At 37.7% G+C, this 144,179-nt stretch overlaps 1 protein-coding gene across 2 annotated transcripts; it reads right to left on the reverse strand.

Annotated features, from left to right (window-relative positions):
* Positions 1–9,553: 9,553 nt before the first annotated feature.
* Positions 9,554–67,986, reverse strand: GABRP (gamma-aminobutyric acid type A receptor subunit pi). Of its 2 annotated transcripts, XM_053718561.1 has the most exons (9): positions 67,850–67,986; positions 66,685–66,779; positions 62,219–62,286; positions 46,540–46,763; positions 45,608–45,690; positions 41,720–41,857; positions 26,550–26,702; positions 14,351–14,547; positions 9,554–10,031 (listed from the first exon to the last, which is right to left on the reverse strand). In XM_053718561.1, exons 1-9 carry the CDS (start codon positions 67,900–67,902, stop codon positions 9,729–9,731), a joined length of 1,314 nt encoding a protein of 437 aa, XP_053574536.1. In that variant the 5' UTR covers positions 67,903–67,986; the 3' UTR covers positions 9,554–9,728. The 2 variants fall into 2 exon arrangements, with proteins under 2 accessions (XP_053574536.1, XP_053574537.1); XM_053718562.1 differs by lacking the exons at positions 62,219–62,286; positions 67,850–67,986 and having other exon boundaries at positions 66,685–66,771.
* Between the last annotated feature and the right edge of the window lie 76,193 nt (positions 67,987–144,179).

A 144,179-nucleotide genomic window follows, 5' to 3' on the forward strand; every position in this document is an offset into this window, starting at 1 on the left:
TATCATGTGATGTGGGTAGGCAGACGCCATCTTGTAGGAGCTTTGCGACTTAGTTCCTCCAGTAAGGCAGCCACACATGTGTAGAACTCCTCCATCATGTTGTCTCTAGTGCTGTCACCCAGCAAGATATCAGGCCGGGGGGGGGGGGGGTGATGGTATAACGAGCTGGGCCATTGAAATCAGTTCCGTTCGGTGTATGTCTTCTAGAGTTAGGTTTACAGCTTTATTTGTAGCATCTTACGTATAATATATTCCCCAACTGATGCTTGAAGATCTTTTTGCACGATGGGATAGTATAGTAAGGATATTCAGTGGGTTATGAAGATCACTGTAAGAGCCTCTGCAATTAGCGTCCGACCACGGCTGCGGCTTAGACATGCCCCGTAATTTAACTCTTAAAGTTCTGAGTCTTTTATTCATAAAAATTAGGAGCGCACACCGCAAATGTTTTTATTTAAATCTTTTATTAAGTTTTTACGCATATGGAAACATATAGAAAACGTCTTTATGTACAGATGACAAGTGTTTAGATAATACAGTACAATATAATAATACAGGTAAAGAATAAATTATTTGATGAGTAGTACATTTCTGAAACCTTCATTTTATAATTTTAGTGACTATCATAACAGACTAACTAGCTGGCCACTTGTGGACCTTCTGATATAGGCAAGACTTGTAGTACATGTTAGTCATATCAAAGACCTTGTTAGGTCCTATGTCTTATAGCGGGTATAACAGCCAGTAAACACCGCTTGAAATGATACAGAATAAATCCAATAACCTAGAATATCTGGAGAACCTCTTTCAAGGTACCACTATACAGCAGAGTCACCTCAACCATACGTCTTTGTATAGTAGGATATTATAAGGCTAGAAGAAGAGCATACTATGGTGGGCAGTCCCTCAGACATGGTAGAGGGGCATACTATAGTTAACAGTTCTTCAGTCATGGAAGAGGGGAATACAAGTCAGGGCCTGAGGCAAATGTTGGTGGTAGGAGATTCTATTATTATGAAGGTTTACAGGGTAATTTGTCATCCAGACCCTTTAAATAGAACAGTTTGCTGTCTTCCAGGGGCACGTGTTAGGCATATTGTGGAGCGTATTGATAGATTGTTAGAGGGATGTGGGTCAGATCCTGCAGTCATGGTACATATTGGTACTAATGAAGGAATCAGCGGGAGATGGAGAGTCCTAAAAAATGACTTCAGGGAGTTAGGTAGCAAGCTTAAAGTAAGGACCTCCAAAGTAATATTTTCTGAGATATTACCAGTGCAGTGTGCTAATTCAGTAAGGCAGAAGGAGCTAAGGTCTGTTAATTCATGGTTAAAAACATGGTGTAAAAATGAGGGGTTTCACTTTTTAGAGTACTGGGCTGACTTTTCACTTGGGTACAATTTGTACAGTAAGGATGGATTGCATCTGAATGACGAGAATCTTATACCACTAAAACCTTCCCCAATACTAGAAAAATGTCTGATATATCATATCTTGAGAATCTATTGGGTAAAAAATAAATGAGAAGAGGAGCATGCAGGCATCTAGTATATAAATGTGGAATTAGTCAAATACTACCTGCCTGGACTACTTCTTCTAAGCTCAGACAAAAGGTGTATAACATTAAATGTGTAGGAGTAGAGGAATTTTGAGCTAATTATCCCTCCTCAGAACCATAACACATATCTTCCCATCCCCTCGCCGGCTGAGGGAGGAGGGGCAAGCCCGATTGACTTTATGGACTGCAGCATGTGTATGCCACGTAGGTTACCAATATTACATAAAATAAACAATATGAAACAACATATAGGTAAAGCAGATAGCATTCAGGGAAAGAAAACTGTGACATTATAACCACACTAGCCTAAATATAGCAGTAATCTCCACAAACTATTAAATATATGATAGGTACATACCATATTAAGCCATCATAGTAACATTATTGTGCCTATAAAAGCAAAGTGTGTAGTTAAACAATATCTACCTCAACAAATCTAAATGTGACAACTTAACTACTCCAGGCCAATTACAATGATACAGAGCAATTAGCTTGAACGCAAATCTATAGGATCACAAAGTGTGTATGAAATGTCTTGCAACATAAGGAAAGGCTGACTATTTAGTAAATGCATAAGTACGTATAGTAAAGATAGCTACCCTAAATCTACATCTACATATCTATAAATGTTGCAGCCAGTCCAGGTATGGGTCAAGGAGTTACATCGCTAACTCAGGTCAGTTTGTGAGGGGGGACGCAATCAAAGAGAATACTTCTTAGTTCTCTAGATAATGCTGCGTATAAGAGGTGGAGGCAGCATTTGAATTATGTCCTCAAAGGAAGTCTCTGTAGTACAGTGTTAATTTCGTCGACTAAAACTAGACTAAAATGACTATAAAACTAAAGAAATTCTAATGACTAAAATACGACTAAAACTAAAAGACTATGACTAAAACTAAATCAAAATTACATTTTAGTCAAAAGACTATGACTAAAACTAAATCAAAATTTGCTGACAAAAACATTTTATGCAAGTTGTTATAATCAATCCATATCCAATTTCTGCTCTTTTGTAAAATTTTACGAAACTTAATTTTATTAAATTTTAAGAAAAATAAAGACATGTTATATACCACAACAGTTAAATCTGTTAAATCTGTATTGCATGTTCAAACCTTAATACCATAAATAAAAACAGGTTAATAAACCTTTACTCCAGGAGTATATAATGAGTTTGGAAGTTCTAGAGCAGTGCTAATATCGTTGCCGAAAATTTTTCGAATAAGTGAACAATCAATTGATTCTTCCTATAGAAATAAGCATAACCTATGAATATGGGTTTAAGTTATGCTGTGCCTGTGCTAGCTGCAGAAACTTTTTGTTGTGTTGAGTTACTTGATACTTGTTTTAATTATTAACAGAGAACTGTTAAAGTTTTAATATTGTTTAAATAATGCATTACACTTTAACTACACCCCTTAGATTTTAGTCAACTAAAATCTATTGGAGATTTAGTCGACTAAAATCTACTGGAGACTCAGTTGACTAAAACTAGACTAAAACTAAAACAATTCAGATGACTAAAATACGACTAAAACTAAAATGGCATTTTAGTCAAAAGACTAAAACTAAGACTAAATTGAAACTTGCCGTCAAAATTAACACTGCCGTAGTATCAGTCCCAAACCACCTAAACACAATCATTGTCGCTGAATCTATCATTAAGTGTGGCTAGGGAAATTCTTATCAGCCCACCCCACATTTATCAAGGCTGCATTGTAACGTGGATACCTGTCTCATGCCCAGTGTACGCATTATGTCACTTTCAAGATGCTGATAATTGTTCCTTATGGGGGGCCATCTAAATTGGAGTAGAAGGGCCTCTAGCAAAGTTTCGTGCAGATAACTCCATTTCGCCATACTGCGCAACAGGCAGTCCAGTACGCAGATGCTCGGGAGCTGCAGACACAGAACATGGGCCCATGTCAATCACTACTCGATCGCGGACAACACTCACTGTCTGCTCCAGTGGACCGGCTGTCTCCTCCAGTGCAGGGATCATCAGAGAACCAGTGAAGTGTTCCTCGATGCGCCGAGCTGTAACAATAGCGTTCTCAGTAGAAGCTGGAGTATCGGCTGTTTGATTGCTCCGTAATTGCCTCCCTGTGGTCCCCTCACAGGTGACCGTGGTCTGGATGCAGCCTTCATCTGTGGCTGGCGAACGTATACTATCCACCAGTTGGTTGTATCCAGCAATCATCTCCCGCTCAAATCTTTTTAGAAGGGCTATCACCATGGCTGGTATCTAGCTAGTTATCTGGTATCATAGCTAGTATCCACTCTAGCGGTCATTTATCACTGTATACTTGAGCGAGTTAGTTCCTTCTGTTTTACCCGTGAAGCCGGGGGGGTGATGTTAAAAACTGCGTGTTAGGCTTTCGCCTGAGATCTAACAAACTCAGATCAGTTCAAAAGAAAGGTATATCCTGGTTGGTATTAGTTTCAGAGAACTATATATACTATTATGCTGAGAAGATCATGGAATGTTCCCCTGATATTTGTCAGATTAAGTTGGCATTTCTCAGAGCTTCATTTTTTCCGTCTGCTATGGCTGTCGTCCAGACACGCCCCCTCCCACACTGCAAATTTTATAAGTCTAATCATGCTACAGTACATATCTGTCCATTATTGTCCTCAGCAGAGTGGTAAGATAAAACTCTGCAAAACAATGTACATTTTGTCAGTGACTAGCATTGTCAACTTCAATGATTGTCTCCAAATTAAGTAAGTGATGGTCGTTAAAATTTACGCCCCTTTAAATGATTTGATAAGGGTATAGAAATTTGTATTTAATATCTCTTTTACATAAGTCATTTGATTTGAATGATTTATATTTTGTATATATAAACAAGTATGAACAATTTATATTTACTTTAATGATGGCTGCACAATTGTGCATCCATTGCCTGAGTTTGTTCTAGCATGATTTTTATAGGCTTATCATTTTCAAATGTATCTTCTTCTGCGCTTTATATTATATACAGTTTTATGTCTCTCTGCACTGTATGCTGTGGTAAACATATGGCCCTTATTCAAAATCAAGTGAATCTGCTAATTCGAGTCAACTCTTGCCTCAAAATCGAGAGGCAGCATTCAAAATGATCTGGCAGCTCTTCATCAGATTTGTAAAATGTTGCAGGAAATTATACATGGCCAGTGGTGGTTCTATGGGGTGCTGAAGGGTGCTATACATGTAGCCCCCCCGTTGAGCTGAAAAGGGCTCTATATATTATGTTCAGCACCTTTGTTAGCTCTCCAATTAACCCCATCGCATACTAAATTCTATGGGACCGATTTATCAAACTCCATATGGAAATTGATGCCCCTTGTTTTCGGCTCGCCAGAAACAGAAGTTATGAAGCAGTGGTCTAAAGACCGCTGCTCCATAACTTGTCCGCCTGCTCTGATGCGGCAGACAGAAATCAACCCGATCAAATATGATGGGTTGATTGATGCCCCCTGCTAGCGGCCAATTGGCCGTGAATCTGCAGGGGGCGGTATTGCACAAGCAGTTCTGGTGAACTGCTGGTGCAATGATAAATGCCGACAGCGTATGATGTCTACATTTATCGATGTGCAGCGGACATGATACGCTACATCATATCATGTCCGCTCGCACTTTGATAAATCTACCCCTAGAGCTGCCACTGTACTTGGCTGTAATATGTCATGCTTCAGTTATCCATATTGGATTGGAATGCTATACAAAAACTTTTGTATTCTTCCTGCAAATCTTTTCGATGACGAGCCTGCTCGCTTCCAGCTGCTTTCCGGTTATTGCAGTGATGCCTCGATATGGAGGCATCCTGCAATAACCTTTGGTAGCCATCCGGTGCAGAGAGAGCCACTCTGTGGCCCTCTCTGCACCGGAGATCGGTGGCTCCCTGCGTTGGTGGGTGGGAGCCGGACCGGGAGGCGGGTGGCGGCCATCGATGGCCCTGGTTATGTGCAGGGGGGGCGGGATCGTGGGCGGGGATGAGCGGGGGCGCGCACGGACGCGCGCGCGTGCACGGGAGGGCGGGGGCGGGCGCGTGCACGGGGAGGGAGCGGGTGGGAACCGCTACACTACAGAAAATGTATTAATAAAAAATGTATAAATGTCTAAATATTAAAAAAAAAAAAAAAAAAAAGATCAGCAAGGTGGTGGGGGTTTGTCTGTGTGGGGGGGAAGCTACACTACAGAAAAAAGCCAAACAAAAATAAAAAAAGCACTTTTTTTTGCAAACTGGGTACTGGCAGACAGCTGCCAGTACCCAAGATGGCCCCCAATGAGGCAGAGGGGAGGGTTAGAGAGTGGTTTTGGGGGGGATCAGGGAGGTTGGGGGCTAAGGGGAGGATCCTACACCCTAGCATATGTAAATATGCTAAAAAATTTTTTTATTTTTTTTAAAAAACCCTTTTATTTTAGTACTGGCAGACTTTCTGCCAGTACTTAAGATGGCGGGGAGGACAATTGTGGGGTGGGGGAGGGAAGGGAGCTGTTTGGGAGGGATCAGGGGGTGGGATGTGTCAGGTGGGAGGCTGATCTCTACACTAAAGCTAAAATTAACCCTGCAAGCTCCCTACAAACTCCCTAATTAACCCCTTCACTGCTAGCCATAATACACGTGTGAGGCGCAGCAGGATTTAGCGGCCTTCTAATTACCAGAAAGCAACGCCAAAGTCATATATGTCTGCTATTTCTGAACAAAGGGGATACCAGACAAGTATTTACAACCATTTGTGCCATAATTGCACAAGCTGTTTGTAAATTATTTCAGTGAGAAACCTAAAATTGTGAAAAATTTAACTTTTTTTTCAATTTGATCGCATTTGGCGGTGAAATGGTGGCATGAAATATACCAAAATGTGCCTAGATCAATACTTGGGGTTGTCTACTATACTACACTAAAGCTAAAATTAACCCTACAAGCTCCCTAAAAGCTCCCTAATTAACCCCTTAACTGCTGGGCATAATACACTTGTGGTGCGCAGTGGCATTTAGCGGCCTTCTAATTACCAAAAAGCAACGCCAAAGCCATATATGTCTGCTATTTCTGAACAAAGGGGACCCCAGAGAAGAATTTACAACCATTTATGCCATAATTGCACAAGTTGTTTGTAAATATTTTCAGTGAGAAACCAAAAGTTTGTGAAAAAATTTGTGAAAAAGTGAACGATTTTTTGTATTTGATCGCATTTGGCGGTGAAATGGTGGTATGAAATATACCAAAATTGTCCTAGATCAATACTTTGGGATGTCTACTAAAAAAAAATATATACATGTCAAGGGATATTCAGGGATTCCTGAAAGATATTAGTGTTCTAATGTAACTAGCGCTAATTTTGGAAAAAAAGTGGTTTGGAAATAGCAAAGTGCTACTTGTATTTATGGCCCTATAACTTGCAAAAAAAGCAAAGAACATGTAAACATTGGGTATTTCTAAACTCAGGACAAAATTTTGAAACTATTTAGCATGGGTGTTTTTTGGTGGTTGTAGATATGTAACAGATTTTGGGGGTCAAAGTTAGAAAAAGTGTGTTTTTTTCAATTTTTCCTCATATTTTTTTTTTTTTTTTATAGTAAATTATAAGATATGATGAAGATAATGGTATCTTTAGAAAGTCCATTTAGTGGCGAGAAAAACGGTATATAATATGTGTGGGTACAGTAAATGAGTAAGAAGAAAATTACAGCTAAACACAAACACCGCAAAAATGTAAAAATAGCCTTGGTCCCAAACGGACAGAAAATGGAAAAGTGCTGTGGTCATTAAGGGGTTAAAGATTATTTTTTTATGTCTCTAGACAAACAAAGGATGCCTTAAAGGGGAAGGCTAGTCAAAATTAATTTTTCATGATTCAGATAGAGCATGCAATTATAAACACCTTTCCAATTTACTTTTATCATCAAATTTGCTATGTTCTCTTGGTATTCTTTGTTGAAAGCTAAACCTAGGTAGGCTCATATGCTAATTTCTAAGCCCTTGAATCTTATCTCAATGTATTTTGACCGTTTTTCCACAGCTAGACAGCGTTAGTTCATGTGTGCCGTATAGAGAACTTTGTGCTCACTCCCGTGGAGCTATTTATGAGTCAGCACTGATTGGATAAAATTCAAGTCTGTCAAAAGAACTGAGACAATGGGCAGTCTACAGAGGCTTAGATATAGGGAAATCACAGAGGTAAAAAGTATATTAATATAACCATGTTGGTTTTGAAAAGCGGGAATGGCTAATAAAGGGATTATCTATCCTTTAAAACAATACAAATTCTGGAGTAGACTTTCCCTTTAAAGGGACAGTCTACCATAGAATTGTTATTGTTTTAAAAGATAGATAATCCCTTTATTACCCATTCCCCAGTTTTGCATAACCAACACTGTTATATTAATATACTTTTTACCTCTGTGATTACCTTGCATCTAGAAACCTTTTTCCAGCCCCCTGATCACATGACTATGACTGTTTATTATCTATTGTCTTAAATTTAGCATTGTTTTTTGCTAAATCTTAAATAACCCCCTGTGCCTGAACACAGTGTTATCTATATGGCCCACGTGTACTTTCTGTCTCTGTGTTGAAAAGAGATTTAAAAAGCATGTGATAAGAGGCAGCCCTCAAAGGCTTAGAAATTAGCATATGAGCCTACCTATGTTTAGTTTAAACTAAGAATACCAAGAGAACAAAGCAAATTTGATGATAAAAGTAAATTGGAAAGTTGATTAAAATTAAAAGTCCTATCTGAATAATGAAAGTTTAATTTATACTAGACTGTCCCTTTAAGTTAAGTTACAGAAAAAAAATCACTGAAAATTAGAAAAAAAAAATCCTCAAATAAAAAAACCTTTGAAACAAAACCCCCAGAAAAAAAAACACCACAATTTTTTTTGCTTGTTTTTGTTCCGGAAAGGGAGTCTGAAACATGGCTACCATATCCAAGGAAGGCAGCAGATACACAAAATTACCCACTCCCGACTCGAGGAGGTAGTGATGAAAAATAGCAATACAGGACTCTTTCAAGGTCCTGTAATTGTAATGAGCACACTTTAAATCCTTTAGCAAGGATTTATTGGAGGGCAAATTTTGGCAGCATATTTTCCCTGCATTTAGTTTTGATGAAATATGATTCAGAATAAAGCGAACCAGCATTTGAGGTGTTTCGTTTTGAATAGAAGCCATAAATTTCAGGCCTCAGCAATTCATAAGGATCTGGGATAATGATGGACTGTTAATTGAAGAATGAGGAAGTTTACAGTTATTTTATTTTTAACTTTTTCTTTAATCTTAACATAATCTCAGTTGTCAAAAAAAAATCCAATCCATCAATATAGTGAATATAGACAAGTTTTCTTTATACTATTAACTCTGCATTTGTTAATGAATAGTTGCTCGTTTAGTCTGCTAAATGTATTTATATGCACATTTTCCTCTTTAATTTAATAAACACAATATTAGTTTAAAGGAGCAGTAAAGTCAAAATTAAACCTGTATAGCTTTGATAGAGCACAAGATTTTAAACAACGTTCCATTTTACTTATATTATCAATTGTGCTTAGTTCTTTAGGTATCATTTGTTAAAGAATAATTGTAGGTGAGCTCAGGAGCATGCACGTGTCTTTATCCATCTGGCAGCAGTGTTTACAAAAATGTTAATCATACAAAAACTGCTGCCATAGAATGCAACAGACACTCTATGGCAGCAGAGTTTGCAACTATGTAAAACATTGCTATAAACATTGTTGCAAACACTGCTGCCAGATGGCTAAAGACACGTGCACGCTCCTAAACTCACCTAGAATTACTCTTTAATGAAAGATAAAGCAAAATTGATCATAGAAGTAAATTGGAAAGTTCTGTAAAATTGCATGTTTTACCTGAATCATGAATATTAGGTTTTGCCTTTACTATCCCTTTAAATTGAAAAATGAATCTAAACATAATAAAAAATATTTATGACCATACTTACTCTGTATAATATAAATAATTCAGTCAACAAAGAATAATAAACTCAGTATTAAAAAAATAATAATTTTATAATTTGAAAATATCTACTACATTTATTGAATACTAGAACGTATGTAAAAATATTTCCATTGTATTACAAGTTCTGATGTTTTTTTCACAATGTTATTTTGAATAAAAAAGCTAAATTCACAGTTCCTTTATTTTCATCCTTTGCAGATATTACTTTATGTGAAATAAAGGTAATAGGACCAATAGAAAATATTGATCACCATAAATACTAAGGGAAAAATCACTCTTGAATATCGATCAACATTCTCAGGATTTCTCACGGTAAATAGCTCAATGAAGTCATTCATCTTTTCCTTCATTTTTTTCCAAAATTTAAACTTGACACTGTTTTCTTTCTGTGGGCTTGAATCAATTTCAATTTGAACGGGAACACTTTCAGTTTTACTTTCGCTTATTTCTGTATCTTCGGTGTTGGTAAGCAGTGTGTTGTTGACTTCATCAGGTTTTTCTTTAGGATCCTAAAATAAATGATAAAAAATGTGTTAAATGGACAGTCTAGTCAAAATTAAACATTCATGATTCAGAAAGGGCATGCAATTTTAGAACAACTTTCCAATTTACTTTTATCTGTTTACTCTTGTAAAATATTACCTTAGCCTCTTTTAGCCAAGCTAGGGTCATATTGTTTGTTTATAAGTTCTTCACTGATCAGAAAAGTTTTTGGTCTGTTATTCTACAATATACTATACCACTAAATTATTTGATGTGCATTATTATTTACTTTTTCTAGATGGTGCAAAGTTTTAAACATAAAAGGTACTTTCCATTAATTGGCAGAAATGATGTAGGTCAAGTTAATGCACATTGTTCTTTACTAGGCCAGTAACCGCTTAACGCCCTTAGGACATTCCATGCCTGCCTAACAGCACAAGGCTTTAACACCCATAGGATGGATCCTCCAATGTTATTTGCCGTCTTGCAGCCTCCTGCTATAAGTAAAAGGATAATTGGACCGGGGAGCATGATCTGATCCCATCCTTAAAGTCACTTGATCACGATGACGATTGTATGATTTATTTTTTCAAGGCAGTTTTTACATCAGAACTTAATTCTGATGTTATACACTTGTCCCAGGCATAAAGGGGTTAAGGTATACTGTGCAGTGTGTTTTTATGTAACCATTTTTTAAGGAAAAAAAAGAAATACAAAATGCTGCTTACTTAATTCATAAAAGTACAGTAACTACTGAATATTTTTTTCATGAAGCATGAAGGTTATTTGCACATACAATTTTGTTAAGTCACCCAGTTTTTTTAATATCTGTATTCTATTACAACTTTATATATTTGTGAACATATATTTTTTTGATCTTTTGAGGAGCTGTCTTTTTCTTTTTGTTATAATAGTTTATTTATACTTCACCTTTAAAAGAATTATAACATAATTTCTGCTTCTATGTGCTTTTTGTATGCAAAATATTTTGTGTACTTTGTGTAGAAATCTGTACTATAGGGACACTTTATACATTTGAATAAAGGTTAAGGCCTCCATTTATGTGCTGATTGACAAGTTCCCAATTAGAATGCCCGCCTGGAATTGTGGGTAGCTGCAATGCCACCCTCTTCTCTCATGCGGTTGTCAATCATCATGGTCGGACTTGTCTGGGGTGATTTTAAACTGACAGCTCTGAGAGGTTAAGAAACAGCTGCTTCATAACTGTCATGCAAACCTGCACCAAAGGAGCTCAAAAGCTGCATCTGCAGCTTAATAAATGTAGTCAACAATATGAACTTTATTCATGTAAAATGTATGTTAGTTGAAAAGCTTTATCATGTAGCCACTCTACATTTCTGTATTTTGTTTGTAATAACAAACAGCTTTAAGTGACTGAAATAGAGAGCGAGAAGTGTATGAAAAAATGAGAGCAAAAGAGAGAATTGATTGAAAGGGGTCCATTTACCAAGGGCCGGATATACAGGGATGGACATCTCTGCCCCTGTCCATCTGGATCCCATCTTATGGGCAGCAATTTGCTACCTACATTTACCATTGCATAGTTTGCCTCGTGTTCAATACAGCCTACTGCTCGCGCATGACCTATTGTGCGCATTCAGGTGCTGCCAATCTTCCCAGTTGGAGAAGTCCATGGGGATTGAGAAATGCCACTTTACAGTTGGCGTAGTGGGTCAACTCCATTTAAGAAGCTATGATAGCAACTTAAGAGCACCTCCAACCTGCATCCGAAGGCGTGGAGCTTCTTTTGAATGAAAGTGAAGGAGACAGAAAGGTATTTTAAGAGTGATTAAAAGGCCAAACGAAGTGACTGAATCAGAGAGAGAAAAACAGAAAAGAAATTGAAAAAAGTGAGGGAAGTGATTGAAAGAGGAGTGAGAGTAAGATAGAAAAAAGTAATTGAAAGAGAGAATTGGTTGAAAGAGAGAGCAGAGAAGTATTTGCAAGAGAAAGAGAAGTGACTGAAATACAGAAAAAAGAGAGAAAAGTAACCAAAGGGAGAGAGAAGTGACTAAAAGAGAGAGAAAGTTAGTGAAAAGTAAATAAAAGAGAGAGGAGTGACTAAAAGATAGAGTGAAAAGTAAATAAAAGAGAGAGAAGTGACTAAAAGAAAGAGAAAAAGAGTGAAAAGTAAACAAGAGAGAGAGAGAAGTGACTAAAAGAAAGAGAAAAAGAGTGAAAAGTAAACAATAGAGAGAGAGAGAAGTGATTAAGGGCCTGATGTTGTAAGCTTCATTACAATAGCGCTATGTTATAAAGGTATCCATATTGAGATTGAGATTACAAGTGAAATGAGATGAAATCACTGTTAGAAGACAGTCTTGCCAAGAGTTATTTTACTATATGAATGTTAAAATCAGTATCGCCACCTGCACCGGAGGTGTAATGTAAATGGCACTATTAGACATTATTGAATGACAATACCATTTACATGTGTGAACCGAAACTGAAATTATTTTGTTATGATACAAAACTAGTACATGAATAATAAACCTGTATGAGCTGGGGGATTGTGGTTATATTGTACAAGTATATATACTGTGTTATATACTACATATATTTGCAAGGGAATTAAATTACTTTACATTTCAGATTAAGGAATATGAAAACTTGAAAGAATATGGTGAAATCCCACAAGATCACAATAAAACAATGGGTGAACTCACTATGCAGATGCCAGTAAATAGAGTAGCTGGTGGATAACTGTTTACAGAGCACTTACTCTGGTGAGCTGAAGACATTTTGAGGTAAAATATCTTTCTTTTTTACCTAGAGCTATTTGAGTTATTGTTTAGTCTGCTTTTTATAGATAAACTATATCACTTTGAAGTTATTCAGCATTTGTGCAACACATCGCATTAAAATAGGATGAAAACTTTCAAAATAGTATAAATGTTAAAGGGACACTGAACCCAAATGATTTCTTTTGTGATTCAGACAGAGAATGCAATTGTAAGCAACTTTCTAATTTACTCCTATTATCAAATTTTCTTCATTCTCTTGGTATCTTTATTTGAAAAACAAGAATGTAAGTTTAGATGCCGGCCCATTTTTGGTGGGTTGTTCTTGCTGATTGGTGGATACATTCACCCACCAATAAACAGGTGCTGTCTATGGTGCTGAACAAAAAAAATAGCTTAGATGCCTTTTTTCAAATAAAGATAGCAAGAGAACAAAGAAAATCGATAATAGGAGTAAATTAGAAAGTTGCTTAAAATTGCATGCTCTATCTGAATCACAAAAGAAAAAAATTGAGTTCATTGTCCCTTTAAGGCTACTTACTGACAATTTGAAATCTGTCAGTGCAGCAAATCACAGACTGTAGTTGTACAGGTTGTGACTGCACTTTCACATGCTCTTCTAGCTTTCACAGAAGAGGTTTCTAGGATTCTCTAGTGCTGTCATTAAAGGGACATGAAACAGAAAAATTTTCTTTCATGATTCAGAAAGAGAGTACAACTTTAAACAACTTTCCAATTTACTTTTATTATTTAATTTGCTTTCTTCTTTTGTTATCCTTTGCTGAAAGGTTTATCTAGGTAAGCTCAGGAGCAGCAAAGAACCTAGGTTCTAGCTGCTGATTGGTGGCTGCAGATATATAATAATTGTCATCGGCTCACCCATGTGTTCAGTTAAAAACTAGTAGTGCATTGCTGCTCCTTCAACAAATAATACCAAGAGAATGAAACAAATTAGATAATAGAAGTCAATTAGAAAGTTGTTTAAAATTGTATTCTCTATCTGAATCATGAAAGATGTTTGGGGGGTTTCATGTCCCTTTATTAAACAAAATTAGCATCAAATAGTTTCCAAGAAAAAACAAAATAAATAAATAGCTTGGTGAGTCATCTGATTTATCTTAAAGGGACACTAAACCCAAAAATTTTCTTTCATGATTCAGATAGAGAAAACAATTTTAAACAACATTCCAATTTACTTCTATTATCTAATTTGCTTCATTCTTTAGATATCCTTTGTTGAAGAAATAGCATTGCACATGGGTGAGCCAATCAGACGAGGCATTTATGTACAGCAACCAATCAGCAGCTACTGAGCCTATCTAGATATGCTTTTCAGCAAAGTATATCAAGAGAATGAAGCAAATTAGACAATAGAAGTAAATAAGAAAAATGTTTAAAATGGCATGCTCTTTCTAAATCATGAAAGAAAAAATTGGGGTTTAATGTCCCTTTAAGAATAAACACATCAAATGGCAATCATTGTATAACAGGAATCTAGTCTTTAATATACTGCTTCAGAAATAAAGTGCATACTGTATATATTAAGGATCATAGATAACCTATTATTTTTAGGCATATCGTACCTTGTTTTCCTTTTTGTTTGCTGCAGAGGATTGTTCAGAGCAGTAATGAGCAATTGCATATTCAATGAGGGCCCCAAAAACAAAACTGAAGCAGATTCCCAGGTAAAGATCAATGGCTTTAATGAAGCAGTTGGCAGTTGGAAAAGATGACCGAGAACCCATCAAAATGGTAGTCATGGCTAACACAGTTGTAACGCCTAAAAAAAGAAAAACAATTCAAATTAAAAAAAAAGTTCCAAAGCTACTAACATGTTACTCAATAAAGTACCTTCTTATATCACTATATATATATCTATCAAATAATTAACGTCATGATCATGGTTTAGGGGAAGAGTAAGAGCTATGTTGTAGGGTTAAATTAACAGGTTGTGTAACATCTCTGAGGAAGCGCATGTACGCATGCGGGGAACCAGTCAATGAATGAGCTGTGTCAACCTGATGTCTCCTACCTGAATCATTTCTTGGTTTGCACTGGCTCTCTGGCTTCGGTTTCCTTTTCTTCTTCAAGTGTGTGTAAGATGTTAACCCCTTAGATGCCAGGAATAACTCAAGCAATTCATTGCCGTCTTCTCTGACATCCAAGAGATTAACATGACTTGGACCTAAAAAAGCAATATTGCTACTGAGTTGCATATAACATTTTGTATCCCAGAGAACTTCATTGCTTTCTATGGAAGACATCTCTCATCCTTCTGGGATTTCCAGGTTCCTCTCCTTTTCTTGGAAAATTCAGTGAGTTCTGACCCTGTGAAGTCAGCACTATAATCTCTCTCCAAACTAGAGAATGTTTGATTATCTGGACCATAGAAAGTAATGACTCTCTCTGGGAAACTGAAGCTGACAGTTTTTCAGTTTTAATTTAAAAAGACATGCAAAGTGCAATCTAATTAGTAAAACAGGCTTTTGGGACACAGGATTTATCTACCCATTGAGAAAGGTGCCTGTCGGTACCGAAACGTTTGGGATGATTCTGCTTTGTTGTGAATAGATGTAAAGAAAAATTAAATCTTTGAACCTATTTTAAAAAGACCGGAGAGTGCAGCGTCTTTTTTCCTTGATTAGGATCAACTGCTATTGCTATATATATATATACACACACACAAAGTATGAGCCGAATTTGTTAAAGTTACACAGAAACTGTGAAGGCATAATCAGAATTTGTAAAATCACAATCCTAAATACACTGCTATATACAAAACAAAATAGAAAATATAAAGTTCAAAGTTTAAATGTAATAACATGTAATCTGAAGTGTAAATTTATATAAAATAGAAAGCACAAAGTGTAAATGCAGCAGAACTGTCATGTCATGCAGTGCTATATTGCACTGGGCTTGTCGCTACTTCACATACAGAAATGCAGGGAACGCCCCTTGGAGAAGTAAAGCTAAATCTGCCTTTTGAACATTTCACAAGGGATCTCTCAGTGCTGGAGGATCATTTTAGAATATCTCACCTGAGCAGAGAGGTTTTGAATATCAGGACCCCAGTCTCTCTGTCTGCATGCAGATTGATGTGACTATTTAAAATCGTATCTTTTGACATAACATGGTCTGTCCACAAAAGTATGAAAATACCCACTATTGTATTTAAAATCAAGTAAAATAGCCAACTTGGAGAAAAATGCTACGATCCAAAGGCATCCTTTGCAACTAATTTATATGTATAGCTCAACTCATTCCATGAAGGTTTTGTCAGAAAATGAGCCAACTTGATAATATAAATCTACTATCCACAAAGCACTGCCAAATCCAGTTGACTTTACAGCTAAAGATGGTGATGTCAAGTCACATGCTCTTTGCCTTCCTACTTCCTGTATTTAGTATTCCAGATTCATGTCGGAATATATTTAACAAATACAGTTGTCAACAGTTGTAAGGCCAGTTTGAACAGGGAGAGCCAAATGAAAGATTACGAGTTTTGCGCTAAACAGGGTGCGAAACTAACGCCAAAAAAGTTGTGTTATTTCACTCTCCATAACGCTGACATTACGAGCTATTGAAAAGCCTCCTTGTGCATGCGATATGGTGACGTTAAGCTCCATACCGCACAAAAGCCAAGGTCTGCTTTGACGTGCTCGTGCACGCTTTCCCCTATAGACCTCAATGGGGAGAGAGTGTTAGAAAAAAACCTAATACCTGAAGTGCAGAATGAAAAATCTCCGTAACGCAGCCCCATTGATGTCTATGGGGGGAAAAAAAAGTTAAGTTTAAATCTAACACCCTAACATAAACCCCAAGTCTAAACACCCCTAATCTGCCGCTCCTGACATCGCAGACACCTAAATAAAGTTATTAACCCCTATTCCGCCACTCCCCGACATCGCCGACACTAATAAAAGTTATTCCCTTTTATTACATTATTGTTGCTGTTATTTTTCCCATTAAAAAGTTAAGTTGTTGTTTAGGATTTTAAACACAGTTGGTGAGGGTATGACAATAATACATCTTAGTCATTTGTTAGGTTATTATGTATATTTTTTGCAGTATATCTAAGCAAACTCTGTGCCCATAAAAGGTACTCTATGTTTTTAACCTTTTTAAGTTCGTATTATACAGCAGTGAGGAGGTTAATATCCTCTTCACTGCCTATAAATAGACTAGGTTGTAACATAGACAGTAGTCTATGAATAAGCGCCACTAGGGGGCGCGATACGCATCAGACTGTCCTTACCTGTCCTGCCATGTCTGTCTGCACATTTTTATACTTGTATCAATAAAGGATTTTTTTCAATTTTTAAAATTTTGGACTGTCATAGTTTGCCTGCATCCTGTATTTTGTGTAAAAGTTATTAACCCCTATTCCGCCGCTCCCCGACATTGCCACCACTATAATAGAGCTATTAACCCCTAATCTGCCGCTCCCCAACATCGCCGCCACTATAATAAAGCTATTAAGCCCTAATTCTCCGGCTTCCCACATCGCCGCCACTATAATAAAGTTATTAACCCCTAAACCTCAGGCCCCCACATCGCCGCCACTAAATAAACCGAAGAACCCCTAAACCTTCGCCTCCCACACCGCCGCCACTAAATAAACCTATTAACCCCTAAACCTCCGGCCTCCTACGTCTCTGCAACTAAATAAACCTATTAACCCCTAAACCGCCGGCCCCCCACATCGCAAAACACTAAATTAAACTGCTAGCCCCTAAACCGAATACACCCCCTAACTTTAAATTAAAATTACAATATAACTATATTTAAATAAATACTTACCTGTGAAATAAAAATAAACCTATCATTTAACTATAAATTAACCTAACCTTACTATTCTAATAAAATAAAAAATACTACCAATTAAAAAATCTAAATTACAAATTTAAAAAACCCTAACACTACGAAAAAAATAAAAAAATCTAAAATTACAAAAAATAATAAACACTAAATTACGAAAAATAAAAAACATTAAGCTTACAAAAAATAATAAATGAAAAGATCAAAAATAAAAACAATTACACCTAATGTAATAGCCCTATAAAAATAAAAAAGCCCCCCAAAATAAAAACACCCCCTAGCCTACAATAAACTACCAATAGCCCTTAAAAGCTCTTTTACCTGTAAAAAAATACAAAGTCCCCCCAACAGTAAAACCCACCACCCAACCAACCCCCCAAAATAAAAAAACCTAACTCTTAAAAAAACCTTAGCTACCCATTGCCCCTAAAGGGGCATTTGTATGGGCATTGCCCTTAAAAGGGCATTCAGCTCTTTTTCATTACCCTTCATTACCCTTCACTGAAGCTTCAATGCAAGGTAGCTGTTTCAAAATGGTGTACCTTGAATTCCTATTGGCTGATTTGATTCTTCAAATTCAAATCAGCCAATAGTATGAGAGTTACTGAAATCCTATTGGCTGTTCAAAACAGCCAATAGGATGAGAGCTACTGAAATCCTATTGGCTGTTCAAATCAGCTTGATGCCCCTGTTTCCGCACGAGCCTTCAGGCTCACCGGAAATGGAAGTTATGAAGCAGTGGTATAAAGACCGCTGCTCCATAACTTGTCTGCCTGCTCTGAGGCCGCGGACAGAAATCAACTTGATCGAATACGATCGGACTGATTGACACCCCCAGCTAGCGGAAGATTGGCTGAGAATCTGCAGGGGGCGGCATTGCACCAGCAGTTCACAAGAACTGCTGGTGCAATGATAAATGCTGACAGTGTATGCTGTCGGCATTTATCGATGTGCAGCTGACATGATACGCTACATCGTATCATGTCCGCTCGCACTATGATAAAGTTACCCCTTAATAGATAGATGTGTTTTTCTAACATAGGGTAGATTACAAGTGGAGAGCTAATTACTTGCTTGCCCGCGGGTGCATGATACATAACCAGCCTTTACAAGTGACTGGTTATTGCTACAGCGAGCTCAAAAACACATTAGAGCTCAAAAAATTAATCATAGGTCAGACCTCTGGTTAATTTTTTAAAAGTGCCCCAATGGGCCCCAAATTAAAGTATTGTTTAGTTTATTATTTAAAAAAAAGTATATTTTTTTAATAAAAAAACATAATTTATGTAAGAACTTACCTGATAAATTCATTTCTTTCATATTAACAAGAGTCCATGAGCTAGTGACGTATGGGATATACATTCCTACCAGGAGGGGCAAAGTTTCCCAAACCTTAAAATGCCTATAAATACACCCCTCACCACACCCACAAATCAGTTTAACGAATAGCCAAGAAGTGGGGTGATAAGAAAAAAAGTGCGAAGCATATAAAATAAGGAATTGGAATAATTGTGCTTTATACAAAAAAATCATAACCACCACAAAAAAGGGTGGGCCTCATGGACTCTTGTTAATATGAAAGAAATGAATTTATCAGGTAAGTTCTTACATAAATTATGTTTTCTTTCATGTAATTAACAAGAGTCCATGAGCTAGTGACGTATGGGATAATGACTACCCAAGATGTGGATCTTTCCACACAAGAGTCACTAGAGAGGGAGGGATAAAATAAAGACAGCCAATTCCTGCTGAAAATAATCCACACCCAAAATAAAGTTTAACAAAAAACATAAGCAGAAGATTCAAACTGAAACCGCTGCCTGAAGAACTTTTCTACCAAAAACTGCTTCAGAAGAAGAAAATACATCAAAATGGTAGAATTTAGTAAAAGTATGCAAAGAGGACCAAGTTGCTGCTTTGCAGATCTGGTCAACCGAAGCTTCATTCCTAAACGCCCAGGAAGTAGAAACTGACCTAGTAGAATGAGCTGTAATTCTTTGAGGCGGAATTTTACCCGACTCAACATAGGCAAGATGAATTAAAGATTTCAACCAAGATGCCAAAGAAATGGCAGAAGCTTTCTGGCCTTTCCTAGAACCGGAAAAGATAACAAATAGACTAGAAGTCTTACGGAAAGATTTCGTAGCTTCAACATAATATTTCAAAGCTCTAACAACATCCAAAGAATGCAATGATTTCTCCTTAGAATTCTTAGGATTAGGACATAATGAAGGAACCACAATTTCTCTACTAATGTTGTTGGAATTCACAACTTTAGGTAAAAATTCAAAAGAAGTTCGCAACACCGCCTTATCCTGATGAAAAATCAGAAAAGGAGACTCACACGAAAGAGCAGATAATTCAGAAACTCTTCTAGCAGAAGAGATGGCCAAAAGGAACAAAACTTTCCAAGAAAGTAATTTAATGTCCAATGAATGCATAGGTTCAAACGGAGGAGCTTGAAGAGCTCCCAAAACCAAATTCAAACTCCATGGAGGAGAAATTGACTTAATGACAGGTTTTATACGAACCAAAGCTTGTACAAAACAATGAATATCAGGAAGAATAGCAATCTTTCTGTGAAAAAAAACAGAAAGAGCGGGGATTTGTCCTTTCAAAGAACTCGCGGACAAACCCTTATCTAAACCATCCTGAAGAAACTGTAAAATTCTCGGTATTCTAAAAGAATGCCAAGAAAAATGATGAGAAAGACACCAAGAAATATAAGTCTTCCAGACTCTATAATATATCTCTCGAGATACAGATTTACGAGCCTGTAACAAAGTATTAATCACGGAGTCAGAGAAACCTCTATGACCAAGAATCAAGCGTTCAATCTCCATACCTTTAAATTTAAGGATTTCAGATCCGGATGGAAAAAAGGACCTTGAGACAGAAGGTCTGGTCTTAACGGAAGAGTCCATGGTTGGCAAGATGCCATCCGGACAAGATCCGCATACCAAAACCTGTGAGGCCATGCCGGAGCTATTAGCAGAACAAACGAGCATTCCCTCAGAATCTTGGAGATTACTCTTGGAAGAAGAACTAGAGGCGGAAAGATATAGGCAGGATGATACTTCCAAGGAAGTGATAATGCATCCACTGCCTCCGCCTGAGGATCCCGGGATCTGGACAGATACCTGGGAAGTTTCTTGTTTAGATGAGAGGCCATCAGATCTATCTCTGGGAGCCCCCACATTTGAACAATCTGAAGAAATACCTCTGGGTGAAGAGACCATTCGCCCGGATGCAACGTTTGGCGACTGAGATAATCCGCTTCCCAATTGTCTACACCTGGGATATGAACCGCAGAGATTAGACAGGAGCTGGATTCCGCCCAAACCAAAATTCGAGATACTTCTTTCATAGCCAGAGGACTGTGAGTCCCTCCTTGATGATTGATGTATGCCACAGTTGTGACATTGTCTGTCTGAAAACAAATGAACGATTCTCTCTTCAGAAGAGGCCAAAACTGAAGAGCTCTGAAAACTGCACGGAGTTCCAAGATATTGATCGGTAATCTCACCTCCTGAGATTCCCAAACTCCTTGTGCCGTCAGAGATCCCCACACAGCTCCCCAACCTGTGAGACTTGCATCTGTTGAAATTACAGTCCAGGTCGGAAGAACAAAAGAAGCCCCCTGAATTAAACGATGGTGATCTGTCCACCACGTTAGAGAGTGCCGAACAAACGGTTTTAAAGATATTAATTGATATATCTTCGTGTAATCCCTGCACCATTGGTTCAGCATACAGAGCTGAAGAGGTCGCATGTGAAAACGAGCAAAGGGGATCGCGTCCGATGCAGCAGTCATAAGACCTAGAATTTCCATGCATAAGGCTACCGAAGGGAATGATTGAGACTGAAGGTTTCGACAGGCTGTAATCAATTTTAGACGTCTCTTGTCTGTTAAAGACAAAGTCATGGACACTGAATCTATCTGGAAACCCAGAAAGGTTACCCTTGTTTGAGGAATCAAAGAACTTTTTGGTAAATTGATCCTCCAACCATGATCTTGAAGAAACAACACAAGTCGATTCGTATGAGACTCTGCTAAATGTAAAGACGGAGCAAGTACCAAGATATCGTCCAAATAAGGAAATACCACAATACCCTGTTCTCTGATTACAGACAGAAGGGCACCGAGAATCTTTGTGAAAATTCTTGGAGCTGTAGCAAGGCCAAACGGTAGAGCCACAAATTGGTAATGCTTGTCTAGAAAAGAGAATCTCAGGAACTGATAATGATCTGGATGAATCGGAATATGCAGATATGCATCCTGTAAATCTATTGTGGACATATAATTCCCTTGCTGAACAAAAGGCAATATAGTCCTTACAGTTACCATCTTGAACGTTGGTATCCTTACATAACGATTCAATAATTTTAGATCCAGAACTGGTCTGAAGGAATTCTCCTTCTTTGGTACAATGAAGAGATTTGAATAAAACCCCATCCCCTGTTCCGGAACTGGAACTGGCATAATTACTCCAGCCAACTCTAGATCTGAAACACAATTCAGAAATGCTTGAGCTTTCACTGGATTTACTGGGACATGGGAAAGAAAAAATCTCTTTGCAGGAGGTCTCATCTTGAAACCAATTCTGTACCCTTCTGAAACAATGTTCTGAATCCAAAGATTGTGAACAGAACTGATCCAAATTTCTTTGAAAAAACGTAACCTGCCCCCTACCAGCTGAACTGGAATGAGGGCCGTACCTTCATGTGAACTTAGAAGCAGGCTTTGCCTTTCTAGCAGGCTTGGATTTATTCCAGACTGGAGATGGTTTCCAAACTGAAACTGCTCCTGAGGACGAAGGATCAGGCTTTTGTTCTTTGTTGAAACGAAAGGAACGAAAACGATTGTTAGCCCTGTTTTTACCTTTAGACTTTTTATCCTGTGGTAAAAAAGTTCCTTTCCCACCAGTAACAGTTGAAATAATAGAATCCAACTGAGAACCAAATAATTTGTTTCCCTGGAAAGAAATGGAAAGTAGAGTTGATTTAGAAGCCATATCAGCATTCCAAGTCTTAAGCCATAAAGCTCTTCTGGCTAAGATAGCCAGAGACATAAATCTAACATCAACTCTAATAATATCAAAAATGGCATCACAGATGAAATTATTAGCATGCTGGAGAAGAATAATAATATCATGAGAATCACGATTTGTTACTTGTTGCGCTAGAGTTTCCAACCAAAAAGTTGAAGCTGCAGCAACATCAGCCAATGATATAGCAGGTCTAAGAAGATTACCTGAACATAGATAAGCTTTTCTTAGAAAAGATTCAATTTTTCTATCTAAAGGATCCTTAAACGAGGTACCATCTGATGTAGGAATGGTAGTACGTTTAGCAAGGGTAGAAATAGCCCCATCAACTTTAGGGATTTTGTCCCAAAATTCTAATCTGTCAGGCGGAACAGGATATAATTGCTTAAAACGTTTAGAAGGAGTAAATGAATTACCCAATCTATCCCATTCCTTAGCAATTACTGCAGAAATAGCATTAGGAACAGGAAAGACTTCTGGAATAACCGCAGGAGCTTTAAAAACCTTATCCAAACGTATAGAATTAGTATCAAGAGGACTAGAATCCTCTATTTCTAAAGCAATTAGTACTTCTTTAAGTAAAGAGCGAATAAATTCCATCTTAAATAAATATGAAGATTTATCAGCATCAATCTCTGAGACAGAATCCTCTGAACCAGAAGAGTCCAAAGAATCAGAATGATGGTGTTCATTTAAAAATTCATCTGTAGAGAGAGAAGATTTAAAAGACTTTTTACGTTTACTAGAAGGAGGAATAACAGACAAAGCCTTCTTTATGGATTCAGAAACAAAATCTCTTATGTTATCAGGAACATTCTGCACCTTAGATGTTGAGGGAACTGCAACAGGCAATGGTACATCACTAAAGGAAATATTATCTGCATTAACAAGTTTGTCATGACATTTAATACAAACAACAGCTGGAGGAATAGCTACCAAAAGTTTACAGCAGATACACTTAGCTTTGGTAGATCCAGCAGGCAGAGGTTTTCCTGTAGTATCTTCTGGCTCAGATGCAACGTGAGACATCTTGCAATATGTAAGAGAAAAAACAACATATAAAGCAAAATAGATCAAATTCCTTATAAGACAGTTTCAGGAATGGGAAAAAAATGCCAAACATCAAGCTTCTAGTAACCAGAAGCAAATGAAAAATGAGACTGAAATAATGTGGAGACAAAAGCGACGCCCATATTTTTTGGCGCCAAATAAGACGCCCACATTATTTGGCGCCTAAATGCTTTTGGCGCCAAAAATGACGCCACATCCGGAACGCCGACATTTTTGGCGCAAAATAACGTCAAAAAAATGACGCAACTTCCGGCGACACGTATGACGCCGGAAACGGAAATGAATTTTTGCGCCAAAAAAGTCCGCGCCAAGAATGACGCAATAAAATGAAGCATTTTCAGCCCCCGCGAGCCTAACAGCCCACAGGGAAAAAAGTCAAATTTTTGAGGTAAGAAAAATATGATAATTAAAGCATAATCCCAAATATGAAACTGACTGTCTGGAAATAAGGAAAGTTGAACATTCTGAGTCAAGGCAAATAAATGTTTGAATACATATATTTAGAACTTTATAAATAAAGTGCCCAACCATAGCTTAGAGTGTCACAGAAAATAAGACTTACTTACCCCAGGACACTCATCTACATGTTTGTAGAAAGCCAAACCAGTACTGAAACGAGAATCAGTAGAGGAAATGGTAAATATAAGAGTATATCGTCGATCTGAAAAGGGAGGTAAGAGATGAATCTCTACGACCGATAACAGAGAACCTTATGAAATAGACCCCGTAGAAGGAGATCACTGCATTCAATAGGCAATACTCTCCTCACATCCCTCTGACATTCACTGCACGCTGAGAGGAAAACCGGGCTCCAACTTGCTGCGGAGCGCATATCAACGTAGAATCTAGCACAAACTTACTTCACCACCTCCCTTGGAGGCAAAGTTTGTAAAACTGATTTGTGGGTGTGGTGAGGGGTGTATTTATAGGCATTTTAAGGTTTGGGAAACTTTGCCCCTCCTGGTAGGAATGTATATCCCATACGTCACTAGCTCATGGACTCTTGTTAATTACATGAAAGAAAAAGAAAAACGGCACAGAGCAGTTTTTAAGGGCTAAAGTTGGCGGGTGTTGGGTGTTAGAAAAAAATAAACGGCACTGAAAAGTGCCTTTACATTGCTTTCTATGGGAACTGTGTGTTCCCTGTAAATATATATGTATATGCTTATATACATATATATTTATGTTAATATGTGTATACACATAGTAACACATAAATATATATGTATATGTTCATAGACATATATGTTTATATTTGCTGCCCATCGCAGCGGGACTTACCCCCTTTGCTGCGCTAGTTCTCATGCAGTGTCTCACAGCATGAAAATGAGGCACTCATAGGAGCCTATGGAAGCACGCTCTTGTGAGCGCAATGCTTCTGTGCAATGCAAACACAAGGTCACATTCGCCTTCCACCTCACTTTTAATTTTCTGCTCAACTTGTAATCTGGCCTATAGTATTAATTTAATATTAATGTTACTAAAAATGAAGTCTACCATATACTACAGACTGTTTAGTTCATTTTGTAAATGTTGCACAGCGGAATTGTATTTGATTAAGGGCCAGATTACAAGTGGAGTGGTATTTAACGCTCCTGCTCACGCAGCAAAAAGCAGAAGTTAGAATATTATGCGCATGCTCACGTATTCACACATAGAAGTAAATGGAGCAAAAAAAGTGGGGGAAAAAACACCCTACTCATGCGCAAATCAGATTGCATATTCTCAAGTGCGCTAACCCGACATGAGAATATTAAATATTTTACATTCCAATGTTCTTCACATAGCAGAATATGTTCTATTTATACATAAATACATATTTATATATATATATATATATATATATATATATATATATATATATATATATATATATATATATACTGTATATACATGATTATACATACATATATATATATATATATATACAGATCTATGTATTTTTAAATAGATATTCCTATATATATCTGTATATATATATATATATGTATGTATAATCATGTATATACAATATATATATATATATATTTATGTATAAATAGAACATATTCTGCTATGTGCAGAACATTGTAATGTAAAATATTTACAGTAAAAATACAGTATAACATAAACTAAAAATGAAAATTGCATAAAAATTATTTTAATTGTTTTAATCTACTTAAATGCAAAGGGATTAAATTAATTTATATACAGTGTATATATATATATATATATATATATATATATATATATATATATATATATATCTTTATATGTATACATATGTATTTATGTGTTTATATGTGTATATACTGTATGTCTGTAAATATTATATATATATATATACTTACATACACACACATACACATACATACATACATACACACACATACATACATACATACATACACACACACACATACACATACATAATTAGACATGTATATGTATGTATATCTTTGTTAAAGTTGTTTGCAGCCTTTTTTTTCTAACACAGAGGGACCTCATATCTTTGAGCCCTTATAACTTATTTTTTTTATTAGTTTAGTGTTATTATGAGTGTAACTTTAGTTTTACATGTACTTTTGATGTGTTTTGTGACACTTTTTTTGTTACGTGAAACAGTTAACCAGACCTCTTAGGTGGCGATATCCCAACGCGCATTAAACTTAATTGTGCTCAAGCAATTGTGTTTATTTTCAACTTGAAATACGAGCGCTACATCTGACGTGCACTAGCAGCCGCGATAAACCCCTTATCGCTCACGGGTAACTGTTTGCGCGCCACTCGTAATCTGGCCCTAAGTGTTTACTGTTTATGTATGTAAAACATGTAGAATTTTTCAGTAATAATATTGCAGCCTTACCAAAGCATGTTCTTGCAGGAACAGAAGAACTCGAAATCCAAAATGATACCCAAGATACGACAACGAGCAGGCTGGACGGTATGTATGTCTCCAGAATGAAGTAGATAACGTTTCTTTTAAGCACAAAATAGAGTGCAAGTCTTGGATAATTACCTATTTAGAGAAAATAGACTTAATATCAACAATATCATGAAGCTTTTAGCAAAGAAACTAACAATCAGATCACTGCATGTGCTTTTAATTTATAGATCATATAAATCATATCACTGCTATTAACAAAACTGAAAATCCTTATGTTAAGACAGCCTAATAAATAAATAAACAATCTGTAGAATTATTAAACTAATATACACCTAGATTACAAGTTGTGCACTAAACCCGGTGCGCAAATAATTCTAAAATTTAGCGGTACCGCACTTTCCATAGCGCTGCCATTACAAGTTTCAAAAAATCCTTCTTGTGTTGTGCGGTATTGGCAATAAGTTCTATTCTGTACAAAAGCCAAGTCCTGACTTGACGTGATTGTGTACATTTTCCCGCATAGACATCAATGGAGAAAAAGTGTTCGAAAAAAACGAACACCTGCGATTGCGGAATAGCAATTGTTATAACGCGTTCCCCATTGATGTCTATGGAGACAAAGAAAGTTTATTATAAATCTAACACCCTAACATAAACCCCTAGTCTAAATACCCCTAATTCGCCACCCCCCGACATCGCCAACACTAGAATAAATCTATTAACCTCATATCCGCAACCCCCTGACATCGCCAACACTAGAATAAACCTATTAGCCCCTAATCCGCTGCCCACCTGCATCGCCAACACTACAATGAACCTATTAACCTCTAATCCGCCACCCACCCACATCGCTGACACCTAAATAAAGCTATTAACCCCTAATCCACCGCATTGCAAATACTAAGCTAAACCTATTAACCCCTAAACCACCAAACACCCACATTGCAAATACTCAACTAAACCTATTAACCCCTAAACTGCCAAACATCCACATCGCAACTACCTAAATTAAACAATTATCCCCTAAACCTAACACCAACTAACTTAAAATTTGCATTTTAACAGTTTTTCACCACTAGAGGGTGTTAGTTCATGTGTTTCATATAGATAACACTGTGCTCATGCACGTGAAGTTATCTGGGAGCAGGCACTGACTGGCTAAACTGCAAGTCTGTCAAAAGAACTGCAATAAAGGGGCAGTTTGCAGAGGCTTAGATACAAGATAATCACAGAGGTTAAAAGTATATTAATATAACTCTGTTGGTTATGCAAAACTGGGGAATGGGTACTAAAGGGATTATCTATCTTTTAAAACAATAAAAATTCTGGTGGAGACTGTCCCTTTAAAATAAATAAAAACATACCAAAAACATACCGAAACATACCAAAAATAAAAAACCTACATTACTAAATTAAAAAATCCTAACACTACGAAAAAAACAAAAAACCTAACAAAAAAAAACTAACAAAAATCCTAAAAAAAAATAGTCTAAAATTACGAAAAATAAAAAAAATCCCTATAAAAGCAAAAAAGCCACCCCAAAATAAAAAAACCCCTAATCTAACAATAAACTACAAGTATCCCTTAAAGGGGCCTTTTGTAGGGCATTGCCCTGAAGCAATCAGCTATTTTTTTTTTAAATAATTTTATTTATTTCCAACAGTGAGTACAGTTACACAATATAGGTTTTGTTCCACCTCACAGGGTGGTAAAGTGCATTTAGAAAGCAGGAAGATACATCAGTAAGGATATTTGGAACATTTGATAATACCAATACGTTTATACCTCTCAGAGCAATGTTATAATCGAAAATAACAAATATTGAACACAACTTGTGTACTCACTATTGGGGTTTTATAGTTATAACTATTACTAAACTATCCAAAACAAACAACACTAAGCACCTACATAACCTAAAATACACTAAGATAAATAAAGATAAAGATAAATAAATGTGTGGGCAGGGCCGGTGCTAGGATTTTTGGCCACACAGGCGAGGATACATTTTGCCGCCCCCCCCATTACATACCATCCCATTGCTAGTTAAAGGGATATAAAACCTAATATTTTTTTTTGAGCATGAAATTTTAAGCAACTTTTTAACTAAAGGGACAGTCAACACCAGACTTTTTGTTGTTTTAAAAGATAGATAATCCCTTAATTACCCATTCCCCAATTTTGCATAATAATACACGTTTTGCCTCTGTAATTACCTTGTATCTAAGCCTCTGCAGACTGCCCCCTTATCTCAGTGCTTTTGACAGACATGCAGTTTAGCCAACCAGTGCAGACTCCTAAATAACTCCACCGGAATCGCAACCCAGGTTCTGAACCAAAAATAGGCTAGCTCCTAAGCTTACATTCCTTTTTCAAATAAAAATACCAAGCGAACAAAGAAAAATTGATAATATGAGTAAATTAGAAAGTTGCTTAAAATTGCATGCTGTATCTGAATCATGAAAGTTTAATTTTGACTTTAGTGTCCCTTTTAATTAGTCATGAAACCCCTGGTTGCTAGCATTTTGCGTTATACTGTTTATATAGAGTACAAGAATATCTGTCTCCTAATTTTCATATACATTTGTCAAGCCTTGTAAACATCAGATGTATATGGATATGCATTAAAAAGGTACAGCAAACTAATGACACCTAGATATAACGTTACCCCCTCAGTCAAAGGAGATTCTTAAAAAAACACAATGTTTCACATACACACACACACACAGATACACATACACACACAGACATACATATACACACACAGACATACATACATACATACACATAGACATACACACACACACACACACACACACATTAACACACAAACAAATAGACATATACATATCTACACACATAGACATACACACACATACATAGTTAAACACACACACACATATCTATGATGGGTGTCAAAAGGTTCTTTAGCCAATTATTCCCTGTGGATCTATTTTTTAGGAAATGTACTGTGGTTTAGCAGTGAGGGGAGAGGACAGAATAGTATGTTACTCTCTAAGGTCAAATTAAAAAAAAAAAATTATGAGGGGGGATAGGGGGCTGTGTGCAGAGATCTGGATTGTGCAAGTCCCTCAAGGTATTTTATAAGATTTAGGGAAAGGGCACAAACTTCACATGAATATGAAAATAGCAAGTACATTAATTAATAATTTTGCATCTTATTCTACAAACTTTGTGTGCAACATCAAGACCTCTGAAGAGAATGGGTTAACTAATGACTGCACTAGCAACAACCGTTTAAATCATTTTAACGGTGCAGTCAGCTATCTGCATTCCAATCTATCCTAACATCATTTACAGCCCATAAACATTAGGAACTCCCCACAGCAAGTAAGAGGGAAATGTTTAACTAAACACTCTGCTGGTGTTACCCTCCTGATTCAAGCAAGGACTGTAACTGTCAGAGGTCTTTCCCGGGCTCACAGTTCTGATAGAGAGTGAGGCAGATCAGGCAGTTACATATCAATGAGCATGCTGGCTCAAACATGCTACTTAAGTTAGATTTAATTGCCGAAGTGCTGGAATGGAATCAGGAGGGTTAACTCACTGACAGAGGTCGTTCCCAGGCTCACAGTTCTGTAGGAGAGTGAGGCAGCTCAGGCAGGCAGGCACACAGATCCATGCACACGCTGCTCAAACATGCTACTTTATCTTTATTTACAATTTATTTGCCGATATCCCACCTGAGGAATGCTTTACTCAGCAAGCATCACTAGACGGTCGTTGTCACAGGAGCACAAGTTTATCACCTACCTGCATGGTGATCAGCCCCAGCTCCGCTCAGTGACAAGTTTCTTCATACGAGCAGCAGCTGCTGCTGCCGGGACCTCAGTGCACCTTATCCCGGATAGAGATCAATTCAGGCACAGACAGCCGTAAAGGCGGGACTCATTGCTTAAAATTATTGTCCCCCAACTCACGCTGGCTCCCAGAGTTCCTTAATCCCATGCTATCCTGGCAGGAGTTTACGCGCGCCTGTGTCACTGCTGGGTCTGGGTGAGTGTGCCGGGAGGTATTGGTTGGACTGTGGGGGCGTGCCTTGCGCTCCGTGCACTATTACCCAATTTGCATTAGAAGTTAATGCAAATTGGCTGAGTCTTATGCAAAAAAATAAGGGACATAAAAAAAAAAATCCAGGCTGCTCTAAATTGCGCCCCCCTGCTGAGGCGCCCTAAGGCGATTGCCTTAGTTGCCTTATACCAAACGCCGGCCCTGTGTGTGGGGCAGGATAAACATTACACTGTTTTTTTTTTTGTTTTGTTTTGTTTTTTTTCCTTTGCTGTTATTTTTTGCATGTTCAAACATGCACTGTGATATTGGAAAGAGTATGTTGGGTCTATTACATTTGCTGGATCTGTCAATGTTTAAAGTGACGGACATACTGTACTAGGTAGGTTTAAGAGCGCAATAGAAGGGAAGAGTGTGGCCAAACACACAGGAGTGGGCACAGGATATAAAAAGGTTGTGTCAACCAGGAGTTTGATATTAATGTTTTTTATTTACTATCAATATGAAAGTGAAATGAACGAAAGGGGGGTGACTAGCCCTGATGATATGTAATTAACATGGATGTTATAAATGAGTTCTGACCTATTACTGTTAACCAGGGAGCCTTTAAAACAAAATTATCCTACCTCCCGTGATAACAAAGTTGTGCTCTAGTATGGCACCAGATTAAGTAGTAACAATAGATTATGCAGCGGTATAATAAAAGACTGGGTACTATATGGCTGGAGTTTGCGCAGTGCCCTAAACGCTATTGGAGAAGGTGAACCGCAGATTGACTTTCTGCGTGATGCATTTACCCCCTCAAGAGGATGGCAGTAAAATCCCCACATTGTTTACAAGTTGCAGGAATTATAATACTTAACATTTGCTTAAAATAAAACACAAATAAAAAACTAACTATACTATAAAAATAACACAAAACAGAGTAAAGCAGCACCTGGCTGAATGTCCAGTTAGATATTCTGGCTCCAATCACTATAAATATAATCAATATTATGCAGAATAGCATGCAGCTCCCCTTAGGGTCAAGTACATGTCTACATACTGTTGGTAAATATAATGATATAAAACTTTAAAAGGTTAATACGTGGACCACACCAGTCAGAGACATTAGACTTTGCACTTAATATATCTAATACTTCAGTGAGACAAGAAACCTTTGCTAAGCTGCTTAATTGGCTGATTATTATAATAGTGTTGACTCAGATTGAACTGTATATGTGCTATAATGTTAGATAATCAGATTTTGCTGATGTCACAAAACTTATAACAGTGCAATAGTTCAAAACATAATGTGTACAGAAGTGTTGTGGAGCATATGAAAGCTGGTCAATAAGATATGCCCATTCAAACACATCTACTACTTTCTGGGGCTTTGGAGAATACTAATGTCAATTAGCATAACATAAGGAGGTGAATGTTATAATGCAGAGCCGTCTATATATCAATAGCTTAAGTTAAATGAGCTTGTAAAAGGTGACCGGCTCAAATATAAATCACAGTGTGAAACTGACTAGCCGACTCCTCTCCGGGAATAAAAGTTACGCAGAAGATCAAAACAGCTTGTGCTCCCACACTCATGCAGTTTATTACACGCTGACAGTGAACAGAACACCCATAATTGAAGCTGTCTTCTCAGAGTCTGCATGCTGGAATGTTGTGTCTCTGGTGGAGCGGGACCAGCAAAAGGGGGAGGGTCATAGATGCTATAATCCCTGAAAAGATTTGTCAGATACAGGTAAAGTTGAACTGGCAGGCAATATTCCATAGAGAAAATAGCAGTATCATGTTGTTTACTGAAAATGTCATGCATTTCAATAGGTGCTGTAGGCATACTTTCCCATTCTGTGTCACAAGCAACTCTAAAGATCTTCAGATTACATGCAGACTGTACAGATTCAATTTCTACACAATGGCTTGTAGGCTTGCTAGAGGGGATGTCGGCAGAAGTGTAGGAAACATTTATGACTTTGCTCTGTGTCCTCTCCGTGTCAGACAGGTCTGAAACTTGAAACTGCGCCATCAACTGCTGCATTGCCGCTTCCAATCTGTCAAAGGCAGGCAATAGCTGCGCAGCAAGAGCAGGGACCAGAGAGTGGTTCCAAGCTTAGGGTTAAAGGGTTCTGTGGTGAGGTCCGCTTTACTATTACAATTCAAAGAGCAGTTTTCTATTACAGGGGGAATCCCTGTTTAACCAGTAAATGTGCCTTCCGGGGTAGAAGTGGTAACTTGTCTTCTGTCTGCTGTGATTCCCGGACAACACGAGTGTCAAGGGAGATGCAGATGGCTTAGGATGTTAGCTGCAAAAATAGTTATTCAAGGAGGTTTTCCACGGAGCCATGAAAACTTGCAGCTATCTTAGGGAGCCGCCCACCGGAAGTCCTCAGCAATCAGCTATTTTACATAAAAAACAACAATATAGCCCCTAAAAGTAAACCCCCCCCCACTCACCTCCCCAAAATAAAAAAGACCTAACTCTAAAAAAACCTAAGATACCCATTGCCCCTAATTTGTATAGGCATTGCCCTTAAAAGGGCAATCAGCACTTTTGCTGCCCATTAAAAAATAAAAAAGCCCTAATCTAAACCCCCCCCCCCAAAAAAAAAACCTAATACTAACCCCAATAAATGTACTCACCATTCCTGAAGTCCGGACATCCATCTTCTTCCAAGTGGAACAAAGTCTTCATCCAGGCAGGCGAAGATCTTCTTCCAGGGCGGCACCATCTTTCATCTTCATCCCGGGGGCGTGAAAGGGAAGGTGGTGCGGAGCTGGAACGGCCGCCGCACAGACATCCAGCATGGAGGATCTTCTTCATGTGATCATCCGCCCCACAGACCAGGAGCAGAGGAGGAGGAGCTTGGAGCCGGGTATATCTATTCTTGATGTAAGACTTGAGTAGTGAGATGTGGAAGACTGGGTGTATGTGCAGGGTTTTGGGCAAGGAAGCTTTGTAAGCAACAGGAGACAGTCTTTTCAGGACTTTGTAAGGACCGATAAACCTAGGCCCCAATTTGTGACAGGGTTGACGTAGACAAATATGTCGAGTAGAGACCCAAACACGTTCACCTACCGAGATGGCAAATACAGAAGCTCTATGACGATCAGCAAACTTTTTGTATCTAGAGACAGCTGAACGTAGCTGAGAGCGAATATGTTGCCAATGAGTGGTGAGTTCAGTAACGTGTCGGTCTGCAGCAGGAACCCCAGTGGAACAAGATTCGCAGGAATGCCATGAAGTGGTACCACATGCAAGAGAAAAAGAGACGATAATTCTTGGGCAGAAGGCAGTTTTGTTAGGGGTACAAAATGAGCCAGTCTGTAAAAGCGATCCACCACAACCCAGATAACTGTATGGTGGTCAGAAGGAGGAAGGTCCACAATGAAATACATTTCTATGTGTGTCCATGGTTGTTTGGTAATGAACAATGGTTGGAGCAAGCCGGGAGGCAAGGATTGGGAAGTTTTGTTGGTAGCACAAGTTGTGCAGGCTTTCACATAATCCTGAGCATCCAAAAATTCAAAGACTCCAGCCTCCACATTCAATAAAAGATCTTTATTCTTTCACATATAGGGTCCCAGCAACATATACAATGTTTCAAGCCTGCAATAGGCTCTTAGTCATGTACCAGCAACATATACAACGTTTCAAGCCTGCAATAGGCTCTTAGTCTATTGCAGGCTTGAAACGTTGTATATGTTGCTGGGACCCTATATGTGAAAGAATAAAGGTCTTTTATTGAATGTGGAGGCTGGAGTCTTTGAATTTTTGGATACTGAGGCGACTTGGCAAGTCTGTCACTCCGTGCCCCACTGGAAAAAGATAAAGGTGTGCTGTTTCCACTAACCCTTGGATATCACATAATCCTGAGCGTCAGACTTCATAGTAGGCCTCCATATGTGTTGGGAAAGACACTTAAAATTCCTTGTCAAATCAGGATGTCCTGAGAGTTTACTATCATGAGCCCAGGACAGCACAGGAGTGCGTAGGTTCAGCCACGGGGGCTTCAGGAGGTTTACTAGACTGGGCATGTTGCAGTCTTTGAAGAAGGGTGGTATTCAGTTGAGCAACCACACAGTAGGGAGGTATGATGTGTTCAATAGGAGCTTCAGAGGAATCACTTAAGTGAGGAAACTGACGGGAAAGGGCATCAGCCTTCTTGTTTTTGGTCCTAGGAAGATAAGAGACCACAAAGTTAAAACGGGAAAAGAACAAGGCCCACCTGGCCTGTCGAGGATTGAGTCTCTAGGTAAGTCAGATTCTTGTGGTCGGTGAGAATCTGAATGGCATTGGCGGTGCCTTCTAACCAATGATGCCATTCAGTCAAGGCCATCTTAATGGCTAAGAGTTCACGATTACCCACATCGTAATTCCTCTCTGCAGGAGTAAAGTGTTTGGAAAAAAAGGCTACAGGGTGCGACTTGGAGGTTAAAGGATCCCTTTGGGTTAAAACTGCTCCAGCCCCTATCTCAGAGGCATCAACCTCTAAAGTGAAATGTAGGTCAGGATCAGGATGGTGGAGCACAGGAGCAGAACAGAAAGCCTTTTTAGACGAGTGAAGGCATATATGGCCTCAGGGGGCCAATGTTTACAGTCTTTGTTCCGTTTTGTCAATTCCGTGAGTGGAGCGACTGTTTGAGAAAAGTTCTTTATAAACTTGCAGTAATAATTGGAGAACCCCAAGAATCTCTGTAATTCCTTTAATGAAGTAGGTTGAGGCCATTCTAAAACTGCGGTGAGTTTAGCAGGATTCATGGCAAAACCTTCTTTCGACATGACAAAACCAAGGAACTGGATCTGAACTTGGTCAAACTCACATTTTTCTAGTTTGGCTACCAAAGAATTGTCTCTAAGACATTGAAGTACCTGTCTCATGTGCTTATGATGCTCCTCCAGAGTTGAAGAGAAAATAAGGATGTCATCCAGGTAGACAATGACGCAAATGAGGAGGTCACGGAAGACATCATTGACAAATGCCTGGAAGACTGCAGGGGCGTTACACAGCCCAAAGGGCATTACGAGGTATTCATAATGCCCTGATCTTGTGTTGAAGGCGGTCTTCCATTCGTGGCCTGGGAAGATACGAATCAGATTGTATGCCCCATGTAAGTCCAGCTTGGTGAAGAAGCAAGCATTCTGGAGTGAGTCATACAGTTCGGTGATCAAAGGAATGGGATAGCGATTCTTGATAGTTATGTTGTTCAAGGCCCTGTAGTCGATGCAGGGTCTGAGCCCACCATCCTTCTTACTGACAAAAAAGAAGCCTGCCCCATCAGGAGAAGAGGAAGGGTGAATGAAACCTTTAGCTAGGTTCTCTTGGATGTACTCCTCCATGGATTTAGTTTCAGCTTTGGAGAGTGGATACGTCCTCCCTTTAGGAAGTGGGGCTCTGGGAAAAAGGTCAATTTTGCAGTCATAAGGACGGTGGGGTGGCAGCACGTCAGCTGCTTTTTTTTCTCAAACACATCTGCGAAGTCCGCATATACTGAGGGAAGGTTTGGAGGAGTCTGTATACTAGCTATGGGGATGTGGAGCAGAGCAGTGACTTTAGCAAGGCAGGAGTGGAAACAGGAGGTGCCCCAGGAGGCAGCCCTTCCGCCCAGTCAAATTGTGGATTGTGTATAGGAAGCCAAGGAAGACCAAGGATGACAGGTTGTGCTTGGGAATGAATGACTTTGACCTACAGCTGTTTGGTATGAAGGACTCCCACAGTCAGGGTCAGGGGTGCTGACTCAAAATGGATCAACCCTGAACCAAGGGGGTTGCCATCCAGAGTAGTTATTTTGAGACAATGTCTTTTCTGCAGAAGAGGCAAGCCAGCTTGAATCATAAAACGGTGATTCCGAAAGTTTCCAGCTGCCCCTGAATCAATGAAGGCTTGCGTGTGGACAGTATTCTGAAGGAAGGTAAGGGTAACAGGTACAAGAATCCAAGAGGATTGAGGGGATTTAGTAGTGATCATGCTTAGAGGTACCCCAGTGTTATCCCCTAAGCATCAATTTTTTCCGGCCAAATTTCACAATTCTTTAGTTGGTGGGTGTTAGATCCACAATAAAAGCATAGTCTCAATCTCCTTCTTCTCTGTCTTTCAGACTCTGAGGGTTTGAAGGAGGAGAGATCCATGGGTTCCTCCACTGAGGTAAATGGAGCTGTTGAAGGGGTAGAGAATACTGCAGAAACCGGACGAATAGAAGGAAGCGAGAGTCCAGACTGATACAAAGTGTTATAAAGTCATCCAAAGAAGAAGGAATATCACGATAAGTGAGTTCATCTTTGATGCATTCATGCAGACCCCTCCTAAAGGCTGCCTTGAGAGCACTGGCATCCCAAGTGGTTTCAAGGTGAGAAACTCGATGGCGAATTGTGCCACATTTCTATTGCCCTGGCGGAGATCCAGGAGAGAAAATTCTGCAGCAGAAGTACGACCAGAAGTCCCAAACACAAAAGAAAATGCAGAAATGAAGACATCAGCATCATGCAGGAGTGGAGCGTTCTGTTCCAAAAGGGGAGAGACCCAGACTAGGGCCTTGTCTTCAGTAAGGAAATGATAAAGGTGACCCTTGATTGGTGAGACTGAAAGGTGTGAGGATCGTTACGGAAGTGCAGCCTGCACTGGTTTAGAAAACTCCTACAATCAATAGTACCTTCATATTTGTCAGGCAATGGTATCCGGGGAATACTTCCAGAAGCAGGGGAAGAAGCCGCAGTACTAGGAGCAGAGACTATTTGATAAATACTCTAAATGATGAGATATTAATAAAGGGAAAGGGTGCTGCACACAGTTAATATTGAACTAGGAATTAGTAATGTAAGGGTAACATTAAAAAAAGCGTGTACATGATAGCACTCAACTACTCATAGTTTACAAAATTAAATAATAATTGTATATATCACTTGAAGAAGGAACAAGAAGGATGTTGGTTAAAAATGAACTTTTATTTATTACATATATTAAAAAAATTAATGAAGAAGAACCCATATAAAAACACAAATTAAACATATGCTGTTGCAAATTGGGAATATTAGAGTGTCAATTCATGTAAATGTTGACATTCTATATGTAATGGTAGTAAGTCACTGGTTGGCCTAATATAATATAATATGCGGTGCATTATCGAGATTGTGAATAAAACAGGTCTCCAATTAAAGAATGAGTTCTATATGATTACGATGATCGGTAACTAATTACCCACTCTTGCCCTAAGTTATCAAATGATAAATGGGAAATAGTTCCCGAAACGGCAACATATACGAATGAATAGGGTAGTAGTGTGAACTAATAAGATTGCATTATAATCAAAAATACTGCCCACTGTAGAACTAGGGTACTCGCTTGCTAAGTATTAAGCAACTGCCAATATACAGTGTGGAAGCTTACAATATAAAATGCTGTAACGTTAAGCGGTTTCGCTAGTGTCAAGGACACTGCCCGCTGTCGACCTGAAGAGTATGTACTATTGATATACAGGTATAATAGTATACTAAGAGGCAATACTATATTACTTAAACTTAAAGGCTAGTATGCTGGTGTCAGAAATGTTGCCCTCTAGATATTAACTAAATAATGTGTAAACATATACCAAGTAACAATATTAAGTACTTAGAGTTAGACAGTAATTTGGTAGTGTCAATGACACTGCCCGTTGTTAGAGACCCTAATAGCAATAGTGTACCAGTGACTATTTATTGTTAAATGTGTTTGTTTTCTGTTTGTTTTCTGTTTTATGTCTAACGTTTATATCAAGATTGCATTTAATTATTTATTAATATAGTGTGGCTATACCACCAACATAGTCTATGCTAGGCGCTATACAGGTTATAAATTGCTAAAGGAATATGGAGATTTGCTGAAAAACAAGAGAATCCCCAGATTCTCACTCCCCTAACATGTTTCGCTAAGACAGATCACTGGTACACTATTGCTATTAGGGTCTCCAACTAACAACGGGCAGTATCATTGACACTACCGCATTACCGTCTAACTCTAAGTACTTAATATTGTTACCTGGTATATAGCCATTAGGTATATTACATTATTGATATTTATGAGATATAGGTTAAAGGCGGGTAGTGTCTGTACACTAGCGTAACCGCTCAAGATTAACCAGTAGTACTCGATACCATATTACTAGATACGAAGGTAATATAAGCATACAACTATTCTCTTGTAACGGGCAGTGGGGCACTCAACTGCTAAACCGCTTAGGGCATACAGATGGTAACATTACTATATATATATATATATACACACAAGTATACTGTATATATATATATATATATATATATATATACAGTATATATATATATATATATATATATATATATATATATATATACAGTATATATATATATATATATATATATATATATATATATATATATATATATATATACATACCTGACACTTTTAGATCAGCAGTGGGCAGTGTCCTTGACTAGCGAAACCGCTTAACGTTTCAGCATTTTATATCGTATGTTTCCACACTGTATATTGATAGTTGCTAAAAACTTACCCAGCGAGTAGCTTGGCTCTATAGGGAAGCCAATATATTTATTCAACTACATTCTCAGTGGGGTACACAACTGCTAAAACCATTCAGGGCAAAAATTATGGTAACATTATATATATATATATATATCCATCCATAGATATAGATATCCATCCATAGATGCTGATGAAGGAGGCAAGACCTCCGAAAATGTTACAGGAATAAAGTAACTTTGCTGTGAAAGACCTGAGAGTGCACTTCTTTTTGGTTACTATATATATATATATATATATATATATATATATATATATATATATATATATATATAGAGCAGTATAGAAAGATGAAGGGCACTCTCAGGGATTGTGAAATTTGCATATCAGCAAACAAGTTATTTATTCATTGTTGTTAGTCACAACTTTGTTAAGTTGACGTTTCGGCTTACGCAGAAGCCTTCACCAGTACAAGTAAAAACTCGCAAACGGCTAAAAGCCGTGCCCACCAGAACCGGTCAATAGATCATATATCATATCATATATATATATATATATATATATACCTGACATCCTACGTATATGGATGTTTACACATCATTTACTTAATATCTAGAGGGCAGTATTTCTGACACCAGCGTACTAGCGTTTAAGTTTAAGTAATATAGTATTGCCTCTTAGTATACTATTATACCTGTATATCAATAGTATATACTCTTCGGGTCAACAGTGGGCAGTGTCTTTGACACTAGCGAAACCGCTTAACGTTACAGCATTTTATATTGTATGTTTCCACACTGTATATTGGCAGTTGCTTAATACTTAGCAAGGGAGTACCCCAGTTCTACAGTGGGCAGTTATTTTCATTATAACACAATCTTATTAGTTCACACTACTACTCTATTCATTCGTATATATTGCCATTTCGGCAACTATTTCCCATTTATCATTTGATAATTTAGGGCAAGATTGTGTATTTAGTTACCGATCATCGTATTAGATTGCATCACTGCCCCATCATTATATTATACTGCTGAATAGGCAGTTTACACATGCCCTGCATAGAACTCCTTCTTTAATTGCTCTAATTGGAAACCTGTGTTATTCACAATCTCGATAATGCACCACATATTATATTCTATTACGCCAACCAGTGACGTACTACCATTAGATATAGAATGTCAACATTTACATGAACTGACACTCTAATATTCCCAATTTGCATACGTTTAATTTGTGTTTTTATATGGGTTCTTCATAAAATTTTTTTTAAATATATATAATAAATAAAAGTTCATTTTTAACCAACGTCGTTATTGTTCCTTCTTCAAGTGATATATGCAATAATTTAATTTTGTAAACTATGAATAGTTGAGTGCTATCATATAAACGCTTTTTGTAATGTTACTCTTACATTACTAATTCCTAGTTCAACAGGAGTGGTATTCCCTGCTGCAACTAGTGCAGAGAGTTGAGCGGTTATAGCCTATAGTTTGGAATCCACACTCTGCAACTGTGTGGTATGGGTTCCCAACATCTGTCCTTGAAGATAAACTGCTCTTGCTACCTCATTTGGCTCCATGGCCCAAGTATAATGTAATGCTCATGGGATATTCCACTATCAGACCGAACTCGGCCAGTAGTCATCGAGCCAGAATGATAGGGAATATCCCAGAGCAGAGAAAGTTCACAAGATGAGGTAAGCGGCACTCACCACAGGCAGGATAGTCTTTGGCGGCAACAGGCAGGGAATCAGAGAAAGGCAGTTAAGGGGTAAACCACTAGAAAGGTCAAGCAGGCAGGATTTGGAAACCGTAAGGCAGTCCAAAGGTAAACCACTAGAATGGTCAGACAGTAAAGGTTTGGCAATGGTAAAGCAGTCCAGAGGTAAACCACTAGGATGGTCAGGCAGGCAGGGTTTGGCAACAGAGAGGCAACCCAGAGCAATAGGGGTTAATCAAGCAGAGTAGTCAGATAGGCAGGGTTCAGCAATAGTATATTAATCCAGCAGTTTAGGGGTAAACAGGCAGAGTGGTCAGACAAGCAGAGTTCAGCAGCAGTATATCAATCCAGCAGTTTAGGGGTAAACAGGCAGAGTGGTCAGACAAGCAGAGTTCAGCAGCAGTATATCAATCCAGCAGTTTAGGGGTAAACAGGCAGAGTGGTCAGACAAGCAGAGTTTAGCAGCAGTATATCAATCCAGCAGTTTAGGGGTAAACAGGCAGAGTGGTCAGACAAGCAGAGTTTAGCAGCAGTATATCAATCCAGCAGTTTAGGGGTTAACAGGCAGAGTGGTCAGACAAGCAGAGGTCAGCAACAATATAACAGTCCAGCATACAGCAACAATAACACCCAGGAGAACACTAAGCCGACACCCCCTTAGACAACGAGCAGAACAGCAGCCGCCGCATCCCTAGCAACAGCTAGAGCAGCGCGACAGTTACATCTCAGTCTGTTTATACATCCCCCATTTTAAAGTCAATGACCAACCTGAAGCCCCTAACTCTAACCAACCATATATATATATATATATATATATATATTTTTTTAACCATTTTATTTTCAAGTATTTATAATTGGAACTTAAACTGTTTCTCTATATTGTTGTGGGTATCTATTCCAGTGTTACATATTCTTACCTGTCTCATAAGTTCCAATACCAATTTTAGTGTAGAATTGTTCCACCGTGTACTGCGCAAGCTGTAAATTGTCCATCCCACGCACTGACTCGTTGCCTCTCATCCAGGTAAATATAAGGTCTTTTACATTATAACCCACTGTAAAGAAAGGGGAATTGCTGATTTTACTAGATTATATGTATTTTCAGCATTTTACTTACATGTTTAAAGAGACATGTAAGTCCGAAGTATGCTGTAGACTATTAGAAGGTTATTTGCAATACAAAGTGTGCTTTATAAAAATAAAACAAAAGTTTGATTCTTTTTTTTAACCTTTTATATGTGTTGTGTGCCTAGTGCATACAGACAAATTTCTCTAAAAGCAAAATATGGAATGACAAAAAATATTCCCAAAAAAAGATTTTAGTAAAAAAAACAAAAAACTGCATTTGAAAAACAATTTCACATTTGCTCTGTACTTTGCTAAATCCCAGTTATGAAAATGCAGGTTATATATTTTAAACAATTTAAATATAAGCAAAAATAAAAACTAAGGCAACACTAGTACAAACATAATAAAGAATTTTAAGTATTTTGTTAAGAACTTCCATTAATTAAAATGTGGTAAAATGGCAAACATATATTACATATTAGTGGACTTATAAACTACGTGTCATATACTTGAAATGTGTTAGGGTTATTTGTCAAATGTGTTTGTTTTCTGTTTTATGTCTAACGTTTATATCAAGATTGCATTTAATTATATATATATATATATATACAGGGAGTGCAGAATTATTAGGCAAATGAGTATTTTGACCACATCATCCTCTTTATGCATGCTGTCGTACTCCAAGCTGTATAGGCTCGAAAGCCTACTACCAATTAAGCATATTAGGTGATGTGCATCTCTGTAATGAGAAGGGGTGTGGTCTAATGACATCAACACCCTATATCAGGTGTGCATAATTATTAGGCAACTTCCTTTCCTTTGGCAAAATGGGTCAAAAGAAGGACTTGACAGGCTCAGAAAAGTCAAAAATAGTGAGATATCTTGCAGAGGGATGCAGCACTCTTAAAATTGCAAAGCTTCTGAAGCGTGATCATCGAACAATCAAGCGTTTCATTCAAAATAGTCAACAGGGTCGCAAGAAGCGTGTGGAAAAACCAAGGCGCAAAATAACTGCCCATGAACTGAGAAAAGTCAAGCGTGCAGCTGCCAAGATGCCACTTGCCACCAGTTTGGCCATATTTCAGAGCTGCAACATCACTGGAGTGCCCAAAAGCACAAGGTGTGCAATACTCAGAGACATGGCCAAGGTAAGAAAGGCTGAAAGACGACCACCACTGAACAAGACACACAAGCTGAAACGTCAAGACTGGGCCAAGAAATATCTCAAGACTGATTTTTCTAAGGTTTTATGGACTGATGAAATGAGAGTGAGTCTTGATGGGCCAGATGGATGGGCCCGTGGCTGGATTGGTAAAGGGCAGAGAGCTCCAGTCCGACTCAGACGCCAGCAAGGTGGAGGTGGAGTACTGGTTTGGGCTGGTATCATCAAAGATGAGCTTGTGGGGCCTTTTCGGGTTGAGGATGGAGTCAAGCTCAACTCCCAGTCCTACTGCCAGTTTCTGGAAGACACCTTCTTCAAGCAGTGGTACAGGAAGAAGTCTGCATCCTTCAAGAAAAACATGATTTTCATGCAGGACAATGCTCCATCACACGCGTCCAAGTACTCCACAGCGTGGCTGGCAAGAAAGGGTATAAAAGAAGAAAATCTAATGACATGGCCTCCTTGTTCACCTGATCTGAACCCCATTGAGAACCTGTGGTCCATCATCAAATGTGAGGTTTACAAGGAGGGAAAACAGTACACCTCTCTGAACAGTGTCTGGGAGGCTGTGGTTGCTGCTGCACGCAATGTTGATGGTAAACAGATCAAAACACTGACAGAATCCATGGATGGCAGGCTTTTGAGTGTCCTTGCAAAGAAAGGTGGCTATATTGGTCACTGATTTGTTTTTGTTTTGTTTTTGAATGTCAGAAAATGTATATTTGTGAATGTTGAGATGTTATATTGGTTTCACTGGTAAAAATAAATAATTGAAATGGGTATATATTTGTTTTTTGTTAAGTTGCCTAATAATTATGCACAGTAATAGTCACCTGCACACACAGATATCCCCCTAAAATAGCTATAACTAAAAACAAACTAAAAACTACTTCCAAAACTATTCAGCTTTGATATTAATGAGTTTTTTGGGTTAATTGAGAACATGGTTGTTGTTCAATAATAAAATTAATCCTCAAAAATACAACTTGCCTAATAATTCTGCACTCCCTGTATATATATATATATATATATATATATATATATATATATATATATACTTATAATATATACTTTTATCAGCTCTTCAAGTTACACTATCAAATATTGTGACACATTATTTGGGGTTGTTTCTCAGGGGGACATTATGGATGAGCATTCTCACCTATGAATCCAGATTTTTTTAAATTAAATGTTTTAATTTTTATAATGTAAAAACAAACACAATGTAAAAGCATACACATTGTTCACCTAGTGGGTTGCAAACTAATACAAATTTATAGCAATCAACTGTTATTTAGTTAAACACTGATTTATATATATATATATATATATATATATATATATATATATATATATATATATATATATATATATATATATATATATAAATAAAATAATATAGGTTGTAAAATCTTAATATAACTGTAATTATATCACAGTCATTGTAAGTTATGTATAGACATGCAAATTCTGTTAGTTCACACATTTTAATATAAACAGGTTTAACTCTTTTATGCAGAAAAATATTTTAACACATTGGGCCAGATTACAAGTGGAGCACTAAATATTGCTTTTGTAAGTGATATTTGCGCTCCACTGAGTAATACCAGTGCAAGCTAATGTGTGCTGGTATTACAAGTTGACATCAATGCGAATGCGAGCTTGCGTTAGAGTTGCTGGAAGCATTGCGCTCACGAGAGAGCTCTTCCATAGGCTGCACAGCATGAGAACTAGCGCAGCGTAGGGGGTAAGTCGCGCAGTGATGGCAGCAAATTGTAAATATATATGTATATGATTATATACACATATTAACACATAAATATATATATATATATATATATATATATATATATATATATATATAAAAAAGCATATACATATATATATTTACTGGGAAAACACAGTTCCCATAGACCGCAATGTAAAGGCACTTTTCAGTGCCGTTTTTTTTTCCTAACACCCTACACCCGCCAACTTTAGCCCTCAAAAACTGCCTGGTGGAGTTATTTTATTATAAAATTAAAAATGCTACATTATTTACTTTTTAATAAAATATATACCACTGTATTTTGGGGCATTTGGGGGACATTTATAAAAATAACCAGAGATCTGTTTTCTGGTTTATTTTACATGCACTAATTGCTACTGCAAGCTCTCGGTGTCATTAACCAGCCACCTGTAATGGCTGATCATTTACTGTGCGCGAGCGCAAACGGGCAAATTTGCCTATTTGCATGTGTGCGATAAATTAGCGTTCCACTTGTAATCTAGTTCAGAATTTTTTTAATATCGCTTTAAACTTACTAAAGCATTGATCATTTGAACTATCCATATCTATCTATCTATCTATCTATCTATCTATCTATCTATCTATCTATCTATATATATAAAGCATTTTTTTTGCTATTTTTATTGTCCCTCAAAGAACAAAAATAGTTTCATTGCGACCCCTTAGGTGTTAAATGTCTATTTTATAGGCTGTATTTTAAAATATAATGCTCAATGTTGAATGAGACACACTGTATTTCATGACATCGTTATAAAACTAGGTGCTATACCATTTTAACATACTTACAACTCTCTATTTGTAGTTTGCATGTTTGCTTATCCATGGGGTATTTTGACAGGTCCATATAACATGCAACAGTTGATGTAATTCTAGAAAAGAAATAATGAAACCGGTAAATGTTTAACGTAATTTTATAAGTTCACTGAAGGAAAATTTATATTTCTTAAGCAAACATAGTCAGCATACTAAATAAACTTATTCATTTTAGAAAGCAAAATACGTTACGGTGACTATAGATTTGATGAGGTTACTTTTAATCTGTGTCAATAAAATGTATTAGATGTTTATTATATCAATGAAACAGCAGGTAAAACAAAAATAGAAGCAGAAGTTTGATCACTTCTGTGCTAAAGTATTAAGATATTCTTATATTAAAGAAATACTGCAGTTCACAAAGGGCATTCTCTAATTCATTAGAACATGCCATTATTAGATCATGTATGTTTAGCACTACTGACCCTGCAAGTATCTGTGTTCAACTTCAGCAAAGGTCTGCTTGACACCAGCAGTTCTCTGAGGCTCCCAAGAAGTAAGTTTGTGAAGGCTAAACACAGGGCCTAATAATCAAAAACTGGAGATGAATCACACAATTTTTTTTAGGGCTTTTTAGAGCATTATATTATAATGTATGTTCCTTCCTTCACATCCAGAACCCTGCATATCTAGATAAACAGCTCACAAGGTAAAATTTGCCTTTCTAAGATTCTGTGAAGGACTGTAGTGACAAAACGTGTTACATCATCTTGCCAGAGCCGAGCGCTTTAGATCATAAGGCCCATAGACTTGCAGGGTCAGTAGCTCTGAAATGATCTGTTCTAATGAACTAGACCTGGCAATTTTAGCACTAAGCGATCCCTTTAAAATAGGAATCTTGTATTTGTTTTGTAAAAGGGCAATAACTGCCTTTAAATGAATTATTAATTAGATATGTTTATTACCTGACAGCGTATAATACAGTACCATTGGAGAATAGCCTAACAAGACGGTTTTCTACTGTCACATCATGCAAGAAAGACTTTTTAGAATCCACAATATAGGTGTCTGGGAACCAAAGCAGTTGTACAAGTCTGGCATCCAATGCTATGCTTTTGTTTTTGCTGCCTTCGAAAACTAGACGTTCATCTGTCCAACGCTGCCGCAAAATGATTGTGGCTGTGTAGTCCTGTTCAATGAGAGAGGTTAGAAACTTTACTCAATATGCTGTTTGTTACTATTTAGTGCATCATTACAAGTGGGTTTTGTCTATTAAAATATATGTTAAAACAAGTCACAAAAACACTAACTTTAAAAGCAGTCAAACCCCTTGTAATAAGAATGTCATCTGCTTTCATGTGCTTTATTATGGATGTAATTATTTCCCCTATTAACCATTACCTCAAAAATCTAGCAAACCTACCCACCTTATAAAACAGAATAACCATAAATTACATGTATAACTGCTTCAACATTCACTGAACAGGTATTTTAGCACACAATCGTCACAAACTGTTAATGACAATCAATGTCATTGCATTTATGGATAAAAGTTATTGCAGTAATTAAATTGACAGAAAGGTCTACATTTTTGTATGCATATGAAAAGAGCACTATTCAAAGATGGTAAACATATTTTTGTATTTTTGTAGGGAAAGTTAAAGCGACAGTCTACACCAGAATTGTTATTGTTTTAAAAACATAATTTATGTAAGAACTTACCTGATAAATTCATTTCTTTCATATTAGCAAGAGTCCATGAGCTAGTGACGTATGGGATATACATTCCTACCAGGAGGGGCAAAGTTTCCCAAACCTCAAAATGCCTATAAATACACCCCTCACCACACCCACAATTCAGTTTAACGAATAGCCAAGAAGTGGGGTGATAAAAAAGTGCGAAAGCATATAAAATAAGGAATTGGAATAATTGTGCTTTATACAAAATCATAACCACCACAAAAAAAGGGCGGGCCTCATGGACTCTTGCTAATATGAAAGAAATGAATTTATCAGGTAAGTTCTTACATAAATTATGTTTTCTTTCATGTAATTAGCAAGAGTTCATGAGCTAGTGACGTATGGGATAATGACTACCCAAGATGTGGATCTTTCCACACAAGAGTCACTAGAGAGGGAGGGATAAAATAAAGACAGCCAATTCCTGCTGAAAATAATCCACACCCAAAATAAAGTTTAACGAAAAACATAAGCAGAAGATTCAAACTGAAACCGCTGCCTGAAGTACTTTTCTACCAAAAACTACTTCAGAAGAAGAAAATACATCAAAATGGTAGAATTTAGAAAAAGTATGCAAAGAGGACCAAGTTGCTGCTTTGCAGATCTGGTCAACCGAAGCTTCATTCCTAAATGCCCAGGAAGTAGAAACTGACCTAGTAGAATGAGCTGTAATTCTCTGAGGCAGAGTTTTACCCGACTCAACATAGGCAAAATGAATTAAAGATTTCAACCAAGATGCCAAAGAAATGGCAGAAGCTTTCTGGCCTTTTCTAGAACCGGAAAAGATAACAAATAGACTAGAAGTCTTACGTAAAGATTTCGTAGCTTCAACATAATATTTCAAAGCTCTAACAACATCCAAAGAATGCAACGATTTCTCCTTAGAATTCTTAGGATTAGGACATAATGAAGGAACCACAATTTCTCTACTAATGTTGTTGGAATTCACAACTTTAGGTAAAAATTCAAAAGAAGTTCGCAACACCGCCTTATCCTGATGAAAAATCAGAAAAGGAGACTAACAAGAAAGAGCAGATAATTCAGAAACTCTTCTGGCAGAAGAGATGGCCAAAAGGAACAAAACTTTCCAAGAAAGTAATTTAATGTCCAATGAATGCATAGGTTCAAACGGAGGAGCTTGAAGAGCTCCCAGAACCAAATTCAAACTCCAAGGAGGAGAAATTGACTTAATGACAGGTTTTATACGAACCAAAGCTTGTACAAAACAATGAATATCAGGAAGAATAGCAATCTTTCTGTGAAAAAGAACAGAAAGAGCAGAGATTTGTCCTTTCAAAGAACTTGCGGACAAACCCTTATCTAAACCATCCTGAAGGAACTGTAAAATTCTCGGTATTCTAAAAGAATGCCAGGAAAAATGATGAGAAAGACACCAAGAAATATAAGTCTTCCAGACTCTATAATATATCTCTCGAGATACAGATTTACGAGCCTGTAACATAGTATTAATCACAGAGTCAGAGAAACCTCTTTGACCAAGAATCAAGCGTTCAATCTCCATACCTTTAAATTTAAGGATTTCAGATCCTGATGGATAAAAGGACCTTGTGACAGAAGGTCTGGTCTTAACGGAAGAGTCCACGGTTGGCAAGAGGCCATCCGGACAAGATCCGCATACCAAAACCTGTGAGGCCATGCCGGAGCTACCAGCAGAACAAACGAGCATTCCTTCAGAATCTTGGAGATTACTCTTGGAAGAAGAACTAGAGGCGGAAAGATATAGGCAGGATGATACTTCCAAGGAAGTGATAATGCATCCACTGCCTCCGCCTGAGGATCCCGGGATCTGGACAGATACCTGGGAAGTTTCTTGTTTAGATGGGACGCCATCAGATCTATTTCTGGAAGTTCCCACATTTGAACAATCTGAAGAAATACCTCTGGGTGAAGAGACCATTCGCCCGGATGCAACGTTTGGCGACTGAGATAATCCGCTTCCCAATTGTCTACACCTGGGATATGAACCGCAGAGATTAGACAGGAGCTGGATTCCGCCCAAACCAAAATTCGAGATACTTCTTTCATAGCCAGAGGACTGTGAGTCCCTCCTTGATGATTGATGTATGCCACAGTTGTGACATTGTCTGTCTGAAAACAAATGAACGATTCTCTCTTCAGAAGAGGCCAAAACTGAAGAGCTCTGAAAATTGCATGGAGTTCCAAAATATTGATCGGTAATCTCACCTCCTGAGATTCCCAAACTCCTTGTGCCGTCAGAGATCCCCACACAGCTCCCCAACCTGTGAGACTTGCATCTGTTGAAATTACAGTCCAGGTCGGAAGCACAAAAGAAGCCCCCTGAATTAAACGATGGTGATCTGTCCATCATGTTAGAGAGTGTCGAACAATCGGTTTTAAAGATATTAATTGAGATATCTTCGTGTAATACTTGCACCATTGCTTCAGCATACAGAACTGAAGAGGTCGCATGTGAAAACGAGCAAAGGGGATCGCGTCCGATGCAGCAGTCATAAGACCTAGAATTTCCATGCATAAGGCTACCGAAGGGAATGATTGTGACTGAAGGTTTCGACAAGCTGTAATCAACTTTAGACGTCTCTTGTCTGTTAAAGACAGAGTCATGGACACTGAATCCATCTGGAAACCCAGAAAGGTTACCCTTGTCTGAGGAATCAAAGAACTTTTTGGTAAATTGATTCTCCAACCATGATCTTGAAGAAACAACACAAGTCGATTCGTATGAGATTCTGCTAAATGTAAAGACTGAGCAAGTACCAAGATATCGTCCAAATAAGGAAATACCACAATACCCTGTTCTCTGATTACAGACAGCAGGGCACCGAGAACCTTTGTAAAAATTCTTGGAGCTGTAGCTAGGCCAAACGGCAGAGCCACAAACTGGTAATGCTTGTCCAGAAACGAGAATCTCAGGAACTGATAATGATCTGGATGAATCGGAATATGCAGATATGCATCCTGTAAATCTATTGTGGACATATAATTCCCTTGCTGAACAAAAGGTAAGATAGTCCTTACAGTTACCATCTTGAACGTTGGTATCCTTACATAACGATTCAATATTTTTAGATCCAGAACTGGTCTGAAAGAATTCTCCTTCTTTGGTACAATGAAGAGATTTGAATAAAACCCCATCCCCTGTTCCGGAACTGGAACTGGCATAATTACTGCAGTCAACTCTAGATCTGAAACACATTTCAGAAATGCTTGAGCTCTTACTGGATTTACTGGGACACGGGAAAGAAAAAATCTCTTTGCAGGAGGTCTCAACTTGAAACCAATTCTGTACCCTTCTGAAACAATGCTCTGAATCCAAAGATTGTGAACAGAATTGATCCAAATTTCCTTGAAAAAACGTAACCTGCCCCCTACCAGCTGAGCTGGAATGAGGGCCGCACCTTCATGTGGACTTAAAAGCAGGCTTTGCCTTTCTAGCTGGCTTGGATTTATTCCAGACTGGAGATGGTCTCCAAACTGAAACTGCTCCTGAGGATGAAGGATCAGGCTTTTGTTCTTTGTTGAAACGAAAGGAACGAAAACGATTATTAGCCCTGTTTTTACCTTTAGATTTTTTATCCTGTGGTAAAAAAGTTCCTTTCCCACCAGTAACAGTTGAAATAATGGAATCCAACTGAGAACCAAATAATTTGTTACCCTGGAAAGAAATGGAAAGTAAAGTTGATTTAGAAGCCATATCAGCATTCCAAGTTTTAAGCCATAAAGCTCTTCTAGCTAAAATAGCTAGAGACATAAACCTGACATCAACTCTGATAATATCAAAAATGGCATCACAGATAAAATTATTAGCATGCTGAAGAAGAATAATAATATCATGAGAATCACGATGTGTTACTTGTTGCGCTAAAGTTTCCAACCAAAAAGTTGAAGCTGCAGCAACATCAGCCAAAGATATAGCAGGTCTAAGAAGATTACCTGAACACAGATAAGCTTTTCTTAGAAAGGACTCAATTTTCCTATCTAGAGGATCCTTAAACGAAGTACCATCTGACGTAGGAATAGTAGTACGTTTAGCAAGGGTAGAAATAGCCCCATCAACTTTAGGGATCTTGTCCCAAAATTCTAATCTGTCAGACGGCACAGGATATAATTGCTTAAAACGTTTAGAAGGAGTAAATGAATTACCCAAATTATCCCATTCTTTGGAAATTACTGCAGAAATAGCATTAGGAACAGGAAAAACTTCTGGAATAACCACAGGAGCTTTAAATACCTTATCTAAACGTTTAGAATTAGTATCAAGAGGACCAGAATCCTCTATTTCTAAAGCAATTAGTACTTCTTTAAGTAAAGAACGAATAAATTCCATTTTAAATAAATATGAAGATTTATCAGCATCAACCTCTGAGACAGAATCCTCTGAACCAGAGGAATCATCAGAATCAGAATGATGATGTTCATTTAAAAATTCATCTGTAGGGAGAGAAGTTTTAAAAGATTTTTTACGTTTACTAGAAGGAGAAATAACAGACATAGCCTTCTTTATGGATTCAGAAACAAAATCTCTTATATTATCAGGAACATTCTGCACCTTAGATGTTGAAGGAACTGCAACAGGCAATGGTACTTTACTAAAGGAAATATTATCTGCTTTAACAAGTTTGTCATGACAATCAATACAAACAACAGCTGGAGGAATAGCTACCAAAAGTTTACAGCAGATACACTTAGCTTTGGTAGATTCAGCACTTGACAGCGATTTTCCTGTAGTATCTTCTGACTCAGATGCAACGTGAGACATCTTGCAATATGTAAGAGAAAAAACAACATATATATAAAGCAAAATTGATCAAATTCCTTAAATGACAGTTTCAGGAATGGGAAAAAATGCCAAAGAACAAGCTTCTAGCAACCAGAAGCAATAAAAAATGAGACTTAAATAATGTGGAGACAAAAGTAACGCCCATATTTTTTTCGCGCCAAATAAGACGCCCACATTATTTGGCGCCTAAATGCTTTTTGCCGCCAAAAAATGACGCCACATCCGGAACGCCGACATTTTTGGCGCAAAACAACGTCAAAAAATGACGCAACTTCCGGCGACACGTATGACGCCGGAAACGGAAATAGAATTTTTGCGCCAAAAAAGTCTGCGGCAAGAATGACGCAATAAAATGAAGCATTTTCAGCCCCCGCGAGCCTAACAGCCCACAGGGAAAAAGTCAAATTTTAAGGTAAGAAAAATGTTAAATTAAAATGCATTATCCCAAATATGAAACTGACTGTCTGAAAATAAGGAAAGTTGAACATTCTGAGTCAAGGCAAATAAATGTTTGAATACATATATTTAGAACTTTATAAACAAAGTGCCCAACCATAGCTAGGAGTGTCACAGAAAATAAGACTTACTTACTCCAGGACACTCATCTACATATAGCAGATAGCCAAACCAGTACTGAAACGAGAATCAGCAGAGGTAATGGTATATATAAGAGTATATCGTCGATCTGAAAAGGGAGGTAAGAGATGAATCTCTACGACCGATAACAGAGAACCTATGAAATAGACCCCTTAGAAGGAGATCACTGCATTCAAATAGGCAATACTCTCCTCACATCCCTCTGACATTCACTGCACGCTGAGAGGAAAACCGGGCTCCAACTTGCTGCGGAGCGCATATCAACGTAGAATCTAGCACAAACTTACTTCACCACCTCCATCGGAGGCAAAGTTTGTAAAACTGAATTGTGGGTGTGGTGAGGGGTGTATTTATAGGCATTTTGAGGTTTGGGAAACTTTGCCCCTCCTGGTAAAAATGTATATCCCATACGTCACTAGCTCATGGACTCTTGCTAATTACATGAAAGAAAGATAGATAATCCCTTTATACCCATTACCTAAATTTGTATAACCAACACATTCATATTAATAAACTTTTTACCTCTGTGATTACCTTGTATCTAAGCCTCTGCAAACTGCCCCCTTATTTCAGTTCTTTTGACAGACTTGCAGTTTAGCCAATCAGTGCTGACTCCTAGGTAACTCCACGTGCGTGAGCACAATGTTATCTATATGATACACATTAACTAACACCCTCTAGTGGTGAAAAACTGTCAAAATGCATTCATATAAGAGGCGGCCTTCAAGGTCTAAGAAATTAGCATATGAACCTCCAAGGTTTAGCTTTCAACTAAGAATACCAAGAGAACAAAGCAAAATTGGTGATAAAAGTAAATTGGAAAGTTGTTTAAAATTAAATGCCCTATCTGAATCATGAACGTTTATTTTGGACTAGACTTTCCCTTTAATAATAAAGTACATTTATACTTTTTTGGTTAAAAGATTTAACCATATTATTATTTATGCATAAAGTATAAGAATATAGAATACCTACAGGGTTAGATGTAGGAAGGTACTGTAGTAAGTGTGTAAAAATTGCTTTCTATATTGATACTGACAACACACCAATTGTCAATGTATATTACTAAATATATCAATTTGGAAACTATTAGAAACATTTCTTATTAAAGGGCATCTATTTTACAGCTGGTTAAGTCGATAAAGCTAGTAGCGTTGCAACTGATCCAACTTGGAGCAGAAAAAGAAAGGTATAGTACTTGATTACTGGTGACAAAGTTAAGCTACATGCTCTGAATCTCTTAACAGCAATAAAATAGAATTCCTGGAAAATGGAAAACAATAGCTTTTTAATATAGCTGCACTTATATTTCACATTGATTCCAAGTTAAAGCAAATTGATTTCATGGGTGCTTTCTCTTTAAAGATAATTGCCTTCAAATAGAAGCCAGTGAACAACAATGATATTTGAGAAGCTTGGCTTGTATCTTTCCCAGCCAAATATGAGTCCCAATAATGCAATCGATGTCACCACATACAGCTGAGTTAAGTGAATCATTCATGCCACCAAGGTAGGAAATTGTCACATCCCTGTTCTGGTGCTATGTTATGCATCCATTTTCCTTTTTCCAGTTAATAATAGTGGGTTTATTGGTCATTTGACCAATTACAAAGTACAGGGATATTGCATTTAAAATACAAAACCGTAAAAATAATTTTAAATTTAAAAAAAATATATATCTCTGACTTAAACATAAAAAAATGTCAAATGAGCAATACATTACCAGAATACTGTATATCACTATAGAAATGCTAGTATACCTCAGGGAAAGCAATTTAGTTATATGCATTTCTATATATCTCTATCTATCTATCTATCTATCTATCTATCTATCTATCTATATCTATCTATCTATCTATCTTTACATACATTTATATATATATATATATATATATATATATATATATAACACATCACACTTGACATTGTTGATTACATCATCAACATAATAGTGACATCACCTATTATATATAGTACAATCTGGACCATCTAAAATCACTCTACCTTACATAAGACCCTGGTCATCATTTTATTCCCTATCCACCTTCTCATCCTCCCACCTCACACACAAACTCCCCCTCACACTCTCACCTCCATTTCCCCTCTACACAACAGGTTTCTTTACATTTCACTCTCTCTAACTCTTCTTCTCAGAAACCTTTCCCTCACACCATGCTCACCCTCTCAGTCCAAGTAACTCTCATACACCAGCTTCTGTTTATACTGTTTAGCCCTCCCTCTTCCAACACAGCCACCTCCTCAACCCTCTTCCCACCCCCCTGATATCCAATATCCCCCCCATCCTCTCACACAGCTTCCTCTTCACTTTGACTCTTCACAGTCTGATTCACACCTTGTTATTCCTATCTCCCTCACACAGTGGCCTCCTCACCCTCTATCTGTTAGATACAACCTCCTCTTTATCCTATCACCCCATCTGTGCTCGCTGGACCTTAAATGGACATTCCAGTGCTTTTTTATTACATATTTTTTGTAAATATTTCTTAAAAACCTTCAACTTTCTAATATATTGTATTAAAAATATTATTTCCTTGTTTAGATATATCATTTTTAAATTAACTTTTTTTTCACTTCCTTTTTTTTATTTTTAGCAAAGCCAATGCGCTGGATCGTATTGATATACGACCATGAACGTGCCTCGAGAACGAGTGTAAGTAGCGTGCATGCTATCAACGTCATGCTATCACGCTCAATTCCTTTTCATCCATTTAATACTCTATGCCCAGCTGTACACATTAAAAAGAGGAGCGAACATTGGGAGAGAACGGTTCAAAACATGTTGAAGCTTCATGGCTCACTGCCATTATGAAGACATGCAAAAAGCAGCAGAAAGGAAAATCATTATGCTGCACCTCCTCCTCTGCAATCAATTGCACCTCAAAAAAGCACAATAACAGGGACTCCAGAGCCCTGTTGCCCCCCTCTTCCCCATGACAAAAACCTACAAGAAACTGGAAATTCCACTGCTGCATCCATGGCTGGTAATAGATTTGAAGATCTGACTCTGATCAACAAACACTCTCCAGCACTCGAGTGGTAATCGGAGAAATATATATATATATATATATATATATATATATATATATATATATATATATATATATATATATATATATATAAACACACACACACACATACATACATATACATATACGCACACACACACAATTACTGCTCGAATGCTATAGAGCGCTGGAGAGGATTTGTTGATCAGAGTCAGATCTTCTAATCTGTTATCAGCCATGAATGCAATTTGAGGGATTTGTAAAAAATTTAAATACATAAATAATAATTTCAATACTATGAGAAAAACAACAACATACTTTTACAGAAAAAAAAAATCTGGATGAATTTGCAGCTGCAAAAAAATATCACAGCCTTTTGTAGAAGGTCACGTCTCCCTACCACTGGTATATAGCTAGTGAAATGAAGAAAAACAATTGCTAATACGCATGAAGATGCGCACACTCGGGCTAATAGTGTCTAATTTACATACTAAAAATGATTGGACAACATCAACAGCCTACAAAAGACTGAAAACAAGGTTTTTCATGAGGGGCGTATTGAAAATTGTAGTTGGAAAGGCATTTTGTGTAAGTTGAAATTTTTATGTTTCACTAATTTGTTTAATATAAATCTCATTAAAATAAATGTGTGACTTCTATTGAAATAAATAAATACAATTTTTAAGATGGAATGTCCCTTTAAGCTGGGTAAACTTGGCATAGATAATCTGTGCATTCTATTTTGGGTTGAAAATGGGACTTTTGACATCACCCTGCACATTTAAACTAAACTAACACTAAGATAAACCATCTACAGAAATAAATAAAACTTAACCAGCTGTAATAATTCCCTAAATTGTGTTGCTTAGTTACCATCTTTATTTATTTATTTTGATTCGGGACAGAACTTATGAAAATTATGCAAAGACCCTGTTTTTTTCTTGTTTTGCATTAGTTGAGCCCAAAGGGTAGATTTATCACAGGTCGAGCGGACAGATTAGCTGTAGCGAATCATGTGCGCTCGACCTCGCTAAATGCAGACAGCATACACTGTCGGCATTTAACATTGCACAAGTATTTCTTGTGAAATGCTTGTGCAATGCCGCCCCTTGCACACTCACGGCTAATCGGCTGCTAGCAGGGGGTGTAAATCATCCAGATCGTATCGGATCTGGATGATATCAGTCCGCCACCTAAAACCGCTGCTTCTTAACTTCCGTTTCAGGCTCGGGTGTAGAATGCAGCATCCGCTGCATAATAAATCTACCCCCATGAGTTGAATACAATCACATAAATATCAGCGTTCTATGAACTAAGACGTATACATAGACAACATTATGTGTGTGATACACACAATATGGTTGAGTTTTTGCTTAAAGGAACTACAATCAATTTGGTATTTTTTTTTCAACCTTGGGCGCGATCCGATATAGATTGCAGTTTGCGGCGCAAGCGAGGGAACCCGCGTCACCCGCAGTTTCAGCTCACAACTCGAGCTATCCCATATATGTCGCCGTCAGATGCTAACGTGCCGTAAGTCTGACAAACCAGCGATGTCCAGAAATCTGCGCAAGTACAAATTTCTGGCGTCGACAGTGACTTGCGGCACGTTAGAAACTGCGGGCGCCTACAAAACCTGACTAAAGTCTAAATCACCCGCACTGTCTAACACGCCTCCCTAACATAGCCCGACACGTCTAACACGCCTCCCTAACATAGCCCGACACGTCTAACCCTCTATCCGCTATCCCCCCTCACTAGCCTAACAATAAAATATGTATTAACCCCTTAACCGCCGCTACCTCATAAAGTTATTAACCCCTAAACCGCCGCCAGCTATATTAAATCTATAACCCCCTAAAGTGAGCCCCTAACACCGCCGCCATCTACCTTACCTACCCCCTAAAGTGAGCCCCTACCCCGCCGCTATTTTAAAATTATTAACCCCTAATCTAATCCCCCTACACCGCCGCCATCTATATTAAATTATTTAACCCCTAAAATACTAAACTATCCCTACCACTAAACCTAAGTCTAACCCTACAAATAGCCCTGAAAAGGGCTTTTTGCGTGGCATTGCCCCAAAGTAACAGCTCTTTTGCCAGCCCTTAAAAGGGCTTTTTGCGGGGCATGCCCCAAAGTAACAGCTCTTTTGCCAGCCCTTAAAAGGGCTTTTGGCGGGGCTTTGTCACAAAGTAAACTGCTCTTTTGCCTACAATCTACATCCCCCTACACCGCGGCCACCTATAATAAATGTATTAACCCCTAATCTAATCCCCTACACCGCCGCCAGCTATATTAACTATATTAACCCTAATTATATTAGGGTTAATATAGTTATTATATTATATATATTAACTATATTAACCCTAATTATATTAGGGTTAATATAGTTAATATCGTTATTATATTATATATATATATTAAGTATAATAACCCTATCTAACTCTAACATCCTAACTAAACTCTTATTAAAATAAATCTAATATTAATATTATTAATTAAAATATTCCTATTTAAATCTAAATACTTACCTATAAAATAAACCCTAAGATAGCTACAATGTAATTAATAATTACATTATAGCTATGTTAGGGTTTATATTTATTTTACAGGTAAATTGTTAATTATTTTAACTAGGTATAATAGCTATTAAATAGTTATTAACTATTTAATATCTACCTAGTTAAAATAATTACCTAATTACCTGTAAAATAAATCCTAACCTAAGTTACAAATACACCTACACTATCAATAAATTAACTAAATTACAAATATCTATCTAAAAATACAATTAAATTAACTAAACTAAATTACAAAAAAAAACAAACACTAAATTACAAAAAATAAAAAAAAGATTACAAGATTTTTAAGCTAATTACACCTATTCTAAGCCCCCTAATAAAATAATAAAGCCCCCCAAAATAAAAAAAATTCCCTGCCCTATTCTAAATTAAATAAAGTTCAAAGCTCTTTACCTTACCAGCCCTTAAAAGGGCCTTTTGTGGGGCATGCCCCAAAGAATTCAGCTCTTTTGCATTTAAAAACATATACAATACCCCCCCCCATTACAACCCACCACCCACATACCCCTATTCTAAACCCACCCAAACCCCCCTTAAAAAAGCCTAACACTACCCCCCTGAAGATCTCCCTACCTTGTCTTCACCACACCGGGCCGAACTCCTCATCCGATCCGGGCGATGTCTTCCTCCAAGCGGCAAAGAAGAATTCTTCCTCCGGCGACGTCTTCCTCCAAGCGGCAAAGAAGAATTCTTCCTCTGGCGACGTCTTCCTCCAAGCGGCAGCAAAGTCTTCATCCTTCCGGCGGCATCTTCAATCTTCTTTCTTGGCTCCGCCGCCGCGGAGCATCCATCCCGGCCGACGACTGAACGACGAATGAGGTACCTTTAAATGACGTCATCCAAGATGGCGTCCGCCGAATTCCGATTGGCTGATAGGATTCTATCAGCCAATCGGAATTAAGGTAGAAAAATCTGATTGGCTGATTGAATCAGCCAATCAGATTCAAGTTCAATCCGATCTTGGATGACGTCATTTAAAGGTACCTCATTCGTCGTTCAGTCGTCGGCCGGGATGGATGCTCCGCGGCGGCGGAGCCAAGAAAGAAGATTGAAGATGCCGCCGGAAGGATGAAGACTTTGCTGCCGCTTGGAGGAAGACGTCGCCGGAGGAAGAATTCTTCTTTGCCGCTTGGAGGAAGACGTCGCCGGAGGAAGAATTCTTCTTTGCCGCTTGGAGGAAGACGTCGCCGGAGGAAGAATTCTTCTTTGCCACTTGGAGCAAGACATCGCCCGGATCGGATGAGGAGTTCGGCCCGGTGTGGTGAAGACAAGGTAGGGAGATCTTCAGGGGGTAGTGTTAGGCTTTTTTAAGGGGGGTTTGGGTGGGTTTAGAATAGGGGTATGTGGGTGGTGGGTTGTAATGGGGGGGGGGGTATTGTATATGTTTTTAAATGCAAAAGAGCTGAATTCTTTGGGGCATGCCCCACAAAAGGCCCTTTTAAGGGCTGGTAAGGTAAAGAGCTTTGAACTTTATTTAATTTAGAATAGGGCAGGGAATTTTTTTTTATTTTGGGGGGCTTTATTATTTTATTAGGGGGCTTAGAATAGGTGTAATTAGCTTAAAAATCTTGTAATCTTTTTTTTATTTTTTGTAATTTAGTGTTTTTTTTTTTGTAATTTAGTTTAGTTAATTTAATTGTATTTTTAGATAGATATTTGTAATTTAGTTAATTTATTGATAGTGTAGGTGTATTTGTAACTTAGGTTAGGATTTATTTTACAGGTAATTAGGTAATTATTTTAACTAGGTAGATATTAAATAGTTAATAACTATTTAATAGCTATTATACCTAGTTAAAATAATTAACAATTTACCTGTAAAATAAATATAAACCCTACCATAGCTATAATGTAATTATTAATTACATTGTAGCTATCTTAGGGTTTATTTTATAGGTAAGTATTTAGATTTAAATAGGAATATTTTAGTTTATAATATGAATTAGATTTATTTAATAAGAATTTAGTTAGGGGTGTTAGGGTTAGATAGAGTTAATATAGTTTAGATAAATACTATAGTAACTATATTAACTATATTAACCCTAATATAATTAGGGTTAATATAGTTAATATATATAATGTAATAATTATATTAACTATAATAGACTTAGGGTTAATATAGATAACATAGCTGGCGGCGGGGTAGGTAGATTAAATTAGGGGTTAATAATTTTAATATAGATGGCGGCGGTGTAAGGGGCTTACATTAGGGGATAGATCAGTTAGATGGCGGCGGTGTAAGGGGTTCACATTAGGGGATAGATCAGTTAGATGGTGGCGGTTTTAGGGGTTCACATTAGGGGATAGATCAGTTAGATGGCGGCGGTGTAAAGGGTTCACATTAGGGGATAGATCAGTTAGATGGCGGCGGTGTAAGGGGTTCACATTAGGGGATAGATCAGTTAGATGGTGGCGGTTTTAGGGGTTCACATTAGGGGATAGATCAGTTAGATGGTGGCGGTTTTAGGGGCTCACAGTAGGGGGTTAGTTTATGTAGATGGCGGCGGTTTAGGGGTTAAATACTTTATTAGGGATTGCGGCGGGGGATCGCGGTTGACAGGGAGATAGACATTGCGCATGCGTTAGGTGTTAGGTTTATTTTAGCAGATCGCGGTTGACAGGGAGATAGACATTGCACATGCGTTAGGTGTTAGGTTTATTTTAGCAGCCAATTTAGGGAGTTACGGGGCTCCAATAGTCAGCGTAAGGCTTCTTACGGCTGCTTTTTGTGGCGAGGTGAAAATGGAGTAAGATTTCTCCATTTTCGCCACGTAAGTCCTTACGCTGTATATTGGATACCAAATTGCGCGGGTTTGGTATACCTGCCTATGGCCCAAAAAACTACGGGCGACGGCAGAAATATACGCGCGTTAACTTCTAGGTTACGCCGTATATAGGATACCAAAACCGCGCAAATATTGGCGTCGCCGGCTTTTGCGGGCGACGATTTTTATCGGATCGACCCCCTTATGCCTAATTCTCTGTGACTTACACAGATAAGGACAATAACACTACACAGTGTCCTGACATCTTTCCTACCTGTATTCATTAATAGCAAACAATATTAAAATAAAAATCATCATAATGTTGTTTTGCGTTATGTAAGATGTTATATTTAGACTCTATGCTAATTAGATACGTGTAGATAATTCTAGTAAATGCTGATAGTGTAACTAGAACTACAGGATTATGCATTTTATTTATTCATACCATAGTTTTATTCATCTGGTGTATCATATTAGCTGATCATGTTTACTACAGCATACTTCAAATCCTCTGTTTATGACACATATCCTGTGTAGTATCTCTTTAAATCGCCATGGAAGTAAAACTAAAATGTTCATGATTCAGATAGAGTGAGCAATTTTAAAGGGGTAGGAAAGACAAAATTAAACTTGCATGATTGAGAGAGCATGATTGAGAGACCGTTTTCAATAGCAAATTTGATAATAGAAGTAAAATAGAAAGTTGTTTAATATTGTGTGTTCTATTCAAATCACGAAAGAAGATGTTGCGGTTTCCTGTCACTTTAAGATACTTTTGAATTTAAGTCTATCATTAAATGTACTTTATTCTCTTGGTATCCTTTGTTGAAAAGCATACCTAGGTTTGCTCAGGGATGGCAATGCACTACTGGAAGCTAACTGCTGGTTTGTGGCTTTACAGATACGTCTTGTGTCATTGGTTCAACAGATGTGTTCAGACTGCCCCAGTAGTTTATTGCCACTGCGTAGCTGACTTTAACTATGTGTTTAACCCCTTTCCAGGATTTTTTATTTTGCATGTTGATAGTACCATTATTTTTATTGCTACAATTATTGTACACTGTGCTTTTGTTCAACTTTATATATTTAATGTGGACACAGTATTAGTGATCACAATATTTTTTATTTTGTGTTCAAAATTATTTTCTTACCATATTTTCCTCTGAAACAGCATCAATGCTTGCAACTTCCATTGTCACTGCTACTAAAACAGGCTTTTCTAAAAATGACATAATAAAGATAGATAAAGACTGGATATTCACAAATATAATTAACTCACAATTTTAATAAACAGATCATTTTTGTTTATTCATTTAAATTAAAGGGACACAAGTCCAAATTAAACTTTGATGATTTATATAGAGTATACAACTAAAAAAACAACTTTCCACTTTATTTCTATTAAATAAATGTGCACAATCTTTTTATATACACACTTCCTGAAGCACCTACTGAGCATGGGCAAAAGGTTCCTGACGGGACGAACAAAGTTTCTATGTAAACAAATTGAAATCACGCGACCGTGCATGCGATTGCGAGATTTCATTGATGAGTTTGGGTCAGGGGATAGTGCCTATGATGCTAGGCGCACCCTCCAGACCCCGATCCCATTCAGGAATCACGTTCAGTACAGCCAAACAGCTAGGATGTTCCATGCCGTTCTAATGGTGCTAAAGCCCAGAGCAGTTAGGGCGGCATGGAGTGGCCTAACGGCGGAAAGGGGTTAAGCGATTTTATTGTATTTAATGGTCCTGTAATTTAAATACTTGTATGGATGTTTTTGAAGTTTTAAAAATGAAACATATTTCAAAAGTTTTATTTTTGTGTTGGTAAATATTTCAGAACATTCTTATAGTCTGATCTCAACTCAGAATTCTAGTGATCCATCTTTTTTTTTGTAGTAACATTTACAGATAATGGACTAGGGCTAGATTAGAAGTGGAGCGCTATTTAGTGCTTTCGCTCTCGCGCTAACTGATCTTTTTTTTTTAAATCTAAATATTGCATAAATATGTTTTTTTCATGTTTTCATCTACTTGACTGTAAAGGGCTCCAATGCATATATATATATATATATATATATATATATATATATATATATATATATATATTTATGTGATTATATGTATATATGTCTGTAAATACATATATACACACACACATATACAGTGTATAGATCGTTAACTTCAATTGCACTCAAGTCATCTTTCAACTTGTAATATGCGCGCTACTCCCAACACGCGCAAACAGTTGCAATAAACCTGATATCACTCACGCGCAACCATTAGCACGCAACTCATAATCTGGCATTTAATGTTTTTTTTCATTTTTAATGAGTAATTGCTCAAGGTTTACTTACAATACTACAATGTTACTCATAAAGCTACTACATTAATTCAATGCATGCACTATATTCATTTAGCCACAATTCCAGGGGCATATTCTAACCTAGATTAAAAATAGGTTGGTGCCTAGGGTGACAGGATTTTGGGGCTGGAAGTAGGGATGGACTGAGACCTACAAGGACCCTGGGCATTAATTAGGAAAGCGCCCTATAGCAGGACATAGAGGTTTAAATTTTAAACAGTTTCAATCTTTATTGCATGACAGAACTGGAACATAATCACTGTTTATCCAAAGTGCAGTACCTTTAAAACCTCCAGGCAAGCCTTTTACTTGAATAGTCTTGAAGCTGCAAGTGCAGAAAGTAAAATAAAGTCCTTTTTTTTCCAGGGCAGCTTTTCATAAATCCCCAGAAAGGAAACAAAATTTCAGCTTGGAAACAAATATATCTTTTTCTCTCCCCTCCCTGTTAACCTGTCTAGTTTTTTAATCCCCAACATAGGTGTGTCTTCTAGCTTTCCAGAGAGTTAACTCCTCCACTGCTGACTACTTCAAACATAAGTGTTTACAGAGTAATTATGAGTGACAGGATTCCCCCTGTCACATTCCTCCGCGTTAGAGGGAAGTCCATACTTCCCAAGGTGGAAGCTTGACCCTCCACTCCTTCTGTTGCATTGACACTGTCCTTCCCTGGGCAATGCTGAAAGGTAAAAGAGAAGAGTTGGAGGACCATGTACCACCTAGTCAATCTAGCATTGGTATCTTTTATTAAATATAACCATTTTAAAGGGGCATGGTCTGTCACTAGAGTGAACTGAACTGCAGCCAAGTAGTACCTCAAAGATTCAATAGCCCATTTGGTTGCCAGACACTCTTTTTTTTTAAAGTAGAATACTTAGTCTCTCATGGAAAAAGTTTCCTTTTAAGAAATAGGGTGTTCAACTCCCATAATGTCCTGGGATGGTTTGGCCTCCAGTCTAACACCAAAGGCATCTTCAGCAAAATTATGTGTTTGTCAAGGTCAGGGCTTTGTAGAGTGGGGCTTTGGGATAGACATTGTTTAATGACATCAAACGCTATTTGACAGTCTTCTGTCCAAATTTACAATGTTTCCTCTAGTTCTGCTGTTCAAGTAGAAGTTATAAGTAGAATGTAGCTAAGAGTACTATCAATACCTTAAACAGGAATTAAGTACTGATAACTTTATACTTAGATCGCATTTATCAGATAGTGGATAATGTATAATCCTAGATGAAAAGGAAAATACAAGAATTAACTGAGGAACACACTTGTAGTAGATTGATAAGTTGAGATCAGTAGTAGAATTATGTTTTTAGAGTTCACATTAGATACTAAGCTTAGAATAAAGTGTAGCTGTTTAATCTCAGCAAGAGATGTGACAGGAGCAGATGTAAATAACTGATTACAGCTTGGGTGCGATGATAATGAGGTCCCAAAGTTCATATAAATAAATTTGAAATACCTTAAAGCAGCTAAGTCTTTGCAATTCAGATGGAACAGGAGCTATTATTACTAGCCGGAATAGTCGCTGTAAACGTTACCCAATTCAGAGGCTCACACGGAGAAGCTGGCTTTCAGTTCAACAACCTTTCAGAGCTCAGATGCAGAGAAATGCCGGAGTACTTCGGGTTCAGTGCCTGAAGCGGTCAGGAATGTGGAAATTTATGAATAAGGAATGCAGGCGGCTTGGATTTGTATAAATAAAAAGAGAGAAGCGCTCAACCTTGGAAAGAACAATAGCATAATAGCTTGTTCTATGGCAAGTTACCACACAAGAAGCAGCCTCTTTTTGCTCAACATGTGCCTTTCTCAGAGAAGAACTTTCCTGAAGCATATCAGTCTGATCCTTACTTCACAGCACAGTCCAGCCCCGAAATACCAGGCAATCCCTTTCTGAATGAGAGAAACAGCAAAACCCCAGACACACGTTTCGGCCTATTGTGGGCCTCGTCAGTGAGGTGCAGCCATGTCCCTCTAGGCACACTGAGCAACGGGTCCACGTCTGGATTCCCACCTCACACTTAGGGAGACTTCCCTAAGTGTCATAATTTTCATAAATAAAAAGAGAGAAGCCCTCAACCTGGGAACGAACAATAGCATAATAGCTTGCAATTCTTTTTTTAGGGATATGTGTATTCCTTGATTGTGAGGCTTGCCAACATTTGAAAAAGGTGTTGGAATAACACCGAAACGTTATGACCGTTTAGTGATGTCTTTCTAAGATGAATTAAAATTTTGTATATTGTGCTAAAAAGACCAGTGAGTGCCTTTTTCTTCAACGAGGACTGTTTTCATCATTAAGAAGTGCACCCTGGTGGCTGTGGTATATTGATAAGACTGTGCTTATCTCTTTGTGAAGTTTTATATATATATATATATATATATATATATATATATATATACACACACACACATTTATACAAATCCACAAATCTGGAATTCCAAAATTCAAACTTATTCTGAAATGCAAAATTGTAATTAAAATAAAATGATCAAAAATGACTCTGTAAGTTACAATTGCCTGTGTCTTTGGATTGATTTCTTGTGTTCTAAATGCATACATTAGTCTATATTTATCTTATTATAACAAAAAATACTACTTTTCTGATTATAGTACTGTACTATCTTTCTGAGGGTACTATGTATAGAAAAATATTAAACATGATATAAAACCACCTTTAGGTTGTATGTTTAAGCTATATAATGACATGCAAATATGGCTTATGACATGAAATTATTGTTTACACTTGGTTCCATTCCCTCTTCAAACTATACAATTTTACAAATTTTGCAAATATTTAAAAATCCAAACTATTCGGAGATCCAAACCTTTTCCAGTCCAAAGCAGTTTAGATAAAGGATTTTCTACCTTTATATATGTAGTAAATATCTCTTCATATAAGGCTGTAACCGGTCTTAAAATACTGTAACAGTTCTATTATTGCAGTAACTATTTTGTTAGATTTTCTAATGAACCTTTTTGTATCACATGCATTCGAAACATACTTTATGCATCAAAATTAAAAATAAAACATTAAACTGTTTACATTATGATTATTTCCAAAACATTGCACAAGAGGGAGCTACCCCACCAGTGATTTTGGTATATATATATATTCTATTTGCAAGCTAGAACAGCTAACACCGACATTTATTCACAGCAAGAATACATTGCAATTCAGTACAATAAAATAGATCTGTTAATCATTAAAGTGTACAAATACTTCAAATAAGGAAAATTTTAGATTCTTACCATTAAAACCTGGTCTTAGGTATTTGTTATATTCTTTTGTAAGGTTTTGGAATCCAGGAAGCACCTCTATCTCTTCTTGCATATTGCAAAGAGGGCTAGGATGATAAATAACATGTTTGTAAATATTTAGAGATATTATATATAACCTTTATAAAAACAGCCCTCATAGTATTAGTAATGAATTTGTAAAATTAACTTTGAAATTGTCTGCATCTAATTTAAAGGGATATGAAAAAATTTCTTTCATGATTCAGATAAAGCATGCGATTTTAAACAACTTTCTAATTTACTTCTATTATCATGTTTTTCTTGAAAGCAGGGACATATGCTTAGGAGCTGGCCAATTTCTGGAGCACTATAAGTCATCAGTTTTGCAAGAACACTATTTCCTGCCATGTAATGATCCAGATGCCTACCTAGGTATCTCTTCAACACAGAATATCATGGGAAAGAAGCAAATTTGATAATTGAAATAAATTGGAAACTTTTAAAAAATGGTACGCTGATAGAATACAAAATCTCTAATATGGGTATCTAAAGTTGGTCTAAGATTATGTGAAATTATTCTTAAAAATAAATCTGCTTTTAGTGAGCAATCTTTCAAATTGCTGTGTTTATGATATAGACACAATTTATGTTTCTAGTTTCAGATATATGTATTTATTCAGATTCCTCACATGATTAAATCATTCAGCATGAGGTCTAACTGCGTATATATTTTTATATTTATATACACATATACATAGTATATATATCATCAGTTAAGAAGCACTGCACAGGGTCTGCATACAAAATGTTTTAAAAAACATTTAAATTGTTATTTTGTTAGAAAATGTTGCATTGTTTTGCAGTTCAGGGATATAGCATTTTAATTAAACACCTTTTAGTCTTATCTCCTATTTGAAGCCCAATTAGGAACAGATATTAATTAATTTCTACACTGATCCACCACTGTGTAATATAGCAGTGTTAGACAACAAGATGTAAGAGACACAAAAATATCACAAATCTATCTATCTATCTATCTATCTATCTATCTATCTATCTATCTATCTATCTATCTACATACACACACATTTATCTAAACACAAAATAATACATTTTCATCAGACATATAATACAGATGTTTATATGGCATGACACCTTACCAAATATCTGAACTTACCATTGCAAAAGAAGAATCCAAATGAAGAAAATGCAGTTCAATCTGTAGAACATTTTAAAAAGATTTCCTAGAGTTAATGAAAGAGCTTTGATGTTTACAAAAAATGTACAGAATGTTCCATGTGACAGTGTATGAAATGCATATCAAGCTGATAAAAAAACGCTTGCCTTCTGTGGGTGGGCCATATAAAGCTTTTATAAGATTGCCATGCCCAGTTAGGTTCAACCTTTTGCTTGTATTTGATTTATTGCCATGTCACTTTGTCAGCATACTCATAAGCACTTAATTAGCTGCATGGCACAATGTATGTATATATTTTTATAATGACTGTATACTTTCTAAATCCTACAGAAATAGGAGGTACAAGACAAACACCTAGATTACAAGTTTTGTGCTATAAAGGATGTGAAACGAACGCAACAAAAGTTGCATTATTTCACCCCCCCCATAGTGCTGCCATTACACGTTTTTGAAAAGCCGCCTTGTGCTTGCGATATGGTGGCGATGAGCTCCATACCGCACAAAATCCAAGGGCTGAGAATACGTGCTTGTGCATGCTTTCCCTATAGACATCAATGGGGAGAGCGTGTTAAAAAAAAACTAACACCTGAAGCGTGGAATGGCAATCGCCGTAACACAACTACATTGATGTCTATGGGGGAAAAAAAGTTACGTTTAAACCTAATACCCTAACATAAACCCCAAGTCTAAACAGCCCTAATCTGCCACTCCTGACATCGCTGCTACTAATAAAAGTTATTAACCCCAATGCCGCCATTCCCTGACATCGCCACCACCATAATAAAGTTATTAACCCCTATTCCCCCGCACCTCAACACCGCCGACACTATAATAAAGATATTAACCCCTATTCCGCTGCTCCCCGACATCGCCACCACTAAATAAAGTTATTAACCCCATAAACCTCTGGCCTCCCACATCACCGCCACTAAATAAACCTATTAATCCCTAACCGCCAGCCCCCCACATTGCAAAAAAATAAATTAAACTATTAACCCTTAAACCTAACAACCCCCATATCTTTAAATTAAAATTACAATATCCCTATCTTAAAATAAATAAAAACTTAGCTGTTATATAAAGAAAAAGAAGAAATCCCAAACCATAATCTAAATAGGATGAGAGCTACTGAAAATCAGTCAATAGAATTTCAGTAGCTCTCATCCTATTGGCTGATTTGAACAGCCAATAGGATTTCAGTAGCTCTCATCCTAATGGCTGATTTGAATTTCAAAAATCAAATCAGCCAATAGGAATGCAAGGGACGCCATTTTGAATAGGCTCCCTTGCATTGAAGATTCAGTATAAGGTGGCGACCGTATGAAGAGGATGCACCGCTGGCATGAAGATAGAAAACGCCGCCGGGATGAAGATAGAAGATGCCGCCTAGATGAAGATAGAAGACACCACCTGGATGGATGAAGACCTCGCCGCCTGGATGTCCGGACTTCAAAAACTGTAAGTGGATCGTCGGGGGTTAGTGTTAGGTTTTTTTTTACTTTTTTCGGGTGTTTTTTTTTTTAGATTAGGGTTTGGGCTTTCTTAAATGAGCTAAATGCCCTTTTAAGAGCAATGCAAAATAGCTAAATGTCCTTTTAACGGCAATGCCCATACAAATGCCCTTTTCAGGGCAATGGGTAGCTTAGGTTTTTGTTAGAGTTAGGTTTTTTATTTTGGGGGGTTGGTTGGGTGGTGAGTTTTACTGCTGGGGGGGTCTTTGTATTTTATACAGGGAAAAGAGCTGATTTATTTAGGGCAATGCCCTACAAAAGGCCCTTTTAAGGGCTATTGGTAGTTTATTATAGGCTAGGTTTTTTTTTATTTTGGGGGGCTTTTTTATTTTTATAGGGCTATTAGATTAGGTTTTTTTTTTTTATTTTGGATAATTTCGATTGTTATTTTCCGTAATTTAGTGTATGTTATTTTTGTAATTTAGTATTTTTTATTTTTTGTAATGTTAGATGTATATTTTTTTAGTAGTGTTAGGTTTTTTTAATGTGTAATTTAGTTTATTTAGTTGGTAGTTATTTTAATTTTAGTGCAATAGTTATGTTAGGTTAATTGTTAGTTTTTTAATTTCACAGGTAAGTTTTTATTTATTTTAAGATACGGATATTGTAATTTTAATTTAAAGTTAGGGGGTTGTTAGGTTTAGGGGTTAATAGTTTAATTTAGATTTTTGCGATGTGGGGGGCTGGCGGTTTAGGGGTTAATAGGTATATTTAGTGGGAGGCCAGAGGCTAATAACTTAATTTAGTGGCGGCAATGTCAGAGAGCGGCGGAATAGGGGTTAATACCTTAATTATAACATGAGGGCGATGTTGGTGTGCGGGGGAATAGGGATTAATAACTTTATTATAGTAGTGACGATGTCAGGGAGCGGCGGAATAGGGGTTAATAACTTTTATTAGTGGCGGTGAAGTCGGGAGCGGCAGATTAGGGGCTAATAAGTTTAATTTAGTGTTTGCGATGCAGGAGGGCGGCGGAATAGGGGTTAATAGGTAGTTTATGGGTGTTAGTGTACTTTGTAATATTTTAGTTATGAGTTTTGTGTAACAGTTTTGTTGCGCAAAACTTATAACTACTTGTCTCAGATAGCGGAACGGATCGTGTTGGTATAGGCTGTAACGCAAGCATTTTTGCCTCACCACACAACCTGTAATACTGGCACTATGGAAATCCCACGCAAAAACGTCATTTTTTTTGAGTGCGGGAATGATGTTGTGTTACAGGCTAAAATGCTTGCGGTACTGTTTTTACGCTGAAATGGCAATTTTTTCAGCGTTAAAACCATAACTCAAAACTTGTAATCTAAGTTAAAGAAAGTTATGTACAACAGGAAATTCAAACTTATAACTGACTTCATTATCTTTATTTTTAGATTATTTTTGGATGTAGTTATAAAAGATTGTGTTAATTACTTTGGCCTTGAATAATTAAATCTAATTTCAGCAACAGGATTCTGCTAAGTAATTAAACTGCGCTTCAAAATCCTTTGTGGGATGCAAAAAGCCAATTTTAAAGTGAAACTTCTATAGTTTGTTCAGCAATAGAAACAAAGAAATTTATGATGAGCACTGGTAACTAATATTATTATTATTATCAGGTATTTGTAGAGCGCCAACAGATTCTGCAGCGCTATAAACATAGGCGGTATACAAGGTAACATTTATAGGGGGTCAAATGGGTAGAGGTCCCTGCCGAGAGTTGCACTGTTGTAATCAGCTCTTCTTTGGGTGATCTACAAACAGCTGGGCTCATAGGCTTATATGCTAAGGGGTCCAAGAAGATAGCAGTGGAGTTAGGAAAGGTTAGTGTAGGTTGTATGCATCCCTGAATAGTAGAGTCTTTAGGGAATGCTTGAAGCTTTCAAAACTAGGTGAGAGTCTTGTGGAGCGAGGCAGAAAGTTCCACAAGATGGAAGCCAGTCTGGAGAAGTCTTGTAAACTGGAATGTGAGGAGGTAACAAGAGAGGAGGGGAGTAGGAGATCATGGGCAGAGCGAAGGGGTAGGGAGGGAGAGTATCTGGAGACAAGGTCTGAGATTTAGGGGGAGCAGTGCAGTTGAGGGTTTTGTATGTCAGAGTGAGAATTTTGTGTTTAAGCCTGGAGGCAAGAGAAAGACAGTGAAGGGATTGGCAGAGAGGTGCAGCAGATGAAGAGCGACGTGTAAGGAAGATAAGCCTGGCCGAGGCATTCATTATGGATTGTAAAGGAGCTAGGCGGCAGCTTGGGAGACCAGAGAGGATGGAGTTGCAGTAATCAAGGCGGGAAAGGATGAGAGAGTGGATTAGAATCTTAGTTGTGTCTTGTGAAAGGAAATGTCTAATTTTAGAGATGTTTTTAAGGTGGAAGCGGCAGGCTTTAGCCAAGGACTGAATATGAGAAGAGAAAAAAATATCTGAGTCAAGTGTGACCCCAAGACATCGAGCATTTGGAGTAGGGGTAATGATGGAGTTATCGACAGCTATAGAGAAGTTGGGGGTGGAGATTTTTGAAGAAGGGGGGAAAATAAGGAGCACAGTTTTGGAGAGATTTAGCTTAAGGTAGTGAGAGGACATCCAAGATGAGATATGAGAAAGACAGTTAGTGACACGGGTTTGCAAGGAAATAGATAGGTCTGGTGCAGAGAGGTAGATTTGGGTGTCATTGGCATACAAATGGTATTGAAACCCATGGGACTTTATTAAGGAACCTAAAGATGATGTGTAGATTGAGAAGAGAAGGGAGCCAAGGACAGAGCCTTGCAGTACCCCAACAGAAAGTGGAAACTGCGCAGAGGATGCCCCAGAGAAGGCTACACTAAAGGTAAGGTTAGACAGATAGGAAGAGAACTGTGTCGCAAATGCTGAAGGATTGAAGGGGTTGGAACAAAAGAGGGTGGTCAACAGTATCAAAGGCTGCAGACAGATCAAGGAGGATAAGCAGAGAGGAGTGGCCTTTGGATATTGCTGTAAGTAGGTCTTTAGTAACCTTAACAATTGCTGTCTCAGTGGAGTGGTGGGGGCAAAATCCAGATTGCAGTGGGTCAAGGAGGTAGTTTAGTATAAGGAAATGGGATATATGTACATATTTTAGCTTTTTCGAGAAGCTTTGAGGCAAGAGGGAGTAGGGAAATAGGGTGGTAGTTGGATGGGGAGGTTGGGTCGAGAGTTTTTTTGAGGATAGGTGTGACCAGTGCGTGTTTAAGAGATGAGGGAAATATACCAGTGCAGAGGGAGAGGTGAAGATGTGTGTGAGTATAGGGGTAAGGGTAGAAGAGAGGGCAGGGGAGTAGCTGTGAGGGGATGGGGTCAAGGGGACAGGTAGTGAGGTGAAAGTATAGTATAAGGGCAGAAACTTCATCCTCTGTAACAGGGGCAAAAGAGATAAATTTATAGCTAGGGTTTTGGATGATAATGAGGTTTTGAGGTTGTTTGAGATCGGCAGCACGTTGAGAGCTGATTTAATTTCTGATTTTTGTTATTGAAGTAGCTGGGAGAGAAGTTGTAGTAGAAGGTGGAGGTGGGCAGAGAGTATTGAACGTAGAGAACAAGGCGTTTTTGGTTTGAAGAAAGAGTAGAGATAAGAGTGGCGAAGTAATATTGCTTATATAGATTAAGGGCAGAATAGTAAGAGCTCAAGATGAACTTTTAGTGAAGAAAGTCAGCTGAACTCCGAGATTTTCTCCAGTGTCACTCAGCAGTACAGGAACATTTGCGTAGGTACCGTGACAGAGAAGTATGCTAGGGCTGAAGATGAGTGTATGATTTCCGAACTGTGGTAAGTGTGGCCAGATTGTCAAGGACCGATGTAAAGGTGGAGTTATAGTGGCACATAGATGATGATCAGGGCAGGAAAAGGAGGGGATGGAAGAGAGGAGAGGTTCGAGTGAGCTAGCAAGCTGTTTCTGATCTAATGACTTGATGATTCTGTCTATCTATCTATCTATTGGGTTCTTGTAAAGCACGGCTATTCACCCGTAAGGGTCTCAAGGAGCTGAGGGTTGCAGTTCAGTCAAAGAGCCAGGTCTTGAGGTCCTTTCTGAACTTAGTTTGAGGTGCAGCGGGAGGGTGTTCAAAGTCTTGGCTGCCAGGTGAGAGAAGGATCTGCCTCCCGCTGTGGTTTTCCTGATGCGGGGGATGACTGCGAGGGCTTGGTCGGCTGATCGAAGTTGTCTGGCAGGGGTGTAGAAGGTAACGCGGTGGTTCAAGTATTCAGGACCGATGTTGTGGAGGGCCTTGAATGCGTGGGTGAGAAGCTTGAAGGTTATTATTTTGTTGATGGGGAGCCAGTGCAGGTCCCGCAGGTGTTCTGTGAAGTTTAGTGTAAAGGGTAGAAGGAGGGAGAGTTGTAGGGAGGGATGTGATGTTACCAATGAGGAGATGATGGTCCGAAAGAGGAAAAGGGGAGTTTGTGAATTTTGAGATAGTGCATCGATAGCTCAAAATCAGATCAAGGGAGTGACCATCTTTGTGAGTTGGAGAGTCAGTCCATTGAGACAGGCCGAAAAAGGAAGTGAGTTGCAGAAGTTGTTTTGCAGAGGAGGTATTAGGGTTGTCAACAGGGAGGTTGAAGTCACCAAGAATGAGGGGTGTCTGAGAAAAAGGAAATAAGGTAGCCAGGCAGCAAAGTGATCTAGCAATAAAGTTGATGAGGCAGGGGGGCAGTATATGACTGCAATACATAGAGAGGGAAGAGAATAAGCGAATTGTGTGTGTTTTCAATGAAGAAAAATGTGAGGGAAGAGAAGGGCTGTATTTGTTAAAAGGTGCAATGAGAGGAAAGTAAAACACCACCACCAGCTTCAGACCTAGGAGTGTGGCAGCAGTGAAGACCCCCATGTGACAGTGCAGTGGCGGAAGCTGTGCCTGAAGGAGAGAGACAGATTTCTGTGAGAGCCAGAAGATTGAGAGAGTGGGAGATAAAGAGGTCATGGATAGAATTGAGCTTGTTGCAAACAGAGCGAGAGTTCTAGAGTGCACAAGTGAAGGGGGTGGAGGCTTTAGATGCAAGATGAATGATATTAAGGTCACCAGAGTTTTGTTTTCAAAGTCTATTGAAAGGCACACATGGGTGTGCAAAGCTAGGAAGTTGTGGGGGACCAGGATTAGGAAAGATGTCACCAGTAGCAACTATTTGAAAGGTTTATCAGTAAAGGTTTTAAAGACCACTAAAGATTATGTACTGATGCCACACTGAAGTGTATAGGTTATTAAAGGGACATTAAACCATCTGAGATCATTATGTTTCAGCTCAATTACAATTGTCGCATTGGAGAACCTAATGAACAGAGGGCCCTGGGGCAAGAATCTTTATTGGGCCACCCATTCAAACTGAATAAAGATGTCTCTGAAAATAAAACAAAAACAATAACACTTAGTTATAACTTTAGCTTTTTGAGATATACAGTATGATTGCACAAGCAGTATGTAAATAATTTCTGTGAGAAATCCAAAGTTTGTGAAAAAGTTAACTATTTTTTTATATGATCGCATTTGGAGGTGAAATGGTGGCATGAAATATACCAAAATGGGCCTAGATCAATACCTTGGGTTAAATACTTAAAACAAAAATATTGTTTGGACCGGTAAATAAAAAAAAAAACAAGGCTTTTTCTGTTTAAATGGAGTGATAGCAAAAATGCTAAAAAATATCTGGTATTTTTAGCATGTTCTTCTTTGAAAGTCCCAGTAGCTAAGTGGTTAATGTCCTTTTAAGATGATATGTAATGGAGAGGGAACAATCTGTACATAGTGGAGAGGTATTTAAAGTATTTGGTTATTTAATATGGTAGATAATAAAGGTATGTGCCAAGATATGCATAGTGTGGAGTCTAGCTGTACCCTTTTGTTTTAAAAGGGTACAGTATACAGTATGGGGGGTAGTTATCAAGCCGTCAACCTCAAATACGCTGGAATTCCGCAGCGTATTTGTGGCGAGGCTGATTCGCCTTAGTTATCAAAGGCTAGAGACCGGCAAAAGTAGAATTTAGTAACGTAAGCTTTGATCCGCCGGAATGAGTCCGACACAGATCGATTCTTACATCACTCCAGATGTTCCGCACACAAGTGCGGCACAATCTGACTACTTTTGCTAGTTATCAAAAAACTAGCAGGTACGCTTGGCACTTTTCCGGCCCAGCGTACCTGGTTTTCAATCCACCGCCCTGGAGGCGGCATATCACATAGGAATCAATGGGAGTCTGACCATAGCGAAAGTTCATGTTCGCTGCTGCCAGACATCCCATTGATTCCTATGGGAGCTGTCTACACCTAACACCCTAACATGTACCCCGAGTCTAAACACCCCTAATCTGCCCACTGCAAGCTATAATAAATATGTTAACCCCTAAACCGCCGCACCCTGACCCCTCTGCAACTATAATATATGTATTAACCCCTAAACCGCTGCTCCCTGACCCCGCCGCAACTATAATATATGTATTAACCCCTAAACCTAAGTCTAACCCTAACCCTAACACCCCCCAACTTAAATATTAATTAAATAAATCTAAATAATATTTCTATTATTAACTAAATTAATCCTATTTAAAACTAAATACTTACCTTTAAAATAAACCCTAATATAGCTACAATATAAATAATAATTATATTGTAGCGATCTTAGGATTTATTTTTATTTTACAGTCAAATTTCAATTTATTTTAACTAGGTACAATAGCTATTAAATAGTTATTAACTATTTAATAGCTACTTAGTTAAAATAAAGAGAAATTTACCTGTAAAATAAAAACTAACCTAAGTTACAATTACACCTAACACTACACTATACTTTAATAAATTATTTCTATTTAAAACTAAATACTTACCTGTAAAATAAACCCTAAGATAGCTACAATGTAATTAATAATTACATTGTAGCTATTTTAGGATTTATATTTATTTTACAGGTAACTTTGTATTTATTTTAGCTAGTTAGAATAGTTATTAAATAGTTATTAACTATTTAATAACTACCTAGCTAAAAGAAATACAAAATTACCTGTAAAATAAATCATAACCTAAGTTACAATTAAACCTAACACTACACTATCATTACATTAATTAAATAAATTAAATACAAATAACTACAATTAAATACAATTACATAAACTAACTAAAGTACAAAAAATAAAAAAAGCTAAGTTACAAAAAATAAAAAAAATAAGTTACAAACATTTAAAAAATATTACAACAATTTTAAGCTAATTACACCTAATCTAAGCCCCCTAATAAAATAACAAAGCCCCCCAAAATAAAAAATTCCCTACCCTATTCTAAATTAAAAAAGTTCAAAGCTCTTTTACCTTACCAGCCCTTAAAAGGGCCTTTTGCGGGGCATGCCCCAAAGAATTCAGCTCTTTTGCCTGTAAAAGAAAAATACAACCCCCCAACATTAAAACCCACCACCCACATACCCCTAATCTAACCCAAGCCCCCTTAAAAAAACCTAACACTACCCCACTGAAGATCATCCTACCTTGAGTTGTCTTCAGCCAGCCGACCCACCAATGGAACCGAAGAGGAGATCCGAGCGGCAGAAGTGATCCTCCAAGGGGCGCTGAAGAAGTCTTCCATCCGATGAAGTCATCACCCAGGCGGCGCTGAAGAATTCTTCCATTCGGGCGATGTCATCTTCCAAGCGGCGCTGAAGAAGTCATCCATCCAGGCGATGTCATCTTCCAAGCGGGGTCTTCAATCTTCTTTCTTCAGGATCCATCTTCATCCCGCCGACGCGGAACATCCTTCTTCCCCGATGGACTAACGACGAATGAAGGCTCCTTTAAGGGACGTCATCCAAGATGGCGTCCCTTCAATTCCGATTAGCTGATAGGATTCTATCAGCCAATCGGAATTAAGGTAGGAAAAATCTGATTGGCTGATTAAATTAGCCAATCAGATTGAAGTTCAATCCGATTGGCTGATCCAATCAGCCAATCAGATTGAGCTTGCATTCTATTGGCTGTTCCGATCAGCCAATAGAATGCAAGCTCAATCTGATTGGCTGATTGAATCAGCCAATCAGATTTTTCCTACCATAATTCCGATTGGCTGATAGAATCCTATCAGCCAATCGGAATTGAAGGGACGCCATCTTGGATGACGTCCCTTAAAGGAGCCTTCATTCGTCGTTAGTCCGTTGGGGAAGAAGGATGTTCCGCGTCGGCGGGATGAAGATGGATCCTGAAGAAAGAAGATTGAAGACCCCGCTTGGAAGATGGTTCCATCGGTGGGTCGGCTGGCTGAAGACAACTCAAGGTAGGATGATCTTAAGGGGGGTAGTGTTAAGTTTTTTTAAGGGGGGTTTGGGTTAGATAAGGGGTATGTGGGTGGTGGGTTTTAATGTTGGGGGGGGTTGTATTTTTCTTTTACAGGCAAAAGAGCAGTTTTCTTCGGGGCATGCCCCGCAAAAGGCCCTTTTAAGGGCTGGTAAGGTAAAAGAGCTTTGAACTTTTTTTAATGTAGAATAGGGTAGGGAATTTTTTTTATTTTGGGGGGCTTTGTTATTTTATTAGGGGGCTTAGATTAGGTGTAATTAGCTTAAAATTGTTGTAATATTTTTTAAATGTTTGTAACTTATTTTTTTTATTTTTTGTAACTTAGCTTTTTTTATTTTTTGTACTTTAGTTAGTTTATGTAATTGTATTTAATTGTAGTTATTTGTATTTAATTTATTTAATTAATGTAATGATAGTGTAGCGTTAGGTTTAATTGTAACTTAGGTTAGGATTTATTTTACAGGTAATTTTGTATTTCTTTTAGCTAGGTAGTTATTAAATAGTTAATAACTATTTAATAACTATTCTAACTAGCTAAAATAAATACAAAGTTACCTGTAAAATAAATATAAATCCTAAAATAGCTACAATGTAATTATTAATTACATTGTAGCTATCTTAGGGTTTATTTTACAGGTAAGTATTTAGTTTTAAATAGAAATAATTTATTAAAGTATAGTGTAGTGTTAGGTGTAATTGTAACTTAGGTTAGGATTTATTTTACAGGTAAATTTCTCTTTATTTTAGCTAGGTAAGCTATTAAATAGTTAATAACTATTTAATAGCTATTGTACCTAGTTAAAATAAATTGAAAGTTACCTGTAAAATAAAAATAAATCCTAAGCTAGCTACAATATAATTATTATTTATATTGTAGCTATATTAGGGTTTATTTTATAGGTAAGTATTTAGTTTTAAATAGGATTAATTTAGTTAATAATATAAATATTATTTAGATTATTTAATTAATATTTAAGTTGGGGGGTGTTAGGGTTAGGGTTAGACTTAGGTTTAGGGGTTAATAATTTTATTACAGTGGCGGCGGTGTGGGGGGGCAGGATAGGGGTTAATAAATGTATTATAGGTGGCGACGGTGTAAGGGGGGCAGATTAGGGGTTAATAAGTTTAATATAGGTTACGGCAGGGTCCAGGAGCTGCGGTTTAGGGGTTAAACTATTTATTTAGTTGCGGCGAGGTCCGGGATCAGCAGGATAGGTGTTAATAACTTTATTATAGGTGGCGATGGTATAGGGGGGCAGGATAGGGGTTACTAGGTATAATATAGGTGGCGGCGGTGTCCGGGAGCGGCGGTTTAGGGGTTAATACATTTATAAGAGTTTCGGCGGGGTCTAGGAGCGGCGGATAAGGGGTTAATAACTTTATTGAGTTGCGGGGGGCTCCGGGGGGCCCCAGTATAGGGGGTAGAACAGTGTACTTTAGTGTGGGTGCTTAGTGACAGGCTAGCAATAAAGCTGTCAAAAAGCCGAAGAGCAGCGAGATTGGATGAGTGATAACTCTCACAGTCCGCTGCTCATTGCCCCGTACTTGTTGCGCAGCTTTTTGACAGATTTATTGATAACTTAAGCGAAATTTTGCAGGTCCGCGGCGGCGATTGTAGGCGAGCTTAGGCGGGCATATTGGGCTGGCGAAGGCAGGTAAGTTGACACGTTGATAACTAGGCCTCTAAGTCTTTCTTTTTAAAAACATTTTCAATTGAATACAGTGATCATTTTGATTTTGGAACATGTAATGGGTTTTTTCTTTTTTTAATAATAATAATAATAATAATAATAATAATAATAATAATGATAATGATTATTTATGGTGCGCCCGCAAATGGCCAAATTTGCCGTTTGCGAGCGATCAATAAATTAGTGCTCCACTTAGAGCTTACATTCTATAATGGTAGCCCACCTGCACCTTAACCACCTGTAGGAAGTGGCTAAGTTGTTTGCTGTTTTTAAAATACAAACTGTTTCATTTTATGTTTACTTTGATTTAACATTTTTTTTTTCTAAAGGAACACTGTTTCATGTTCCTTTAAGGTGTTTGTCAGTTTTCCATTAAATCACAAGGAAAAGCATTGTTTGCAATAGCAGTTATCACACTAGGCAGTTAAGATGTGAATATTATATTTATGTTTAGCTATTGGAGATTAGAAATGCATATGTGTGTAGTTATTAAAATATCTGCTGAATAAATTATTGTTAATTAGCTAAGCTGAATCAATGTTAAACCACCTTAAGAGAAGAGGGAAATACTTTTTTTTAGCTGCACATGTGCACGTACAATTCATGCTCAGAGCCTAAATCAATGTATATTACCATGCAGCTTACAATTTGGGCTTATTGCACAATATTTCTCTAGCTTTTACTTAAAGGGACATAATACCCATATGCTAAATCACAAGAAAATATCACTTGAATATCTCTATATAATGTCTTCAGCTCACACAAGCAAGTGCTCTGTGAATAGTTATTTTTCAGCTACTGTCAGATGCATGTAAAAAAAACAGCCAATCAAGTTTTGCTTTACTGTGATCTCATGAGATTTCACTGAAATCCTGCAAAATTTCATAGTAAACTTTGTCTAACTGAGGAGGGAAATAACATGACTGTGCCTGCACATGCCAGGGGGTCGATCCGATATAAATCGTCGCCCGCAAAAGCCGGCGACGCCAATATTTGCGCGGGTTTGGTATCACATATACGGCGTAACCTAGAAGTTACGCGCGTATATTTCTGCCGTCGCCCGCAGTTTTTTGGGCCATAGGCAGGTATACCAAACCCGCGCAGTTTGGTATCCAATATGCAGCGTAAGGACTTACGTGGCGAAAATGGAGAAAACTTACTCCATTTTCACCTCGCCACAAAAAGCAGCCGTAAGAAGCCTTACGCTGACTATTGGAGCCCCGTAACTCCCTAAACTAACTAGAAAATAAACCTAACACCTAACGCATGCGCAATGTCTATCTCCCTGTCAACCGCGATCTGCTAAAATAAACCTAACACCTAACGCATGCGCAATGTCTATCTCCCTGTCAACCGCAATCCCCCCCCCCCCCCAAAATCCCTAATAAAGTTATTACCCCCTAAACCGCCGCTCCCGGACCCCGCCGCCATCTACATAAACTAACCCCCTACTGTGAGCCTCTAAAACCGCCGCCATCTACCTTATCTATCCCCTAATCTGACCCCTTACACCGCCGCCACCTATATAAAAATTATTAACCCCTAATGTAAGCCCCTTACACCGCCGCCATCTCTATTAAAATGATTAACCCCTAATTTAATCTACCTACCCCGCCGCCAGCTATATTATCTATATTAACCCTAAGTATATTATAGTTAATATAGGTATTACATTATATATATTAACTATATTAGCCCTAATTATATTAGGGTTAATATAGTTACTATAGTATTTATATTAACTATATTAACTCTATCTAACCCTAACACCCCTAACTAAATTTATATTAAATTAATCTAATTCATTTATAAACTAAAATATTCCTATTTAAATCTAAATACTTACCTATAAAATAAACCCTAAGATAGCTACAATATAATTAATAATTACATTGTAGCTATGTTAGGGTTAATATTTATTTTACAGGTAAATTGTTAATTATTTTAACTAGGTATGATAGATATTAAATAGTTATTAACTATTTAATATCTACCTAGTTAAAATAATTACCCAATTACCTGTAAAATAAATCCTAACCTAAGTTACAAATACACCTACACTATCAATAAATTTAATAAACTACAAACATCTATCTAAAAATACAATTAAATTAACTAAACTAAATTACAAAAACAAACAAACACTAAATTACAAAAAATAAAAAAAAGATTACAAGATATTTAAGCTAATTACACCTATTCTAAGCCCCCTAATAAAATAATAAACCCCCAAAATAAAAAAAATTCCCTGCCCTATTCTAAATTCAACAAATTTCAAAGCTCTTTACCTTACCAGCCCTTAAAAGGGCCTTTTGTGGGGCATGCCCCAAAGAATTCAGCTCTTTTGCATACATCAAATACAATACCCCCCCCCATTACAACCCACCACCCACATACCCCTATTCTAAACCCACCCAAACCCCCCTTAAAAAAGCCTAACACTACCCCCCTGAAGATCTCCCTACCTTGTCTTCACCACACCGGGCCGAACTCCTGATCCGATCCGGGCGATATCTTCCTCCAAGCGGCAAAGAAGAATTCTTCCTCCGGCGATGTCATCCTCCAAGCGGCAAAGAAGAATTCTTCCTCCGGCGACGTCTTCCTCCAAGCGGCAGCAAAGTCTTCATTCTTCCGGCGGCATCTTCAATCTTCTTTCTTCGCTCCGCCGCCGAGCATCCATCCCGGCCGACTGCTGAACTTGGAATGAGGTACCTTTAAATGACGTCATCCAAGATGGCGTCCGCCGAATTCCGATTGGCTGATAGGATTCTATCAGCCAATCGGAATTAAGTTAAAAAAATCTGATTGGCTGATTGAATCAGCCAATCAGATTCAAGTTCAATCCGATTGGCTGATCCAATCAGCCAATCAGATTGAGCTCGCATTCTATTGGCTGTTCCGATCAGCCAATAGAATGCGAGCTCAATCTGATTGGCTGATTGGATCAGCCAATCGGATTGAACTTGAATCTGATTGGCTGATTCAATCAGCCAATCAGATTTTTTTAACTTAATTCCGATTGGCTGATAGAATCCTATCAGCCAATCGGAATTCGGCGGACGCCATCTTGGATGACGTCATTTAAAGGTACCTCATTCCAAGTTCAGCAGTCGGCCGGGATGGATGCTCCGCGGCGGCGGAGCGAAGAAAGAAGATTGAAGATGCCGCCGGAAGAATGAAGACTTTGCTGCCGCTTGGAGGAAGACGTCGCCGGAGGAAGAATTCTTCTTTGCCGCTTGGAGGATGACATCGCCGGAGGAAGAATTCTTCTTTGCCGCTTGGAGGAAGACGTCGCCGGAGGAAGAATTCGTCTTTGCCGCTTGGAGGATGACATCGCCGGAGGAAGAATTCTTCTTTGCCGCTTGGAGGAAGACGTCGCCGGAGGAAGAATTCTTCTTTGCCGCTTGGAGGATGACATCGCCGGAGGAAGAATTCTTCTTTGCCGCTTGGAGGAAGACATCGCCCGGATCGGATCAGGAGTTCGGCCCGGTGTGGTGAAGACAAGGTAGGGAGATCTTCAGGGGGGTAGTGTTAGGCTTTTTTAAGGGGGGTTTGGGTGGGTTTAGAATAGGGGTATGTGGGTGGTGGGTTGTAATGGGGGGAGGGTATTGTATTTGTTGTATGCAAAAGAGCTGAATTCTTTGGGGCATGCCCCACAAAAGGCCTTTTTAAGGGCTGGTAAGGTAAAGAGCTTTGAAATTTGTTGAATTTAGAATAGGGCAGGGAATTTTTTTTATTTTGGGGGTTTATTATTTTATTAGGGGGCTTAGAATAGGTGTAATTAGCTTAAATATCTTGTAATCTTTTTTTTATTTTTTGTAATTTAGTGTTTGTTTTTTTTTTGTAATTTAGTTTAGTTAATTTAATTGTATTTTTAGATAGATGTTTGTAGTTTATTAAATTTATTGATAGTGTAGGTGTATTTGTAATTTAGGTTAGGATTTATTTTACAGGTAATTGGGTAATTATTTTAACTAGGTAGATATTAAATAGTTAATAACTATTTAATATCTATTATACCTAGTTAAAATAATTAACAATTTACCTGTAAAATAAATATTAACCCTAACATAGCTACAATGTAATTATTAATTATATTGTAGCTATCTTAGGGTTTATTTTATAGGTAAGTATTTAGATTTAAATAGGAATATTTTAGTTTATAAATGAATTAGATTAATTTAATATAAATTTAGTTAGGGTTAGATAGAGTTAATATAGTTAATATAAATACTATATTAACTATATTAACTATAATAACCCTAATATAATTAGGGTTAATATAGTTAATATATATAATGTAATACCTATATTAACTATAATATACTTAGGGTTAATATAGATAATATAGCTGGCGGCGGGGTAGGTAGATTAAATTAGGGGTTAATCATTTTAATAGAGATGGCGGCGGTGTAAGGGGCTTACATTAGGGGTTAATAATATTAATATAGCTGGCGGCGGTATAGGGGGATTAGATTAGGGGTTAATAATTTTAATATAGATGGCGGCGGTGTTAGGGGCTCACTTTAGGGGGTTATAGATATAATATAGCTGGCGGCGGGGTACGGGAGCGGCGGTTTAGGGGTTAATAACTTTATTAGGTTGCGGCGGGGTAAAGGAGCGGCGGTTTAGGGGTTAATAGCTTTTTTATTGTTAGGCTAGTGAGGGGGGATAGCGGATAGAGGGTTAGACAGTGCGGGCTATGTTAGGGAGGCGTGTTAGACAGTGCGGGCTATGTTAGGGAGGCGTGTTAGACAGTGCGGGCTATGTTAGGGAGGCGTGTTAGACAGTGCGGGCTATGTTAGGGAGGCGTGTTAGACAGTGCGGGCTATGTTAGGGAGGCGTGTTAGACAGTGCGGGTGTTTTAAACTTTAGTCAGGTTTTATAGGCGCCGGCAGTTTCTAACGTGGCGCAAGTCACTGGCGACGCCAGAAATTTGTACTTACGCAGATTTCTGGACATCGCTGGTTTGTGAGACTTACGGCACGTTAGCATCTGACGGCGACCTATATGGGATGGCTCGAGTTGCGAGCTGAAACTGCGGGTGACGCCGGTTCCCTCGCTTGCGCCGCAAACTGCGATCGATATCGGATCGCGCCCCAGATGCTCACTGTTTCTTTACAGAGAGATGTTCAGGTGATATTGTCTAGTCAGCTTTTTACAGCTATTTTGCATCACTTTCAAGTGCTTAAACATTTGGCTATCCCCTTTAAAGGGACATAGGACTCAAACTGTTCTATTATGTGTAAGAGCAGTGGTTAAATATATAAATACATATATTATAAATATTTTTTGCACAAAAAAACTGAAAGGACCACGAAACACAGTAGAATAGCATTATCAGTAAATGCATAATAAAGATACAATGCAAAATCACTTAGTTTGAGTTTCATATGTGTAGTAAATGTATTCCTAACCCATTTCAAAGTTAGTTCTATTTTCCTCCATCTGCATCATGTGACAGCTATCAGTCAATCACAACATGTGTATATGTATATTCTGGGAATCTTGCACATGCTCACATTTATATAATGCATGTAAATTGGAAAGTTGGTTAAAATGATGTGCTCTATCTGAATCCTTAAAGTTTAATTTTGGCTTGAGTGTCCCTTTAAGTAAAATATTTGTTATATTTTAAAGTGAAAGTAACAGATTATGCATGTTTGTATAATTGATAGCTAGGTATCTATTGCTCTCTAGCAAATAGGGACAGCTTCCATAGAAAAAAATGTAGTTTGTCAATACAGAACATAAATTTAAAAGAAAGTATTATAATATTTTCTTTCAGATATTTTCAGATATTCCCTGCAATTGTGGCTTCAGTCACAAGACACCCATGGGCCACTTCTCACACAAGTACCCTCACCTCCCAGTCCCAGAACCCTAGAAAAAAACATTGTGAGGTATATGTTTGTTTCCTTTCACATTTTGTGATTTTGTATAATTCTGTTTAGCAGATAACAATGCTACAATGCTTATACTTTCTGAGTTTGAACTAATTCACCCTGCAGCTGCAATACAATAGTGTGTTTTAGTTACTGCAATTACATTCAGTAGAATTGTTTGTAAATAGATATGTGCTTTTGATGAAGAAATAGTATTCCTGCAGTGTAACTGTGCACGCAAACCAGATGGTGACCTTCTTGTAAACAAACATATGCCTACTTAAAGGGACATTAAAGAGATATAAAAAGCGCAAAAAGAAAATGCTCTTATATGTTACAACATTTTATTATTACACCATTGCTTGCGTATAACTATGTGTTAAGCCCCTGCAAAGAAATTAAACACATAGTTAAAGTCTGCTCCATAACAGCAATTCATTATTGGGACCCAGATGAACATATCTGTTGAGCTAACAAAAAAAGAGACACATGTGTGAAGACTCCAATCACCAGCTAGCAATGCTGCTGCTGAAGATATGTGCATATTCTTTTAAAAAAATGATACCAAGGGAACAAAGTAAATTTAATAATAGAAGTGGATATAAAAGTGTCTTAAAATGACATGCTTTGTGTGATTAATTTTGACTTTCCTATCCTTTTTAAGTTATTATTTTTTTGCATCCCCCATTAGAAATGAATGACTCAATTGCAAATTATCTGCATATAAATATTTTTTTAAAATCATTTAAAATTGTCTCTTTTTTTGTGTGAAAAATTTGCATTGTTTTGCAGCCAATGGTCATGCCCCTTGTAAAGCCGCTTCATTGTTGTTTACCTTATGTTGTTTGCTGTGAGAAATTAGCATTCCTCTCAACCATTACACATCCTACGGCATTGTCCCGTTGACAGCCCCTCTGTGTCCTGGTTAGGGATGGGCGAATGTGTTGATATTCGAATTCGAATGTTATTGTAGAAATTCAATTTACATAATAGAATTTTAAATAGAACGAATATTCTTAAAAGTTCTATTATCGAATGTTATTTACAGTTTTCGAATGTCACATTCGAATGTCACATTCAAATTCGAATATTACATTTATTAAACACAGTTGTAAACTAGAAATACTATTTTGAATTCGAATGTGACATTCAAATTCGAATATTACATTTAAAAAACACAGTATTAGACTAGAAATACTATTTTGAATTCAAATGTGACATTCGAATTCGAATGTAACATTCAAATTGGAATATTACATTTATTAAACACAGTTGTAGACTAGAAATACTATTTCGAATTTGAATCTTACATTTCGAAATTGAATAAATACATAGCTAAACGTTCTATTATTCAAACAAATATTTTCGAATTTCATTAAAAAATTAAAAAAAAATTTGAAAATAGAATGTTAGCATGCTATATAAACATGAACAAATGTATCAAAATTCGTTTTAAATTTCGATTTTTAGAAACATTCGCTCATCCCTAGTCCTGGTTTTAAGGGACTGACTGTACCCTGCACAAGCCCGGCCAAACACACCCACACAATGCCCGGACACACTTGTAGATCTACTGGGCATGCCCAAAGACTGCCTGTAACTCCACCCCTTCATATGTAACCTGCCCCTACCATGTGTGGCCCCACTGACAAGTTGCGTAGGCCATTGCCCACAAGCTTTTAACCTTCTGCATCCTTCAAATCATCTGGCAGATGTTGGGAGGTATGAATGAAGGATAAATATAAAATAACTGTTGCACATATCAAGCAATCACTGGTGGTAAGACCTCAATGTCTGTTAAAAGCTGATTAGAAAATATCACCTGAGAATCTCTATGTGCATTCTGATTCAGGGCATTCTATTGCAAAAATAGCATCCTTTCATTTGTTAAATATTTTTTTTTTTATATATATTTTTTATTTATATTTTATCTTTATTGTTTTTTTACAAAATTATATCCATGATAATATCATATATAAAATTAATGCAAACTTACACAACTCTGTTATCAGAAGATAAATATGCTATGGTAGACCAGACATCTAGAAAATGGCATAATGCAGCTGCCTCATTTTATATTTCTAGCATAAGTGGTAATATGAAACCATTAAGTAAGAGAGTGCCGCATGAATATATATATATATATTAAGGGTTAATGTTAAAGGGGAAAAAAAAATAATTACCTTTTCTCTCTGGGTCCCTTCCCCATTGAGTTACTAATTATATTAAATTTGCACAATCTTTGTTTATTAATTTGTCCCAGTAGAGACGTATCATTTGGAAAATATGTTCTTTTTTTATTTTAAATAAGAATATTCTTCTAGTATTAGTAATTCATTTACTTTAGATATTAACATTTCAGCATCCGGTGATCAAGTTTTCTTCCAGTTTCTGGCTATGATGGATTTAGTGCCATTTACTACATATGTTATAAGTTTAGCCCTGATTTTACAGATGCCCTTGATAGGTTTGTTTAAGAGAGCGGTATAAATATCTAGTTTGAAATCGTTTTTATTCAGGATGTGTTGGATACATAGAGAAGTGTCCAACCACAATTTTTGGATTGTTGAACAATCCCACCTAATGTGTTTCATTGTTCCTATCATACCGCAACGTCTCCAGCATTGGTTGGATGTGTTTGGGTAGATGTTATGTAACCTGGCTGGGGTAAGATACCATCTTGTTAATATTTTGTAATTAAGTTCTTGAATATTTGAGGAGACAGAGGCTCCAGTCGTTTTGGAAAAAATTGCAATCCACTCTGAATTCTCCGGATAAAGATCAATCTCTTTTTCCCATTTGTCTATGTATGTGTGATTTTTGGGGTTTACCGGGGTAGTTAGAAGTTTATAACTAAAGGTGATTGTACCTTTTATGGGGATTTCTGTATGACAAGTTTTCGCAAACATGGTTAGTTGTCTAGTCAAATTGGCCCTTTGTGGGTGGTTGGTTAGGAAATGACAGAATTGTACATATTTAACCATTTTGAATAAGTCCCTCCTGTGAGGTCTGTAAGAGTTTTTTGCGGTCTGAGCCTGCCTTTTTCTAAAAAGTTCACTAGGGGGATTGTGTCTTGTGTCTGTTTAGGACTATAATATCCAGGAAATATACCCCCCTAAAATTCTGCATTAATATTTATCAGGAGTAGCGGGAAGGAAAAGAGGAAATGTTGCAATATGAGGAAACTATCTTATCCCATTGTATGATAAATCAGAGGAAACTGTTTAATGTTTGAGGGTTTACTTTTTACCGGAATCCAACAAAGCTTATTAATTGATTGATATGAAATTAAATTGGTCTCTAGAGATACCCAGGCTTTATTATTGTTATTTATATGCCAATCAATTATTCTTTTTAAAGCTACTGCCCTATAATAGTTCTTAATATTTGGGACCCCTAGTCCTCCATTTTTTTGGAGTATATAGAGTGAATATATTAATGCTAGGTTTGTTTTTATTCCAGATATAAAAGTTAATCATTTTCTGAAGATTAATACAAAAAGCTTTAGGAAGAACAATTGGTACTGTCTGGAGGATGTATAAAATACACGGAAGGATATTCATTTTTATTGTATGTATACGGCCAAGCCATGAAAGTGTTTTTTGTTTCCAGGAATTAAGGTCTTGCTGAAGGGTATCTGCTTTTTAACATAGTTTTCTGAAAAGAGGCTGGGGTCATCTGTAATAAGGTGGACCTCAAGGTATTTAAGCAAGGCGTCTTTCCAAGTATATGGGCTGTGTTGTTTACAAGCCTGAAGAACCTGAGGAGGCACTGATATACATAAAGCCTCATATTTATCATAATTTATTAGAAAATGTAAATATTTTCCAAACTCTTGGAAAACACTTTCTAATGCATTAATAGAACTAATTGGATTAGTGAGGGTTAACAATACGTCATCTTGGTAAAGTGAGATTTTATATTTCCCTATGTTCAAACCTTTTATTTTGATATAAGAGCGGATTCTGGCTGCAAGGATCTTCATAGATATAACAAAGAGTAAAGGGGACAGGGGGCATCCCTGTCTAGTACCATTATATATCTTAAATTAATCTGAAATCATACTGTTAACTTTTACCTTAGCCGATGGACAAGTATAAAGATAAAATATTTTCTGGATAATTCAATCCCCAAATCCAAACCTTTTTAAGTGTTCAATGAAGAAATGACCAGTCAAGCCGGTAAAACGCTTTCTCTGCGTCCATTAAAAGTGTGATTAAAGGGATCTTATTTAGTTTAGCATACTTAATTAAATCTAAAACTTTAATAGTATTGTCCCGGGCTTCTCTGCCTGGGACAAATCCCACTTGATCAGTATTGATGATATGATGGAGAATTGTATTTATTCTGTTGGAGGTGAGTTTAGCATAAAGTTTGATGTCATTATTCAGAAGCGAGATTGGCATAAAATGGGTTGTGATGTTAGGTTCTTTACCAGGTTTAGGAATAATTCTAGCCTCTAGCATTTATTTTAAAAAATCAGAATCATTACTAAGTGAATTAAATAAATTGAGAAGTTTAGGAGCTAAAAAGTCTAGAAAGGTCTTATAATAGTTTGTACTAAATCCATCCGGACCTAGGCTTTTGCCTTAAGGCAGATTTTTAATTGTCTGTATGACCTCTTGTAAAGTAAAAGGTTCATCTAAAGACGTTTTTTGAGAGTCTGAAAGAGTGGGTACTACTGTATGGTGTATATATGTCATTTTGTTTTTCATATAATTTTGAGAAAGATTTTTAGTGTCAAGATTATATAGTTGCTGATAATAATTTTGAAACTCTTTAGCGATGTCTTGGCTTCCTATGATATGGTTCCCCTGTGCATCTATTAACTTTGGGACATAGGTCTGTAGTGTTTTTTTCTTTAGTACTCTTGCTAGGAGTTTGACAGATTTATGACCTCCATTAAAAAACATTTTTTTTTTTTTTAAGAACCAATGCCCTGCGTTGGGCCCCTTTATTGAAAAATATATTAAGGTTGTTTAGAGCTTCCTTGAGTAAGGAAGTTAATGTTTTATTATAGGGATCCTTTTTATGAGCATTTTCTGCATATTGGAGAGATTTCATAAGCTCTAGCATTAGTTCTAGCTTTATGTTTGATAAAATCCTGTGTATGACCTGCTTATGCGCTTCCCACCAGATTACAGGTGATGTGTCCTCACATAGGTTACACGTAAAATAAGAGAACAAAGATCCAAGAGCGCCAACAACAAAGAGTCAAATAGACCCACTATTTAGAAATGCAGGATAGAAAATAATAATGAATAAACACTATAGATTCCTAGGGTCTAATACTTAATCATAAATATTTCACATATACATATATAATTAATCCTGGAAAGAAGAAAGAATATATACTCTTACCAAGTTAATGTGCAACAAAGATAGATATAAACTGATTATTTTGTAATGATAGTTCAGAAAAAAGTCCGCAATTTTCCTCCACACTGTCCTGCTGCTCCTTATATTCCACTGGTGTACAGTCCGTGGTAGCAAAAATGAAAAGGATCCCTGTCAAAAGACACAAGAAAACAGGAGCGCAACTCCGTGCACCAAACAGTACACGGATGATCTAAGTGTAGATTTAAAACAATTTAATGGTGATAATATATATAAAAACATCCAAACAAATGATTCCAAACTCACATAGTAACCCTCAAACATATGAGGTATGTCAGCACACAAATGAGGGGAATGTATGTCCCACTGCTGGGCTTTTCCTCTCTCTCTCCCAGATTATTCGATAGCCAGCGGGTAAACCCTCTCATGGAAAACGGACCCTCTCTGTTCACAATGCGATAGACGCTGTACTGCAAATAGCCGGCTCCAGTCCAGGTCCTAACACAAGCGTCAGAGTACGTCCTACGTAGCGTAAAGTGGGCGTGGCCACGCCCACTTTACGCTACGTAGGACGTACTCTGACGCTGGGAGAGAGAGAGGAAAAGCCCAGCAGTGGGACATACATTCCCCTCATTTGTGTGCTGACATACCTCATATGTTTGAGGGTTACTATGTGAGTTTGGAATCATTTGTTTGGATGTTTTTATATATATTATCACCATTAAATTGTTTTAAATCTACACTTAGATCATCCGTGTACTGTTTGGTGCACGGAGTTGCGCTCCTGTTTTCTTGTGTCTTTTGACAGGGATCCTTTTCATTTTTACACGTAAAATAAGTATCTAAAGATTCTATGATAGATTGTTTGAGTTATGGGTCAATCAAAAAACGGTCCTCTAATCTCCACTGATATGGTGTTATTGGTGAATTGGGCCATTTAATAGTTAACAAAATTAATGCGTGATCTGACCATGATATATTATAAATTTTTGCCTCCTGTACTAAGGCATAACTATTTTGGTCAGTTAAAAGATAATCAATGCGTGAGTATGATTGCTGTGGTGCAGAGTAGAAAGAGTAATATTTTGTGGTGGGATATAGAGTCCTCCAGCTATCTATTAGGGATAGGGATAAGAGATTAGATTTCACCAATCTAATTACATGTTTAGGAATATTATTTTTTGATTTAGAGCAGTCTAACATTGGTCCTAATGTAAGGTTAACATCACCACCTAGTATTAATGTGCCTTTTATTACTTCTAATATGCGATCAGTGACTCTTTTGAAGAATAACTTCTGTCCTGCATTATGGGCATATACATTGTTTATAGTGACTGGTCTATTAAATAATAGACCAACCAGGCATAAAAATCTACCTTCTACATCCTTTACCATTTGGAGGAGTTGAAAGGGTATGTCTCTCTGTATTAGTATACATATGCCATTATGTTTACGTAAATTGGAGCTCTGATAAATGGTAGGGTAAAATCTACTTGTAAATCTCGGTGCATTATTGCATGAAAAGTGAGATTCTTGAACAAAAACTATATCTCCTTTTTCTTTATAGAAACTATGTAGTACTATATTACGTTTTTGTGGGGCATTTAAGTCCTTCACATTTTGAGATAAAAACCGTATCTGTCTTACTTCCATATTATATAAAAAAAAAAAGAAAAGAAAAATATGAGCTATAAGATATGTGTTTTATGTTAGGATGGGCCAGCCAAGAGGTGGGAGTAAGAGAAAGAGAGAAAAAAAGGGGGGGGGGAAGAAAAGGGGAAACATAGACCTTGACAAAAAATAAAGACATCAATCCTCCTTAACAGCTCTGTTGCAGATATCAGAAAGATAGAACACTCTATGCCTTACACGGGTTTATTTTATAGCCTTTAGTAAATAACTCTTTAAGCTAAAATGGGATTTATATCTGTGTTCAGTGCTAAAAGTGACTAAGTAATTATCTAAATTAAAATTATAAAAACTGTGTGAGTGTTTGTGAGAGAAGTGTGTAAATAAGTGATACATGTGAAGCTAATACCGTTATGACAAAACAGTTTGACATTATCTGTCCGTTTTAAAAATAGTGCACTTTCTACAAATAACATTATACAAAACTAGTGGGAAAGCCTGCCCAGAGTCTATTGTGGTGCTTACGCTGCATGCAGGTGGATTCTTTCACCACCCTGCCATCCAGGGGGATTACGAAAAAAGCAGGGTGGTGAAAGAATCCATTCAGGTGGATTTTTTCACCACCCCTTTTGTTCTCTCTCCCCCTCTCTTTTGCTCTCTCTCCCACCTCTCTTTTGCTCTCTCTCCCCCCTCTTTTGCTCTCTCTACCCCCTCTCTTTTGCTCTCGCCCCCCTCTCTTTTGCTCTCTCTCCCCCCTCTCTTATTGTAAGGTTACCTTCTGATGTGAGAAGAACACAATTGCAGAGTTAAAATTAGATTTGTATCACTACTTGTATAGAATTTCACTACTGTGAAGTAAAATCCAATCAAAGTAATGAATAGATATAATCTGAAAATATTACCCCAGAAGAGGTTTATTCCTTTTATGTCCTTAATTAGAAACACAGGACATTGTAAACAGAATATTTAAATCCAAACTGATATGTAGATTCAATCAGGGGTTAACTTATTTAAGATAGAATCAAGTTCCTGTTATATTATTTAGTGTAGATTTGATGTCAGTGAAAGTAATCAGCTGTTTTCCCCAAACGTATCTATTACAACTTATAGTCTCTCAGGACCTCTTAGTATAGCCTTTTGTAGGATCGCAATCTGATTGCCTCGTGATGAGAAAATTTACAGGCCTTAGATGTTCAGATATATAACAACAAACAAATGCGGTAAAGAAATAGATACTTGCGGCTTGGCAGCAATCTGGCCAGCAGTTAGGTGTAGCACCGCAAGTTCTTACTCTGCCGTAGCAACTGAAAAGAAGTTGAGAGTGGAAGCGGTCAGCACAGTGTATCCCCGGTTGAGTATGAGGTGCCTCCTAAGTCACATAACCACCGGAGAGGTGGCGAGACTCCAGCTAGCAGCAGAGGCTACAAACGTTGTACTTGACGACAGATAGGTGATGAGAAAAGTGTGGTTGTGTTAGCCTGGGAAGAAATTACTCAGATGTGTTTTTAGATTACACAGCAGATATAGAAGGGAGACGCTGATTAAACCCAGAGTGCTGTAGTTTGGCAGCTTGGCAACAGTCCAAGGAAGTGACTTGACAAAACAAGTATTTATAATCCAATAAATTTGGTTTGTAGGCATAAGTGAATAAGCTCAGGTAAATGGTAGTCTTACTACTAGAATACTAAGCAAGGAGCCACAGGAAATGGTGGAACTTATAAATGCGGCAGCCAATAAAATTTCCCTATGCAAATCACCCTTAAAGGGACAGTAACCCTGACATGACCCCCCCTCAAGGCAACTGTGCCACAGGTGCAGGTCTCGGACGGTCTGGGTGCCTTCCGTGGAAGAGAGAAACCAACCTAGGTGCATTAAGATTTGAGGCAGGCTCCCAGGAGTCCTCATCGAACGAATAATTCTTCCAGTGCACTAAGTACTGCAATTCTCCTTTGTAGTACCTGGAATCGAGAAGAGATTGGACCTCATAAACATCTTGATCTAATGAGGGGGGAAGAGGTTGTAAGACGATCTTGTTTTGTCTAGTCGGGGTATAGGGTTTCAAAAGTGAAACATGGAACGTAGGATGGACTTTCATATTCTTGAGTAACTGGAGGGTAACTGCATTCTCATTAACGATACGGATAATAGGAAATGGACCCACGTATAATCCAGCTAATTTCTTGCAAGGAATTTGTAATTTCATATTCTTGGTTGATAGCCATACAAGGTCTCCTATGGTATAAGGTGGAGGTGGTCTTCTTCGAAGGTCATAGTAATGTTTCTGGACCTGTTGAGCATTTTGTATGTTCTGTTGTATGACTCGGAAATTCTGCTGCAAGGATTCATGAAGATCTTCAATCCTTGGAGGATTCAAACCTTCAGGTGAAGCAAAAACAAAATCTGGATGAAATGCGTAGTTTGCAAAGAAAGGGGTAAATTTCGTAGAGGAATTTACTGCATTGTTATAGGCAAATTCGGCCATTGATAAGAATTTTACCCAGTCTTGTTGTTGATAAGAACAATAGCAACGCAAGTACTGCTCAAGCCATTGGTTCAATCTTTCGGATTGTCCATTTGTTTGCGGGTGGAAAGATGTGGTAAAGCGGTGTTGTATTTGAGTCAGTTCACAAAGTTTGGTCCAAAACGTGAGGTAAACTGAGTACCTCTGTCTGTGGTTATAATGGAAGGAAAACCATGGAGTTTGACTACGTTATCCAAAAAGAGCTGTGCTGTCTCAGATGAGGTAGGTAATTTGTGAAATGGTAGAAAATGTCCCATCTTGGTAAACAAGTCAACTACTACCAGGATGGTGGTTTGATTGTTAGATGTTGGTTATTCTACAATATAGTCCATAGAGATGTGTTGCCATGGTCTACTGGGTGCAGGTATAGGAATCATTAATCCATAAGGTGGTCTTCTTTCTGACTTTGAAACCATGCAAACCTGACATGTACGGATATAATTTTGAACAGTTTCCTTTTGTTTGGGCCACCAGAAAGTTCTGGATATTAATTCCATAGTACGTCATACTCCGGGGTGTCCGGATAGTGGAGTATCATGATGATTCTGGATGATTACATTTCTCATTGTCTCCGGAACATATATTTTATGTGCATGATACAACAAGGAATCTCTCAACACCAAGTTATACGTAGAAGGTGGGTTCTCTTTTGAGGTATGGCTTTTTAGCTCTGATACCATATCAGTAGTAAGACTGATGAAGCGTTCTGAAGGTATAATAGCAATCTGGGATTCAATGGTAGTAACTTTTTCAGGTAACCTGGATAGAGCATCAGCCTTACCATTTCGTGATGCAGGTCTGTAAACTATATTAAAATTAAATCGCAAGAAAAATAAACTCCATCGAACCTGTCTCGCTGATAAAATTTTACTGGTCTGGAGGTATGCTAGATTCCTATGATCTGTTAGAATGAGGATGGGATAAATAGTACCTTTGAGAAGATGTCTCCAGTTTTTCAATGCTCTTTTGATTGCAAGGAGTTCTTCGTCTCCTATTGAGTAATTCCTTTCTGAGGACGACATCATTGAGGAGAAGTAGGAAACAGGATGAATAAGATCCTTCAAAGACTTTTGTTGAGACAAAACTGCTCCAAGAGTGAAATCTGACGAATCTACCTCAAGGATATATTGTAGAGATGGATTAGGGAAATTCAAAATAGGAGCGGTAGTAAACATAGTCTTAAGATTGGTAAGTGCAAAGTTGGCGTGCTCGTTCCAATTGAATGGGACTTTAGAACTGGTCAATGTAGTAAGTGGTTTAGCTATTTTGGAGAAGTCTTTTATAAATTTTCTATAGTAATTTGCAAACCCTAAGAATCTCTGAAGATCCTTTTTGGATTTAGGAACTGTCCAATTTTTTACTGCATCAACCTTCTGTGTTTGCATAGTAATTCCAGTAGGGGATATCTCGTATCCAAGGAAAGAGACATGGTCGGTATGAAACAAACACTTCTCGAGTTTGGCATAGAGTTTAAGTTCTCTAAGCCTTGAGAGTACCCTTCGGACATGTATGATGTGTTCCGTGAAGGTCTTAGAATAAATCAATATGTCGTCCAAGTAGATGACTAGGCAGACGTCAAGTAGATACCTGAACACATCATTTATAAAGTGCTGAAAGGTAGCAGGTGCGTTGCACAGTCCGAAGGGCATAACAAGGTACTCATAAAGACCGTATCTGGTCCTGAAGGCAGTTAACCATTCTTGACCCTCTTTTATCCTTATCAGATTGTAAGCTCCCCTCAAGTCAAGTTTTGTATAGATCTTAGCTTTGGATAGACGTTCAATCAACTCTGGAATCAGAGGTAGAGGGTAACGGTTCTTGATTGTACGCTTGTTGAGCTTACGGTAATCTATTATGGGTCTAAGCGATGAGTCCTTGTTTCGAACGAAGAACATACCTGCTCCTGCAGGTGAGGTGGAAGTCCTGATGAAACCTTTTCTGAGGTTTTCCTCTAAATATTGTTTTAAATGAATCAACTCAGGTTGACTCATAGGATATAGATAGTGTAAGGAGGATAGGTGAGAATTGGCGCTTATATCAACCCTAATGCCAAGTATAGAAGGGTCTCTCTCTAAGAACCCTGAGGAGGATAGTAGAATAATTTAAGCGGAAATACTGGCGCTGAAAGCAGGGTAGTACACAAATACAATATACGGGTAACCTAAAAGGGTCTACCTTAGCAGAAATATAATCGTTATAAAAGTTAATAAATGGTAATAGCCTAATATATATCTTAGAAAATATATTTAATAGTGTAAAATTACAATGCAATCAAGATTATAAAATCAGTGTTAATAAAATCAGTACATATATACTAAAAAGTAATTAATGGGGCCCTTTAAATTAGTTTGAAAAACTTACAGAAAGGGGAAAGATTAACCACAAATCTATATATATACCAGGGGTTAAAACAGTAATAATCTGGGGTTAAAACAGTATTAACCTGAAAGTGCACTATAGTGAACAAAAACACTCGTGACTAGATGATCATACTAATAGCATTGGATCAAGCTAATGGGCGAGTGAGGTACCTTGCGCTAATCTGTGGAGCACAGATTGAATATTGTTTATCCTGTAGGTGGGTGATCCTCTGGAGGTGGATGTGTACTCCTAGCGTAGTCCACTTACATCACCCTTTCTGAAAATGTCCAGCTGATTTCGGGAGGAACAGAATGTAAACGATATCTGGGGTAATAGCAATCCTTTAGATGATGGTAGATAGTAACTTCAAGGCACTCTTATTACTGCACTAAGCACCACAGAATAAGAGTGCCTTGAAGTTACTATCTACCATCATCTAAAGGATTGCTATTACCCCAGATATCGTTTACATTCTGTTCCTCCCGAAATCAGCTGGACATTTTCAGAAAGGGTGATGTAAGTGGACTACGCTAGGAGTACACATCCACCTCCAGAGGATCACCCACCTACAGGATGAACAATATTCAATCTGTGCTCCACAGATTAGCGCAAGGTACCTCACTCGCCCATTAGCTTGATCCAATGCTATTAGTATGATCATCTAGTCACGAGTGTTTTTGTTCACTATAGTGCACTTTCAGGTTAATACTGTTTTAACCCCAGATTATTACTGTTTTAACCCCTGGTTTTTACACTGGACGTCCAGTTATTAAGTCTGTTTGTATTGCTATTTGTTTTTATTTATACTGTTTGAATATCCTTATACTTATATTTATTTATTTGAGTATAGTTTTCTTCTATCCTCAATCACAGTATATATATATATATATATATATATATATATATATATATATATATATATATATATATATATATAAAACACAGGAATGGACCGCACTCACAGACTGGACTGGGTACACATCCTAAGCCACTGTTAACTCCACAGCCCTGAACACTGACAGACAGCTGCAAAGTTCCCAGCAACCCAGGCAGTTAACCCCCGAGCAACCTGGGTGTCAGGTCCGCAGGGGAGCATTACAATCATTAACACAAAACACAAAAAACCCAGCACTCACTAGCAGATTCACAGCAATGTTTAAAAGCAAAACTGGGGGAAGTCAGTTACATTTGGCGCCAAAGGATCAAGCCCAGGACCACAACAAGGTCTCCCCCTTCCTGGGACCCTAACCAGCACCCACACAATGCATACTTCCAAACAAACCAACTGGGAACCTCCCAGGGTGACACAGGCTTTTGTAACCTCCCCTATGTAAATACAAAACACAGGAATGGACCGCACTCACAGACTGGACTGGGTACACATCCTAAGCCACTGTTAACTCCACAGCCCTGAACACTGACAGACAGCTGCAAAGTTCCCAGCAACCCAGGCAGTTAACCCTCGAGCAACCTGGGTGTCAGGTCCGCAGGGGAGTATTACAATCATTAACACAAAACACAAAAAACCCAGCACTCACTAGCAGATTCACAGCAATGTTTAAAAGCAAAACTGGGGGAAGTCCGTTACATTTGGCGCCAAAGGATCAAGCCCAGGACCACGACAAGGTCTCCCCCTTCCTGGGACCCTAACCAGCACCCACACAATGCATACTTCCAAACAAACCAACTGGGAACCTCCCAGGGTGACACAGGCTTTTGTAACCTCCCCTATGTAAATACAAAACACAGGAATGGACCGCACTCACAGACTGGACTGGGTACACATCCTAAGCCACTGTTAACTCCACAGCCCTGAACACTGACAGACAGCTGCAAAGTTCCCAGCAACCCAGGCAGTTAACCCCCGAGCAACCTGGGTGTCAGGTCCGCAGGGGAGCTTTACAATCATTAACACAAAACACAAAAAACCCAGCACTCACTAGCATATATATATATAGATTTGTGGTTAATCTTTCCCCTTTCTGTATGTTTTTCAAACTAATTTAAAGGGCCCCATTAATTACTTTTTAGTATATATGTACTGATTTTATTAACACTGATTTTATCATCTTGATTGTATTGTAATTTTACACTATTAAATATATTTTCTAAGATATATATTAGGCTATTACCATTTATTAACTTTTATAACGATTATATTTCTGCTAAGGTAGACCCTTTTAGGTTACCCGTATATAGTATTTGTGTACTACCCTGCTTTCAGCGCCAGTATTTCCGCTTAAATCATAGGATATAGATGACTGTAAGGGATAGTTGAACCTGGTTGTAATTCGATCGGACAATCATATGGCCGGTGAGGGGGTAAATTCTCAGCCTCAGTTTTACTGAATACGTCAGCAAAATCCGAATAGTGTGTAGGAATCTGAGGAATCTGAGTAGTTGTTTCAGTCTCAATTACAGTCTCAGTCTCAGTCTCAGTCTGCAGTACAGTGTGAATAGGCATGCAAGTTTGTGAGCAATACTCTGAATTGAATTGAATTGAAAATGGGGACCATGTAATCTGTGGGTTATGTTTCTGCAACCACTTAATACCCAAAACCACAGGAAAATGGGGAGAACTTAAAACCTCAAAAGAAATTAATTCACTGTGACCATGAAAGGAAACGGTGATTGGTACTGTTTGGTGGGTGATAGGACCCGTTTTAGGTGTGGAACCATCAATCATACGAATAGAGACAGGTGTATGCTTTTGAATAGTAGTTATTTTATTAATTTGAACTATATGTTGGTCGATAAAACAACCGTAAGCTCCGGAGTCGATTATTCCTTCAGTCGTCACTTGATGCAACTCCCACTGTAATGAAAGGGATAACATAGCGTAAGTAAACTTTCTGCAATCTTGGACAGAGGAATTAATTTGTAAGAACTTACTTCTTTTTAGTTTTTGCAGTACGGGACAGTCTTGTACGGTGTGAGTTGGATTAGCACAATACATACACAGATTTTTTGTTTTCCTGCGATATCGTTCTTCCGAACTCAGGGGTCCTCTCACTGCACCTATCTCCATGGGTGTAGGTGTGTTTCTAGGTTGATGAGATGTTTGCGTGGCAGGGGTGTTGAAAGCCTTTGGGCGCACATCTGTGGCAAATCTTTCTGCCTTTCTCTCACAAAGTCTCCTGTCCAATTGTTGGGAAGTCTTCATGAGGCCATCTAGAGATTTAGGCAGCTCTATTCTGGCAAGCTCATCTTTCAGAGCTTCTGATAAACCTAGTCTAAACTGGTTGCGTAAAGCGATTTGGCTCCATTGAGAATCTACGGCATATAACTTGAAATCCGTTATTTAGTCCTCAACTGGTCTTTTGCCTTGTTTGAGGCTTCTCATGGACACTTCAGCCGACATTTGAATATCTGTGTCGTGGAATAACTCATCCATGGCGGTAAAGAAATCTGCTAGACTTGCTAATGCAGGATCGTTATGCTCACATAGATTATCTGCCCATGTGCAGGGCTCTCCTCTTAGGAAAGAGATGGTACTGAGTACCTTAATCCTCTCTGAAGGGTAACTTCGGGGTCTTAGGTTATATAGAAGGTGACAGGAGTTCTTAAACTGCCTATAGTTTTTTCTGTTACCAGAAAAAGGTTCTGGTAATGAGACTGATGGTTCAGTAGTTTGTAATACCTGTGGAGGTTGCTGTGTAATAGAAACTCTGATAATACCTCTTAGAGACTGGTTTTCCACTTGCAAGTCATGTACTGCCTGGGCTAATTGATCCACTTTCTGGGATAAATTATATACTATTTGTGGGAGCTCTGCTGGTTCCATTGCGGGCTTAGTATTATGAAAGGTTACCTTCTGATGTGAGAATGAAGAACACAATTGCAGAGTTAAAATTAGATTTGTATCACTACTTGTATAGAATTTCACTACTGTGAAGTAAAATCCAATCAAAGTAATGAATAGATATAATCTGAAAATATTAGCCCAGAAGAGGTTTATTCCTTTTATGTCCTTAATTAGAAACACAGGAAATTGTAAACAGAATATTTAAATCCAAACTGATATGTAGATTCAATCAGGAGTTAACTTATTTAAGATAGAATCAAGTTCCTGTTATATTATTTAGTGTAGATTTGATGTCAGTGAAAGTAATCAGCTGTTTTCCCCAAACGTATCTATTACAACTTATAGTCTCTCAGGACCTCTTAGTATAGCCTTTTGTAGGATCGCAATCTGATTGCCTTGTGAGGAGAAAATTTACAGGCCTTAGATGTTCAGATATATAACAACAAACAAATGCGGTAAAGAAATAGATACTTGTGGCTTGGCAGCAATCTTAGTAGTCCGGTCAGCAGTTAGGTGTAGCACCGCAAGTTCTTACTCTGCTGTAGCAACTGAAAACAAGTTGAGAGTGGAAGCGGTCAGCACAGTATATCCCCGGTTGAGTGGGAGGTGACTCCTAAGTGACGTAACCACTGGAGAGGTGGCGAGACTCCAGCTAGCAGCAGAGGCTGCAAACGTTGTACTTGACGACAGGTAGGTGATGAGAAAAGTGCGGTTGTGTTAACCTGGGAAGAAATTACTCAGAGGTGTTTTTAGATTACACAGCAGATATAGATTTGTAGGGAGACGCTGATTAAACCCAGAGTGCTGTAGTTTGGCAGCTTGGCAACAGTCCAAGGAAGTGACTTGACAAAACAAGTATTTATAATCCAATAAATTTGGTTTGTAGGTATAAGTGAATAAGCTCAGGTAAATGGTAGTCTTACTACTAGAATACTAAGCAAGGAGCCACAGGAAATGGTGGAACTTATAAATGCGGCAGCCAATAGAATTTCCCTATGCAAATCACCGTTAAAGGGACAGTAACCCTGACACTTATGCTCTCTCTCTCCCCACTCTCTTTTGCTCTCCCTTTCCCCCCTGTCTTTTGCTCTCTATCGCTCCCCTCTCTTTTGCTCTCTCTCCCCTCTCTTTTGCTCTCTCTCCCTCTATTTTGCTCTCTTTCCCCCTCTCTTTTGCTCCCTCCCCCCTCTCTTTTGCTCCCTCCCCCCTCTCTTTTGCTCTTTCTCTCCCCTCTCTTTTGCTATCTCGCTCCCCTCTTTTGCTCTCTCTCCCCTCTTTTGCTCTCTTTTCCCCTCTCTTTTATTCTCTCCCCCATTTCTTTTGCTCTCTCTCTCCTTTCTCTTTTGCTCTCTCTCCCCCGTCTCTTTTGCTCTCCCTCTCCCCTCTCTTTTGCTCTCTCTCCCCCTCTCATTTGCTCTCTCTCCTCCCTCTCTTTTGGTCTCCCTCTCCCCCCTCTCTTTTGCTCTCCCTTCCCCCCTCTCTTTTGCTCTCCCTCTACCCTCTCTTTTGCTCTCTCTCCACTGTCTTTTTGCTCTCTCTCCCCCCTCTCATTTGCTATCCCTCCCCCTCTCTTTTGCTCTCCCTCTCCCCCCTCTCTTTTGCTCTCCCTTCCCCCCTCTCTTTTGCTCTCCCTCTCCCCTCTCTTTTGCTCTCCATTTCCCTTCTCTTTTGCTCTCCCTCTCCCCTCTCTTTTGCTCTCTCTTCTCCTCTCATTTGCTCTATCTCTGTCCCCTCTCATTTGCTCTATCTCCCCCCTCTCATTTGCTCTCTCTCCCCCCTCTCTTTTGCTTTCCCACTCCCCTCTCTTTTGCTCTCCTCCCTCTCTTTTGCGCTCTCTCCTCCCTCTCTTTTGCTGTCTCTCCCCCCTTTCTTTTGCTCTCTCTCCCCCTCTCTTTTTTACTCTCTCTCTCCCTCTCTTAGGCTCTCTCTCTCCCCCTCACTTTTGCTCTCCCTCTCCCCCTCTCTTTTGCTCTCCCTCTCCCCCTCTCTTTTGCTCTCCCTCTCCCCCTTTCTTTTGCTCTCTCTCCCCCTTCTCTTTTGCTCTCTCTATCCCCTCTCTTTTGCTCTCTCTCCCCTCTCTTTTGCTCTCTCTCCCCTCTCTTTTGCTCTCTCTCCCCTCTCTTTTGCTCTCTCTCCCCCTCTCTTTTTCTCTCTCTCCCCCTCTCTTTTGCTCTCTTCCCTCTTCTGTTTTGCTCTCTCCCCCCTCTATTTTGCTCTCTCTCCCCCTCTCTTTTGCTCTCTCCCCCCCTCTTGTTTGCTCTCTCTCCCCCACCCTCTTTTGTGCTCTCTCTCCCCCTTTTTGTTGCTCTCTCTTCCCCCTCTCTTTTGCTCTTCCTCTCACCCCTCTCTTTTGCTCTCTCTCCCCCTTTCTTTTGCTCTCCCTCTCCCCTCTCATTTGCTCTCTCTCCCCTCTCATTTGCTCTCTCTTCCCCTTCTCTTTTGCTCTCCCTCCCCCCCTCTTTTTTGCTCACTCTCCCCCTTCTCTTTTGCTTTCTCTCTCCCCTCTCTTTTGCTCTCTCGCTCCCCTCTCTTTTGCTCTCTCACTCCCATCTCTTTTGCTCTCTATCTCCCCTCTCTTTTGCTCTCTCTCCCCTCTCTTTTGCTCCCTCCCTCCCCTATCTTTTGTTCTCTCTCTCCCTTCTCTTTTGCTCTCTCTCCCATCTCTTTTGCTCTCTCTCTCCCCTCTCTTTTTCTGTCTTGCTCCTCTCTTTTGCTCTCTCTCCCCTTTCTTTTGCTCTCTCTCTCCCCCTCTTTTTCTATCACCCCCTCTCTTTTGCTCTCTCTCCCCCCTCTCTTTTTCTCTCCCTTCCCTCTCTGTTGCTCTCCCTCTCCTCCCTCTATTTTGCTCTCTCCCCTCTATTTTGCTCTCTATCTATTCCCTCTCTTTCACTCTCTCTCCCCTGTCCTTTTTTTTTTTTAAATTAGGGCACTCCCACTGCCTCCCCTTCCCTGCTGAGCCGTCCACCCGCAACCCGCCCACACCTCCCACCGGCACCAGCAGAATATCATTACAGACAGTGACACACACAGTGTCACCGTCTGTAACGATCAGGCATCTGGCCTCATATGGAGGAGCACCGATCGCGCTCCGGCTCCAAATGCGGCAGATGCCTGAAGCTTAGGGAGCTCCAGCTCTCAGCTATTATGTTACAGCTGAGAGTTGGTGCTCCTGAAGCTGTCTCGTCGCCACGAGGTGGCTGTGCACGCATCCAACATTCTTATGAGGATGCGTGCACAACTGCCGACAGCGACAGATGCTTACAAACACAATTATTATATAGATTACATCTCTGCTTTTTAATAAAATGTCATTAAAGGTGTATCTTTTAATAGTGTTGTGTTGTGTTAATAAGTGCTTTTACAGGTACCTTGTATATTAAAATAAAATAAAATATGGGATTTATGTGATTGTGACTTATAAATACATTGCGTCTAGCAGACTAATTAAAATTAATTAGTTATATATAACAACAATATAAAGGCTAATATGTGCTTATTTAAGTGATACTATAATCTAATCTATAATTATTCATTTAGGAACCTAGTCCAGGGTTGGTATGGTTATATTTTCACTGGTTGTAGTGGCATTTTCTTGTTGTTTCTGCTTTTTATATGAAACTTTAGACCACTCTGATCTTTGCAGGCGTATAGGGGCTGTTGCTTGTTGAGCTGTATCTGTGGCAGAGATCCCTAGGTACTTTAAAGAAGGAAGTTATGGAGGGTAAATATTGAAAGTAGTGCAGAAGGTGTCAATGTCCTCTATGGATCGTAGAATCACAGATTTACCATTTATTGTTGCTCTAAGATCAAAAGGAATGCCCCATCTATAGGAAATGTTCAGTTGTCAAAGATGTAAGGTCAAGAATCTGAGTTATCTTCTTTTCTGCAATGTCCTTGAAAAAAGATTGGCAAAAAACTGTATGGTCTGAGCTTCATAAATTATGTTTTCTTGCTTCCTTGCTGCTTGTAATATAGAGTCTTTGTCTTTAAAATGGGCAAATTTAATAATTACATCCCTAGAGGGTTCTCCAGATTTGGGTTTAGGCCTTAGTGCTCTATGAATGCGTTAGAGAGTGTTTGTGGAATACACCCTGTTCCAAATTATTATGCAAATTCTATTTCAGTGTCACAAAGATTTAACTTTTTTTTTCAGTTTAACTCATGGATGGCATTGTGTCTCAGGGTTGAAAACAATCTCGGACACCTGTGATAATTAGATTGCCAGGTGAGCCCAATTAAAGGAAAAACTACTAAAGGAGGGTGTTCCACATTATTAAGCAGAGCACCATTTTCAAGCAATATGGGGAAGAAAAAGGATCTCTCTGCTGCCGAAAAGAGTGAAATTGTTCAATGTCTTGGATGAGGTATGAAAACATTAGATATTTCACGAAAACTTAAGCATGATCATCATACTATTAAGAGATTTGTGGCTGATTCAGAGCACAGACGGGTTTGCAGATAAAGGCACATTGAGGAAGATTTCTGCCAGATTCATGCATCAGATCAAGAGAGCAGCTGCTAAAATACCATTACATAGCAGCAAACAGATATTTGAAGCAGCAGGTGCCTCTGGAGTCCCACAGACATCAAGGTGTAAAGTCCTCCAGAGTCTTGCAACTGTGCATAAACCTTCCATTCGGCCACAACTAACCAATGCTCACAGGCAGAAACGGCTGCATTGGGCAGAAAAATACATGAAGACATTTTTTCAAACAGTCCTGTTCACTGATGAGTGCCGTGCAACCCTGGATGGTCCAGATGGATGGAGTAGTGGATGGTTCATGGGCAGCCACCCTGTTCCAACAAGGCTGCAACGTCAGCAAGGCGGTGGTGGAGTCATGTTTTTGGCCGGAATCATGGGAAGAGAGCTGATCGGCCCCTTTAGGGTCCCCAAAGGTGTAAAGATGACCTCTGCAAAGTATGTGGATTTCCTGACTGACCACTTCCTTCCCTGGTACAGAAAGAAGAACTATGCTTTCCGTAATAAAATCATCTTCATGCATGACAATGCACCATCTCATGCTGCAAAGAATACCTCTGCATCAATGGCTGCTATGGGGATAAAAGGAGAGAAAGTCACGGTGTGGCCTCCATCCTCCCCTGACCTCAATCCTATTTAGAACCTTTGGAGCATCCTCAAGCAAAAGGTCTATGAGGGTGGGAGGCAGTTTACATCCAAACAGCAGCTCTGGGAGGCTATTCTGAAATCTTGTAAACAAATTCAAGCAGAAACTGTCCAAAAACTCACAAGTTCAATGGATGCAAGACTTGTGAATCTGCTATCAAATAAGGGGTCCTAAGTTAAAATGTAACGTGACCTGTTAAAATGTTTAAAAAGTTATAATGTTGTTCAAAGTTTGATTGAAATAGCTTTTGATTTCAGTAAATATGCTGCAAACACAACAAATGACAATTTTCAGTTCTTTACAACCTATAAAGTGTTTTGAAACTTACTGTGCGTAATAATTTGGAACAGTGCATTGCAAGTTTTTTATTTTGAAAAAAAATTACTGGTTATCATTAGGAGGTTTGTTCAATAAAATTTAAATTGAACTCTTAATAGTTGATAACATGAGACCTATGCTGACGGTTTACATCAATTATTTAGGTAAATGAGAAAGATATCATTGGCATAATAATTTGTAACAAGGTGTAGTTATCAGTGCCCGTTAGGGTATTAAAAAACTGAAGGAGATATTCTTCTAAATCTAATTTTAATATGTTTTCTGTGATTCCCCTTATTCTGAGGTTAAGGGGCATATTTATCAAGCTCCGAATGGAGCTTGATGCCCCGTGTTTCTGGTGAGCCTGCAGGCTCGCCAGAAACAGCAGTTATGAAGCAACGGTCACAAAGACCGCTGCTCCATAACCTGTCCGCCTGCCCAGAGCAGGTGGACAGACATTGCCGGAAATCAACCCGATCGAGTACGATCGGGTTGATTGACACCCCCCTGCTGGTGGCCCATTTTCCGCGAGTCTGCAGGGGGCGGCGTTGCACCAGCAGCTCTTGTGAGCTGCTGGTGCAATGCTGAATACGGCGAGCGTATTGCTCTCCGTATTCAGCGAGGTCTGGCAGACCTGATCCGCAGTGTCAGATTAGGTCTGCCAGACCTTTGATAACTAGATATTATAAAGTTCAGTCTCTGGTATTTATGTGCAACGGCACTGTTGAGAATGATATAATGTGCAAATCAAAGTGGGCAGTATTGTGTTCAGTATGCCCCTTTAATACACAAAGATGTCTGCTTAAATGTAACCGTGTTACAAAACAAAGTGTGCCAGAGATATTGACATTGACCATTGTGGCCCTTTTTCTTTTGTGAGTTTATAAGAGTCATTCACTTGAATATAGTTTTCAGTGTCGCTGCTTATAATAGGTAAAATGTGCAAATCAAAGTAGGCTGAATAATAACCAGTATGTTTTAAAAGGTGATAATCTCCTTTAATGCACAAAAAAAGAAAGCATCTTGTAGGCTCTTAACAGTGTCTCAGAAGCAAAAATGTATAAGAGTTACCTTTGCTGTCTAATACAGCCTGTTACCGCTATTGCTGTCGCCTCCGGTGTGTTACCAGATTTCTGTCCGTCTGAGAATCAGGCCCTCTTTTCCTTTCCTGTTAAGCATGATACCATTAATGTATCCTCCTGTGTCTGTCACCGTCTGTACACTGGCACCATGGCAAAGCAGGTCTTCTCCTCAACTGCAACTCCGCTCTTCTGCTAGGGAATGGGCGCGGGTGCATGGTGGGCCTTACTTGCACGGTCACTGTAGGTGCTTTACATGAGTCAAATCCGTTTAGTGTTGTGGCCTACCGAAGGCCTCGGCTTTGATTGCTGTGTACCTTCTGTGGATAGACTTGTAGTTTGTAGACCCTTCCAAGTAATTAAAGTTATTGGGATAGGTTCCTATTCATTTAGGCAATTGTAGGCATAGGTGAATAGCTTAGCTGCTTGCCGGAGGTTGGTCTGACTGGAGCTTCAGACACTTGCAGCTATGCTCGTTCTCAGCCGGCTCCGCCCCCGATGTTCACGTAGTTCAAAAAACCATCATGAGTTGTATTTTCTAACTAAATCGTGCACCTTGTTAAATCTTTTTACATCAATAAGTCCCCCACAAAGGGTTTAAATATATTGGTAATTCACTGTGTCCTGGAAGCAAGAATTAAACACATAGTTAAAGACATGGTAATTTGGCTTACTTTTGCAAAAAGTAGACATGTAACTTGTGTAGCACAAATATAGACGAGGCTGTAAAGCGGGGCTTGACAAATGTGATACAATGAAAAGAATATTAAAAAAAGCTTTCTTTAGCCTTTTTAGTACACCATGTGCATGTGGTAGAGACACTTTTAGAAAAAAAAGATTGACCATAATCAAAAAAATACAGCAAAATAAAATACTACTTTAATTAAATTCAAGAAAATAACACCATAAATAATATTAATAAATGAACCCCTTAAAGGATTACATTTAGTTGATTCAGGTTTACAATTGTGAATATGATTTTCCAGAAGCAATTTAGGCAAATTAATAATCTAAATGTAATATTATGTCAAACGTTTGTGCATCCTGTAATATGCTTTAAGACTATACAGAAAGTACATAGCTAACCTCACAAAGCAGACCGCTGCGCCCAGGTATCTGCCAGGAGTCTGAGCAAACCTCTCCTTACAGGACAGATGGTATGGTCAGCAAGGTGTTCCAACACCTCCCTCTCTTTTACCCATACCCCTATACGCACACATTTTCAACCTTCCTTCAGCATCGGTATATCTCCCTCAACTCTAAAACATACACTGCTCACATTTATCCTCAAAAAACCTTCTGTCTATCCAACCTCCCCATCCAACTACCAGCCTATTTTCCCACTCCCACTTGCCTCAAAACTTCTAGAAAAGCTGGAATATACATGTCTATCCAATTTCCTTACATTAAACTCCCTCCTTAAACCATTGCAATATGGATTTCGTCCCAACACTCCCCAGAGACAGCAATCGTTAAGGTTACTAACAATCTACTTACAGCAAAATTGAAAGGCCACTTCTCTCTGCCAATCCTTTTTGATCTGTTTGCAGCCTTCGATACTGTTGACCACCCTCTTTTGCTCCAATCCCTCCAATAATTCAGCATTTGTGACACAGCCCTCTTGTGGTTCTCTTCCTACCTTTCTAACCATATCTTTGGTGTAGCCTTCTCTGGTGCATCTTCTGCCCCTTTACCACTTTCTGTTGGGGCACTGCAAGGCTCTGTCCTTAGTCCCCTGCTCTTCTCAATATATAGCTCATCATTAGATTCCTTAATAAAGTCCCACGGGCTTCAATATCATTTGTATGCTGATGAAACTCAAATCTACCACTCTGCACCAAAGCGATCCCCTACCTTGCTAACTCGTGTCACTAACTGTCTCTCATATCTTATCTTGGAATGTCCTCTCACTACCTTAACCTAAATCTCTCCCAAACTGAACTCCTTATTTTACCCCTTTTTCCAAATCTCCACCCCACATTTTTCTACAACTGTCAATAATTCCATCATTACCCCAACCCTGCATGCCGGATGTCTTGGGGTCACACTACTCAAATCTTTCTTTCACTCCTCACAATCAGTCTTTGGCCAATTCCTGCCGCTTCCACCTTAAAAATATTTGACATTTCCTTTAACAAGACACAATTATGATTTTAATCCACTCTCTCATATTTTTCTGCATTGACTACTGCAACTTGATTCTCTCTGGTCTCACTATCGGCCATCTAGCTCCTTTATAATCCATAATGAATGTCTCTGCCAGGCTCATCTTCCTTACATTTCGCTCTTCATCTACTCTACCTCTCTGCCAATTGCTTCCTATAGCTTCGAGAATTAAACACAAGATTCTGACATACAAGGCCCTTAATAGCACTGCTCCATCCTATATCTCAGACCTTGTCTCCAAATATTCTCCATCCCATCCCCTTCACTTTGCTTATAACCTCCTCCTCTCTTGTTACCTCCTCACATTCCAATCTACAGGACTTCTCCAGACTTTCCCCTATTTTGTCTACCTCCCTCCACAAGACTCTCCACTAGTTTTAAAAAAGTGCTCCTTAAAGACTTTGTTGTTCAGGTATGCATACAACATACACTAACCTTTTCTAACCTCCTCCTTTGTTATCCACTTGAACCCTATAAGAATGTAAGCCTATGAGATCAACTGTTTGTAGATCACCTTCATGAGAGCTGACTACAACAGTGCATCTCTTGGCAGGGCCCTCTACCTCCTTATAACATGCGCTACAGAATCTGTTGCCACTCTACAAATAACTGATGAATAATAACATAAAGAGCAAAAGAGCACATCACACACCAAAAACCAGGAGAGTGCCACAGCTCCACTGTACCTCAGCAGTCACAAATATTTGGTCTTGTTAGGAATTTGTTTTTATATTGTCATTATTTCTCAAAGGCTTTTTTTTTTTTTTTTTGTATATTCATATATACTTCCTGTACATCTTTGCATTCTTAACGGACATACAGTCCTCTATCTCAAGGCTTAGTTGGGAATTTTATTGCCTGTTACTTACCTCATTCCTGATTGAGGTCGGATTGTGTGAGTGTATATTTGCTACATTTGAATAAATTACTATTTTGTTATACAGTATCAGACTATGTGATCTTGTGTTTTTTTTTTATTAAATATACGTCACTTTGGGATCATCCGCCTGCACAAAGGAACTCCATCCGGACAGTAACAACTGGCTGATGAAAGGTGGTGTCTTTTTCCTCTCCTAAAGCATTTGTCTTACCTCATGAGATTGAGGTATAATCTGGTAATCTTACAGCTATATCTTTTTATTTGGATATATCTGCACTTGGAATTAAAGTGAAGATGGATCTTATCCCTATTCGCATCACTGGAACTACCATACAAGTTACTCTAATAGAGATTATACCTTCTGTGCACTTTTTTTCATTCTAGATTTCTCTTTATTGTACTATAATTTACAGTGTAAAGGGTACACTGCATCTTTTGACAAGCAACATGAGTTTCTTTTTTATGAGTATATGTATGTATTTATCTTTGTATTATCTTTGTAACAATTTTATATAAGCTTGTGTATAAGTTTTGGACAAGTGTTGTATATTTTGCATTTAGATATAAACGTCACACAATATATCTTTTGGGCTAAAAAGACCCGCAATACTACATTGGTGCCTTGCTTGCAGTCTATTAGCGCTGGTGTTTTCTTTCTTTAATTTATGTTTATATGTGTACAAATGTTTATAAGTATTTATGTGTTTTACTGTATATTCACTGTACATATTTAACATTCCAATGTTCTTCACTTACAGGATAATGTCCTTTCTATTGTAAATACATATTGCTATACAGGGAGTGCAGAATTATTAGGCAAATGAGTATTTTGACCACATCATCCTCTTTATGCATGTTGTCTTACTCCAAGCTGTATAGGCTCGAAAGCCTACTACCAATTAAGCATATTAGGTGATGTGCATCTCTGTAATGAGAAGGGGTGTGGTCTAATGACATCAACACCCTATATCAGGTGTGCATAATTATTAGGCAACTTCCTTTCCTTTGGCAAAATGGGTCAAAAGAAGGACTTGACAGACTCAGAAAAGTCAAAAATAGTGAGATATCTTGCAGAGGGATGCAGCACTCTTAAAATTGCAAAGCTTCTGAAGCGTGATCATCGAACAATCAAGCATTTCATTCAAAATAGTCAACAGGGTCGCAAGAAGCGTGTGGAAAAACCAAGGCGCAAAATAACTGCCCATGAACTAAGAAAAGTCAAGCGTGCAGCTGCCAAGATGCCACTTGCCACCAGTTTGGCCATATTTCAGAGCTGCAACATCACTGGAGTGCCCAAAAGCACAAGGTGTGCAATACTCAGAGACATGGCCAAGGTAAGAAAGGCTGAAAGACGACCACCACTGAACAAGACACACAAGCTGAAACGTCATGACTGGGCCAAGAAATATCTCAAGACTGATTTTTCTAAGGTTTTATGGACTGATGAAATGAGAGTGAGTCTTGATGGGCCAGATGGATGGGCCCGTGGCTGGATTTGTAAAGGGCAGAGAGCTCCAGTCCGACTCAGACTCCAGCAAGGTGGAGGTGGAGTACTGGTTTGGGCTGGTATCATCAAAGATGAGCTTGTGGGGCCTTTTCGGGTTGAGGATGGAGTCAAGCTCAACTCCCAGTCCTACTGCCAGTTTCTGGAAGACACCTTCTTCAAGCAGTGGTACAGGAAGAAGTCTGCATCCTTCAAGAAAAACATGATTTTCATGCAGGACAATGCTCCATCACACGCGTCCAAGTACTCCACAGCGTGGCTGGCAAGAAGGGGTATAAAAGAAGAAAATCTAATGACATGGCCTCCTTGTACACCTGATCTGAACCCCATTGAGAACCTGTGGTCCATTAACAAATGTGAGATTTACAAGGAGGGAAAACAGTACACCTCTCTGAACAGTGTCTGGGAGGCTGTGGTTGCTGCTGCACACAATGTTGATGGTGAACAGATCAAAACACTGACAGAATCCATGGATGGCAGGCTTTTGAGTGTCCTTGCAAAGAAAGGTGGCTATATTGGTCACTGATTTGTTTTTGTTTTGTTTTTGAATGTCAGAAATGTATATTTGTGAATGTTGAGATGTTATATTGGTTTCACTGGTAAAAATAAATAATTGAAATGGGTATATATTTGTTTTTTGTTAAGTTGCCTAATAATTATGCACAGTAATAGTCACCTGCACACACAGATATCCCCCTAAAATAGCTATAACTAAAAACAAACTAAAAACTACTTCCAAAACTATTCAGCTTTGATATTAATGAGTTTTTTGGGTTCATTGAGAACATGGTTGTTGTTCAATAATAAAATTAATCCTCAAATATACAACTTGCCTAATAATTCTGCACTCCCTGTATATATTTATGTATACCTTTACCTGTATATCTATTCCTATAGATATTTAAGTATAGATATGTATTTTACACGATCAGTATTAGATTTATAGAAATATGTATTTAATAATAAAAAGTACATTATTTTTTATGTGAAGAACATAGAAATGTAAAACGTGTTTTGCGCACAGTGTTTCACAATTTTTATTTTAGCGCACATAAAAACTGAGAAATCTTAAGACGTGTTTTTGAAATATTATTTATAAAATATTTAAAAAAATAATACAAATTATTCAAAATTATTCAAAATACAGTAACAATATAGATATATTCTATAGATTACTTAGAATATTTTACAGTATGTCTACTAATTCGTAATAATTTTGTCCTTATTAGTCAATAAGAGTGAAGACTTGATGTAGATGTAGGCGTTCTGTGGGTGTTAGCTGGGCTTTACAAGGGGACTAATCTGAATTTTAATTGGGATACATCACCAGTAGTACGATATATTCCTAGGGTGAGTTTTCAGTGGCAAGATTTTCCAGTTTGAGGCAGGTAGTGTAGGTTTAGTTACAGTAAAGTTAATTATGTATTATTTGAAGTGTTACTACTTAAAAAAGTAGGTTTGTTTTTAGTGAACGCACTTCAATTACTACCCCCCCCCACCCCTCTGATAGTGCCAACAAGTCACGATGCTGGCGGACTTTTGCTGAAGGCGCAGTGCCTGTTATTTCCTATGGGAGACACATCGCCACTCTTTGGCACTTCCCGGTTCAGCCCTCATTTTAGAATATATTGATTGTCTGTTGATATATCGAGGCCACAGAGCATTGCTGAAGCAGCACAAGATTCCCCATGCAGACTGTTGCTGCATGGACCCAGTCCAGTAAGAGAATCAGGGATAGGCACGAGCCAAGGCTGTGGCGGACATTTTCTAAAGTAAAGACCTTTAGTGAAGGACACCAAGGTACATTTACAATTAAAACTATTATTTTATAGTGCTAAATTTTATTATACAGATGCAGAAGATACACATCCAGTATTTCACTCAGGCTTTATTTATTACATAACTTATCACCCAATATTGCTAGCAGTCTCTTGACAAGCCACTAATTTTATTCACACTACATATTTTCCCTTTCCTATTATTTAATCAGAAAGAAAAGATATACTAAGGTTATGAATCACAACTTTACTATATCTTTTCTTTCTATTTGAATACTACTTATAATAAACCTCAGGTGCTGGTTAAAGTGCTTTACCTTTGCATATAAAGCTCCAGGGACACAAGTGGCAGCTTGCTTCTTGAATCATCCCTCTCTCTCTATCTCACTCAGAGTAATTTTCTGGTACTAAACGGCATTATGTGGGAGTGGCCACAACCCTGCAAAATGTGGTGCCGCGTGTGTTAAGGAGGAGTCAGGACCAGTATTCATCTATCTTACTCCTCCCTCCCCACAGCAAAATGGGTGGCGGACACTGCAAGGGCCAGTCACGGACACCAGTGTCCGTGTACGTACACCTTGCCTATCCCTGAAGAGAATACACTGTCACCCTCTCAGATTAAAGGGCCATTACACACTCATTTTTTCTTTGCATAAATGTTTTGTAGATGATCTATTTATAAAGCCCATAAAGTTTGTTTTTTTAAAAAAATGTATAATTTTGCTTATTTTTAAATAACATTGCTCTGATTTTCAGACTCCTAACCAAGCCCCAAAGTTTTATTTGAATACCGTCAGCTACCTTCTCCAGCTTGCTCCTGTTTGTGTAAAGGGTCTTTTCATATTTTCATAAAAGAAGGGGGAGGCAGGAGTGTCTTATTTCCCACTTGCAGTGGGCTTTCCAACTACCTTTTCAACAGAGCTAAACTGAAAGCTTCTAAGTATGTTTTTAAACCATTTTATACTGGATTTTTATATCAGTATCTGTGCATCTTATTCTTTATAGTAGTGTCTATTAAATGCAGTTATATGAAAATGAGTGTATACTGTCCCTTTAAAGCCCTCAAAAAATTATTAAGAAAAATAACTGCAATATACATTCCTTATTTATTTTGTCAGCATTTGCTGCAAAATACCTCTGTAAATGGTGCTTTTTCCCTTCCACTAGGGTGCTTCCATTATACTTAAGATGGTGAAATGCATGTGATCCTGTACCCGACTAATGAACAGAAGTTCATTTAAATATGTCTATAATTAGAAACACAGAAGAGACAAACATGAAGAACTCCAGGCTTTTCAATGGGTGTGTCATTGAACTGTCCTGGACTTGTGCATTGTGCTAATTATGACAGTTACAACATTTCTTTTGTATTCAGATCTTTTACAATGCAGTTCTCAATAGCTGATATATACTTTGCATTTAATATCCCTTACAGGGACAGTAAACACATTAGGATTGCAATATAAAATGTGCTTTGTTATGATGTCTTTATTTTAGCCCCTTTTCAAATAATTGTGAGCTTTCTAATTCTTAGAACTGGTAATGCAAACTGAAGAATTCTCAAAGCTTACCCAGCAACATATCTGTATCTAAGTAAAGGCCACTGAGCCCAAATTTTTTCTTTCAGAATTCAGATAGAGCATTCAAGTTTAAGCAACTTTCTAATTTACTCCTACTATCATTTTTTCTTCATTCTTTTGCTATCTTTATTTGAAAAATAAGGCATCTAAGCTAAGGAGTCAGACAATTTTTGGTTTAGGACACTGGACAGCACTTCTTTATTAGTGGGTGACTTTATCCACCAATCAGCAAGAACAACACAGGTTGTTTACCAAAAATGGTTCAGTGTCCCTTTAACAGATAACAAACTGGCAAACAATGCGGGTTTTACTAACATAATGACCATCACTATCATTGTCTACTCAATAACAAGTCCAGATTGTGTCCTTCAAAGAAGGCAAATGGTTGGTGGAGTTTGGCTATTAAAAACAATTACAGTAAACAAGTTGCTTTTTTAATGTTTATGTGTAGTGTGATAGGAGCGCCTAAAGGTGGATTCCTGCTGCTAAAAAAAGTTCTTCCCTCAAAGAGAACTAAATGGTGGATAAGAAGAAAAAATGGGGTTTATTTAGCAGCGCTAAAAAAAGCTAGGAAATGATGATACCAATCTAATTTATGTTTTATACAATCTATTTTATTTAAAAATTCTTATAACACATAAAAACAACAGCAAATGCTTATCCTAATTAATAAAGGGACGTCTCCCTTATACAACACTTATAAATACAGACTAGAACCATATAATCCTAGAATTCCAGGTATAAAGGAATTAATTCTATAGATAACATATGGCAAGCAACAAATTTCTAAGATAAATGGTGAATTGAATATTTAAAAGGCACAAATGTATCAGTCCTAACAGCTTTACAGTTCTTCAGTAACAAATACAGTTATAAAGTTACACAGTTACTTTCCTTGGACATATAATTGGCTCAGGCGTGCTGGATAGTTAAAAAGGCAAAAAACAGCCAATATTCTGATTTAGGTGCCAAAGCAATCGTGGTTAATGGAAATGGTTAATTTAACAGATGAATACCTTGATGTCTTTAAAGTTCAGTTTGCGTGTTTTAAAAAACGTAGTGCAAATTAATGTAGAGGTACCTTAATCTGTCCTGGTTGCAACCGCTGATATTTTTCACTGTGAGGGATTCACAGACTGTTTGTTCCTGGTGCTTCTGATAAGTCACCTGACCTTCTCTTTGATTCAGAGGTCAGGGGTGATGTTCCGTTCTGGTGATGTAGTTATCCTTTTTTTTGTTTTCCTTTCTTCTTATAGCCCAAATATTGTTTTCATCTGGGTTCCCTCAGACTTCTTAAGGTTTGAAGAAATCTTTGGTCAGTGTTTAGCAGTAACACCGTATTCCCTGAAGTTACCAAAGATAGATTTTAACTTCTCCTGACCCTGCAAGTTAAAATCTACCTTTGGTAACTTCAGGGAATACGGTGTTACTGCTAAACACTGACCAAAGATTTCTTCAAACCTTAATAACTCTGAGGGAACCCAGATGAAAACAATATTTGGGCTATAAGAAGAAAGGAAAACAAAAAAAAGGATAACTACATCACCAGGACGGAACATCACCCCTGACCTCTGAATCAAAGAGAAGGTCAGGTGACTTATCAGAAGCACCAGGAACAAACAGTCTGTGAATCCCTCACAGTGAAAAATATCAGCGGTTGCAACCAGGACAGATTAAGGTACCTCTACACTAATTTGCTCTATGTTTTTTAAAACACGCAAACTGAACTTTAAAGACATCAAGGTATTCATCTGTTAAATTAACCCTTTCCATTAACCACGATTGCTTTGGCACCTAAATCAGAATATTGGCTGTTTTTTGCCTTTTTAACTATCCAGCACACCTGAGCCAATTATATGTCCAAGGAAAGTAACTGTGTAACTTTATAACTGTATTTGTTACTGAAGAACTGTAAAGCTGTTAGGACTGATACATTTGTGCCTTTTAAATATTCAATTCACCATTTATCTTAGAAATTTGTTGCTTGCCATATGTTATCTATAGAATTAATTCCTTTATACCTGGAATTCTAGGATTATATGGTTCTAGTCTGTTTTTATAAGTGTTGTATAAGGGAGACGTCCCTTTATTAATTAGGAAAAACATTTGCTGTTGTTTTTATGTGTTATAAGAATTTTTAAATAAAATAGATTGTATAAAACATAAATTAGATTGGTATCATCATTTCCTAGCTTTTTTTAGCGCTGCTAAATAAACCCAATTTTTTGCTTTTTTAATGTTTGAAATGATCTAATATGTTAGTGTACAGCAAGACAATATAAATATCTTTATATAATTCCAAGGTGTTTAGTGTCCCCTTAAGGGCAAACAGGGTATCTGAGGACAGTGTGTTGTGAGAGCTAAGAAAACATATTTCTAAATTAGTCATCCAGCCTGAGGATCATTACCATTTAATTGACTTAAAGGTATTAACTTGACAAGTGTCATCATACATAATGAATAATTGCACAACTGCACAGTGGTAAAGGAACTTACTGAACACATTTTGTTGTTATCATTAAAAGCATTGTGTAGGGTATATGTTTTGTTATAAAGGGTTTAATATTCTGCATTCTCAGGACATTTTAAAATCAGAATGAAAATAGTGCTTTGTTTTGACAATATATTGTAATATTGTTATAAAACTGTTAGATCGCAGTTGAGATGCAAAAAGGAGCAGTTATTACACAAAAAATACACAACAGCTATTTTTTCATACCAGCTTTGTATATGACAATTGCTTTGTCTCCCTAACAGGCCAGATTTTCAGGATTACCCTGTATGAGAGCAGGTAAAATAACCATCGGCCAGATTACGAGCAGTTTTTTCTCACCGCTCACTTACCTGCAGCGCTGGTATTACGGATTTTATAAACCCAGCGTTAAAAGACAAGAAGCTCCATACCGCACTCCAATAGCGGTGAGCTGGTTGTACGTGTTTGTGCACAATTTCCCCATAGACATCAAAGACATCAAAGGGGAGAGCCGGCGGAGAAAAAGTCTAACACCTGCAAAAAAGCAGCGTAAATCTCAGTAACGCAGCCCCATTGATTACTATGGGGAAAAAATGTATACATTTAACACCCTAAAATGAGCCCCGAGTCTAGACACCCCTAATCTTACACTTATTAACCTCTAATCTGCCGACCCCGACATCGCCGACACCTACATTATTCTTATTAACCCCTAATCTGCCGCTCCGGACATTGCTGCCACCTACATTATTATTATCCCCTAATCTGCTGCCTCCAATATCGCCGACACCTACATTATATTTATTAACCCCTAATATGCCGCCCCCAATGTCGCCGCAACCTACCTACATTTATTAACCCCTAATCTGCCGCCCGCAACGTCGCCGCCTTTATATTAAATGTATTAACCCCTAAACCTAAGTCTAACCCAAACACCCCCTAACTTAAATATAATTTAAATAAATCTAAATAAAGTTACTATCATTAACTACATTATTCCTATTTAAAACTAAATACTTACCTATAAAATAAACCCTAAGCTAGCTACAATATAACTTATAGTTACATTGTATCTAGCTTAGGGTTTATTTTTATTTTACAAGCAAGTTTGTATTTATTTTAACTAGGTAGAATAGTTATTTAGTTATTAAATAGATATTAACTATTTAATAACTACCTAGCTAAAATAAATACAAATTTACCTGTAAAATAAAACCTAACCTAAGTTACAATAACACCTAACACTGCACTACAATTAAATAAATTACCTACATTAAATACAATTAAATAAATTAAATTAAATCAGCTAAATCACAACCCCCCCCACTAATATACAGAAAATAAAAAACAAATTACAGATCTTTAAACTAATTACACCTAATCTAATAGCCCTATCAAAATAAAAAAAGCCCCCCCCAAAATAAAAAAAAAACCCTAGCCTAAACTAAACTACAATAGTCTTTAAAAGGGCCTTTTGCTGTAAAAAAAATACAAACACCCCCCCCCAACAATAAAACCCACCACCCACACAAACAACCCCCCAAATAAAATACTAACTAAAAAAAAACTAAGCTCCCCATTGCCCTTAAAAGGGTATTTGGGTGGGCATTGCCCTTAAAAGGGCATTTAGCTCTATTGCAGGCCCAAAGCCCTAACCTAAAAATAAAACCCACCCAATACGCCCTTAAGAAAATCCTAACACTAACCCCCGAAGATTCACTTACTGGGAGAAGTCTTCATCCAAGCAGCAAGATGTCCTCAACAACGCCGGCAGAAGTGATCCTCCAGACGGGCAGAAGTGGTCCTCCAGATAGGCAGAAGTCTTCATCCAGACGGCATATTCTATCTTCATCCTTCCGGCGCGGAGCGGGTACATCTTCAAGACATCGACGTGTAGCATCCTCTTCAAACGACAGCTTCTTTGTAATGAATATCTCTTTAAGTGACATCATCCAAGATGGCGTCCCTTAGATTCCAATTGGCTTAAAACTCCTATTGACTGATTAGATCAGCCAATAGGATTGAACTTCAATCCTATTGGCTGATCAAATCAGCCAATAGGATTGAGCTCACATTCTATTGGCTGTTCCAATCAGCCAATGGAATGTGAGCTCAATCCTATTGGCTGATCCAATCAGCCAATAGGATTTTTTCTACCTTAATTCTGATTGGCTGATAGAATTCTATCAGCCAATCAGAATCTAAGGGATGCCATCTTGGATGACGTCACTTAAAGAGATTATTAATTACGAAGAAGCCGTCATTTGTAGAGGATGCTCCACGTCAGATGTCTTGCAGATGGACCCGCTCCGCGCCAGAAGGATGAAGATAGAAGATGCCGTCTGGATGAAGACTTCTGCCCGTCTGGAGGACCACTTCTGCCCATCTGGAGTACCACATCTGCTGGCTTCATTTAGGACATCTTGCCGCTTGGATGTAGACTTCTCCCGGTAAGTGAATCCTCGGGGGTTAGTGTTAGGATTTTTTAAGGGTGTATTGGGTGGGTTTTATTTTTAGGTTAGGGCTTTGGGCCTGCAATAGAGCTAAATGCCCTTTTAAGGGCAATGCCCATCCAAATACCCTTTTCAGGGCAATGGGGAGCTTAGTTTTTTTTAGTTAGTATTTTATTTGGGGGTTGGCTGTGTGGGTGGTGGATTTTACTGTTGGGTGGGTGTTTGTATTTTTGTTACAGGTAAAAGAGCTGATTTCTTTTGGGCAATGCCCCGCAAAAAGCCCTTTTAAGGGCTATTGGTAGTTTAGTCTAGGTTTTTTTTTATTTTTATAATTTTTATTTTATTTTGATAGGGCTATTAGATTAGGTGTAATTATTTTAAAGATCTGTAATTTGTTTTTTTTTTCTGTAATTTAGTGTTTTTTTTGTGATTTAGCTAATTTAATTTATTTAATTGTATTTAATGTAGGTAATTTATTTAATTGTAGTGTAGTGTTAGGTGTTTTTGTAACTTAGGTTAGGTTTTATTTTACAGGTAAATTTGTATTTATTTTAGCTTGGTAGTTATTAAATAGTTAATAACTATTTAATAACTATTCTACCTAGTTAAAATAAATATAAACTTGCCTGTAAAATAAAAATAAACCCTAAGATAGCTACAATGTAACTATTAGTTATATTGTAGCTAGCTTAGGGTTTATTTTACAGGTAAGTATTTAGTTTTAAATAGGAATAATTTAGTTAATGATAGTAATTTTATTTAGATTTATTTAAATTATATTTAAGTTAGGGGGTGTTAGGGATAGACTTAGGTTTAGGGGTTAATACATTTAATATAGTGGCGGCGACGTTGGGGCAGCAGATTAGGGGTTAATAAATGTAGGTAGATGGCGGCAATGTTGGGGGCAGCAGATTAGGGGTTAATAAATATAATGTAGGTTGCGGCGATGTCTGGAGTAGAAGATTAGGGGTTATTAAGTATAATGTAGGTGGCATTGATGTTAGGGGCAGCAGATTAGGGGTTAATAATATTTAAGTAGTGTTTGCAAGGCGGGAGTGCGGCGGTTTAGGGGTTCATATGTTTATTATAGTGTTGGCGATGTCTGGAGTGGCAGATTAGGGGTTAAAAATTTTATTATAGTGTTTGCGATGCGGGAGGGCCTCGGTGTAGGGGTTAATAGGTAGTTTATGGGTGTTAGTGTTCTTTTTAGCACTTTAGTTATGAGTTTTATGCTACGGCATTGTAGTTTAAAACTTATAACTACTGACTTTAGAATGCGTTACGGATCTTGTCGGTAGGGGCTGTACCGCTCACTTTTTGGCCTCCCAGGACAGACTTGTAATACCGGCGCGATGGAAGTCCCATAGAAAAAAGGGTTTACAAAGTTTACCTAAGTCAGTTTGCGGTAAGGCCAAAAAAGTGTGCGGTGCCCCTAAACCTGCAAGACTCGTAATACCAGCGGTAGTGAAAAAGCAGCGTAAGGACCTGTTAGCGCTTCTTTTTCAGCTTACCGCAAAACTCGTAATCTAGCCGCATGTTTACTATTCAGCTGATTATTTTACCTGTGCTTCAGTTCACATATCCTCAAAATGTGGCCTGTTAAGAAGGTCTGAGGACAGGTTTGAAAATCAATGCTTTAGACAGCTTACTATTTGAGTTTCACTGTATACAAGTACGGAAATTTATTATATATAGACACCATTGTTATTTTAATATATTAAGGAATCTTCTGATCTCTAGATCATTTTCTGCCCTAATAAACCTTTCAGGTTCACAGGGGATATGACGTGCAGAGGATCCAATTCTGACGATCCTTTTCTGACGGCCAATTTGTCTGTTTGGAAACCAAAAACTGCTGCAACAAATTCTACTTATTGTCACAAATAAGATCATTACAGTAGCAAGTATAACAAACTTTATATTGGTTGGACTTTTCCTGTATGAATTATTTCCATCAAGTGTATATCTATTTCATGACTTATCTTTGATTTTGTATGCTGTATGGATTTTTTATGAGATTTGTAATAGATGCTTATTATTTGTGTTTTTACTGTTAAAATTTATGAAGTAAAACAATTGCATTTTTATTGAGTCTGTTTTTCCCCTTTTTTCAGTCACACTTATAACTAGTGATGTCCACAACTGTTCGCCCGCGAACGGTTCACAGCGAACATAGTTTGTTCGCGTTCGCGTTTGTGGGCGAACACATGGCGATGTTCGATCCGCCCCTATGTGTCATCATTGTGGAAACTTTGACCCTTTATTTCACAGTCGCCTGACACATTAGAGCCAATCAACATCAGACACTCCCTCACAGACACTCCCAGCTACTCGGAATCCGCCATTTTAGACTCATAACGACCTTGCTTTTTTAATGAGAGGACGTGTTGTGTTTTTGCTCCTGACATTAATAGGAAAAACATAGCTAGGCTAGTGTATTTACAGTCCAGAAGGACTCCACTCATCTCTGCTGCAAGCACAGCACCCCAAAAAGCCTTTTTTAGGGCTATATTTCGTGCCGTTTTTTTTTTATTAGCATTTGCCTGGCTTTCAGCTGTGTGTTTAAGGCTCACAGCATATGCTGTGACTACTGCCACCACTGATATCTCCCTAACAACATTAGTTTAAATTTAACTAACTCAAAAATATAATTATTTTTCTAGTGTAATTTTTTTTCATTTTCTATTAGGCCAGTGTCACACAGCATATACTCTGGTTCATTGCTCTGTGCCAGCCAGCAGCCACCAGTGTTAATATCCATTTATAACATTATTTTAAATTAAAAAAAAATAAAAAAATATTTTGCTAGTGTAATCTAATTACATTTACTATCATGGCTGTGTCTGTCAGGCTCACTCAGCATTAATATACCTCTTTTTTTTCAGTCTTTTGGTTAATTGGTCTGTGCCAGGCAGCCACCCAGCACTCATATCTATTTTTCTTTCACCTTAATTTTAATATATAAAAAAAAAAAAAAGTTTAAATTTGTTTGCTAGTGTAATCTAATATAATTTTCTATCCGGCCTGTGTGTTTTGCTGACTTAGAGAGCCTAATGTGTTTACTTGCTGCCCTCCCTAGTCTATGAGCCACGACTCATATGTGTTTAACCTTTTTTTAATTTCCCCCCCCCCAAAAAAATAATTTCAATCATTTTTCTAGTGTAATCTAATAGTATTTTCTATCAGGCGTGTGTGTATCCGACATACAGAGCCTACTGTTTTTAATAGCTGCCCTTCCAAGGCTATCAGCCACGACTCATATGTATGTGCTTAACCTTTTTCTTAAAATTTCCAAAAAAAAGTCTTTAAATCATTATGCTAGTGTAATCTAATTGTATTTTCTATCAGGCCTGTGTCTAACTGTCTATCTGACTTACACAGCATACTGTTGTTATAATTGCTGCCCTGCGTAGCAGCCAGCCAGTGCGACCACTCATATGTGCATTGCACTTCTTAACATAATTTTAATATTAAAATCTAAAATTTTCAAATATTTTACTAGTGTAATGTAACTTAATTTTCTATCAGTCCTGTGTTTTTGTCACTTACACAGCATACTGTGTTAAATTGCTGCCCTACCTACCATCCACGACTCATATCTGAGTGGCCCAAGTAGCCAATTAGTGGCACCAATCACAATTCTTGTAACAGTAATAATAAAAAAAAAAATATCATCATTTTTTGGACTGCAAATATTCAGTCTCCTAGTTCCATTGAATTTCATTTACCTCCTGCCTGCCACTGCCAGCCTTTTGTGCCAGGCTGTCTAGCCAACTATTTACACCAATCATAATTGTTGTCACAGTCAGACAGTATAGTTATTAATTTAAATAAAAAAATTTTTTAGTGTTGATCTTAATCCTCAGTTTGCTCGTGCCTTTGAATTGCACTTTTCTACAGCCTTCCAAGCCTGTGTGCCAGGCCTACTTAAAAAATATTTACACCAATCATATTTGTTGTGACAGTATTCTAATAATTAAAAATTAAAATTTTTGGTAATAGTTGCTGTGATTTGAATCCTCAGTTTGCTGGTGCCATTAAATAGTACTTTCCTCCTGCCTTGCAGCCTGCTGTGAGCCAGGCCCACCTAGCCAATTGTTGTCAGCAATCATATTTCTGTTAACAGTATTGCAAAAATTGTCAATCATCACTGTTTAGACTGTCAGTAATCAGTCTCCTAGTGTCCTTGAATTGCAGCTACCTCCTGCCTGCCATCCTTTTGTGCCAGGCCGTCTTGCCAACTATTTACACCAATCCTAATTTTTTTTGTCACAGTATAGTTACTAATTAAAATTAAAAAAATCTTGATTGTTGATGATCTTAATCCTCAGTTTGCTCGTGCCTTTGAATTGCACTTTTCTACAGCCTTCCAAGCCTGTGTGCCAGGCCTACTTAAAAAATATTTACACCAATCATATTTGTTGTGACAGTATTATAATAATTAAAAATTAAATTTTTTGGTAATAGTTGCTGTGATTTGAATCCTCAGTTTGCTGGTGCCATTGAATAGCACTTTCCTCCTGCCTTGCAGCCTGCTGTGAGCCAGGCCCACCTAGCCAATTGTTGTCAGCAATCATATTTCTGTTAACAGTATTGCAAAAATTGTCAATCATCACTGTTTAGACTGTCAGTAATCAGTCTCCTAGTTTCCTTGAATTGCATCTACCTCCTGCCTGCCATCCTTTTGTGCCAGGCCGTCTTGCCAACTATTTACACCAATCCTAATTTTTTGTCACAGTATAGTTACTAATTACAATTAAAAAAATCTTTATTGTTGATGATCTTAATCCTCAGTTTGCTCGTGCCTTTGAATTGCACTTTTCTACAGCCTTCCAAGCCTGTGTGCCAGGCCTACTTAAAAAATATTTACACCAATCATATTTGTTGTGACAGTATTCTAATAATTAAAAATTAAAATTTTTGGTAATAGTTGCTGTGATTTGAATCCTCAGTTTGCTGGTGCCATTGAATAGCACTTTCCTCCTGCCTTGCAGCCTGCTGTGAGCCAGGCCCACCTAGCCAATTGTTGTCAGCAAATCATGATAGACCTGCCACCATTTGGTGTTGTAACAGGTATGAAAATGCAAAGAACAGTACTACTTAACACAACCTACTTACCATGGGTCCCAGAGCATATTTTTGGTTGTTATATTTTGTAAGGGTAATCATGCAGGCCATATAGACCTCCACTGATAGGGTGAGTATGAGTAACAGCTATTAAAATGTGAAGGACATTACTAATTAACACAACATAGTTACCATGGGTCGCAGACCAAGAGCAGATGTCTTATTATTATATTTTGTATGGGTAATCATCCAGGCCGTATAGACCTCATCAAATAGGAGGAGTTACAGAGATTAAAGTGCTAAGAATGGTAGTACTTAAAACACAACCTCGTTAAAATAGGTAGCAGACCACATGTCTTATTATTATAATTTTTCAGGGTAATCTGGCAGGCCATATAGAACTCCCCCGATAGGGGGGGGGGGGGGGACAGGGATTAAAGTGCTAAGAAAAGTACTAATTAACACAAGCTAGTTGGGTCCAAGAATGCATGTTTGATTATTAGAATTTATTAGGGTAATTATATATCTAACAAATCTATCTATTTCTCTTCTATCGATTCTATCTAACTATCAATCTATGTATATCTATCTATCCTATCTATCACTATCAATCTATCTTCTGTCCGGGATGTTTTGAGACAGCCACTTTGGGAATGTTAGTTGATTTAGACCCATTATGGCTTAAAAGCAGACTCTGCATCAACTATGTAATTTTCCATGGGAGTTTTGCCAGGGATCCCCCTCCAGCATGCAACAGTCCAGGTGTTAGTACCCTTGAAAAAATTTTTCCATCACTATTGTGGCCAGAAAGAGTCCTTGTAGGTTTTAAAGTTCGCCTGAACAATACCGGAAGTTCGAGTCCGCCGTTCGCGAACCGAAAATTTTAGGTTCGCGACATCACTACTTATAACCTGTTTTAGTTGTGCACAAACAAGAGATTTATTTAAATTTTCCTAATAAACCGAACCACGACTTACGTTGTGCAAAAACGCTTGTGCAAGAAACACTTTATTGCGGGACCCACCAAACCTATACCTCTTGAACTCTCTTTCTGTTCCTTACCCTAAATTTGCTGGTCCTTACCTCCAATTGTCCTTAATACACCAGACATATGCCTCACCCTGCTACGACCTCCACCATCAACTATTGACAATAATCAGACCGTCCTCCAATGTAGTTTTTTCTCTTTCACCTGGAATCTTAAAGTGCATTACCCTATGCAGAATTTTGAGTGCCTAGGGCAGCACAAAACCTAAATACGCCACTGCTTCAAGTACTTAATGGCTCGTTGATTGTTAAATATGGCAGGAAGAAAGATATTTGTAATCACCCACAGGAGGAACTTCATCTCATTAGCTGACAAAAAACTTTGTGGAATATATTTCAGCAAAGTCTCCTCTCAACAGCTGCTTGTTAATTTATTCTGCTTGGAAGCAGCTATTCTAACAAATCAGGCAGTTTTCTTGCTGTCTTTCTCAGAGCTTTCTGTCAATCTGAATTGAAAGAGAAATTGTGCATTCAAGTTCAACAGGTGGACCTACATGAATCTGGCCAAGAAGAGCAGGAGCATTTCAGTTTGTATCACTAGCAATGCAACTTAAGTCAGATTCATAGTCCTACAGTGGACATGTCTCTTGACTATACTGAAGAAGCAGGGATCATGATACAGAAACTGCCATCTAGCTCTGTCAAACTTTTCCACTAGAGGGAGATTTGGCTCCAAAATGGCTGAATGCTTAGTCTGTAAATGGCTTTTAGATGTTGTTTGACTGGTCTCTGCAGCTGTTTACTGTGGATCCAATATTTAATCTTACACCAAAACTGTGTAATCTTAGGGCATGCCCAAAAATAATGTAGCAAAGGATATAGCTGTGTCTTGCTTCTGAGCTTGCAAAACAGGAGGTTAGTGGCCCTTGTACAGAGTCATAGCTGATTGCAATAGCCATCTCTGCTAAATCCATTATTATTGCTTGGTTATTAGAGATGTGCATGGGCTAAAAAAATTGTTTTGCCTAAAAGATTAGTTTCAGATTTTTTTCCAATATTTGGTTAGGCCAAATTTTGTTCATGTGGGCATTTGTTTTAACCAAATATTGGATTTTAATAACATTATTTCCAATGTGAACAGTAAATATATACAACTCATTTTAACAAAAAATCTTGCTTTATAGAATTCAAACAATTAAAAGCCAACAAAACATACAGTTCATTTATTGAATTTGAGTAAATTACTTGCTCACAGAAGCACAGAACTGCACATTCCAATAACTCTAGTCAAAGTGATTGAAAAGGTCTGAGCTTCCCCTAGGGTCACACCTCTCTATGCTAGGTTAATGCTTTATTGGTCAAGCCTGTATAACTAAAATTCAACATTTAGTGCCTGACTGTCTGTCCTTAACATAAATCATTAGTTATACTATGACAACATTGGACAGGGGATGATAGGCACACAAATGGTTAGACCTCCTGTATCTAAATATATAAAAGAAGTCCTCACTGACTGACTGACTCATCAACGCCCAGCTCAAACCATTTGACCTAGAAACGTGTAATTTGGAAAGTACGTTGTTTTTATGAGGTAGACATCCACTTAGGAAGGATTTTTGAAAATTAAGTCCCTAAGGGGGTGAAAAGGGGGGGTGAATTTTTTATGAGGATACCTATATCTCAGAAACCGAAGTTGTTACAGACATGAAAATTGGTATTTAGATTCTGCTTTAACCCTTTGAGTGCTAAGCACTTTCCCACCTGGGTGCTAAGATTTTTTAATTTTATTTTTTTAAATTTTAGCTTTTTTTTTTCTTTAGACCCCCAAGACTTACACTGTTGGAAAGGTTTCCAACAGTGGGTCTTGGGGGTCTGTAGATGCCTGAGATACAGGCTTGTAAGCAGCATGCCCCCTGCTCTTATACTTAACATTGTTAAGTATAAATAAAGTTGCGCAGTAACGTCATCACGTTATTGGGCGTGACGTCACCACGCATCCCGTGAAGCCGGGGTAGGAACGGATGGGAGCCCGCAGATCTCCCTCAAGGTGGGAGAGTGCTCATGACGGCTCTGAGCCGTCATTAGCACCAGAGTCAGAAACTCTGTGACAGCTCAGAGCCGTCAGCACTCAAAGGGTTAAAAATAAACATGTGTTTTACAATTTCCCTAAAATCCACTTAAGGGGGGTGGAGTGAAAAGGGGGTAGGAGCGATTTATGAGGATACCTATATCTCAAAAATCAAAGATGTTACAGTTGTGAAAATTGGTATTTACATTCTCCTTTAAATATAAAGGAACATGTTTTACCATTTCCCGAAAATCCACTTAAAGGGGGTGAAAAGGGGTGGGGCGTGATTTATGAGGATACCTAAATCTCAAAAACCGAATATGTTACAGACGTGAAGATTGGTATTTAGCTTCTCCTTTAAAAAGAAAGAAACACGTGTTTTATCATTTCCTAAAGAAAATCCACTTAACGTGGGTGAAAAGAGGGGGTGATTTATGAGGATACCTTTATAACAAAAACCGAAGATGTTACCAACGTGAAAATTGGTATTTACACTTTCCTTTACAAATAAAGAAACACGTGTTTTATCATTTCCAGAAAATCCACTTAAGGGAGGGTTAAAAGAGGGGGTGATTTATGAAGCTACCTATATCTAAAAAAACGAAGAAGTTAGAAAAGTAAAAATTATAATTTAAAATCTTCATTATAAAGTAAGTTTACATGCCAAATTTCTTCCTCCTAACGTCAGTATTTCTCATGATATGGATACCACACAAAAAAAGTAATATTTTTTTTTTTCACATTTGACAGTTGAGACTAAGGGGCATATTTATCAGGCTCCGTATTGAGCTTGAAGCCCTGTGTTTCTGGCGCAAGCCTTCAGGCTCACCAGAAACACAAGTTATGAAGCAGCGGTCTAAAGACCGCTGCTCCATAACCTGTCTGCCTGCTCTGAGGAGGCGGACAGAACTCGCAAGAAATTAACCCGATCCAATACGATCGGGTTGATTGACACCCCCTGCTAGCGGCTGATTGCAAGAACTGCTGGTGCAATAATAAATTCCGACAGCATACACTGTTGGCATTTATCATTGTGCGGCGGAAATGATCCGCAATATCGGATCATGTCTATCCGTACCTTGTTAAATAGACCCCTAAGGGGCCAATTTATCAAAGCGTCAATCTCGGTGCATTTGCTGGAGTTAATACGCTCACCTGACATCGCTGCAGCGAATCCACATATGACGCCCTTATTTATTAAAAAGTGTTTCAAAAACACATGCGTCAAGTACAGAGTGATGAGCCTCGGACTGTTGATAAATAAGGGTCATCGATGTCGTTGATATTCTGTTTCTTCAAACTTTATTTATACCATATCATTACTGTCCATGAACAAGCACATTTCTCTAAAGTTAATCTTTTATTTTTCATCTGCTAATGTCCAAGAAATAGCTAGATTTATACCTGAACAAACAATAATATCTCATAGAAAGTTATTTTTTGTTTTATTTATTTGTTATACAAAAAATATGATATATGATATTTTCACATAAATTAATGTGTATTTGTATTTCTAGAAATCATGATATGACTATCTCATGCTTTTTTCCTTTTTTTTAAAAAATTATTAATAATGCTAGAATTTGTACATATATCTTTGCACATACTTGTGTGTATATATATATATATATATATATATATATATATATATACATACATATATATATATATATATATATATATATATATATATATATATATATATATATATATATATGTGTGTGTGTGTTATGTCAGCAATCTTTTCCAAACATATTTACATGTCCCTAAATTTTATTTTGTTCTAAACAATGTTGTCTTTCATATCTCTGTGTTTATTTATACCACTATATGTATATAATGTAAATATATTATTATTCTGAGGAAGAATAATTGCAAATATAACATGTAATCATGGTATCATAGGTATTTATTTGCAAACAATGGATATTTTAAAAGCTGGGCCAGTTTTCTCTCTGCACCTGTGTAACCCTTCCTGATTGCAGTATAGTTTTAAACACAGGTGTTATAAAATGGGCTGGCATATAAGATGACATTTCTTAATGAAAATGAAATTCAAGAGAAGGCAGAAAAACACTGAAAATATCATGACAGTAAAGAGGTGATTTTAATTTCTGCTGTATCTGATTCATGACAGTTTAATGTTAGGTGGACTATCCCTTTGAGCCAAGGACGTGCAGTCATAGGAGGAAGGGGAGGCAGTCCCCCCTAATACTAAAACCCACCACCCACCAAACCCCCAAAATAAATAAACCTTACACTAACAATACCTAAACTACCCATTGCCCCTAAAGGGGCATTTGCATGGGCACTGCCATTAAAAGGACATTCAGTTCTTTAACGATTGCCCATTAAAACACTAATCTAAACGCTAATCTAAAAAAAAAAATTCTAACTCTAACCCCCAAATAGGTACACACCGTTCCTGAAGTCCGGCGGAGAAGGCCCTGTTCCAGGCGGTGAAGTTTTCTTCCAAGCGGCCGACATCTTTTTCCAAGCAGGGACCACTTCCTTCTTCATCCAGGACCAAGCCGGAGCGGAGATGAGCTCGGAGCAGGACCGGCGACCGCAGAGCCATGGAGCATGGAGGATCCTCTTCATACGATTGCCACCGTACACTGAATAGTAAATTCAAGGTACACGTTTAAATATGGTGTCCCTTGCATTCCTATTGTCTGATTTGATTCTTCAAATTCAAATCAGCCAATAGGATAACTACTGAAATCCTATTGGCTGTTCAAATCAACCAATAGGATTTCAGAAAATCTGTCATGGGAGGGTGTTGTGGGATACTAAGAGCTGACTGCCTATGACCCACTGACCCCAATGAATTATGGAATAAATGGCATCTATAATGCTTTAAAAATATAACATAGTTAAATACATACTTTTAAATGCAGCTTTATAAAGTGTATTGGTGACTATAATCAGCTATATTAACATTTAATACAACTGTTGCAGTAATAGTGCATTATGTTGTTTTTTTAATTCTTATATATCATGCAGAAGTAAAAAAAAACACATAATTTAATAAACACTCACTTTGTATGTAGATGTATTAAATATTTTCATGGCATTAACCAACAGTTAATAAAGAAAACATAATGCACTTTTACTGCAACAGTTGTATTAATTGTTAATATAGCAGATTATAGTCACCAATAGACTTTATAAACCTGCATTTAAAAGTATGTATGTCCTATCTTGTTACTATTAGCTTAGTATATCCCTCCATAACAAATGCACAAAATGAAACAGACTTAAAGGGACATGAAACCTATTTTTTTTTTCTTTTCTGATTTAGTTCTAATTTACTTCCATTATCTAATTTGCTTATTTCTCTTATTATCCTTTGCTGAAATGCATAACTAGATAGGCTCAGTAGCTGCTGTTTGGTGGCTAAACATAGATGCCTTGTTTGATTGGCTCACCCATGCACATTGCTATTTCTTTAACAAAGGATATCTAAAGAATAAAGCAAATTAGATAACAGAAGTAAATTGGAATGTTGTTTAAAATTGCATTCTCTATCTGAATAAAAAAAGACAAGTTTTGGGTTTAATGTCCCTTTAGATATCTGATTTGCTGTTTTTTTTTTAAATTAAAACATTGAATTCTATTTTTGTTTTTCAGTAAATAAATGCTTCTCCATACAACATATATATATATATATATATATATATATATATATATATATATATATATATATATATGACACTTATCTGCTTTGCAGATTCAGCTCCAAAACCTTCTCATCTGCTCCTCTAATTCCATTTGATAGATTTTGCATTAAGTATTTTATTTTTTTGAAAAAAAATAAAATACTCAATGTGAAATCTATCAGAATAGAGGAGCAGATGAGAAGGTTTTACAAGTTCCAGTTGCATATTGGGGAAAAAAAATCAAAGATTTAATGCGCAATCTATCAGTTGGACTTGAACTTGTAAAATCTACTCTCATCTGCTCCTCTAATTCCAATGGATGGATTGTGCATTAAGCAGGGTTGTGTGATTTGTTTTGGACAAGCAGGTCCCTGGCAGCATGTAAGTGTTATACTCCAGCCCCCTTGAATGACATTGGTGAGGGCCACCCAGGCACTGGGATAGCTGCATGAGTTTGTACTGAATGCATCCTTTGGGCAGGTGTGTGGTTCACTACTAAATTTAAGTCCTCCTATGCCTTCCCTGACACTGCTAGCGATGAAGTCAGAGCTGCTGTAGCACACTCAACTGGGCTGTAAGCAGAGGAACGTTGGACAATGTGTGTGATTCTCAAAATGTACAATCTGCAGCCCGCCTGAAACTGCTAGCTCATTTATTTTCGGGCGGGCTGCTGGGAAGTACATTTTGAAAATCACACACATTGTCCTGAGCTATCAGCTTAAGATTCTATTGAATCAAACATCATTCGATTTTTAAAATCATTGTCAAAAATATTACACTGTGTGTCCTAATGTCATCATCAATGTTTAATTTCACATATACATACTTTCAAAATATAATACACAACGTAACAAATGGCACTTACAAGTTCGGATGAGTGGTGATCACTGACACAAATATCGAGCAATTTGATTTGTTAGTGATAGAATAAAATGTCAAATCAGACAAAGGTTTGACAAATGTCAAATGTTAAATCAGATTGGCTGATGTCATAAATCATGTGATTATGCATTTCCCAATCAAAAGTGGTGGAAAATTTCACTAGTATGTGGGTTGTTTAGGAGTTCGAGTATTGCGTCCAATTTGTTGCAAAGTAATTTGTCAAATTTGGTGCAAAATGCAGTGGGACTTGTATTATATGCGTTAAAATTGGATTGATCAAAAACCGAAATGGCTAGATAACGAGTTTTGCGTTATGAGTGAAAAAGCCTCATAACGCTGCTTTTTCACTACCGCTGCTATTACGAGTTTTGCAGATATATCTGTACCGAATTTGATAATAGGAGTAAATTAGAAAGTTGCTTAAAATTGCATGCTCTATCTGAATCACGAAAGAAAAAAATTGGGTTTAGTGTCCCTTTAATCTACCCTAACTGTTATACTAAAATTACATTAAACTACAAATTAAATTAACTATATTATATATTTAAAAACCTAACCCTACTCAAATAATTTAAATCTACTATTACAAATTACAAACGGCTAGATTTGGAGTTTTGTCGGTAACGACCCGCGTAGCTAACGCATGCTTTTTTCTGGCCGCACCTTTTAAATAACTCTGGTATTGAGATTTCACAGAATGGCTGCGTTAGGCTCCAAAAAGGGAGCGTACAGGCATATTTAACGCCACTGCAACTCTCGATACCAGAGTTGCTTACGGACGCGGCCAGCTTCAAAAACGTGCCTGTGCACGATTCCCCCATAGAAAACAATGGGGCTGTTTGAGCTGAAAAAAAAACCTAACACCTGCAAAAAAGCCGTGTTCAGCTCCTAACGCAGCCTCATTGTTTCCTATGGGGAAACACTTCCTACGTCTGCACCTAACACTCTAACATGTACCCCGAGTCTAAACACCCCTAACCTTACACTTATTAACCCTAATTCTGCCGCCCCCGCTATCGCTGACCCCTGCATATTTTTTTTAACCCCTAATCTGCCGCTCCGTATACCCCCGCCACCTACATTATCCCTATGTACCCCTAATCTGCTGCCCCTAACACCGCCGACCCCTATATTATATTTATTAACCCCTAATCTGCTCTCCCACAACGTTGCCTCCACCTGCCTACACTTATTAACCCCTAATCTGCCGAGCAGACCGCACCGCTATTATAATAAAGTTATTAACCCCTAATCCGCCTCACTAACCCTATAATAAATAGTATTAACCCCTAATCTGCCCTCCCTAACATCGCCGACACCTAACTTCAAACATTAACCCCTAATCTGCCGACTGGAGCTCACCACTATTCTAATAAATGTATTAAACCCTAAAGCTAAGTCTAACCCTAACACTAACACCCCCCTAAATTAAATATAATTTAAATCTAACGAAATTAATTAACTCTTATTAAATAAATTATTCCTATTTAAAGCTAAATACTTACCTGTAAAATAAACCCTAATATAGCTACAATATAAATTATATTTATATTATAGCTATTTTAGGATTTATATTTATTTTACAGGTAACTTTGTATTTATTTTAACCAGGTACAATAGCTATTAAATAGTTAAGAACTATTTAATAGCTAAAATATTTAAAATAATTACAAAATTACCTGTAAAATAAATCCTAACCTAAGTTACAATTAAACCTAACACTACACTATCAATAAATTAATTAAATACAATATCTACAAATAACTACAATGAAATAAACTAACTAAAGTACAAAAAATAAAAAAGAACTAAGTTACAAAAAATAAAAAAAATATTTACAAGAACTGTTACAAAAAATAAAAAAAATATTTACAAACATCAGAAAAATATTACAACAATTTTAAACTAATTACACCTACTATAAGCCCCCTAATAAAATAACAAAGCCCCCCAAAATAAAAAAATGCCCTACCCTATTCTAAATTACTAAAGTTCAAAGCTCTTTTACCTTACCAGCTTGGAAGCTGCTTGGAAGAAGATGGTTGCCGGTCAGGATCTACTCTTCTTCCCGAATAGGATGAAGACTTTGGACCCTCTTCTGGACTTCTTCAGCCGTCGGATGATGGATGTCTAGCCCCCTCTTGGGTTAGATGAAGATATCGGAGCCAGGACGGATCGGTGTGATACCCGGTGAGGTGAAGACAAGGTAGGAAGATCTTCAGGGGCTTAGTGTTAGGTTTATTTAAGGGAAGTTTGGGTTAGATAAGGGGTATGTGGGTGGTGGGTTGTAATGTTGGGGGGGGGGTATTGTATGTGTTTTTTTTACAGGAAAAAGAGCTGAATTCTTTGGGGCATGCCCCGCAAAGGGCCCTGTTCAGGGCTGGTAAGGTAAAAGAGCTTTGAACTTTAGTAATTTAGAATAGGGTAGGGCATTTTTTTATTTTGGGGGCTTTGTTATTTTATTAGGGGGCTTAGAGTAGGTGTAATTAGTTTAAAAATGTTGTAATATTTTTCTGATGTTTGTAAATATTTTTTTATTTTTTGTAACTTAGTTCTTTTTTATTTTTTGTACTTTAGTTAGTTTATTTCATTGTAGTTATTTGTAGATATTGTATTTAATTAATTTATTGATAGTGTAATGTTAGGTTTAATTGTAGGTAATTGTAGGTATTTAATTAATTTATATATAGTGTAGTGTTAGATTTAATTGTAACTTAGGTTAGGATTTATTTTACAGGTAATTTTGTAATTATTTTAACTATTTTAGCTATTAAATAGTTCTTAACTATTTAATAGCTATTGTACCTGGTTAAAATAAATACAAAGTTACCTGTAAAATAAATATTAATCCTAAAATAGCTATAATATAATTATAATTTATATTGTAGCTATATTAGGGTTTATTTTACAGGTAAGTATTTAGCTTTAAATAGGAATAAGTTATTTAATAAGAGTTAATTTATTTTGTTAGATTTAAATTATATTTAACTTAGGGGGGTGTTAGTGTTAGGGTTAGACTTAGCTTTAGGGGTTAATACATTTATTAGAATAGCGGTGAGCTCAAGTCGGCAGATTAGGGGTTAATGTTTGAAGTTAGGTGTCGGCGATGTTAGGGAGGGCAGATTAGGGGTTAATACTAATTATTAGAGGGTTAGTGAGGCGGATTAGGGGTTAATAACTTTATTATAATAGCTGTGCGGTCCGGTCGGCAGATTAGGGGTTAATAAGTGTAGGCAGGTGGAGGCGACGTTGAGGGGGTCAGATTTGGGGTTAATAAATATAATATAGGGGTCGGCGGTGTTAGGGGCAGCAGATTAGGGGTACATAGCTATAATGTAGCTGGCGGCGGTGTGCGGACGGCAGATTAGGGGTTAATAAGTGTAGGTAGCTGGCGGCGACGTTGTGGGGGCAGGTTAGGGGTTAATAAATATTATATAGGGGTCGGCGGTGTTAGGGGCAGTAGATTAGGGGTACATAAGGATAACGTAGGTGGCGGTCGGCAGATTAGGGGTTAAAAAAATGTAATCGAGTGGCGGCAGTGTGGGGGGACCTCGGTTTAGGGGTACATAGGTAGTTTATGGGTGTTAGTGTACTTTAGAGCACAGTAGTTAAGAGATTTATGAACCGGCGTTAGCCCAGAAAGCTCTTAACTACTGACTTTTTTCTGCGGCTGGAGTTTTGTCGTTAGATTTCTAACGCTCACTTCAGCCACGACTCTAAATACCGGAGTTATAAAGATCCCATTGAAAAGATAGGATACGCAATTGACGTAAGGAGATCTGCGGTATGGAAAAGTCGCGGCTGAAAAGTGAGCCTCTAACGCTGGTTTTCACGGCTACCGCCAAACTCCAAATCTAGGCCCAAGTTACCAAAAAAAATAAACACTAAGTTACACAAAATAAAAAATAAATTATCAAAGATTTTAACTAATTACACCTAATCTAAGAGCCCTATGAAAATAAAAAAGCCCCTCCAAAAAACAAAAACAAAAAACCTAGCCTACAATAAACTACCAATGGCCCTTAAAAGGGCCTTTTGCGAGGCATTGCCCCAAAGAAATCAGCTCTTTTTACCTGTAAAAAAGGGCATTTGTATGGGCATATTCCAATCAGCCATACATATTCCAATCAGCCAATAGAATGCAAGCTCAATCCTATTGGCTGATTGGATCAGCCAATAGAATGAAAGCTCAATCCTATTGGCTGATTGCAACAGCCAATATGATTTTTTCAACCTTAATTCCGACTGGCTGATAGAATTCTATCAGCCAATTGGAATCTAAGGGATGCCATCTTGGATGACGTCATTTAAAGCAACATTCATTGTAAAGAAGACGTCAAACGAAGAGGATGCTCCGCGTCGGATGTCTTGAAGATGGAGCCACTCCGCGCCGGATGGATGAAGATAGAAGATGCCGTCTGGATGAAGACTTCTGCACTGTTGGATAAAGACGTCAGCCCACTTGGATGAAGACTTCTGCCGGATTCAATGAGGACTTCTGCCGCTTCGCTGAGGATGGATGTCAGCTCTTCAGAAACTGTAAGTGGATCTTCGGGGTTAGTGTTAGACTTTTTTAAAGGTTTATTGTGTGGGTTTTAATTTTAGATTAGGGTTTGGGCTTTTGAAAAAGAGCTAAATGCCCTTTTAAGGGCAATGCTCATACAAATGCCCTTTTCAGGGCAATGGGGAGCTTAGGTTTTTTAGATAGGTTTTTATTTGGGGGGTTGGTTGTGTGTGTGGTGGATTTTACTGTTGGGGGGTGTTTGTATTTTTTTTTACAGGTAAAAGAGCTGATTTATTTGGGGCAGTGCCCCGCAAAAGGCCCTTTTGAGGGCCATTGGTAGTTTATTGTAGGCTAGGTTTTTTTTTTATTTTGGGGGGGCTTTTTATTTTCATAGGGCTCTTAGATCAGGTGTAATTAGTTTAAATCTTTGATAATTTTTTTTTTTTTGGTAACTTAGTGTTTGTTATTTTTTGTAACTTAGTTGTTAGTTTTTGGTAAGTTTGTAATTTGTAATAGTAGATTTAAATTATTTGAGTAGGGTTAGGTTTTTATATATATTATATAGTTAATTTAACTTGTAGTTTAATGTAATTTTAGTATAACAGTTAGGGTAGATTAATTATTAGTTTAATATAGTTTAATGTAATTTAGTATAACAGTTAGGGTAGATTAATTATTAGTTTAATATAGTTTAATGTAATTTAGTATAAGAGTTAGGGTAGGTTAAAGGAACACTGAATCTAATTTTTTTCTTTCATGATTCAGATAGAGCATGAAATTTTTACTAACTTTCTAATTTACTCCTATTATCAATTTTTCTTCGTTCTCTTGCTATCTTTATTTTAAAAGCAGGAATGTAAATCTTAGCAGCCAGCCCATTTTAGGTTCAGCATCATGGATAGCGTTTGCTTATTGGAGGCTTACATTTACCCACCAATAAATAAGCATAACCCAGGTTCTCAACCAAAAATGGGCCGGCTCCTATGCATCACATTCCTGATTTTTAAATAAAGATAGCAAGAGAACAAAGAAAAATTGATAATAGGAGTAAATTAGAAAGTTGCTTAAAATTGCATGCTCTATCTGAATCATGAAAGAAAAAAATCTGGGTTTAGTGTCCCTTTAATTATTAGTTTAATATAGTTTAATGTAATTTAGTATAACAGTTAGGGTAGATTAATTATTAGTTTAATATAGTTTAATATAGTTTAATTTAAATCTAAAGTTAAGTTTAAATGTATTATAAGATAGGGATGAGTTAATATTTAATATAAGGTTAGCTGGTTGTTAGGTTTAGGGGTTAATAGGTTAATTTAGTTTATGGCGATGTGGGGAACTGGCGGTTTAGGGGTTAATAGGTTTAGTAAGTGGTAGTGATGTGGGAGTCCAGAGGTTTAGGGGTTAATACATTTAGTTAGTTGCGACGGGCTCCGGGAGCGGTGGAGTAGGGGTTAATAAGTTTATTAGAGTTGCGGTGGTGTCGGGGAGCAGCGGGATAGGGGTTAATAACTTTATTTAGTTGCGGCGGGGTATGGGAGTGGCAGGATAGGGGTTAAACATTTTAGTATAGTGGCTGTGTTTAGTGACAGGATATAAATAATGCTGTGAAAAAGCCGAATAGCAGCGAGATCGATGACTGTTTAGTTAACAACAGTCCGCTGCTCATCACCCCGTACTTGGTGCACGGCTTTTTGACAGCTTTTTTTATAAATATGGAGAGCGTATTCAGGTCCGCAGCCACGATGTTAGGCGATGTCAGGCGAGCGTATTGGTGCCAGCGAATGCAAGTAAGTTGATGGCTTGAAACGTAGGCCTTCAAGTGTAACCCTAACACCCACTAGCTTTAATATAATTAAAATAAATCTAAATAAAAATTACTATCATTAACTAAATAATTCCTATTTAAAACTAAATACCTATAAAATAAACCCTAAGCTAGCTAAAATATAACTAATAGTTACATTGTAGCTATCTTATGTTTTATTTTTATTTCACAGCTAAGTTTGTATTTATTTTAACTAGGTAGACTAGTTACTAAATAGTTATTAACTATTTACTAGCTACCTAGTTAAAATAAATAAAAATTTACCTGTAAAATAAAACCTAACCTGTGTTACACTAACACCTAACCTTCACTAGAATTAAATAAATTACATTAATTAAATACAATTAACTAAATTACAAAAAAGCCAAACACTAAATTACACAAAGTAAAAAAGAAATGATCAAATATTTAAACTAATTACTCCTAATCTAATAGCCCTATCAAAATAAAAAAGCCCCCCACAAAATAAAAAACCCCTAGCCTAAACTAAACTGCCAATAGCCCTTAAAAGGGACTTTTGCGGGGCATTGCCCCAGAGAAATCAGCTCTTTTACCTGTAAAAAAAAATACAAACAAACCCCCAACAGTAAAACTCACCACCGACAAAACCAAACCTCCCAAATAAAATCCTATCTGAAAAACCTAAGCTTCCCATTGGCCCGAAAAGGGCATTTGGAAGGGCATTGCCCTTAAAAGGGCATTTAGCTCTTTTTCAGCCCAAACCCTAAGTTAAAATTAAAACCCACCCAATAAACCCTTAAAAAAACCTAACACTAACCTCCGAAGATTTACTTACAGTTTTTGAAGACCGGACATCCATCCTCAACGAAGCCGGGAAAAGTCTTCATCAAAGCGGCAAGAAGTCCTCAATGAAGCTTGGAGAAGTCTTCATTCAAGCGGCAAGAAGTGGTCCTCCAGGAGGGCAGAAGCCTTCATCCAGACGGCATCTTCTATCTTCATTCTTCCAACGCGGAGCGGCTCCATCTTCAAGACATCCGGCGCGGAGCATCATCTTCATACGGTCCCAGCCGTACACTGAAGGTTCCTTTAAATGACGTCATCCAAGATGGCATCCCTTGAATTCCAATTGGCTGATAGAATTCTAAATGTGAGCTCAATCCCATTGGCTGATTCGACCATTAGGATTTTTTCACCTTTAATTCCGATTGGCTTTTTTTTTTGGGGGGGGGGGGCTTTTTTATTTTTTTTGTGTGCTATTTAGTGTTTGTTTTTATGTAATTTAGTTAATTGTATTTAATTAATGTAATTTATTTAATTGTAGTGTAAGGTTAGGTGTTAGTGTAACACAGGTTAAGTTTTATTTTACAGGTAAATTTGTATTTATTTTAACTAGGTAGCTAGTAAATAGTTAATAACTATTTAGTAACTAGTCTACCTAGTTAAAATAAATACAAACTTAGCTGTGAAATAAAAATAAAACCTAAGATAGCTACAATGTAACTATTAGGGTTTATTTTACAGGTAAGTATTTAGTTTTAAATAGGAATTATTTAGGTATTAATTGTAATTTTTATTTAGATTTATTTTAATTATGTTCAAGTTAGTGGGTGTTAGGGTTAGGGTTAGACTTAGGGTTAGGTTTAGAGGTTAATAACTTTAGTATAGTGGCGGCAACGTTGGGAGCAGAAGATTAGGAGTTAATAAGTGTAGGTAGGTGGCGGCGATGTCGGGGGTGGCAGATTAGGGGTTAATAAGTGTAATGTAGGTGGCGGCAGATTAGGGGTTAATAAGTATAATGTAGGTGTCGGCGATGTCGGGGGTGGCAGATTAGGGGTTAATAAGTGTAATGTAGGTGGCGGCAGATTAGGGGTTAATAAGTATAATGTAGGGTGTTAGGTGTAAACATAACTTTTATTTCCCCATAGGAATCAATGGGGCTGCGTTACAAGGCTTAATGCTCCTGTATTGCAGGTGTTAGGCTTTTTTTTAGCCGGCTCTCCCCATTGATGTCTATGAGGAAATCGTGCACAAGCACGTAAAACCATCTCAAAGCATCGCTGGTATTTGAGTGCGGTATGGAGCTCAATGGAGCTCAACGCTGCTGTATTGCCTGCTAACGCCGGATTTTTTAAAACCTGTAATAGCAGCGCTATAGGGAGGTGAGCGGTGGAAATAACTTGCAAGTTAGTACAGAGTCCCTTATAACGCAAAACTCGTTATCCAGCCGACAGTTAGCTATAGTATGTAATGTATTTATTTAATTTGTATCCCTATATCTATTAGTCCTGCTGCCAGACAGACATTACCTGTCATTAAAACTTATTTTTGAAATGATTCTGTCCCTTGAAATTACATGTGATTATAATATCATTATTTAACATATAGTTTAGATACTGAACATGCTTCTTTGTTGTCTGTGTGATTTAGAAAGAGTATACAAATGTAATAAACTTTCTAATTTACATAGATATGTAAAAAGCTTCATTCTCTTGCAGCATCTAACATAACCTCTCTGGGTTTTCAGACTCCTATTGATTTCTATGGCATTTGTGGTCTCAATGGTGGCGCTTTGAACGATCGGTACCCTGCGGCGGAAAAAAACGCGAGCGTACCTGTTGAATATTTGATAAATTGGGAAGAGGGTCAAATAGAGTTGAATGTGAATTCGAAACATCTGGAATGATGCAAGCATTGATCTGCGTCAGATTGAGATCGCAGGAGCGTATTTTACGTCACACATTTCAACATTTGATGATGTTGATGCTTTGTTAATTACGGCGGATTCTATTTGCAAATATGACGTGAGATTCAAGTGGAGGAGTTCATCATATTGTCAGTTGAAGCTTTAATAAATCGGCCCCATAATATAAAATTAAAATGTAATTTTAAAGTAATTGTAAACAGCGTAATAATAACATATTTTTGATTTGCCGGACGGGCACCCTGCCTACAACTTAGCTGAATTGTGCCCATGTACGAAAAATGCCCAGAATTAACGAAAACTCACGAAGTTCATGGCAGCGAGTGTGCAACCCAAATGGGCAAACATGTGAGGGCACACGTCGTTGTGAGTTGTCACGGTTTTTGCTATTTTTTTACAAATTACAAAATCCAGGTTAGCGAAGCCGTGGGCAAAAGCTAGTATCATAATAAAAAAGGGAGCATATTAGCCAAACAATATAGGTCTTTCCATTTCCTGCATCATATTTGATGCCTAACGGCACAAATGAATGTACAAACTGATTTGTTCCAGCAATAATTTGTTCTTTGTCCGTTTAGTTCAATAATCTATTCAGCTGTTCATGTATTGGACAACTTGCCAAATTCACATAAAGGGCTAGATTACGAGTGAAGCGCATTCCTCAGCACCCTATATTTTAAAATACATTTACTAGCGATCAGAATGACCAATCTGAGAGTAGCCATATGGGTGATCTGAACATCCGTCCATGGTAAAAACTATTTTTTCCCCCAACTGTTGCCTCAATAAAGTTTGGTATATCTCTGAAATAGAGAACCTACCCATGGAAAATAAAGTATGAGAAATTCAGAAAGGGGATCCTTCCTGAAAATGATCATCATCTCAGACCCCCCCACACACACACACACACATAATGGTGTAGCTGTAAATAAGCATAAAAGTGTTGTTCGGGCAAATAAAATTATCTTTGCATGATGGTAAAGATTTTGATAGAGTGTGAAATGTGATCCAGAAAATTTGTATTCATATGTATTCACACAATTGCATCTGATTGTTGTTTCTCATGGATTATTTCTCATGCAGTGTTGTAGCACAGAAATCTATCTATAGACTCTGTTTTTGATCTAAATAACACTATACTAAAATTAGGGATGGCGTAAAAAAGCCAGCTGGTGTGGCCATATATGGTCAGTGATTGTATAGATAAGAGCGCCAGTGGAAAAAAATATATAGTTGTAAATGTTTGGTTTTCCAAAGATATAGTTCAAAGTACGGTAACTAAAATCAAACCATTAACATCAAAAAATACTAATTAAAGGTGCACCACTTCTATCTGGATAAAAGGAAAGGCTTTATTGCAATAGATCAACAGCATTGGTTAACACCTTGTAACACTTGATAATGATTGCCACTAACTACAAAAAACATATTGCGTGACAGATTTTAAAATTTTTACATGTATGTGAACAGAATATAATAAAACATTACAATAAAGCAGTCGTAAAATAATTCTGCTTAAAACTAGCACAAAGTATCATACAACGTTTGCTACAATCCATGATGCATTTCAGGGTCCTGTCTATTTGTGTGTCTTCTCACTGTTTTGCTATTAATATATAAAACAGTAGCAAACCAGTAGCACTGGTTGCAGAGGTCAGAGATTGGCGGGTCTTGTGGGGTAGTGATGTCACACGCCAACTACAAGGATTGTTCATGGAGATCTTAGTGCACCCTGTGCCTTCAAGGATTATCTAGGAGATCTTTTAGTGCATTTATTCTTTTATGTTTGTGAGAACCCAAGTATCTTGTAATACATTTTGTGTAAATGATTTCACACTATTTGGGCTTTCTGTTTGTATGTGCACTCTAGATTCATGGAAGTGTCACTAGTAAAGTTTAAACTTATCCGGAATATTTTACAGTTATCAGCATTAGTATTAGCCTAATGACGATCCTGTACGTCTACAATTTTATTAGATATCAAAATCTATCACACTATAGAATTTTTTAATTTTATGGCCTTCGTTACCAAGTGTTAAAAGGTGTTAACCAGCGCAATATAATAAGCCAGGTTATTAAATAAAACATTAGGATATTTTAAAAACCCTTCGGAAATTTTTTTTAGATACGATTTTATTTTTAATTTGACTAATGATCATTCATTCAAACTTGTTCAATTGCATTTTAAACTCTGTGAACTTAAAGTGAAAGTAAACTTTGATGAATGAAAGCCCGTTTTTTAAAAATACTATTAAAAACAGGGACAATTTCATTCATCAAAGTTTACAAAGCAGCCGTTTTGATTAA

Source organism: Bombina bombina, chromosome 6 (genome assembly GCF_027579735.1).
Source record: "Bombina bombina isolate aBomBom1 chromosome 6, aBomBom1.pri, whole genome shotgun sequence".
Classification (NCBI taxonomy): Eukaryota; Metazoa; Chordata; class Amphibia; order Anura; family Bombinatoridae; genus Bombina; species Bombina bombina.

Bases quoted from the DNA above. Each gene is read 5' to 3' on its own strand.
- GABRP (XM_053718561.1), bottom strand. From the start codon at position 67,902: ATGTTCTACAGATTGAACTGCATTTTCTTCATTTGGATTCTTCTTTTG. The intron at 62,287-66,684 runs GTAAGAATCTAA...TGTCATTTTTAG, and splicing joins CCTAAGACCAGGTTTTAATG to AAAAGCCTGTTTTAGTAGCA. The intron at 46,764-62,218 runs GTAAGAAAATAA...CTCATTGAACAG, and splicing joins CTGTTTCAGAGGAAAATATG to GACTACACAGCCACAATCAT.